This window comes from Calypte anna, chromosome 4A (assembly GCF_003957555.1).
Source record: "Calypte anna isolate BGI_N300 chromosome 4A, bCalAnn1_v1.p, whole genome shotgun sequence".
In the NCBI taxonomy this organism is placed as follows: domain Eukaryota; kingdom Metazoa; phylum Chordata; class Aves; order Apodiformes; family Trochilidae; genus Calypte; species Calypte anna.
The window spans coordinates 17,900,871-18,045,049 of NC_044248.1; the positions used below are offsets into that span (position 1 = coordinate 17,900,871).

The 144,179-nt window shown below is 41.6% G+C and overlaps 1 protein-coding gene across 1 annotated transcript; it reads left to right on the plus strand.

The window, feature by feature from the left end:
- The first annotated feature begins 65,031 nt into the window (after nt 1-65,031).
- On the plus strand, nt 65,032-120,879 carry KIT (KIT proto-oncogene, receptor tyrosine kinase). Its single transcript, XM_030449692.1, has 21 exons — nt 65,032-65,110; nt 84,102-84,341; nt 88,494-88,772; nt 92,471-92,607; nt 95,224-95,383; nt 98,278-98,467; nt 99,217-99,332; nt 104,718-104,832; nt 106,101-106,294; nt 107,375-107,481; nt 107,573-107,699; nt 107,940-108,044; nt 108,128-108,238; nt 109,948-110,098; nt 111,885-111,973; nt 112,286-112,413; nt 115,559-115,681; nt 118,362-118,473; nt 118,572-118,671; nt 119,325-119,430; nt 120,566-120,879. Exons 1-21 carry the CDS (start codon nt 65,044-65,046, stop codon nt 120,689-120,691), a joined length of 2,883 nt encoding a protein of 960 aa, XP_030305552.1. The 5' UTR covers nt 65,032-65,043; the 3' UTR covers nt 120,692-120,879.
- Nucleotides 120,880-144,179: the final 23,300 nt, after the last annotated feature.

Genomic DNA, 144,179 nt, shown 5'->3' on the forward strand with positions numbered 1-144,179 from the left:
GTGAAACATTTAGAGCTCTGTACAAGGAAAAGCATCAGGTAGTTATTTTCTTTGACAGCGTGTCTTGAAATGAGTAGGTCAGCGTGTTCCTAGGATATTTGTTCCCAAGAGAAGTCTTCAAAAGTCTTCAGTCTTTTGTAAAGGGATTGTAATTATCTGTCTCTGTAAAAGACTCATCCTATTGTCCTTTTATCAGTAGTGTTCCTCATGCTGAACAGAGCAAAGATCCCAAATCACCTCACAGATTGTCACAGGGCTGAAAACAGCTGGGCAATGGGGATGGCAGAGCATTGTCACCACCCAAACAAAAACCAGCTTGGGCTTGTGAGGTTATCTGAAGTGCCCAGAAGTTCCAGAATCAGTATGAATCTAGCACCTCAGGGCTTCCTGCAGTGCCCATTGGTCCCTCAGGCAGCAGCAGTGCTGGGGCCATGGGTGCAGGGGCTGATGCAGGGGGAGGAGGAGGCAGACAGGGGCCAAGCAGAGCTTCAGAAATATTCCTGTCATTTCTAAAGCGTCACCAAAGTTTGAAGCCCTTGTGCAGGCATACCAGGAATAAATACATTGCTCGTAGTGAGCATAGGTAAAGAAACCTGTGAGGGGTGTCTTGCCAGTGTTTGCAGGTATTTTTCCTAAAGTTGCTTTTGAGGTGGGAACAACCATGAATATTTCTTTGCTTTGGATTACACAGAGATATGCTTAACACACTATTTTGAAAGGTTTATTATATGTCTAAAAGATGCAATGTCAGGGTTTTTATTAATGGAGCTGTAGCAAGGTTGGCTGAAGAGCAAGAAGGAGGAGCCAAGAAACATGAACCCCACATTGGGACAGGTAGAGGAGCATGTGTGGATGTGGTGTGGATGTGGTGGCCAGGAGGGAGAGCAGCACCTCACATTGTTTGGGAAGTGGAGAAAGCTTGCTCAAGGAATGCACTGGCAAAGAGAGAGATGAGACAGCACCCAGATATCTGGCCTGTTCTCCTGACAAGATGAAGCTCATTGGTAAAAGCAGTTACACACTGTAGCTACTTGCTGTATATTGTCCTTCAAAAATTAAGCATGCCTTAACAGTATCTATTACTAAGTACTACCCTTTATGTAAAACACTGAAAATTTCTGTTCTTTCTCTGGGTCTACATTTTGCATCCACTGAAAAATGCAGGCAGGGATCTACTTATTTTCTTATCTGAATTGCTTTTGCTGTTTTTGCTACAACTGCTATAAATTTCCTAGGAAACCATCCTGCAAAGCTTCAGTAGGAATTCAAGTCTTTTTGGCTGATGGCATCATAAATAAAAAAAATCTTCAAGGTCAGACACATCAGAGGTGTTGTTCAAAGCTTTTAAAATAGATAACCTAGTGCTGACTCAATTGTGGATTTCTTGACTTGGTTTGTATTAAAGGATTGAACTACAAACCTTACTCAGGCAAAATTCCGATTTAGTTTAGCCAGGGACTCAGCTCCTGTTGTGTCCTCGGTTTGTTTGCCTTAGTGGAAGTCAGCCTGCATAATACCCTGACCAGCAAAGACAGTGTGACACTAACCTTACCCAAGTTACCCTTCCTCACCCAGCTCAGACAGAGCTATCACAGCAGGGAGGGAAACTGCCTGGCCACAGACAGCTTCTGAACCTTGGGCACAACTGGGCAAGGTAATTTTTGGGACCTGCCCATCCTCTTAGGTGGCTTTCAAAGGTGTAGAAGTGGCTTTAGTTTCATGCAGAGGTACACCTTTCTTTGGGAATATTTAGGATTATTCCAGTTGAAAACACCACTTCGCCAGTTCCTTATTATCATGGTGTTTGGTACCGTGGGGTTTCAGGACATAATTACTGCCATATGGTACCAGTGGGTTTCCACAGGTAATTGGCTTCATGACTTCTGCCTGGTTAAGCTCCTCTGCTTGCCAAGAACAGTCAGACCCTTGCAAAAAATAGACCCCTAAACCAGAGTTTGCAACTCTAGCCCCATCACCAGTTACCTCATCTGTGGCTAATGCATCTTCCAAGACCCTGAAGTTTTCTCACTGGACCAGAAGTAGACTTATTATCTTGAAATGTCACTTCAGAGAGCAGAAAAGTGAGGGGAGGCAGCAGCAAGTGAGGTAGAAAATTCAGGTGGCCCATTCAGGCAGCACAGATGCTCCCAGAAAGTCCTGAATTTCCTGGAGCTGCTCTGGGCATTGGGCTGGACTCTGCAGCCACATGAAAAGAGCAGAGGGTCTGGCTTGACTCTCAGATTGCTGTTTACATGCTAGGTAGGGGAAAAATGGACGTTTAACTTGAAATGTTATGAAAAATGCTGAGAAATAATGCCTACAGAGGACAGTATATTTCTACTCACAAAAGACATGCAACAGAACCAAAAATTATGCAAATCCATTTCCTTTCATTTTATCACTGCAAGGTTCATGAACTGAAAGAAGAGTTTGAGAAATGGGACTCAGTTGCCAAGTGGAATTATTAGGTTTAACTTTTTTTTACTCAAGCCTCTTGTTTTTATAAGATAAGCAGATTTTTTTCCTCTATACAACAATAGTTAAACCTGATACTCAGTTGCTTAGCTAAGATACTGATAGGATTAAAATCTAAAAATAAAAAGATAGAAACCAGATTGTGTTATCTAAAATATACATCCTCTCCTGCCGGGCTGGTAACTTAAGTTCACAGTGTAAACAGAGAACTAACAGGCTCTAGTGCTGTCACTGGGGCTAGGGCTTTGGGGTTTTTTGGTGTGGTTTTGTTTTTCAACATAAACTAGCTCTGAGCAGCTCACAGAGCTCTCTGAGAGATCAGGTACACAGATTTCAGTGCAACATCAGTCCACGAGTGTTTGATTGATATAGTACAGTACTCCTGTCCGTATAAATATTTGAAGTTGGAAAAACCTTCTGGTTTTAATTTTGTTTAAAAAAGCCAGTTTATGCTAACTTCCCGTAGCAGAACACTTCTGTCACACACATATCTGTGTGCAGCTCTGCTGCTCATATACAGACCCCTGCTATGAATGATGGCTTTTGGGTAGCCACTTGGCTCTTCTTGCTTCCTACAAGCCAGCAGGAAAGGTAGCAGGGACCTGATCCAAAGCCAGCTGGTTCTGCAGAGCCCCCATTGACTTTGGAGGACACTGGATTCCTACAGAGTTGTAGGACTACTCACTTTCTAGGTTTTGTGTGTTTCATGGGGGTTCAGTCATTCTCCTCACCCCTCCTGCAACCTGCAGTCCCAGCACAGCAGTTACAGAGGCGAAGCCATCACACCAGAGGGCTTGGAGACCTCCCAGGGCCTACCAGCCTGTGTGTTCAGCTCATAGGGAAGCTTTTTTATTGCATTCACTGCTTCCTGAAAATGTAATACTACACGTTTATCTTGTGATGAGGAAAAAAAAAGCTATTTCCAACTGAGACCCCTCATAAATGGGTATCTGACAGAAGAGTAATGGAGACACTGTAGATTCTTGTCAGCCTGGAGCATCCCTCTTGCCATCAGTGAACGAAAGCAGTGAGTAAGGAAACCCAGAAGAGGATTGCCAATGAAGTAGTAGATGCAACTGACATTGAGAGATTTCTGAAATGCTTGGACTGACAAATTCAGAGCCATGAAAGAAACCATGTGCTAGAAGCCACAAACGAAGAAAACAACATCTAAATGTCAGAAAAATCAAGAGGCTGATTCTTTAATCAGCAGTGGCAGAAGATGCAGCAAAGTCAATAGCTCGAAACAAAAACAGAATTTCATGCACTGGAGTATGCCTGTTCTCAGCTTTTTTTTTTTTTTTCCTTCTAGTATCTCAGGTTCTCTGATATGACTTTTCCTTGCTTATACTCCAGCACTGAAAATATCACCCCTCTGGTTACTACTGACACCCTCGACAGCACCAGCGAGCTCAATGATCACAGGCAGGGAGGAGATGTCTGAGGTACTCCAGTCCAGGCCCTTTAAGGCCCTTCAGTTCAAGACTAATAAACCTGAGCACCTGCAGAAGTCAGAAGTCATTTTTCAGAGGCAGCTCATGTGCCAGCAGGGTCTGTCTGTCTGAGGGAGTGGGTGACAAGCCTGACAGCCCACTGACTGCAGGTCCCAGTGAGCTGGGGGAAAGGCTCAGAGATGCCACCGCCACCACCTGATGGCTGTCCTCCAATTTCTGCTGAGTGTGTTGGGAATCATGGCCTGGCTCCCAGCAAGAGGTGAGCACCAAGGGCTTTGTGACTTTGCCATTTTACCAGCCTAGCTCCTTCATGGGCAGATGTTAGATATAAGGTAACAGAAGAGGTGCAAAGATGCTTCTTCTGTGTCATAGTGAGCAGTGCTCACCACTGCTCCCCAGGCTCCCAGGCTCCACAGGACAGGACAGGACAGGACAGGACATTATGGCCCAGAGGAGTTTAGTCACTTTTTCCTCTTTCTGCCAGCAATGATTTCTCTCTCAGTCCCCACCCAACTACACATTAACATAATATTTATGTGTTTTCATGCACAAAGAACTCTTGGCAAAATCCTAACTAGTTTTTCCAGGGAATTGTAAGTTGTTTTGCAGTTACAATATTTTCTTTGATTTTAGGTAGAATGTTATACATGTTTATTTTGCAGTATCTGTCCTGCCAGAAGTCTTTCAGCACAGTCAGTATGCTAAGAGCTTCACCATCTTCACCATGAAGTGGCCTTCATCCTTCATTCTACATAGAATCATAGAATGTTTCGGGTTGGAGGGGACCGTCAGAGATCACACAGTTCCAACCCATCTGACATGGGCAGGGACACCTTCCACTAGACAAGGTTGCTTTAAAGACCCATCCAGCCCCATCTCACCAGGGCTTGTAGTGACAGGAAAAGGAGTAAGAGTTTTAGAATGAAGAGGCAAAGTCACCTCACCATGAAAGCCGAGCCAAAGCAAGGGCATTTGTGGGGTTAATTCAAAGCTGGCCAGACCAAGTCCATCCCATATCCCTGTGCATTGCTGCCTTCTGGTACTCTGAGATTTGCAACTCTCATCAGCCCTGCATCCTTGTGCCACACACCACTTTTCCAGGAGAAATGATATCAGACTCAGAAAGCCTGTGGAAGGAACAAAGACTACCCGTAGCAAAGGGTGAGCTCAAAAGCCTACATAGAGTAGGCTTGTGCTTCCTGACACTTGAAGTGGAAATAATTTCAAAGATTAAGAAGGGAGGCTGCTTGCTTTAATTGTTGTGAACTTTTGTTTGTTTGCTGTTGTTTTGTTTAAATTCTGGCTCATACAGGTGGAGCCAGTCAATGCATTAGCTTGCGCCTCTCTGCCTGTGGCTTAGCTATGTATTTTAAAATCATTTTCCTTTACAGGAAACGGGAAGCTGTGGAATGCAAAATATCATTTTAGTAAAAATAATACTGCCTAATAAACCCCAAATGATTTACAGTGTATGTAAAAAAGCAGAAACACCAGAGATACTTGCTTGGAAACCCTACCAGGTGAATAACTTTTTTTTCCACGCTGCATTATTTAAAGCTAGGTGGATACATCCAGAGAGGCTGACTTGAGTAGGCAGTTTGTTACTCATCACTTATTCCTCAGCCACTGCTCCAAGCATACCCCAAATACAAACAAATCCATCATGCACCACTGCCCCCAGATATCCTCCTGCCTGCAAGAGAGTCTTTTTGATCCTATATAGTACAGGGTTATCACAGACAGCATGAAGTCCAAGGAAATTTGGCCTCTACTTACCCTTTGGAACAGGTTACAGGTGGTCAGAGAGCAAATCTGAGTATGTCAGACATTGTTATTGACTGCTGATAAACTTTTCTTCTCAAAGTGGTAGGAAACTACTTCTTTTAGTATTATACTGAGGACTGAGATCTTGACAGAAAAGGTCAATTAAAGATGAGTCCATTTGCAACTATTTTCTCTGGGAACTATTTTCAACTATTCTATGGGCCACTATAAGGTGTCCCTAAAACCTTCTCTTCTCCAGGATGAACGAGCCCAAATTTCTTGGCTTTTCTTCATAGGAGAGATGCTCTGATCATCTTCATGGCCCTCCTCATGTAAGGTGAAATTAGTCATTCATGGCAAATTTATTCACACTGAGTAATTCCACCCTCACCAGCGAATGGTTAGTTTTGTTTGCATATGGATTGTAAAAACAAATGAAGTCTTTTCAGCGTCTGTAACTGAGTTTTGACCATGCAGAGTAATTAGAGAAAGTTTATTAAATAAACTCCCCCTAATTTTTATGTTGCAGATACTTCTTTTGGCAGATACAATTACTTTCAAATGCAGTGACAGGGTGTCATTGCTCCGGCAGAAAGTCCCCACAGTAATGCAGAGTGACTTTGAGCCAGCACACAAGGACAAGAAAGTCAGCCCAGGTTCCATCGGACTGGGACCATCCCTAAGAGCCCTAAGGCCCTGCTTTGCTTGCCAGGAAAATAAGAGTGGATGTGTGGAGTGCCACATCAGACAAGGAATTAAAAAGAAGCTGTGAATCCTCTGACAAGCAAGGTAACAACACTGAGCATATCTCTGTGATGCAGCTGTGTCAATTTGGGGAAAATATTTGCATTCAATCCACATAAAAAATCTAAAGCTTGCTACTGTGTCATTAGTAGAAACAGAATAATTTTAACAGTGTAGGTAAGAAAGAAAACCCTTTATTTTATTAACACTTTCTCTAGAGGTGTTCTTCTTTTATATGATTGCTTGTAATAAAATGTCAGTGGGAAAAACACAGACCATTACTTTAGCAGTTCTTCCTCTATACTTACTGTAACATCACACAAGCACAGCTTCCACAGAGAACATTTGGCATCATGATTTTGTTTCTCCTGGACATCATCCTCATGTTTTGAAAGAGGAATAAAAAAAATACAAAAATTGCCTGCTGTTGTCTTATGGAGGCCTCATGCCTATTCATTTCATTTTGTTGCTTTTCATATTCCCAAGTAAACACATTCTTTGTGGCAATGTTAGGTTCTTGTAACGTGCTGGGAAAAGATTACTGCTGGCTGGTATTTCTGCTGAAGAGGAGCCCACCCCAGCAAAGCTTTCCACTTGCAGGTAATACTTACACAAATAAATGGGACATTGCACAGAAATGACATGTTTGGGTAAAGACTGCAAAGGTGGCTTGCACTTATAAAAGCACTCCTGAGCCTGAGCAGGAAAAGGCAAAATTGCAAGTTGAGAACAGAAAAACCTAGGAAGAGAAAAGCTGAATGAAAGACATTCAAGGCCCAAAATCTGCCTCCTGTACAGAGTTTGCCAGTAAATGGCTTGCAGGCAGAAATATCATGTTCACAACGAAGCACTGAAGAGTTAATTCCACTCAGCTACTTCAGTGTTTGATACGTGAGTATCACCAGATGACTGATGGTTACCTTCTGCCACTTCCACCTGGTCACAGGCCCTGGCTGTGAAAATTACACTTCAGCATTTAAAATGCCAAAAGCAAAAGCAATGCTAACATCAGGGTGGTACAGTAGCATGCTACAATCACTTCAAAGAGTTAAAAGTGAAAAAAATCCCATCAGTACCAGTTGTGCCTGTTTCTTGCTTGAAGTGGACTTTGGTCAAATCATCACCAAAAGGACACTGTAAATGGAAGCACCCAAGTGTTAGATGGAGTTTCAGAGTGATATCTGCTGCTAGAAGTAGCATCTAAATCTGCTGCTCCCACTGAAGGATAGTGAGAACCCACACCAAGAACACTGAGAGAAAGATGGAATCCAAAATTCATGGCCACAGGTAATGATAACAATTTGAATGTTGGGGTGAGCTCTTACAACTAGGGACGCTTTCCAGACTCCCCAAGTGCTCATGATTCCCAGTCAGGAGGCAGTGAAGTGTCCCTTGTTCAGACAGAGCTGGTTCTGCTCTTGCTCCTGCTCATGTACTGGACAAGCTACATTTTCATATGATTGCCCATGGGATACCAGTTTGAATACCTGCAAGCAAAGTGAGGCTTTTTTTAAGATCAAAACCACAAGGGTAGATCTAAGCTTTCCAGTAGCCTCTATTTAGCACTACCAAAAGGTTCAGATTTGCATTCCATCCATTTGCAATGTCCTTCTAGTTACTAAATACAGAACCTTTGTTTAAGGCCAAAAGAGAAAACAAAAATTTGGTTTTGCCCTCCATAACCTTTTTGAATGGAAACGAGAGTAGATTGCACAGCTGTTTTTTTCCTTATTATTTCATTTTATTTCCTTTAAAAAATATTAATACAGAAATGTACCACTTCAGAGGTCCAGCACAGTGGAAATAAATGGAAATGAGGCCACTTCCAGAATAAGTTTTAGTTGTCTTCCCCCTCTGCCCTGCTACCACAGTGAGAGATTCATAAAAAGCTTTTTGCTAGGTTGCCTTGGGTTCAGCAGCTGAAACTGTGCCTTAAGATCTATTTCTGAGCTGTGCTGTTTGGTCCAGCTGTCTCCAGGACACAGAGATCTGTGAATGTTGGGGTTTTTTAGCTAGAAAAATACTTTAATTTAAATTTTATTCAGTGTAAATCAATCTTGCAGAAAAGACATATTAACTTTCATTGACTGTTTTCATCACAAAATATATTTATTTCATAAATATTTCATGGTTGGAATTTGTATTTCTTATTCTTACTCATAAACGGATATGTTTGTTGCTTTTTTTGGGCAATTCAACGGCAACAGTGTAATACGAAGATTATAGTGGAAGGGTATAGGATTTTTCCTTGTCTGTTTTCAGTTTTGCTTCTTGATACTGGAGTCTCTGCACCTAATATGTATGTATGAAAAGTGCTGCCATGAAAGATTCAATTTGTTGAAAAGCATAGCCATTGATTTGTGACTCTTTTCTTCTGCCATAGTCTCATCCATTGTATTAATGCAAATCAAATCACTTTCTTTGTGAAACAATAGCTTTTATACACGTGTGTGGCATTTTTATTACAGCTCCATTTTATAAAAGGTATAGATTTACTTTAGAAATTCAACTTCCTTTTTTTTTTTTTTTTTTTTTTTTTTAATATAATGAAGAGTTTAACCCCAAACAAAGATATTACAGACTAACTTTGGTTAACCCTGAATAGTCCTGGCTGCTTAATGTTACACAGTACAAAACTTCAGCTCATAGGAGCACATTTGCCAGCACTGGTGGCATTCAGTCTGGATCACCATAATTTTAAAACTCTGAGGGAAGATGTCAGTGTATGAACATGCATATTTATTGGGTATAGCTTAAAAGAGACTTGTTTCTATATCTTCATGTAAGTCCTAAATTTCAAAACTCTTATTTCAGAAAATACCTTTCTCATTACTTAATGACTGCCAGCCTCTGAATCGCTTTCCTTTTGGCTAACACCAAAGTTTCCATGACACCGGATTATGGTACTTTGCCTTGAAGATTCAATTACAGCCAGAGAGAAGAAAGGTGAATAAGACGGAAACTTCAGCTGTGGACAGAAAAGCTTCTCTGTTTAAAGAGAATCCAGAATAATATACTTAGGAAAGAAGAGATTTTACCCTAAATACTGTGAAAAAATGGAACAGCAACCAAATAAAATAGGGCCACTGTGTATTCTCTTGCATGTGTAATTTTTATGGAGTGTATCTTTTTCAGAAGGTAGTTAGAGCTGAGGTGTTAATTTGCATGTCAAGGAAACTGTCTCAATTTCCTTGTTCTTGCTTCCCTCTGAGGATGTCTCTGCCTGATACGTGTTCTAACAAACGTGTTTGTCAACAAAGAAATCACAGCAAATGCTCAAGTTAATGACAGTGTTAGCTCCTAGTTTGGCAACCTGCTCTGACTTTGTTGGCAGATCTGCCTGTAATGATAGCCAGCAACACACGTACTAAGAACACACAGACAGGCTCAGGGAATCCGTGCAATTGGTTCTAGTCTGAAATGCCTCCTCACAGTCAAATGAATTTGAATTTAAAGTGTTTTAATATGAGCAGTTCTAATGGAGACTTTATACCTGCGTGCACTCTGGTGTGAAGTGAGTACGAAAACCAGTCACACAGCTCTAATTTAAATCAGCTTTGTCCTTTGTAGCATTAGGCATAACTCTGAAATCTTAAATGTGCTGTAATTGTAAGAAGGCCATTGGGTTTTCTAGTCCATTAAAAATACAAATGAGAAGAAAAGAAGTTCCTCTCTCCTCGTTACCCAGAGGGAGAAGAGTTTTTGAACTGGGAGACAAATGGATATTTTAGGAACTCCAGGTGATAATGTTAATGACTTTATCACTTCTACTAGAAAGCATCCTGTCATAGCAAGTATAAAATATTAATGCAGACTGTTTTACAATCAATAATACCACACTGATAAGGAATTACCTTTGTCAAGAACTCTTAATTACCAGTACAATGGATTTGCTTAAATGAGAAAAACCTGAAAGAGTAAAAAAGGAAATTCAAAAATAGAGGGAGAGAGTTATAAGGGAAAGCCATGCTACCATTTCAGAAAGAGATTGCAGACTAGGTAATATCTTCTCATTTCAGGGTTCACTGGAGTTAATAATCTTGAATGTTCTGCTCATTCCTGGATCTTCATGGTCAAGTAACAAATATCTAACTGAGACCCTTTGATGAGAAGCAACATTAAAATGCACTCTGTGCACCACTATTAACACCACTTCTCACTTACAGCTCTAAAATCTGTCATGTTTTCATGCTGGACACTGTGTAAAAGCTTTTATCAAACAAGGGACCAGAAGATCCTGGCTGACCTGCCAAATGCTTTTGGTACAAAGCTTCTAGCTGTATCAGAAGATGCCCCTTACAGATGGGCTTTTGGTTTAATTAAAACAGATGAAACGTATTCCTTGTGAATGTTGAGTGTTTGTCCCGACAATGTCAGTCTTTTGGTGTGCCTCTGCATCATCAGTACTCAGATTTGAAAAGTAGTAAGGGTGAGAGTACCCCCTTGGGTCCACCTCTGCCTCCAGTTGTTTCTGGCCTTAAAATTTTCTGGGCTCTGAGAACTTGAATTTTATAGAACATGATCCTTGTATCAACAAGGGCAGGCTTTTTGAGATTATATATATGAGTTGTACAGCTAAACCCTATTTCCAGTGAGATGCTTCACTGAATTGCACTAAAAAAAAACCAAAACAAGGTCCATCTTGGCCACTTGCAGCTCAAATAAGAATCTGTCTCTCTGTCTACAAAATAGGCTTCCCTGGGCTTGTGGGGTTATGAATGTCTTGAAAAGCCTATTCAGAAATCTGCTTCATGTACATAACTGTATTTTTTGCACAAAATTCAGACACTTCTTGAATCCTATGTGGAAGTACACCTGGGTCACCTCAGACACTATCCTGATTTTGAGTGTGAGGCAGTATCTGCACTCTACTGGGGAGAGGTGCATTGCATTCACTTCGACTCGGCTCACAAACTAAAGTTGCATTGCAACAAGTTTATTTTAGCCAAAAAAAAAAAGGTCAGGGTTGGGTTTGTTTCTTTTGTTTGTTTTTTTTGGGGGGTTTTGGGGTTTTTTTTGGGTTTGTTTGTTTGTTTTGTTTTGTTTTTACAGTTCCAGAAAGCAACAACACGATTTATGTCAAATGCTTCTGCTTTGGGGTCATTTGGGCTGCTTCTCATTGACTCCTTCAGCTGTGTGAATTCTTTCTGATGCAGGTAGCAGTGAGGAGCCCAGGAGGGCTGGCGGTGCCTGGAGCTCTACAGAAAGTTGTCCCTTTGCTCAGTCACAAAACTCCCTCCCGTGTCCCTGGGCAGGGAAAAACCAAAAGGTCCCTGCAGAGCCCTGAGGGCAGGAAGGGTAAGAAGGACAGGTCTTCTGCTTTGCTCTGCTTAGCAGGGCTGGGAGAGCACCACCCAAAACAACTGAGTAGTTTTGTATCATCTTCTTTCTGAGCTGCACCAGAAGAAAAGCTCTTTGCAGGGTCAGATCTACCACAAAGCTGTTTACAGTAATATCCCTGGTGATTCATGCAGCAATTCTCCTCCCAGAGAAGTTTTCTCATCAGGAGCAGAGGCCAATGGATTTCAGATGGAGTCTTCTTGCACATGGCAAAAAGTTTCAAAGTAACCACGGTAGCATCAGTAGGCATCTACTGAATACACCAAATGCTCAATGAATAGTCAATACCATTGATAAGTGTATCTTGAGTGACTTTTGAGACTGAAAAAACAGAAAAAAGCAAAAGGCTGGCCTCCAAGAATAGATTATGCATGTAGTCTCAAATCATTCTTGTACTGCTTAAACTAATCCCTGCTTCCATGAGAATCCCCCAGCTGAACTAAATATCCAGTTCTTCTGCAGATGATGCTTCTCAAAACTGAAAGGCACTGAAGAAATTAATTATGGATGAAAAGGATATATCTCATCTATAAAAGTAAGTACTGGGTGCTAAGCAAACAGGCTGCATTTTTTATCCATTTAAAATAGCAAGATTCTCTGTCCCTGAGGGGGATAATAAATATTTGATCACACAGATTTTAGGTAAAATTGAAATGCTCTAATTGAAAGTCATTGAGGACATATATTGAAAATTCATCTTCCAAGAGAGGAGCTGTAGCTTTTTAGAGTGTCAAAACACACTTTTGTAATTTCCTAATCCCAACTGATACCTATAAACAAAAACTTCTCCAGCAGTCAGCCACCATTTTTTCACCAACCTTTCTCTCAGAACCTTAATTTTCTGCACGCCTCTCTTGGTGCACGGGCACATTAGCAGTTATAGTCACTTGCAGATGTGTGGTTTATAGTGTGCTGTAAAGATTTTTTTTCCCTAAACATCGTTTTGCTCTGCAGCATGTGTCAACCAAACTGATTGCATCTCTCAGTATCTTACTGGGCTCAGCCATTGAGAGTAAAGGATCTTCCTGTGTCTGTGCCGATGCCTGTGCATTGAGCATTGTTGCTGCATTTCTGCCTTTCACAGATGGATTGCTAGGAAATGTGTGAAACTGCCTTGGGCACTAAGAAAACAGGGGCATGGAGCCAGGACCATAAAAGACTATTTCCAACAACTGCAGCTGCAAGGTGCCTTGCTCCACTCTGAGCTCCACTCTCCTACCCCTGCTGGCTGGCTTCTTCTTTATCTGAGAAAGAGAGCACATTTCAAGTACAACCATGTTGGGGAATTTTTACAGTAAAAATGCAAAATGCAATCTCCTTTAAAGCATATGTAGATTCTTTTCTCAAGGCTGAAAAATCTGTGTATTCCCACATGTGAGATGAGCCATGAAAATGCTTAAATCCGAGCATCTTTCATCAGCCCCCTCCCTGCTCGTGCAGAAGTACAGAGAAGGCAAAGAGCAGTACATAAGTACTGAAATTAAGCAGTGGCTGGATTTCAAAATGTTTTTAAACCTTATTTTTCACTTTTTACTTCTCACTGTTTGACTCGAGTGATGGTCCTTAAACTGATTTGAGAATAGAAATTGGGAAGAGGAGAGCAGATGAGCTAGCTCAGCATCGAGCTGTAAGGAAAAAAGAGGAATTATGGTGCTGTCTCAATGCCCAGCAGACCCGAGGCACCTCACAAGAGGAAGCAAGCAATCCAAATTTGGCTGTAAATTAGAAGCGTGGAAGGCTGTGAAACCAGCTAATAACAGGCTCTAAGAGGTATACCTGTCCCTGGAGAAAAACAGAACTGGGGATAAGGAAAAGAAACCTTGCTGAATGGTAGCTAAATGACAAAATTACAAACACTTCTCGAGCTTTTAAGGAATTCTTAAGAAAACAAAAAAGGATATGTCTGATTCCAATAGAAAAGGCATAAATGCAATCTATATCAGTGTAAATTATGCTTTAGCAGCTCCAGGGCATGATTTGTCTGTCTTACAATGTCATCATCATTGTATTTATGTACATTGCAATTCATGCCATCATTCTGCATCTGGAATGCAAAAAAGCCAAGGATACCAAAATGGAAACAGATGGTATTCTCCACCTAGATTAATATTTACATTTTCTGGCTACTTAATTTCAAAGAAACAATGCAGAAATGGAAGGGGAATAGAGAAGTGACAAAAATGAGAGGAGTACAGGGAAAAGTGCCCTAGTAAGAAAGCTGGATTGTAGAGGACAGAAAAAATATGGAAAATAAATGGGTAAATCCTGTTTCATATTACAAGGACAAGAGAGGGAGCCAATGGAACTGAAAATCAGTAATCAGAAAACTAATTAAATCACCATGCTTTGTCTTTACACAATGCATAATTAATCTATGTCACAGATGTTCTAGAGTCAAGAGAGATTAGATGATTGTATACATAATATGAGCATCTGCAGCCATGTGATATAGGATGGAAGCCCTCATGTTGTGTGATATCACCCAGGTACTCACTACTGGAGTTCTGGATCAAACTTGTATCATTAACAGGTTATTTTCTAACTCCTCTGCACTGGGGTAATGCTGTCTTTAAGGCAAGCTGGTAGGAAGGTGTCACACCAAGCTCCTGATGTGCTAACCTATTTGGCCTTTTCTGACCTGTATAATTTATGATTTAACAACATATAAGTGTACATATCAGCTTCACATAATTAAACATAATTAAAAATCTGGTCTGAAAGAAAAATAAATATGACCAATTTTTTTTTCTGTGGCTTAAAGCAAAGATTACATTTTAAAGACTTTGAACTAATATATATATATATATTTATTCTGCATATATTATACAGAATTAATCACACAGATGCAGATCTCTTCCCTCAGAAGGCTTGGCTGCCTTTAAGCGGCTTTTGCCTTTGAAAGCCCTGAACTCTGGATGTGACAAAATCATTAGTTTGTATTTTAGAAGAATTACAATGAACGCTAAAGAAAGACCCCCACTTCCCACATACAAACTTTCTAGTGATAAAGAGCCTTTTCAGACTGCATAATCCTATTTACTGTTCTTAATTGGAGAACTGTGTTTGTCAAGAAGTACAGAAGTCTTCACTTGTTTGGAAGTGAGTCTGGCTCATCAGCTCCCAAGGGAAGAAAAGGACTATTTATTTTAACCGTTAAGCCTAAATGCAAACTGCACAATAAATCTGTCTATCCAAATACTGACCCATTTCATGTAATGTCAGGATGAGGCAAGCCTTGCTGTATAAGGCTATTGTTGCTAATTAAAAAAGCAAATCCTGTTAGTGAGCCCTGGGACCAGCTTCCAGGAGGTGGCAGGGTGAACCATTGCCAACCCCACCGCCCTCCTCAGCTCCCCCCAAAACCCTCAGCCTGCAGGGAAGCTGGAAATGAACCTCAATTACCCAGCTCCATCTAGTGTTTGGGAAACAAAGTACTCCTCAATCCCACACCACCCTTTTATTTTAAATGCCGGCGGTGTTCTTTTTTCCTAAGGAGAAACAGTTCTGCAGAGCAGGGAGCAAAAGATGCTGCAGGAATGGGCATGGGTGCCCACGCATGGATGTACACGGCCAAAATCACAGCTTCTTCTGTCTGGCAAGCCCTAACTGACTGTGTTTCCTGTCAAGGAGCTTACTGTCTAGTAGTGGGTTATGCTCTGGTCTGTGAACCTGTGGGTAATGGCAAATATTCCCAAAGTCAGCAGGCAAAGAGAGCTCATATGGGCAACTTATAATTCTGGGCATATTTAGCCTGCTAAAGGATCTACATTTCCACTGGAGAGTCTACCAGGATCAGAAGCAGAAAATACTTCCAATGAGAAGGGGTGACTGAGAAGCTCCTCAGCAGTGAAACAGGGTGTGGTCTCCAAGAGGAAAATATCTCTGGATTTCTAAACAAAAGACAAAGATGTCCAACCCAGTGTCACCTCCCTTTAATTTCCCACATCACGGCCAGCCTGTAGAAAGCAGAACCCAAAGAAACCAGAAGAGAAAATGTTGTCTTCAGGCCCTCCTAAGCCCAAAGATCTCCCCTCTGAAACTGCTGGTAGTTCCCTTCTGCTCACTTTCACTGGCTCACAGGTGATTTCACTTTGACAGTCACTAGCAGAGCTCACAGAAAATGTGCAACAGCCCAGCTGCCTGTCACATTTCTCTCATTTGACATATTTCAGCTGTATGTCTTTAAGAAGAGACAACTTAGGAAAAAGAAAACCATGTCACATCCCTGTCAGCTTTCCAGTGGAAGCATTTTCAATAGTGCTGATAGAACAGTTTTAATAAACAAGACACCATTTTCAAGAATAAACAAACCACAAAGAGTTTCCAGCAAATACCTGTGAAGATTCATTTAAAAACTCCATTTAAAGCCAGCTAGTTTTTTTCTGATCATCTCAGAACTAATGTTTCTTGCTTTTTTTCTCTCCTTAATACTTTTCTATGGCTTGGTTGGCAATACACTCCTACCAAACTTCCTAGGACTTTTGCAGTTCAGTTCAGCAGAAGTGGGACTATTGCTGCTCTGGCTCTGCAGACCTGCTGGGCTTCAAGCTGACCTGAATCAGCCAGGGATGCTTCAATCACACCTTGCCTTCAGCCTGCAATGGGGTTCCTCCATCAGATGCAGCCAGCTCTTTTCCTGAGCCATAACAATAGTTGTAACTCCACAACAGTAGTTGTGTACTAATTGCTTCGGGGTAGCTGATTTGCATAATAACTAGAGAGAGGGTTACTGGGGGGGAAAAAGGGCTGTATACAAACCAGCATACTGCAGGAAGCTGGCAGCCTTGAGAACCGGTTAGAGAGGAGGAATGTGAGTAACTGCTGCACTTGTATGTTTTTAGGGATACATCACCTGTAAGATATTTTAAGGCAACACAGCTACAGGCCACCAACTCTCCAACTTACTTCTGTCTTCCCAGGCTCTCTCTCTGGCCCCAGCCCTAATGTTTAAGGAAGCCCAAGGAAGCCAAGATTGTTCCCCAAAGTACAGCTGGCCCATGTGCTAAGTGACCCCAGGTGCCTTCTTGCCTCATGAAGAAGCCTTTTAGCTCCAATTCCTAAAGGCCTAAAGATGTGCCAAGTGCCCCAACCCCACCTCCAGGCACACTATTGCAGGACTATTTATGTACAAACTTTTTGCCACTGCAGCATTTTCCTCAAAACTCCTACAGCATAGCTGGTTCTGCAGCACCTCCTCCTTTATCCCACACAATTTCCCATTGCCTTCTTCTCTGTAGTCTGCTTTATTTAGCCTCCAGCCAATCCTATCCATGCCTAAATAAATGCAAAGTAGCATAAGCTACTTACTAAGGCCCATGCCTCCTCCTCCCAGCTTCCTTCAAGCTCTCTAAGCTAAAAGAGAATTCTCCTCACTGTGATCCATAAAACAAAGCACAAATTGTAGTTCTTTAGTAGGCAAATTTTGCAGATTTCCAGAGTTAGCATTTTGCCTCTTAAAAGAGAAAATCAAAAGGGAATGTCCCTTAAAAGCATAATTTTGAACTCCTTTTCTGCTTCTCTCTAGGATTAAACCAGCAGACAATATTTAGTCTGGTGAGACAGCAGCACGGGATATTTCAAGAAGGGTTTTTTTGGCAGAGAATATGGAACAAATTGCAGATATTGGCAGCTGGGCTTGCATTCAGATTTCAACTGACCTGCCACAAGCTTAAGCAATGCACAGCTGAGGGACAGTCAGCATTACTAAGCTTTTCTGACTATTACATCTTTCTGCAGAGATAAGCATCAGTATATTCCTTTATCTAGTAAACTACTGTGTGCATCATGAGACCTATTGACTCATGATCATTAGTAAAGTCACAAACCCACAGTTACATTTATCTACAGCAAAACATTTTGCCATCTGTGCTATCAAAATATAGCAGAAGTCAAAAGAAAATATGTAAATCATTATCACAATCTAAAATGTTTTTTAGTAATTACAGTTCAGTGAAAAACAGATTGGAAAAAGGGTCACACATCCGTAGTTGTTGGAAGTTTACTTGCTTACACAGAAGATGTTAGAGCATCATTTAAGCTTGGAATATAATAATTATTGATTGCAAGTTTTCTTGAGGACAGATTTCTGCAAATTTTTAAATGATAGAAAAGATGAAATGAAGGAATAAATCTGAACCTTTGACCAGAACACACCCAGAAGAATTTCACCTTTCACTGTGCCCACACTGCTATTTTCTCATTTTACATTTCCCAGTTTTTACTAGTGATGGAAAAAGCGTACTGAGAGGGAAGAGAAGTGGGTTTGCTCAGAATAGGTCATGAAGTATCAGAAATCCAGTTAAAAAATAAAGTCTGAATGTAAGAGATTTCCAGACAGATTTCTCAAGCTTGAAGATTCAGATCAGTGTGTCTAACCTTAAGGGTTTCAGCTTGTCTTAAAAGATAAGGTCTCTAACCCTTACCCATTAAACTGAATGGAGTGTTTTGTGTTTTGGATTGGGCTCTAGACTGGAGAATAACCACTGGAAAAGACTCTTCATTGTTTTTATCAGTATGAAGGGTACTTTTGTTTCTAGTTTAACAACGTTAAATCCTAAGATCCTTGCTTTTGCAAAGCAGAGTGTCGAGATAATGCATCAACAGAAATCCTTAAATAGAACATAAATGAGGGAAAAGAGGCAGCCACTCCACCTGAGGGCTGCTGGCTCTCCTTTCTGTCCCCGTCAGTCCCTGAGCTGCAGGCACAGCATCGCTGCTGGGAGCTGGGGCAGCAGCCCAACCTCAGACTACCTTCACACCCAGAGCACAGATCTCTGAGTACAGGAGCTTTTGCAACATCTAAAAGAAAACCGAGGTGTTTCTAGACACCCTGAGGGGCTTAGTCACACTCCCAGCATTCTCCAGGCAAATCATTCAAATCCTGGCATATGGCACCATTTCTCAGGATGTTTCTCTAAGCAGAAAGGAGGGGAGTGCTCATCTCCACATCTCTCCTTGGCAAGGCTTATAGCTGGAGAGGAGGAGAAGCACCTTCAAGGCATGGGTAGTAACATTCCAGCAACATCTGGAGGACTGCTCATCCTCCATAAAGGACGAGCTGTTGAATTCATGCAAGAAGCATGGGCAACCCATGGATGGTATTTTACCTCTGATAACCTAAAACTCTGGCTGTAGATCTGACAATCTGACTTCCCCTGGGTGGGTACCAGAGCCATCTGATGGGGTGAAGTTTTCTGCTGTGCCAGTGAGGAAGGTTCAGCAGCTCATGCCAGGAGATAGGAATATACTTTACAAGATTTCCAGAGCATGACGCCCTTGATTTTGTGGCTTTGTACCCTCCTTCCTTCAGCCTGCTCTTCTCCTGGCTACTCTAGGAAATCACTGAAGCAGTATGTTTTTTGGGCAGTCACCAGAGAGTGTTGTGCTGGCATCATGCAGTAGCAAAAGCAATGGAGCTTCAGCAGCCACCACTCCTAAACTCTGTCAGAAGGAAACCCTTCAGTGAAAACTGTGGGTAGACTGAGTTTTGACATTGCCAGCAAGTCTAGGAGTATATGGGGAAAAAATACTATTCAAGGCAGCCCAAATTTTTAACACAAGATTGAATTTCATTAGAAAGGCTGAATTGCACCAGCCACGAGAAGATGCTTGTCTATTAGCAATCCTTTCAATATTTGCAGAGCTCCTGCAATTTCCCCTCTGATGCAGATGGTAAAGGGTCAAAATAAACAACCATGGACATAAGGACCATGCAGAAGTTGTCCCCTGTGGTATCACAGCAAATTATTTTTGCCCTGGTTCATTGTACCCACACTGAGATGCCAACTGCACAAAGGTTCCTAAGGGCAGCAGAATGTGACTTTGGGAGGCTACAAGGAAACTGGAGGTGTTTGCTCAGTAACTAATGTGCTGATTATAAAATCTGCATGCTGAAGTTTGCATAATACATGGGAGAGAACTACAGAAAAGGAAGTCGATAGACTTAGATCAATTTGTATGCAAACAGCTAGGTGAGCTGTTGCTGCTGAACTTACACACTGCTGAACAAGGGCAGCATGGTGCTAAATGGAGATTGTTCCCTATGTGTATTTTCAGAGCAGCACTGGGCAACTGGAGATACATGAGTAAAATTAATGTTATATTTGGTTTGGATGTGGAAAAAAAAAAAAAAAGAAAAAGAAAAAGAAAAAAAGAGTAGAATTAATTATACTTTTCTGGCTTGATCTGTGCTTTACAAATTTGCGTTTATGATTTTTTTTCTCACAATTAGCAATTTCTATTTGAAAGGGTGAGGAAGTGCTTGGAAGAGTGAATTGCTGCTCACTCCTGCTGCCAAGTCTCTAGTTTTAAAGTTTCATGATTTTTGAGGCATTTCTTAAAACTTACATTTTTGGAATAAAGAATCTATAACACTTCCAGCTTTTGTAAAATGTAAAACATGAAGCGGTTACATCTAGAAGATCAGATATAACAGGCAAATAAAAATAATGGATTATGTTAAGAATATTTCATGATTTTAGGACAGTTTGGTGGTATCTGAGAGGCCGGACACCTGAAGGTTTAAGGAAATTCTATGCTTTATTCATATGAAAAATAATACATCAGTTATACAGGTACAAAAGTACCTGTTGCAATAGTCAAATGAAGGTAAATGTTTGTACTGACAATATAATAGAGATGATGTTTGTTTTACATTTTCATATAGTCCATTTCATTCAGCTCTCAATTTTCTTCCTCTTTAATATGGGCAGCTTTCTCAAGGAAAGGGTCTGAGGTAGTTTAGAGACCAGCTGTTTGCGAAGTATGCTTCTCTACCTGTTCTGGACCCAGGTAGGTGACATTGGACTAGTTGGGCAGAAAAGTTTTATTTATCATCTGAGAAATTTTTTGAATTCTAAATCTTTTCTTTCTGGAAGCTTTTATCATCTGGTTCCCTCTGTTCTGCTGCAAGCTTTGTGTTCCCACAAAAGTAGTTCATTTGGAGAGATGTCCATCCTGTCAATACATATTCAGGAACTAGGCCTCTATTTTCCTTGGATTTGAGATTTCTTTTCTCCTTCTGCTACAGATCAGATTTTCCCATGCCAACTGAATCTATTTGTCAGGATTTACTACAATACATCAGCCATTATAGTGTGCGTGAAGAAATTAATGCAGATTAAATACATTGCAATTGGAATATTCCATTCAGTCTTAGAAAGACTACATGAATGTAACAGAATCAGCATCTTCAGGCCAGTCTCAGTTTCTTGATGTTCCTTTTCCCATTTTGTTAAAAGTAGAAGCATATTTAGCATAGAATATGCAAGAATGCTAGAGAGGTTTACAAAAAATAAGATTAAAGGAATGAAATAGAAAGAAGAAACAACACTGGGGAGACTTTCCTCTTATCTGAGCTGATTGTGTGAGCACAGCATGTTGTGTTATATGAGTCAAATGACTGTTAGTATTGCAAATTTCTCCACTGTGTGTCAGACTGAGGTCAAATCCTCAGTTTCTCTCAGGCGCTTTGCTCTCGATCAGCGTTGAGTTTTCATGCAAGCAAACATATTTTTTTTCCTTCCTTTTATTTTTAAAGGTCAAATACAGATACTGTAAGCTTCACTCCCCTATGTCCTTAGTGTAAAAAGAGGCTCTTCTGTGAGCTTTTCTTCTAGCTTCCAAACACTTTTTTTTTCATAGCAATACTGTGTTAGCCCTCAAGCTGGATGCAGTGTGAGCATATGATATAACGTGATCCTTGTTCCCAGGAGCCTAGGGTGGAGGTGAAGCAGAATTATGATAGAAGAAATGAAGTTGGAGTGCAGTTACAAAAAAAAAAAAAAACAAATTTCAAGTTCTTCTTCAGTGATGGATGACCAAAGTAAAAGGAACTGCATAGGGGCAGGCATGGCCCTTGAAATATGTCTACCATTTTTTGCTGATTCTTTTCTGAAGGCTCTGAAGGGAGGTCACAAGGCTGTCTTTTACCCTGTGGTCAGGCATGTCCAAGAGGCTACAGGTTTCAAATTTTTCTTATGAAAACATACCAGTGATCTTTGAAATTTGGGACCTAAAAGGAAAGAGTTATAGGTGCATTAAGAAATTATATGGTGATGTAATGTAAATATTTGGGCAAGCACACCTAAGATTCATGATCACATGAACAGTGAGATGGTTCTGCTCAAGTGAGGCACAATGGTTTCTCCTGTTTACTGGGTTTCACCAAATCTGGTGAAACAAAGATTGGAACAAAGAAGTTGCCAAGCCTACAGTTATTTTATGATCTGCATCATGAAAGCAGTAGGGATATTAAACAAAAAGATTTTAAGTTTGCTGGCTCCTCACCTCCTTTTGAACACCTCTGCTAGAGTATGAGGCTCCATATTTTCCTTTCTTTAAGGCCTCTTTTCATCTCTCTTTTTTGTTGTGTGAAAGACCTGCACTGAGCAACAGGGGGAAAAATGAGATAACGGGTATACAAATAACACTATCTGATGCAGATGGAAGAAACTTATCTTTTTATATAATTTCTCAGAATAACCTGAGCTTCATGCATCAGGGCAAGATTTCTTAGAAGTCACAGGATGTCCTGTGAGGGCATCCAGCTATTTCTCCGTCCATCCTTTTGCCACCTGAAGTGGGAACAAAGCCAGTGGGACTCCCAAGCCCCTCTCCTAATTTCTAAGCTCCTGCAGCAACCTGGCAATGACAGGCAAAGGACAAAAAGCTGACAGGGTTTGATATTCTTAATGGAGAGCTTACAAAGCTAGTGTAAAAACATGTGACAGAACAAAGGAATAAAAAGGAATTAAATCTTTGCACCTATCTCTTTGGGCACCATATTCTTTGACTTTGAGAAGCTGCCTTTTTCATCTGCAGCACAACTTTCTGGACTATAACTCACCTTGTTAAGTGTATAATTACCATGGCAACCACAAATAAAAAATTTTAAAGGAACTAGTTTGGAACTGAGCATTTTTTCTTTTGCAGCCGTGGTACCTACAGGGAAGGGGAGATCCTACACAGAAGGATTGTCTGTTGTGTTTACACTGATATTCTTGTCTGCAGTTTGGTTTACTCTGAGGTGTAACCACAACAGCTAAACTTAAAAGGTCACAAAAAATGTAACACAAGGTTGTCCCTACTAGGCATATCCAATGGCTTAAACACACAAGAGAGCAAGGATCTGGGAGGAAGAAAACCTGATTGTTACTTGCAGCATGTAAGCTCATTTATAGACAACACACTTCTTAAACAGTGAAGTGTCAGAACCCATTTCTTCTTGCTCTGAGATGTATTTGACCCATATTTCACAAAGCTTTATTAGAAATGTGAGGTGTCTCTCCATTGGAGTGTCCACACTGAGAGACCTTTAGTAAAACCGATTTTCAGAAGGTAGGGATGGGTCAGAGCAGCTTGAACATATTTTCAGGTAAGCATCTGTAGTAACTCAGCCTGTCTTACCAAGTTTCTGGTGTCTAACAGTGGTGAATACACTTCTCATGTCTGTTACTACTGATGCTATAAACACTTCACTGAGCTGAGCAAAGTTCATCTTGGTTGCTGTAAGCTGCAATTACAAGCTGTTGCCTGCATGAATCTTGCATAGTAATGTGAAAAAAAATCCTATCCTAACTTGGGATTAGTGGTGAAAACTCTGCTGCAGATATGAAGAGACACTAAAGCAGTCCTTTTGCTGGTACGATTAAACTGACTGGCAAAACAATACAACCTGCATGAACAAAACCTCTTTTCTGAATATAAGCTGAGCCACAGAAAGAAAGATGTATTGCACTTATGAAACCATGTGAAACATTTTCTAATATAGACAGGGTTTGGAGAGCAAATACAAAAATATATCTAGGCATTTAATTCCATTGAAATTAGGAGGGAAAATTGTTTAGCAAACTATCTGCAAAAAAAAGCTAAAGAAGGCACATAGAGGTTATTTTTGCAATCAGAAAATATTATTAAAATAGATTGGGGAATGCATACAAGCTTAAGAAAATTCATCAGGAGACCTTAATTTTTCTGAGAATATGTATTATTTTAGGCTTGCAGCATTCTTGCAGTATCCATGTATGCTTTTTTACACTCTGTTAATGACAGTATCACAGACTGGATTTACCTGTTGGGAATAATACCTCAGGTACCTGTATAACCTCAGCACAGTCCTGCCATCTCCTTTGCCTCTCCACATTCTGCCCTAAGACTGCCAGAAGTATTTTCCCTTCTCTGTCATTGCAGGTCATGCCTAGTTGAGGGGAGAATTTTTGGCAAAAACCCAATTCCCAAACCAGCATAAACAGGGTGAAAAGAGGTACTACTTGCACATTTACAACTTCAAACTTCTGCTGCATGAGGATTATTGGGCTGAGGGGAAAGGCTCTGTTGGCTGGTTTCTGAATGCAGACCATGCTCCTGCAGGCACTTCTCTTTTGTCAGCCTTCTCACCAAAATTTCCTGGGGTCCCTGAGAGGCAAGAAAGTTAAAACTAAGGAGGAATGATTGAAATAGAGAAATGAGAGTAATTGTGCACAGTGGCTAGGAAATCCTGGCTGGGGAGTTTATCTGATGACTCTATGTTTTCAGTGTTCAGACAAAATTTAAATGGGAAATTCAGGTACCTAAACATAACGCCTTTGGAGATGACGGCAGTTGCTGGAGTCATCTAAATGTGTTGGCAGCTTTGACACAGGATTTATGGCAGGATTTTTGCCCTGCTGGAGAAGCAGCTGCAAGCCAGACAGGCTTCTCAGAGCATCTAAAATGACATTAGACAGCTCCTCTTATATTTAGGCACCTGAATCTCTTTAAATGTTCCTTTCTTGGAAATAAGTGGTTCGGAATCCATTCAATGCTACTTCTAAGTTACAGGAATGGTACAGTTGTGTAATCAAATAGGGGACAGAAAATGACTGAAAGAAGGTGCCTCAGGCAGTGTTAACATGTGTTCTTGGAAGTGTGCACCTCAACACAATCCTTTTTTTATTTTTCCTACAAAACCCATGTTGCATTCAGTCTTTGAAAGGTAGAGATTTATGCAAACCTTTCCATCTTTTAATTACTATGTACTTTTCAGACTCTGCAGTGAATATGAAATTATTAATTTCCTCATGGAAAATTACTAATGAGTGCTAATGAATACAACTTCACAGTCCCTCTCCCTAAAATAATTACCTCAGTCCCCAGTTTACTGTGGCAGCTGTGATTTAAATATCCTTTAAATGAAAACAGGGGCAAGTAGTGTGGACAAAACAGAGGGAAGTTTCACCTGTGTAGTGTCCACATGAGTCTCACAGACAATAATACATTGGCTTTCACAAGCTAACAGAAGGCTTGTCAGATTAATATGTTTCACAGTTGTTTGCTGTTGCTATTGCAACTTTAAAAAGGCTTCAAAAGGTGTGTTACATCTCCTTATCCCAAAGCAAGGTGCTAATAAAAGGGGAAGATAAAAGTTCAAGTGATTAGGTTTACATTTGTAGCATAAGCAAATTAGGAGTTGGAAGACAAAATATTGCAATGAAAGAGCTAGCATGGCAAGTAATTGATTCAGCAAGAGGAGCTGGACAGGGTGAGGGGAGGACAGGAGATGGATGGCTGTGGGAATGCTCATTTCCCCTCTCTGCAGCCTGGACACCAGAGGACTTTGTGGTGACACACACTGAAATGAAACAGAGAGAGTGTTTTTAAGTGCAGAACAGTACTGATTACCTCTGATTTGATCCTGGAACCTCTGTTTCTAATATTAAAATGATTAGGCCTAAAAGCCTAGCCTTAGGTCCAAGATGCTTTGTACACTTAAAAGGCTGTGTGAGGCTCAGGGAAACTGGAGATGGTTGGGGTGCAGTGTCTCAGCAGCAGCAATGAATCAGCAGAGAGGAGGGAGCCAAGGTGCCTGCTCCTGCTGAAAGAGAAGATCCTGCCTGGACAGATGCTCTTGTGCTGTCCCTGCTGCTGCCAGCACAGGGCACTGAGATGTCCTGAAAGGCTCTGGGTAAACCCTGAGATACCCTGAGGTGTCCAGGGGAGACAGGCAAAGTCACTGTGCACAAGGCTTAACTCCTTTGTGGAGTCCATCCCCAGTCCTCTGGGACAACTTTCAACTGCCTCAACTATAAGTCTGTCCTTTTTGTCTGTAAACCCCTGTCTTCTTCATGATATGTCTTTTCAGTATTTTTAATTATTTAAGTGGGTCCCATGGGGTGAAAAGAAAGTGTTGCAGGGGTCAGGCTATAAAGTATGTGAATAAAGGGGATCAAACGAAGGCTGCACAGGAACTCTTAATTTTCCCATTTCCTAATTTCTTCACTTAACTTTTTTGTAATGTGGTATTTGAAAGAAAAAGAGCAATTTCCTATTTTCATTTTTAAAATTCCAGACAAACCACAAAAAAGAATTAATTCCATTATGTGAGTCAGTCTTGACTCTTGCTAGTAGTGTTGAGGCCTTTTTAGATCCACAAATAATCCTCTCTCTTCTTTCTGTTTTTACATTAAGGTGAAGGATTTTGTTTGCCATTTGCACACCTCTAAGGAGGAAAAAAATTCAATTCCATGTCCAGGAGGACAATATGGTCTAGTGACCAGGGGATCCCTGTATCTCTCTTTCTCCCCAGCCCTCTGTGATTTCTGCACGTCCTGCACATGTCTGTCCTCTTCCTTGGTGTTCCTGGTTAAATTGCTCTAATAATTTTTGTTACATGTGTGAAGAAAGATTTTATTCCTCATGTAGAGAAAAGAATAAGTGGTAGATTTCTGTTTCCTGTTCAATGTTACATTGCTGGCTTGACAAAAGTCAACACACTTTGCTCCAGAAGCACATTTTCTATGGCAATTTTAACATTGAATTAACAGGGGCCTAAATCCGTATCGGCACTGGAGCTTCCCAATGCTCAGTGTTGTAATGACTGACCAAGTCCCAGGCTTTTTTGCAAGGCACAGGACAGGGGTCTGAACAGTTTCCACAGCCCGTTGTGGTCTCAGACTGTGATGGCAATCCTGGAGTGGTCCTCCAGACCCTTGCAAGGAAGGACCATCTCTTCTGCTTGACATTGGGACATAGGAGGGCCAAAGACTTCACAGGGTGTCAGGGCCATTTACACCACCTGTAAGTGCGCATTAGTGAGAGGCAGACAGACACACCACAGATTAATCCTGGGAAAGTTCATGCTGCTTCTTGCTTTTAAAGAATGATGGTGCTGGAGATAGATTTCCTTGTAGTTCCTATCGGACTCTCCTTTTAGGAGCTTAAAGAGGAACTGAGTCCTTTAAAGCTACAATATTTTGTGTTTGGTACCTTCCTTTGCTCTCCAGCCCTAGTGATTTCTGTGATTGCTGGGGCCCTCCAGGGCTACTTACCACCAAGAGGACCTCAGACTAAACCACCTCCCAGTGCTCTCCTCAGTGCTATAGCATACGTAAAATGATAGTTGCAGCTGCAAGGTTTGGCATGCACATCCCTGAGTCTTTGCTTATTGCACCCTTGAGGTTAGGACCTGTGCCAGCTTCCTGGCCAGGGGTTCCACCCTCTCCACAGGGCTGCAGACCCCTTGGTGTCTGACAGCAATCCTCTCCATGGAAGAGGCTGAGCAGAGCTTGGTCCAAACATCCTTTGCTTGTGATTGGTGTGGGAGAAGTGGTCACACATCTCTCATCCAAACCAGGCTGGGGATCTGAAGCTCCTGCCTCACTGCCCCAGTGGTACAGGTAAAGTTACATTCCTTGCTGTCATTTATGGGTCACTGAAACCTACCAAGACAAAGTAGGAGAGGTTCTGCAGAGGCTTTGCTGTTAACTTGGCTTCTGATTCTGGGCAACTTGGTAATTTGTTCATGGTCAATGGGAAATGTGGCACTGGCAAAAGCTGAATGTACCTTTTGACATTCGACATAGGCTTCAAACTAGTAGATAAATACATATTAAGATCCAGTGGCATTAACTCTTGGTAAGTCTTGAAATGTACAGTTCTTCAAAACTGAAAGGGATTAAACACTAGAAAATATTTTCAGATCACCCGGTGAAACAAATCATACAATTTTTGTTTTATTTTTGATCAAGAGTAACTGCATTCTGAAAAGGATTGGTCTAGTTCAAACTAGAAATGCCTTAAAATGTCTGGTAGCTTGATTTGATAAGTCCCACAAGACATCAGGCCAGATGATGACAGCTGATCCTTGCTACCCTGTGTTTATTTGAGAAAGAGGCACTGGGTACTTAGATACGTTTGGTGGGTTAAACCAGTCTTTCTGTGCAGCTTAAACGCTGTTGTGTGAACTCAAGAGAGTGATTTAAATATAAATGTGTAGTGCTGTGCTTGTATCTTCCTAGAAATGCTTCAGTACTTCCTTCTGAGTGTCCTTCCCTTAAGGTAGATGGCTATCAGCTACCACCAAGTACATGTAAATTTCATTTAGTTCTTGCTAGTTAAGTCCATTTCAATTAATGACTATGGAAGAGATTTCTCCTCTTGCCCCAGTTCAAGCCCATTTGTTGTCTGGTGATGGGGCTGGCTGAAGAGGTAACCTGCTGTGCACAGGGAGATGTTTGTGTGTGAAGATTCCCAGCCCTCAGATGAGATGGCCCAGAAACACTGTGGGTGAGATGTACAGCAAACACTAGTGGGATGCCCCTGCTGTGCTCAGAGGCTCCATCCACTGCCTTCCAGCACTAGGAGCAACAGGAGTCTCTTTACCTCTTCATCAGTGCAGACTCCTAAAAAAGGGATCAATATTGCCATAGAAGCATCTCCTTATGTAGACTCAAATGTCCACTTCCCCTCCTTCTCTGTAAATTTCTTCCCTTTACATCCCACCCTGACTTCCCTGACATGCAGAAGAAGTTGCAGAAAACAGTTTTTAAACTGTTTTTAAAATGTGGCATAGAAGGAACACGTCAGTCCCTGAAGCACTGCCCTCTTCAGAGTTGGGCTTTCCCTCACTCCTTCCAAGAAATGGGATTATCAAAGTAATCAAGGAGAAAACTCCTTGACCCCCAGGGGCTGCATTGTCGGTAGCTGCTGGCAAAGGCACTGTGCCAAATATCCTTGCAAGACAGTTGGGTTTTTGTCCCTCTCCTCTGATGAAGAGGAGGCTGCAATAATACTTCTCATATCCCTATGTTCCCCTTCCCCATACTGGAGTGGGCATGAATCAGGTACACCTGGGAGTCCATCCTGGAGGGAGCATTGCTGGAGCAGGTGCTCCAAAAGAGGATCCAGGGAGCAGAGAGGCCAGGGAGACAGGGGTAGACAAAGAGCCTGTTCCTGAGGGCTGACAAGAGCTCCTGCAGGCTTGATAACAGACCAGCAAATGCCTAGAGAGGAGATGGAAGGAGCTGCTCTTCCCCTGATTCCCAGTTTATAGCCCACATTGTCCTCCAAACCTTCCTCCCCAACCTTAGGAGCTATGGACTACAGTGGCACCCAGGAAATCAGCTTTCCCTGATTTGGCACTTACATTTGACTGCAGGAGTTCCCTCTTTCTGATTTTCAGCCATTGCTTAAGGCTTTGTGCCCTCCTTGCTTGCTTGTCTTGTCCTGGGGAGTGGTCAGGGAGCCAGGGCAAGTCTGTGGCCCATGGGCTGGGTCTGCACTGAGATGGGAAAGGCCAGACATGTGCCCCAAATGTACTCAGTTTTTGCATGTAGGATGAGTATGCAAGCATGGTCCAGGCAATTTTGGGAAGCTGGTTCTTGATCTTTGCTTTAATGTTCACATTAATGTTGTCTTTAATGTGCTTTAATGTTCTCTTTCCTACCTGTTCCTCTGTCTTTCATGCAGCTGGAGAACCTTCTGCTCTGTCAGTTCTAATACGCTTTGCAGGTCTGACTCAGCTTGACTTTTGGCAATGTTCCTTTTATTGAACACAGATTTCTTTGCTGATCAAATAGTTTTGCAATACTTCTGAGCTCTCTACTACTCTTAATATGAATTCTGAGATGCTGACTCAGGTTGCTTAGTCTGAAGTCGTTCCTGAAAGGTTTTCTTTTGCTTGGGATAAAAGTTTAAGATACTATGGCACCTTTGGCTTAAATTAACTTCTTTCCATTCATGCCTTCTCTTTCTTCAGCTGTTGGAATTCATTTTATCACACAAAAGTGCCCTTTATAAATTCAGAAACTTTTAAGTCTTCTACTGGATTTAAGCTGAATCAGATTGTAATCACATACCATTTTACAACAAGAGAATATAGAGAATACTTTACATTTTTTCACATCTCTATTATCCTAGCACCTTCCTAAGCAAAACATGAGAATGTCCATGTAGCCTCTTCCCTCCCTTCCTTTGGACCACTGGACAAGCTCAGCTCATGGCCCAAGTAGTCTAGGCTGTCCCCTGCTTCCCCAGGGCTGTCCTCTTCGCTTTCCCCAGAAAATCCTGCCCACAAAGCCTGATGAAAAGCCTGTTGTCCTTCCCTCTTGCTGTAAGCTGGGAGCTTTTTTTCTCTCATCTGCACATACGAAATTGGGCCTCTGCCTCATAGAAAATTGGGCCTCTACCTCACGTTTCCCAGTAGCATGGCTCAGCTGCAGTCTGTGCTTGCCTCCTGACCTGAGCCCACTGGTCTTTGAGCAATGAACTACAGGAACTATCTTTCTCCTTCCCACAAGTCTCGGATCCAAACATAACCTTATCAGTCTTTTCCTGCTTATTTCCTATGGTTCAATACAACGAGGCATGACCCTTCCCACACAAGGTAGGACTGGACCCCAGGGCAGGGGAGGAGTACTCCAGATGTAAGACAATGTTGGGGAGGGGCACGACATTTTTATCTTATTACTTGTGGTCCCTACTAAGTCCCGATGGAAGACTGTGATTTTGAAGATGATGTCTCATCATTAGCAAATTAGTTGCTGTAATCTGCTTCTAAATGAATCTTCTTAGAGGGTATTACTCAGGGTCAGATTTAAACTAAGTGAGAGAAAGACTGATTAAAATGTAAGGTGAGCTTCCGTTTCCTGCTTCTGGTAGGTATGATACAAACCTCTTGAAAGGGCAGAGGTATTTTTAAATCTCTTTTTTGTGGCCAGCCCCAGGACTGTCTCTAAATTACGATGCCTCCCAGCTCCCATGGTGATGTGCATCTTCTCTGAGTGCCAGTCCTCAGGCCAGATCTGCCCAAGACCATGCCTAAAGAGGAAAATACCTTCACCATTTAAGGGGTACTCTGATAGCTGCTGCAAACACTTGTCCTGGAGCTGCAGTGAACAGCAATTCCTTCCTCTACTTTTCTATCCACCTGAGCATTACTGTGCAGGGCTGTGGGAACTTGGGCTAGCCAAGGATTTTGGCTACACTACTGGTGTTTCCTTCAAAGGACAGGATCCCAAGTTAGATGATGCAATGCTGAGAGAGAAAAAAAAAACTAATTCCATGTCTTCTTGGTTTAGTTTTTAATTTGTTCAGTCTTGTTCTGATTTCTGAGCAGAAAATAACCCAAACCTGCAAACAAAGGCTGTGAGAGTTGCACTTTACCAGGGACCCATCTTATCTGGGTCAATAAAAAAATATTTGCTTTTAATTTTGAAATAACTTGAAACGAATGACTTAGCAAGCCACTGCATTTCAAAGCTTTGCTATGGCAGATCAAAACTGTCCTGTTAATTAACTGCCATGTTAATTAATTAGACGTATGCGAGCTGAAATTTAGCTGCAGTCAAATAGCAGCACATTTATTTTTCTCATGCTTTACAAATAGCATTAGCATTTCTAGTTTCTTATCTCATAGCTACTGCCTCATATCATGACCATACGTGAAGGGTGTTTATGACAAATATAGTTTCAAACTATTCTGATGTGCTCTCCTTTCTTCTCCTTCCCCATCCAGAGGCACCAAACTTGTGGGCTACTTCTGCTCCATGCCCACCATCAGTCCCACATGGCTCCAGTGCCACCAGCATGGCCCCACTGAGTGTGCTGCAGGAGAGCTCCTCCAGATGCCTGCACATCCCTCATTACTCCAAGGCACCAAACCCCTCCTTGGTACTTTTATTTTCACTTCTTCTGTTCCAGACACTAAATTTCCTTGTAGCCTTAATATTTGACAACTGATTATAGACTTTTCTCTAGAATCTCTCAAAAAATCTGAATAATTTTCTTCAGATCAATATTGCATTAGTGCTTTTTTCCAGGATAATGTTGTTGCTTGTAAGAAAGGACAAATACTTGAAAAATATGCTTGTTGTCACTTGGTCTGAAGTGAGATGTTAGGAAGAAAAAGCAAGATCTTACCAAGAAACTGTGGTAGTTATTCAAGATGCAACATTTTCTTGCTGGAGTCTGCTGGAAGTATTTATCTCCATTGGGAAGTGCCCAACAGATTCTGAAATTTCTGTTCTTTTAATTTTTTTTTTAGTGTGAATTTGTATTCTATTGAAAGTTTGCTGTACCATAATCATGCACATATGTACATAAATTACATATAAGATAGAATCAAGTAGATCGCTAGTAGATGTCAGTGGATGTGTTCATCATAAGCCTTTTGATAGCTCAATTTAAGTGTGAAAAAAGCCCAGGAGGGATATCAGCTATCAGGGTAGGATCAGGACAGGCCTGGTGAGGCTTTGCTCAGGAAAGTGGGAAATAAATGGAGACAAAACAGGCTGAACTCAAAGAACATAAAGGTAGTTCTTCTTAATTTTTAAACACACTAAGACCACTAAATGCCTATCCACCAAACAAGGGGTGACATTATAAGAGTCCCAGATATTGTTAAAGGATACATAAAGAGAAAAGAGAAAAACTTCCATATACACAGGCACATTCCAAACCTTAAGACAGTAGAAAATACAGAGTTTGAAGGACACACTTCAGAATGGGTGTGAACCAGTCCAGGATGGGCAACTATGTCCTGCCAGCTCTATGCAAAATGGCTATGGCTTTGGAAAAAGCCCATTTTGCATACTTTAAATGGTACGGTTTTGTGAGTATATGGAGGAAGGCAGCTGGAGAAAACGTGCATGAAGCTTTCATGATCGGGTAATAAATGGTCCAGGATAAATCAATTAACTGGCAAGGGATTGTTTCATCTCTGATTTCCATAGGTACAAAGTGGGAGCAACTGCATGAATTTGAGTGGGCTAAATTAGTGAGAATGGGAGAAGAATTAACACCTCAAGATTGTTTCTTATTTTCAACTTCCTACTACATTTTGGCAGTGCTTTGGGATCCAGCAAGATAAAATGTGCAGTACAAATGTAAATGTGTCTTATTATTAAGTGTCTGCTAATTTTATTCAGGGAAATAACCTTTGCTGCACTGAGTTCAGCAGCAATTTGCATAATCTCAGGTAAGTGAATCAGAAATGTCTTTTCAGAAGGAAGCTAAACCCTAAAGAATTTAAAATGAGAAAGGGCATTAAACTACTCAAACTCATCTGAATTTCCAGGTGCTTTTCTTTATGTTTTGTCTTTCCACGGGCATCCTACCCCAGCTGGGTGAAAGGAATGGAGGAAAGGATAGATAAAAAACATACACAAAACACAAGCAGAACATTTGAAGGACAAGTGGCATGAATGAAGATTGAAGAACTACAAAGTAAAGTACCTCTGAGAACAAGCATTACTTACTGAGCATTTCAATATGTCACAAGGAAATTACATTCACAGTGTCTTGGATAGATGGAGAATTTTTATTGAGGAAAAAAAATTAAAAAGACTTGAATTCTATTCTAATGCCATCATTTTTGTTTTGGTATATTTTGTTTTGTAGGGAATAAATACCTCTCCATCCTCCTACCTAATTCAGTATCTTTCTCTGAGATGTGGTGACTAAGAGCAAGTAGGAATGCCTGAGTGTCAGAACACTGAAACAAAAGCTTGGAGTCCAGGACAGTAATCACCTTGACTTCACTGAAGGAAGAATTTCATCCAGAGAGTAACATTACTGAACACACAACAACCCTTCATATACTCTGGGTATTCCTGCCATCAGCTGATGGCCTTAGGTTGGTTTCTCCAAATTTTACAGACGTCAAAGAGTATCTCTGAGAAGTCAGAAAGGAAATGTCTGACTTCAGTGTATTCTTGGATGGTCTTTGAACTGAAAAATAGTCTGGGTTCTAGGTGAAGAAGGGAGTCTCTTTCTGGGGTCTCCAAATATGCATGGCTGTGTTAGTTTTTCTGTCATTTTTGTGTTAGTTTTTCTGTCATTGGCAAATATCTTCTTGTCAACAAAATGTTGTGCTTTTCTTTTTGCCCATATTCCTTAAAAGTCAGGATACACTAGGATGCTGTCTGCTGTCACTTAGTCACACCAAGCACATCTGAAAAACCTCAGAGATCTTGTTTCCTTACTGCAGCTGGAAATATGTTCTAGGACAACTGAGGATGACAACTTGCTTTTTAATTTGCACTCCAAATTATTCTTTGTCACTTTCCTCTCATTTGTACTTGTGCCAATGTTGCTATCTTACTTATACAATTCTCAGCTCCATAATAACTGCTTGGTGATTAGCCATTTAGCAGATGTATATAGAGCAATTTTAATTTCTTATTCTAGTCTAAGCCACCCACACTCTTATTCTGTTCTTGTGGAATGAGTGCTCCACCTCTCACTTCTTTAATGATCCTTCTTTGCCCTCATCCCACCAAGACTTCACATTTTTGAGTTTGGGCTTGTACAGAGTAGTGTAGATTGGTACCTTTATGAAGTGACCTTGAACAGTCACTTCTACAACAGCATGAGCTGCAACATCTCCAGCTGCAAGAAATCTGTATTTTTCTGGCTGCATCACACCAGCTGATGACCTGTGATTGCCTAAATACTCAGAACTTCATTTTCTTCAGTCTCTTTATCGAGAAAGTTTTGAGTTTGTGTGCCCAGCCACTTCATCAAGGATGCTATGAGGTGTAACTGTACAGCATGGAATCACTGAGTTAGGTCCTTTCATCCATGCCACCTGACAGGAATCTGAGTCTTGAGAATTGAATCCAGCCTAAGGAAAAGCTCATCATGGACTATGGCATTTCCTTTGCTTTACCTGCTATGAACATGTACCTACCTTCTGTAGTGGGAGGAGCCATTCTTGCTCCTGAAGCTCGACGAGCTGCTGGTCTCTTCCAGGACTCCAGCCACCACACAGCACTTCCAGGGTAGAAGTGTAGAGGGAAGAGCCTTTCTTGCTCCAGAGGCTCGACAAGCTGCTGGCCTCTCCATGCCTCGCACCAGAGTAAGCTGAGGTTTTTCTCTGTGGGTGTGTGTCCCACCTTTATTGGCCCCCTGGTCTTGCTCATGCCCAATAGGGGCCTGTCCTAATCAGGCACAGGTGGACTCACACCCACTCACTGGCAATTCGAGGCACCTGGTTGACAATGTCTCTCTACACCTTCTGTGGCTGGACCTCTCATGATGATCAAACATGATCCCTGGAGTGGTATGTGGAGGGATCACACAACTCTGTGCTGGCTGCTCTTGTCCTCTTACTACCAATTCAGGGGTCTCTTCCAATGCTTTCTTGCTATGTTCCAGCAGAATAATATCCACCTCCTGCACTTTCATGCATCTTCCTCCTGTGAAAACCTCCTGTCCATCTAGTTAGGAGAAGTCTTGCCCCTGGTTTGTGTTTGTGGCTTTGAGTCTTAATGTAATTGTTATAATGACTGAAAAAAGTCTCTTATAGGGAAACCATAGAGCTCTGACAAAATTCATTTAACTTTCACAGGGGCAAAATTGCAAACTTGGGGTAAGAACCACAAGCCCTTTACTCAAAATGCTACCACCAAGCCACAAGTACTTAGGCAGAAACCAATATAAGACCATGAAGAAATCAATACATTGTAGTGTCAGGCTCTACCAGTTGTTTTAGCAGTTGTGGTGGCACTCAGTTTGCCACTGTGGAGGTGTTGGACTTCAGGGATTCAAGCTGTCACTTGGCTGTAAGACACTAGCAACAAGGAAGCTGCTTGTACAGCTATCTCCAAATCTTCTTGCCTGGTATTATGTTCACAAAGACTGGCCAAGTACCTTATTTACTTTGGCAGTGTTAAAAATCCCAAGCATGATATCCCTGTTAAATTCCCAAGGCAGTGCCCCTGGGACTGCAAATGTTAGATACTTGGTAGTTCAAATATGTTTGAGAAGATTTGCTGTTATCATCCTTCCTTGCTCCTGCTATTCTGCCACCATGTTCTTAAAACACAAGAGGTTTTGGTTCTTAAAAAATAAGGAAACCGTTATTTAAATTTGGAAAATGTCCAGCATTGCTTCTAGGAATGTTTTTAGGGTGAGCCTTGGGAGTCTGGTTCAATCCTAGAGTCAGTCAAGGGAAGCCAAACCTTGCTCATATACCAATGCAAAACCAAATTGGTAACTTGTAGTTAACAGCACACACAGTAAAAGTTGCAAAATGATAAAGAAGAAGATAAGCTAATTTTTTTTTCAGCATAAATCACGGTAAATGATAACCTAGCCACAGTCTAAAGTGCAAATCTCAAAGGAAGAACTGCTATCTGTTTTCTAGAATCTTATTTACCCAGTCGTTATAAAGACAGTAATAATAAAATGGAAATTATAATGCTTTCCCCCTGCAGTGCCATGCATGAGTTTTAGGTAATATAATAAGCTTGATGGAAAGGCCATTCTGAGAGGAGGTTATGGATGGAAAAGCCCATCTGTGGGGTCTAAAGTACCTCCCAGAGCAGAAATAAGTCCACTGGTGCAGACTTTCTGTGATCAGCTGTAGATGGCTGCAATGAAAACATCTCTATCTGAGGTGGTTGTTAAGCATATTTGCTGAAAGAAAAGAAGTACTTCTGTTATACAATTAATTTACTCTTCAAACAGATGTGTACAATACTTCTGAGTAATCACTCCCTAAAAACACCTGGTTTTCCCTATCATCTCTTAGGCCTTCCTGAATGCCATGAGTGCCTGTGTTGTAGAACTAAAGACACATGAGATGAGATCATCCTGGTACCAGCAGCTCATCTGAAGTTTAGGAAAATGAGAATACTTTTTGCTGTTCAACAGATAATCTCCTGTACTACCTACACAGTGAACAATTAGAAATAAAGACTTGTGCAGGATCTTTCTACTGTTTCTTCTTCTCCTGCTAAGGGTTATAAGGTGTCATGACCTAGTTTATTAGTGTGTTTTAATCAACATCTTCCTATCCTTCATCCAGATAGCAATGTACATTTTACACTGGAGCAAAGAAACAGGCAATATGGGAAGTGTATAAAGGATTTTTATACTGCTTAAAAATCATAACAGATCAACAGTATATTGCTTTTAAGACATTATATGCATTCTTTTAGAGAATGCTACTTTAAAACAGAAAATTAAATGTCATTTCAGATGGGAAAACAGATTGAAGATGTAATTTTGATAATATGTTAGATGAAGAAGTACTGTCCTGGAGTCACAGGAGAATATTCCTTAGGTGTGGTGTCAGTGGGAATCTACCATAAAACTTGAAGAAAAGATCCAGTAACTTTTCTGCCAGCAGAAATCACAGAAATAGTCATGCTCTTCAGCCACTGTTACACTGCAGTCCAAAACCTCAGGTATTGCAGGTACCACAGCCACCCTGTACAGAAAGAAGGAAAAGTGGAAAAAAAATTACATATCTCCTGCCAAAACCAAGGTCATGGAGGCAAAATGTGAAAGGTAACTCACCACGAGAGAAATCCATTCTGAAAAATGTCCACTATCGCTGAACAAGTGTCCAAACAGTACATACACATAGATGCTTTTGTCACAGGGAAAAGCAAGCTGCTACTGTAAGTAAAGCCAAGCATAAAACAAAGTGGTATTTTCTCCTCTCATTTTTTACAGATGCAACAGGTACTAAAAGATGTTTGACATATTTTTTTTACTAACAGTGTGCTAGGCTACACAGGGCAAATGTTGCCTTTTCCCAATCCCTGTGGAGACCCGAGGAGCCAAACTGACTCCAACAACCTTCCGCTCAGGAGCAGAGATACAGACTTGCATGTCTGAAGTCAGGGCTGAGGTCCAAAGGCAGGGCTCAGGTCCCACCATGGGGATTTGCCTCTTGCTCCATCAGTCCATCAGTGAGGTGAGAAGGACCTTGTTTTCTGTGCTGTACATACAGAGGAAGCAAGCCAAGACTGAGGGTTCACAAATAATCAACTTAAAAATTATGAACAAACACCGATCTATCAGTAGCTATAGAAAGATAGGGTTATTTGTTATCCTCTTGGTTTTTTTCCTGCTCTTTGAGGCTTAAGGTATATGCCTGGCCCATATTTAGGCTTTTATCTACAACCATTAGGACTGGAACTTTTCCTTTTTAAATGAATGCTGAGATTTTCACATAATGACAAGAGCTGGGGAAAACATCAAATATCATGAGACATGTGAAAAACATCTTAAGTTGGCAGTACTTAAAAAGAGACAGCTCTTGCCTTGAAGAGCTACAGTCCAAACACGAGACACAGAGGGGTAGAAAGTAGCATTACCACAGTTTTACAGATACAGCAAGATTAAGGAAAAACTTGTCAAAGGTGAAACTGAGAACAAATCTACCATGGCTGCTTGGAGCCCAAGTTATAGGGATATATTTCTTCTTCATTACACAGCCTTAATTCTCATAGGGAATATAAAATAATTTGCATCTTGTCAGAGGATTATGTTTTGTTTCCTAAAACAGGCAAATGAGGCTACTGTTGTGACAACCCATACTAATATTTTGCTTCAGCAAACCTTAAGTTTCACAGATAGAATTTGTTGTGTTACATGACAGTGGTATCTTCCAGTGAAACACATGAAGACTATGCTATAGCACTCAGAAAAAGTATTTTTTAAAATAGATGCAGTGAGTATTTCTCTGACTATTTGTATGAGTGTGAGTGTACATGTGTGTGCAAAAGCAAAACCATGTGCCCTTCAATTCCTCAAAACATCAGGAAGCCAACAGACTGGGACCCTTCTCCTTGCACTGCTCTGCAGAATGTCATCCAAGCACTGACCAGAGCATTGCTCATAATAAGCTGCTTTCACTCATAAAACTGATTGCAGTATTTTCACTGTGGGGTTAATTTGCTCCAGTTTGCCAAATTTTTTTAATCAGAAACCTAGCCAGTTCTCAGCTGTAGCTTATTTTGACAGTCAATGGCAACAGAGTGTTCCTTCAAGTTGTGGGAACATCGATTATGGTGGTTATAGAGATGAGATAAAGCTATATGTACTTGTTCTCTATTATTTAATGAGTCATTGAAATTAATAACTGTCGTGTTCTTATCTTGCAGTACAGTTGAGAAACACACTGGTTGTAGCCAACAGTAAGTTGAAGAGCTGGTTGTTTTGTTAATGGATCTGTTGTGCTTGTGAGCTGTGCAGTCAGTGCTCAGTCCCCTGAATTTTGCTGTCTCTGTGTTCTTTAAAAATCTCCCAATATTGAGAGGCTATTTTTAAATTACTTGATTATACCCTGTTTCAAGTTAAAGGAAGTGCATGCATCTGTGTTAGTATTAACATAACTCAATTAATCATATTTAAATTTATTTACTGGTATTTGCATGAAATAATGAATTGATTAGCATGGCAGCATATGCCATCTTCATCAATGACTGACTTAAAAAATAAAACCAATACTGAAGAGAGACTGAAGATTTAATTTGTATAAAACCTCTGAACATTTTATTGATCAATGATCTTATAATAAAACTATTCAACCAAAAAACCCAGTAATTATACTATAGCCCTTCATAGCACTTTTCACTGGTTTTGGTGGTAGTCTGACCCTATTCATTTTAGGCTTTTATTTTATGCATCAAAAGATGTGTATGTACCACAACATAATAATTACTTTGTGCTGCTTTTTCTTTGTTCATGTTGAAAAATTGCTTCTGAGAGTTTGGATGGACTGTGTCAGAGCCTGTGCTGGCAGGATGTGGTGAATGAAAAGCAAAGGAGCTCCACTCCATCAGGTGCTTGGCCCTGGTGACCTGAGTCTGCTTTGCTGGCTTCGTTCAGGGGAATTTGATCTTCCAGAACAGGCCATTGCCATATCTTTCCTTCATGAACCATCCTGCATGAGCAGGACTCATGGCTCCACACTAGACTCCCTGACAAAAGAATTCAAGGAAAGACTTCTGAAAGTGATGGGGCACTTTTAAGTCTTTTGTGAGGTTGTGTTTGTCTTTCTTTGTAGACTTAACGGCTAATTACCTCTGAAAATTTTAATTCAGTTGCCATGGAAAAGTACCATGAAAAATTCCCCCCAGGTAAATAAGTATTTTCACACCAGTGCTCGTTTCCACTTCCATTTTGGGCATCCCAGAGCCATTTCTGCCTCCCTAGGCTCCCCACACAGAGCAATGCTCTGGCCAGTCAGGACTTCTCATTGCTACAAAGTAGGCCAAAGAATTTGTTTCCCTCAAGAAGTCAATCTGATTGATTTTTCTTTCCCAGTGTATTGATTACAAACGTTAAAGAACATTGCTATTGTCATGGTTGCCTCAGTAAGGGAAGATGGAAGAGAGACATAACAGTCTTCAGATACATAAGAAGTAGATGGAAGGAGAACAGAGAAAACTATTCCTCTCCTCCTGGGTGGACAGAAATGTGGGAAGGCAAGGGATCCCTTAAAATGTGTCTGGACAAATTTCTCTGACAAATTGTTTAGGGAAAGCTAAAAGTCTCTTAGGGCTCTTAGCGAGGTGGTGTAAATAACCTTTCAGGCTTTTTTCCAAGCCCTGGTGTCCAGTGGGACAGAGGGCTCTGTCCTTGGAGTCTCCTGAGGTTCCTCTGTAAGCAAATGTCAGAATGGACATGGCTTTCAACACCTACAGCCAGAGTTATTTTGCTGAAGTGTCATCTGCAAGTGGCTGCAGAGCACTGCAGTGCTGGTGGCAGTCAGGCAGCATGGCATGCAGGCAAGGAGGTGGCTGCAGGAATTTTTACCCTCTGTTTTTTCCTTCCTGGGACAATGCACTCCTTCTACAGCACCCATCCATAACACTGAGTTCCATCTCCCACACACCCAAACCCAGGTTCATGCCCCCTGCAGCCTCTCTAGAGCTGCAGCTCCACTGCCCCACTCCCTGTTGTGGTGGGCACCTTGGAATCTTGCCATCTACTCGAATGGGCACAGGACAAGGAATCTGGTGAAGTCATTACCTTTGTGGTCTGAAAGCTAAGACAAATCTTGCTTTCTGCACCCAGCCATCACAGCCCTCTGGGGTGGTACATGTGGCACCAGAACCCCCTCTGAACTTTTCAGTCCACGTTACATCCAGGGGCACCTCAGCACCTACGTGCTTGGTGGCATCAGGGCAGCTTTGTGGACAACATCAACTGGCAGTCAGGTGCCTTTCCCAGCAGAGTGTGGAGCTTCCCCACACCTGCAGCATCTGTGCTAATATTTTTCCGTGTTAGCCCACGGATTGGATGTTTTTATATTCAAGGTGTCCCAGTTCTGGCAGTGAAAGTGGCTCAGACTGGGATGGTGTCGTGGCTGTTGTCAGACGTCTCCACGCTGTGTGTTAAAATGACATCTCGTCAGCACACCCAGACAGGAAGCAGCCACCAGGCGAGAGAGAAAATATAACAAAAAGGATTTCTCCTTCTGCCAAGGGAATGGTCCATGCACAAAATCCGGGCTGCTAAACAGGTAGAGAGCGGTGTCAAAAATGACAGCTTTGGATTTTTAGTGCCATCTGAATTTTCATTACATGCCTATTAACTAATAACGTGTGTGCGAATGCAAACATCACTTGAATGTGTTCACAGGTTTCAAACAATTAGCTTCTTCTAAGTAGTGTAGTATTTCTACATCTGCTTCTGCTTTTATGCACCTAGCTTTTAGGTCTCATCACACTGGAAATATATAATTTCTTCTTTTCACTGGATATGTTTTTTTGAAAACAAGATAAGTTAAGATGTGAATTACAAATCTCTCCTTTTTTACTGTATGAAGTGGAATAAAAATTGCCAACAACCACTTCCCTTTCTGTTTTACCTCTGGATCTAAATTCACACATTCCTTTTTGCTCTTAAAAAATTTCCATAAATTTACTTTGTGGCAGTTGTAGTAAACTTTAGCACTTCAGAGAAGACCTTCTGTGTTTTCTTCTAACATGAATTCTGTTCCCAGTAAGATTTATGCAGAAGCAAAAATAAAATCATGCTAAGTTTTTGGTTGAAAATTTCCCCAGATTATAGCCACTGAACAGATCATAGCCTGAATATTTTTGAAAAAAAAAAAAAAAAAAAAAAGATTTTGTGAGTTTTATCCAGTTTACGGGTGTAAAAAAATTCTGGCATTTTTGAAAGCAGGTAATTTTGCTAAATTAAAAAGACCTATGCAAAACTCGATTTCCCTGATGAAAAAGATTTGGATGCAATGCTTGTCACCTGCATGTGAGAAAATACTCCCTTTAGTCAGAGATACTGAGGGTTTTGGAGAGGAATAAGCAAGCCCACTGCAGAAAATGTTCCATGGGCTGAGACTGAAGACTTCTCTGAGGAATGCTTTGTGGTTACCTGTTGCTCTCTTCTGTATCTCTCCTCTCTATCTCCCCATTTTATTTCAAGATTTGCTTGAAGAGGGGTTTTTTGGTCCCAAATAGCTTGGTGTTGTTTTTTTGGCTGGTAGGTTGTTTTTTTTACAGACTATTTTGTGTGGGTATGTAGCTCTTTCAGTTACAGCTGGAAGAAAGAAAATGCCATTTTGTTTTACAGAGACATTTAGACATGATGAATACACCAAGCTGGTGTGGGGCCATGGGCAGGATCTGCAGCACACTAATGGTGAGATGCAAAGCAAGCAAACTCTGTTGCAGAGGATCTGATGGTTCATGGAGGTTTTACTTCACACTGTAGCAAGACAAACCTCTTTTAGGGCACGGCACTTCAAGGTCCAACCAGGTGTTCCAGCAGAGACTCACAAATAGTGATCTGAGCCTATAGCCCTCAGGGTTGACTAGTCTGGATCAGTGCTGTTGCTCTGAAAACAACTGACCTCTCTGCTGGCTTGCTCAGGACTGAGCTGAGCCTGTGCTTCAAGCCTCACCTTTTATTGGCCCCCTAATCCTGCTCATGCGCAGTTGGGGCCCGCCCTGATCAGGCACAGGTGGGCTTAACACAAGCTCATGCCCACTGCCTGGTAATTAGTGGCACCTGGTTGCCTCATTTCACTACATCACACCTTTAGTCTAGTCCAGTCCTCCTTTTGTGGGTGAACCTCCACAGGCATGGTTCCTGATCCCAGAAGAATGCAGCTTGTGTTTCCCAGTACTGTTTCACACAGCATGCTGAGCTGGGACATGAATTCCCACAGCACCCTCCTTACCTGAGTGGAAACATCACTGCAGCTGCACCCTCAGATGCCTTGGGGTACACTTCAGTGCAGGAGTAATGGTACCACCAGTAGAGTCTGGTGCCAACTATAGGGTATTATATGCATTTACACTATCCTGGCAAAAAATTCCCTTTCTTCCAAAATAAGTTGTTACTCTCTTACAAGTGTTCACTAACACACCTCTCTCTTCTGTACAGCTGTGTTAGTGACCCCTCTCAGACAGGTAAGGAGTGATCCTCAGTGAAAAGTGGTTTGGCTCCATCTCCAGTCCCCAGAGACAACCATGGAAAGCTCACCTGAGATAGATGCCCAATCACCTTTTTAGGTCTCAGGCATGCAACTTTTGCCTGGCATTAGGTGGTGGCAAGAAGTGGTTAGAGAATTAGAGATGTGACCACACTAAACCTGGGCTTTCTAAACCAGTGAAAAGTGAAATAAACTCCACATCTCCCACCTTCATGGTGGTTACTCTCATCCAAGGAGCAGCAACTTCTTACATTGTGATTACTTGGTCCTTTGTGTTCATGGAACTGTGGGTGCATTTCATGGGGTCATCCACATTGGGAAACAGAGGTGTCAGCTAGTGAGAACTCTCATCTGAGGCTGAGGAGTTGTTGCTATACCCACCAGTGAATTAAATCATTCCACATGGGAATGTCTACACAGGATTTTAACATGGAAAAACTTTTCTCAATTTACAGGTCTTATGAGTTTGGACCAAGGTAAACCTAACATCTCTGAATGCATGCACACAGGCTTGCTCCCATCATCTGCAATAAGAGTGTGACCATACTAATTTCTTCCACTTTCTCTGGCATCAGGGAAATGCATCCATTCTGCCACAGATTAAATGAATCCTTCATAGAGAAGACTGTCACTGCATCTTCCTGTATGGAGTCCAAAATTTTCAGACTATTTAATAAACAGACACTGTAAAATGGCACTTTAAATGTATTCACAGCTTTCAAACATCTGGTGCATATGGCTGATGTGCAGCAGATGACTAACTTGTATTTATTTTGGAGCATAATACGACAGCCTGACTATTTAATAGAGAATATATGAGAAAGAATATCCCAGGCAAAGGCTTACTGGTGAACTTACCTGCCACTGCCCTTTACTCATTTGTTGAAACAGTATTTGTATATTTGTATAACTTGAGCTGCACTGCAACAATCAAAGCCATCACTATCCTGATATCATTAGGTTTTCGCATGGATTTATGCAAAAATCCATTTACATGGATGAGTAATATGGATCTTACTTTATTCTGTGTCTCAGAACTGGAGAGCAACAGAGAAAAGGTTTTGCCACAAGTGTTTGGTAATTCTGGAACTCAAAACCTATTTCTGTAAGTTTGGCTGAGCAATTTAAATATTGCTATATATTTTTCAGTCTTAATCTAAACATGAATTTTCTGATGCTTCAGAGCTTCTGCAAAAATAGTAGTGCTGTGCCTTCTTTTTTTACTTTAATAACTTGTCTTCAGCAGCTGAGCAAATCTCATTACAAAAATATATTATTTTTGACAAGATTTGTTTTCCATAAAACAATTTTGATTTGTAACAGTTTTATTTCTATCCTTAAAATCATGTCCTATGTTCACAATTCAACATTTTGTTTTGCTTCCAAATAGTTCTGATATGCTTGTAATAACCAAGCTTCCTGCTACAGGATTTTAAAATATAGACTTTCTTCCACTCTGCTGGGAACTGGTGGAAGATTTCCAGGATGCTGAAAATCATCACCTCTGCTCCTCAGTTCTCTTCAGTTAGCTACCTTAAAAATCACAGGTGCAGGCTATCCAGACCTGCTGATATTAAATGTTTAATCGTTGTAGCTGCTGTTTAACATCTTCTAGCTCCATGCTTGGAATGACAACCCACAGAGAGAGCTGTGGTATCACCGGATTTAAAGTAGCACAAATTTGCACACACACTGGACCAAAAGACTTTATCAGAGGTAGCCCATTTTTGAGATAAAAGGCTTAGCACTGTTTCTGAAATCTTACACCAGGCTGGTATGTGACCTACAGCACATACATAAATCTCAAAATATAGCTTGCCTTTTGGTTTTGTAAATAAATAAGATTTTTTTGCTGTGAGTACTGAAAGAAAATCCTGTGAACATGAAATGGATGAGATCCTGAAGCTGAAAGGAGCCTTGGACAACTGCTCAGAGAAGTCAGAGATAATGTGGTTCATCTCAGAACTGATACAGATTGTGATGGGGAGGGACCCGAATCCTAATGTCAACACTGCTAATGAACTTGCTCTGGAAGAGAAGACCTGACTTGACTTTTTTCAGAGTTGTAATATAACTGTCCTGCTAGCACTTACTTTGCAGATAAACCATGTAAGAGTTGTGTCCCCAATGTATCCAACACAAAGGTCTGTCTCTCCTGGCGCAGTCTCGTGCCACCTGCCAGCAAATCTGTGACTTGGAGCAGGCAGAGCTGAACAGTTTCAAAAGTCTTGATATGGGGAGGGTACTTCACTGTCATAAGCACTTTTTGATGGTGGTGTGCTTCCACCTTCTCTTCCCATCTGCCTTGGCAAGTCTATTATCCTCCAAGACACAGTGAAAACATGGGTAACCTTGCATGTGACTGTCTTTGCCTCTCCAGTCAGTGTCCAGATCCCTACTTGCAACACAACGTGGGAGTCAGTGCATGTCCAGAAGAAGAAGCACATGCAGGTTTCTAGAACAGACATCTTCTGTACTGCCCCTGCTCAGACAAATACACTAACATTCAGCATGACTAAGCACCCCCACCCCCTCCAACACACACACTCTTTATTAGCAGAAAAATAAGGAGAGTTTAGTAATTATATGGGTTTAAGCACTATTCTAGGCTGGCAACACTTTGGTAACACCCATTTATGATGAGAAAAAATAATGGCTCCAGGTCACGGTTCAGGCTGTGCTAAATGTTCCATACTGTTGATGCTATGCTTGTTTAATGTGGTTTACCTCAAATACTTAACGATGTTAAGGGCATTATGTGTTGTGTACAAAACCCCCAAAATGGCTCCTTTTAACATTCAAGGCAAGGCATCTGACTTAAAAATTTCCCAGCATGCAGGTCTTGCCATAGCATTCATCTTTGAAGTGAAACAAAACTGCAGCTGATAGGGAATGTTTTGATGAAGCAGTTTCTCATGAGAAAATCCAAATTCATAAACATGGAAAAATTTCATGGAAACACGTGGGGCAAGAAGACAGTTTAGGGGCAGGATAGAAATACTGGGTCACAAGAAGACTCTAACCATGGCTGAAGTGCTGGCTGGGGTGGAAGGGATGAGTGTTTTTCAGCTAGCATCCTGAAGTGTATCTCCAGTAATGAAATACACCCAGGCAAAGCCAGCACAGACAAGTGCTCAGTCAGTGCTTGAAAATGGCATTTAGAGTATTAAACAGAAAGCTTTTCAGCACAGAGCTGGCTACAGGTGTTGTGGAGCAGCTGTGGGTAAATTTGTGGATCTCACAACTGAGTTCTGGTGAGAGTGAGTATTAGTGAGTATTTACCATCAGTCAGTGGTTGGCCCTGCCCTAGCAAGGGAAACTTACCACAGCAAGTGACACTTGCCCCCTGCAACAAAGCAGTAACACAATCCTTGTCCTTGTTTGCAAGTCATTCAACCACACATCATATCAAAAAGGCTGAATATTATGGAGCTGAAAACTCTCAAGTGGAATCAATGGAGTGTGACTAAAGGTGTTTACAGAGAGGCCTGAAAATTAACATCATCACCAAAGATGCTGTGAAAAGAGGGCTGGAAAGCAGGGTCTTATAATTTTGCCTTGCCCTGTCTCGCGGAAGCAAGCTTCTCCTCCATTCAGTCACACGTCCTGGTTCAGCCCATGAGCTGCTCACTTGTAGCCATGGAGCTCTCTTGTAGCCACAGAGGTAGCTGAGGCCCAGGGGCATAGCCAGGATGGCACCAGAGCAAATTAGTGCATTTGAAAGTTTAACAGATGGCTGAATGACCTCTGTAGTTGAGCTGCTGTCCTGCCAGCACTGGGTGCAGACACAGCTACTGCGTGACTGCCCTCACCAAGCTGGCAAACCCACAGATTTTCATCAAAAGGCATCTGTGTAGTGAGTCCCTTTGGATAAACACTAGAGCCATGGAGAAATCTTCAAAGCTTTCCTCCTCAAAGACAGCTAGAATAGGAAGCACCCAAGGCTGCATATTAGTAGGATCTTGGCTCAGAAGTGTCTCTCAGGCAAACAGGCACAAAGCTTATTGATAACTTTTCTCACAGCTGCCTCTCACCCACATGGAATCTCATTGTTGAACAAACTTCAAACAGGGGTACCAGTAAGTGTCCATCCATATTCAAAAATCCACCAGTCACAGAAAACCTCATTTCCTGAGACACCTCTAATCCTGGAGACATTCTTGAGCATCATCCACAATCTGAGCAGCCTGAGCTGGCTCACAGGTGGGCAGAGGGGTAGAGGCAGATCCAAACTTGTCTTGTAACTGAGTAAGCTTAAGACACTGAACTGCTTCTGGAGGTCAAAAAGTCAGTCCAAAGTTTCAGGAACAGTTGGTCCTTTGGTCTCTGGGCCTTAAAGTGCAAGGGCAAAAGTATTGTTCACTTGACAGCTTCCCTTCCTCTCTTTTTTTCTGGGAGGATACTTGTTTAGGAACTCAGTGTTTGTTTTCTCACCTACCCAGACAAAGAAGCCAACCTTTTTCTCTAGGTAAAGCCTCTTTTATTGCAAGCAGTTAACACAGAATCATAGAATGGCTTGGTTCAGAAGGGACCTTTAAAGGTCATCTAGAACACCATCAATCATTGCAACTCTGTTAGAAGTATCCTGACCTTTATCTGTCCCGTTGTACTCTGTACCAGGTTGGAGTGTTGACTATCCATATAACCTCTTGCCTTGTTTATTTACATTACAGAAGGGAGGAATTCTGCAAACATTTAAGAAGTGGAGAATACCTCTTTTATTTGCTTAAGGCATAATTACAGCACTGTCCAAAACACCTACATCGAAAATACATGATTTGATGTATGTTCCTAATAAAGTGCATGTAACTACAAAGATGTTTGTGTCTGAAGATATAATTGCTACTGGAAGAACATCTGAGCCTTTTGCCACAGGTCTGAGAGATGGAGAAAATGCTCAGCAGTCCTGTAACATAATAGTGATTAATGGTATCTTCATTTCTAAAGTATCTTTAACATACTTCAAAGGAGATTCCTGACAAGGCTCTTCCTTTGAAAATTAAGGCTCCTCTTCAGGCAGATGGAAACAGAGAACATGTCTAAAAAATTGTCATCCTGTGTATAAAATGTATTTTTTTATTTATAGTAATAATTATATCAATAACAATTCTATGCAGTTCATAGAGGATAAAGTAGAGGCATCTGATTTAGGGGATTTTGAAGCAGCAAGAAATATGAATGAGAAGAAGCTATGTGTCTGTCAGAGACCTGAAGCTGTTCCACAGAACAGAATCCTGGCAAATCTGTAACTCTCAAGGGGTCAGGCAATATTGATTTGGTTGAACTCATCAGTATAGGAAACCATACAGTGATTGCATGTCTCAAACAGTTACATAGTCTGTAAACTTTTCTAAAAAGTCTTCAGTTCTCGTGTCTGGACCACATCTCTGCAAAGAATTATTGTGCTTTGGAAAGTTTTTCCCATGGAGGAGGAATGGCTTTTTGGCTGTGAAAATATTATAGATGTCCAGTTTGGTTATGCTGAAGGCTTGCAGTTTTCAATTTGCATTGCAATTTTTATGCCCTAGCTATTTTGAATTAATTTTGAGAATAAGACTTTGTAGGGTGCTGTATCAAACGTTGTTGCTGGTTTTAATTCAAATTACCACTACCATATTTTCTTCAATTGCTAATTTATCAAAAGAATTAAGAGCCAGCAAAAAAACAGCTACCACGTTTCCCAAGCGAGATTTGATCTTTATGAGAAAATGCATGCATAAGTTTCATTCTTATTAAACACTGCTGAGCACCCAAAGATAATGAAAATTAGGCTGTCTTTCTGATTTCAAATGTGTAACTCAGAGGCGAAGGGCGCTTTGAGGACGCATCACACAGACACTGGATCTGTGAGTTTGACATTAATCATATTTTTTATGTCATGCTTCACGCTTGCTGTACTGTTACATTATTTGCATTATGCAGTAAGCCTCAGTCATAAACAAATATATCTGAAAATCTGTATTGTGAAGGCTCAAGAACTGCTTGAAGATGTAATTCCTACTGCAACACTTAGATGAGCTGGAAAACTGCTAGTAATTGCTGGAAACATTTTGAACTTTTCAGCCATTTCACTTTTCTTCCAACTTTCCCTTCTCAATCATGTCTCTTTGAAACTCTTATTACTTTAGAAATGTCTGCAAAACAGTTATATATATAAAGTTTTCTCCAAAACCAGGTCTGCTGGAGGCACACAACATTTGCAGAGGGAAAGTTAATAAATTACAGCATATCTGAATCCAAACACTACAAACAGTGCCTGAAGAATCTGTGAACGCCTGGAGGATCTTCTCCAGCATCTTATGATGCTGGACATGTTTGAATCAGAAGTTCAGTGCCTTTTCCAGATGAGTGGAGGAGAAAGGTAACTTCAGGTTTCTTTCCAAAAATGTCTGTGCGAAATATATGCTGAGCATCAAGCTGTTCTGGACGTATGACAGCTTCATGGGTAAGAAAATGTAGGAATGCGGAAGCTGCTTAAGCTTTTCTCAGGTCCTGTATTGGAACAAATGCTGAATTCAGGACTTCCTGCCTTACTGTCAAGGCTCAGAAGGCCAGAGCTCAGACTTGTGCAATATCACAGATCTACCTGTGCTGAAGCTGCAAGAAGGGCTTTTGGAAAGAATCTCTCCTCACTAGTTTCTGACTAGGAATTATGAAAAGTCTTTCAAATCATGGCCTTTCTGGTGCAGAAGTTAAGAGAAAAATGAGGAAAGACCTTGCATGGTTGACACATACAAAGTAATTACTGCCCCCTTTTCATGTGTGTATCCATGTTCCGGGCAGCAGGCACTGGTCCATAAAATTCAAATCAGTTTGAGCAAATGAGATTCAAGTAATACACCTACCCACAGGCTCCACCATCACATCTGGAGGAATAGATGTAAGCATTGGCTTCCTTTATTCCAACCTTGCACCAAGGGTATGAAAGGCCAGGACAAATGATCAGCAGGTCACTGACTGAACAGTGCTGCATTCCAAGCTTGAGTGAGCTTGCAGCAGTTCTTCACAGGGTCACCAAACCTGGCAGAAACTCAGCTGTTTATGCTAATATTTGAGGTTGCAGTGGGATTCCCATGGGGAAGCTCCTGAAACTCTGTCCCATGGTATTAACAATGAAACAATGCTGCCAAAGTGCATCAGCGAGCAGAGTAGCTGCTACAAGCCTTATTTCTATAATCTGACATCAGTTTTAGTGAACTTTGCCTGTCTAATGTGTCCAGGGGGATTTTGCAGAGGTTAAAGCCTTCTTGCACACAACTGCAGCCTTGGGTTTTGCTTATAATTTAGAAAAATGGGACTTAGTCATAGTTTCTTAGCTTCCTGAAAATCTGAGCAGGAATTGCACTACCTACAGATCTACATGAGTCTGATTATACTTTATATTATATCATTAAATTGTTTTTTGTTTTTTTAATCCTATTTCTGTGTTACCACTTTAAAATGTGTGCTCTGTGTTACTAGAATGCAACTTAATCTTTAGCATGTTTTCCATACGATTTAAACACAATGCATGCTCTCCTAATTTTAGTTGTAGTTTCTGTGACATTTATACTGATTTTCCCTTTCTCCTATGCTGCTAAGTTAAAAATGCCCCCAGGCATTTCACAGTTTACATCTGTGTGTTTGCTTCCATGGCATTACACATCTTATGTTGCAAGGAAATATATTTATCTGGAGATTAAATAGCTGTTTTGTTTTTTGGTTTTTTTTATCTGGTAGATATCAATAAAACCAAATCTCTCTCTTCCCCTTTTATGTTAAAAAAAAAAGACAAAAATTCTCTTTCTGTTAATGAACATTGTTAGAGGTGTTTTCAGCCCCTCAATTTAATAGTCACCTCCTGTGTTCACAACTCTTCACAGAAAAAGGGCACAAAGCATCTCACAAAAGGGAGAGCCTATGACAAATTGCCCCTTTGCTAATGGGGGCTCCAGTTATTTGACTGGAACATTTACCTCAGAAATAGATTGCCTAGACCTATTTTTTTCCCACTTCAAAGCCTGAGGGTGACCAGATTATTTCACAAATACATCTTTCTTCTTTCACTTCCATACTGTGTCATCATGTGAAACTTTTAAATCATTAGATCTGAAACTCTTAATTATAATAGAATATAGAAAAAAAACCCAAACAAACAACAAAAGAATGAAGGACGGAAGGAAGGAAGGAAGGAAGGACGGAAGGAAGGAAGGAAGGAAGGAAGGAAGGAAGGAAGGAAGGAAGGAAGGAAGGAAGGAAGGAAGGAAGGAAGGAAGAAAGGAAGAGGAAGAGAGAGAGAAAGAAAAGATGAAAATGATCAAAAACTGGGGGAAATCCCCTCTGCTTAATAGATAGGAAACAGGTCAAATAAAGAAGGCAATTCATGTATGTCTAGGGGAGAGTTCCTAGGTTTAGCAGAGATTTGCTAGGAATACTGGGAACACAGTGATTTACTTTCTCATACTTGGATGTACACTGCAGGTTAGGATGGGGAGCAGTCTCTCACATTCAGCTCACAGCAGCATCCCACCCTGAATGCCTGCAGAGATCTTCCTATTTGTCAGGAGCTGAAATAACCTGAGAAAAGTCTTCACCACCCTTGGCTTTGAAAAGCTATTACTGTCAGTGAGGCTGTGGGACAGGAGAAGGGGCCAGAGAGGCAGCTGAGAGGCTGGGAAAGAGAAGGGAGAAGCTGGAAACAAGAAAAATCATAATAAAGTGAGATCATTTATCATAATAAATGAGTGAGTGGTGGAGGAAAGGGAAATAGAGGAATGGGAAGGTCCTAGCTATCAGTAAAGTGAAAGACTGAGCTCAGGTCTTGCCCCACTCCAAACACAACTCTCTGAGAGAGACCTGGGAAGAGAAATCTTCCTGCAGCAGGAGCTGCAGAGACCCAGAGTAAAGCAAGAGAGAGCTGAATGTCCCAATGAGCCTGCCTGTGAGTTGTGGGGTTCTACTACAGGTAGAGATCTAAGACTATTTTTAGACTTTGAACATTTGACTCCTGCAGTTAACCAAGAACAGTCGTGTGCCTCTCACTTAGCTCATATCCAGTCTTTAATCAGCACTGAGTAGTGCCAGAGACATCAAAGTCCCAGATACTACATCCTTGCCCTGGGTCACAGGTAATGCTCCAGTTCTTTACTACTGTCTGGGAGGGGGGTGGTGGTGGAGATCAACACTTAGCATTTTCGGGGGGCCCTGAGGTCTAAGCATCATGCCAAAAACAGTACTTCCACAGGGGCTGAATTTTAGACCTGGGTCATCAATGGCTGAGAGATGCACAGTTTTTGGAAGACTTCAGCTAAGTGCAGTTTGACCTTTCTGTGCTGGCTGAGTGTGAAAACTGAAGTGCCAGTTACAGAAAAGGCAATGCTCATACACTGTTCCTTTGTCTTGCAAACCTCAAGCAAACTGCTCTTCAATAATTCATATTTTGCCATGGACTTTATTCTCAAGGAATAATGATATGTTTGAAGAAACAGCAAAGTTACATATAACATATATATATGAAAGGTGTCGCCCTTTAAAGGCATAATATAAAGGAATTCAGTTTCAATATGTAGTTTTGTAAAAATAACTGCAGCTATGGTGTATTTACAAACTTAATATTACAGAAGAAAAAAATTCTTGTTGAAAATTTTCTGCATACATTCTCCACGTGTTAAAACAAAAATCACTTCTATGCTAATTCTGGTGGTTTAAGCTCCTAATTGCAGCATTAGCTGGGTCCAAAATTTTGGCTGGAATAACGATGTCAAGGAGGAGCCAATAATACACAGCTCTCAGCAACACAGTCAGGCTTGCAATTGCTTCAGGGCTGGCAAAATTGTTCTGGGTATTGATGCTTTTTTCAGAAAACTGGACCAAGCTCTAGTGGGAAATCACTGTATTTCATTGCGAGCAGTGGTTCTTCATAAGTGTTTGCTGGTATTTCTCTACCAAAAAACACCCCCACTTCTAGTGTAGACAAAGACTTTGCAGTTAGTTCATTTTTTTTGCAGACATGCCTTACAATTCTGCATTGTACTTGCATGTCTTGTGTCTAATGACATTCTAGTTAAAATTAAAAACATTCCCCGCTGCCTGGTTTGATTCAGCACAGAAATTAGATACAGTTTGTTTAAAAAAGAACTTTTAATTGTAGCTCAAAATAGAGTGAAATGGCATAAAAACTGATGTCATGGTCCAAAAATACAACTCTATTTTGAACTTCTAAACGATATCTTGTCTTATAAATGTTCAGATTATCATGAAAGTAAAAGAGAATCAGAAGAACCATGAAACTGCTCTTTTATAGATTGGGCAAGATCTATAATAATTTGCTTAACAAAAAGATGCCCTCTGAAGATACGCTTGCTGTTAAAATTAAGATAATGTTGTATACTTGGCTCAGACAGAGTTAGAAAACATTTTCCTTTTTATGCAACTTCAGTCAAATAGTGGAAGAAGGCTATGAATGAATATGAATTAAAATTTTCTGCAAACCCCAAAACTTATAGGTTGTGTCTTTGCAAAATCATCATACCTGAGAATGTACTAAAGTCTACCAGCAATCTGTTCATATTTCCGAGGTCTTTCCAAGAAGATGTTTACTTACAATGGACATCGTTTAATGCAATAACATCAGGTGACACAGCTCAGGGTAATAGCTTGCTGGAAATATCCCCTGCCAAGGGGATGAAGTCAACAAGGCACAAGCAGCAGCTCTAAGGTTCTGCTCCCAGCTCCCCAGTGAACTGATATAGATGTGAGAGCTTTAGGCTTATGCTGGGGTGCACTCCTGAGCTGGTGCCAGGAGGAAATGCCTTTTAAAAACATGTAACACTGCCTGCCTGGTTTGCAGAGCTTCCTGAGGCCAGTGAGACCTGTGCTGCAGTGGGAGGAAAGGTAACCTCCCATACCTTTTCTGACTGCTCAGGGAGACATCTCCAACCCTTTCCTTTCTCATGCCCAAACTGGGCATCCTCTGGACCTGCTGGGATCAGGAGATTCAGTGCAGATGAGCTGAGAAGGGCATTCCCTGTGCTTTCATTAGGATGTGTGTGAGAAAGGAGCTGCAATTTATCTCAAACATCTTTGGTAGAAGGAAATTTAAAAATCTATGTAGAACCACAGCTTGGCTGAAGGAACCAAAAACTTCACCAGAGGCAGCAGACAGATGTTCTTAGCTTTGGAAAACAAGACCTAGGAAACAACTGCATGGGCTGCAGTGCATGATGTGCCCCATTGACAGTGGGCTTAATTTAAGCAACTCTGTTCTCCTCCTCTCTTTTTTGTATTACAGCAATAGCTCAGTTAGGCTGGCTCCTGGTGGCCACACACACCTTTGCCTAGATCGATGAAGGAAAGAGAGCCCAGCACAAGTCATAGCTGCACAAACAGTTTGACAGCACTGGTATTGGGGCATCATGGTACTGCAGGCATGCAGAGAGCTCTGGTACCTAATACTGCTTCTGGTCCAGCTTACAACAACCCAACTACACCCTGTTTTACTGGACTACAAGTACTACCAAAGGATTTAGCATCACAGTGTGCACCAGCAGAAGATTTCACCTACAAGTCCCATTACAGGGCCAATGCTCTTTGCTCCTCTTATTCCCTTCAAACCATAACAGGTCCACATTACTGCTAATGGAAGAATGACTGTTCATGCAAGGTATTGGTTGGAAATGGAGTGAGAAGGCTTCTGCAACCCTCAGCCTCTGTGCTCTGTTGGTTTTGGTGCGAAGAAAGGAGAGGAGCTTCAGGGAGGAATACTTCCCAGAAAACTGACGAAGCTCCGAGGCAAAATGGAAATGAATGTTGTGTGCACTGGAGATGATGAGCAACTGCTTTGGGAGGCCAATACCTCCAACACCTCTTATGGTGCCCTCATTAGGCACAGAGCACAAAGCATTTTGCAGAGGAGGTCAGTGCACTTTATAGCTGGAGACACCGTGGCACAGAAAAGCTTCTCTGAAGTTCTCCAGTGGGGCAGATCAAGAGAGGCCCCAAACCTCAGAGCTATACATCAGCTGCAGGGTCCTTTTTATCCCAGTGTGCAAGGAGACTTGCAGACCTGCTTAAGGCAGTGCCATTCACAGCTGCAAACAGCAAAGTGACACGAAATGCAGCTGGTAGTGAGGCAAGATCTAGATAGATCTGTGTTTGTGACTGAGTCTCCATGTCTAAATATTTTTTTAGTTCAGTTTTGGATTTATTTACAGAGGAAACTCAGTGATTGCATTATTCCCCCTTATTGTTTTTCAGACATCTAAATGAGATGCTTGTTAACCTTTGTAACTGAACAGCATACACAATTTTCACATAATTTCAGCCACCCAAATGGGAAGTAGCTGTCTAAACCAGTTGCCTAGATTCCTTCTGAAGAGGGGAAAGACATCTCCAGAGGATGGTTCATCCCACCTGCATCAGGTTAGGTGACTATCACTCCAGAGGTGCCTGCACTTCTGCACTATGTACAGACAGCACCTCATGATCTAGCTTAGACCCAGGTGAATCTCAGCCTCAGCTGGCTCATTTCAATAGGAAACCTGTCTTCACTAAAGAACTAAGAAAACCAAACTCAGTGAGCTCTCAGTCAATAACATTTTGTCCAATATAGCCAACCCCACAGCAATATGGTAGGAATACAAATGAATGGGTATTTGACATCATGATCCAGGACCCTGCTATCACTTTGAACACACACTGCAGTTTTCTATTTTATTGATGGTTGATAGTATCAGCCAAACATTAATTCAAGGGCTGTGGTGTGCTGCTAGTTCTGTATATCTCCAGTGCTTGTTTGCACAAGGATTTCTAAAGTGTTTGGAATGGAACTTGAGAAGTTTTTCCAGGCTTTTAAGGGTCAAAATGACACATGCTTCATCATATGATCATGTTAAAGAAACTGAAATTATCTGTGAAAGAAGATGAGAGAGGAGTTCCAGATATTATTTAAAACATTTTCTGCATATTTTTGTTTATCAGCTGTACAGTGGTTGTGCAGTGACAATTATTTGCATTATTATGGCGTTGAGGTTCTACAAATAATAATGTCCCAAAGTGTAACCCCAGGGTGAGACTCTGACTCAGATTCAGCAAACAGCACCTGTTAAATTTGCCTTTGAAAGGAGCTACTCCACCATGTTATTTTGACTTCTTGTCACTGCCATAAATCCAGTGCACCTTGTCATAGACTAATGAGTGGACATTTGCCACAAATGCATCCTAATTGCTATCCTAATTTCATCCCCAAAGCCCCAAATAAATGAATGGCTTGTGACACATGAACTGGAGCAAATGCTAGGAGGGAAGAGCTGCCTGCTCTCTGAGGTGCAGGGAGATAAGCAAGCTGTTCCTGGGCTGACATCTGTGTTAACAATGGGCCATATGTGGGGTGTGCAGGGAGCGCTGGTAACACATCAGAGATCATGCATTTAACAGATTGTACCTATAACCAACATCTTGTATCACATTTAATATAAGGATAAATAAAGGCAGTGGCAGCAGCCTGGATTGGGCACAGAACAATTGGCCAGATGACATGAGGCAGGGAAAGAGCTCTGAGATAACCAAGATACCCACTCCTAGGAGGAGCTTGCTGCTATCTTGCATAGCTTAAACTGCCCTGGTTATTTAGGTGTCCATCTACAATGGGGAAATCATCTGTAAGTACCTTCACACCTGGCTTCAGATAGAGGCATTGTGGCATTTACTTTGGTATTTAAAGACTGGCTCCTGTAGAATAAAAGGGTTTGCTTCTGCAAGGTGCTGGCCTTGGCTGCAGGCCAGTGTAAGTTCCTTCTCAGTGCTTGTTCTCATCACTTTTTCTCCCCCAGTTTGGCAGTAACCTGTTTGCAAAGTCATATAGTAAACCAGATGATGGACTAGATTATTGGTGAAAGAAAAAAAAACCTTTTCTGTGGTTCCTCAAAACATCTACGGCAGCAAAACAAAGAACTGTAAGTGAAATTGCCCCCACAGGGAAAAGAATCAGGGACAGAAAGGTCAGGACCCTCCTAAGCCTATTTCACATCCCCATGTCTTTCAAACACAGGCCTGAATAACACAGGGGTAGCTCAGGATGGAGGCAAACACAGAAACCATTCTATCAGCTGCAAAAGCTGAGTCCCAGTGGATGCACATCCCCTCAGCAAGAAAGGCTGTATGCCTAGAGGGGTAATGGGCTTCTAAGCTGTAAAACTGACATTTACATTTGCATTACTTCCAACAAGGAGCAGATGGCAAAGGGATGCTCTGTAATTTCTATGTGAACCCCCAAAGAATCCCAAATCTCATCGTTAGTTGGACACTCTCCTGCCCCAAACTGGTCCTGCTTGCTGGCAGGTGACAACAGCTCCCTCCACAAAGGCCGCTGCTCATCAGTGGGTGATGGCTCTACAGGCAGCTCATTAAAAGATCCTAGGGGAGGGAAAGGAGGCTTTAAGACATAAATGTCTGTAAGACTTAAGACAGGCAGAGGTGGAGGCAGAGCTTTCCCCCTGCAGGAACAAAATGTTGGTGAGCTCTGAAAACATCCCTTGGTCCAGCTGCCCCCTAATAACTGAGTCCTATCAATATGGGAAGATGTACACAAGCCAGAGCCTGGCTTTCTGCAGGAGTGTCAGCTAGGATCAGGGGTTTGCCAGCAGTGCTCTTGAATTCTGAAGCAAAAACAAGATACAAGAGACAACCAGATGAACATACTAATACAAAACCAGATACAATCTTTAGAATATATTTTTACACTCATGTGGTTGTTTCCATTGAATATTACAGAAGTATGTACCAAAAAATGTGCATAAACATCTAGATAAACATTACACAGCTGAGAAATGCATCACTGAACTAATAATTTCCTAAAAAAAAAAAATAATTTAGGGAACATAAGGTAGGAGATAAAATAAGATAGGGATCCCAGAAAGCATATCCTAAAACCCATTTGACTTAATTCAAGTCCCCTAAACTGATATGGCTCCATTAAATCTGTTTAAACTCAGAATAGGAAGAGAAAAAAGAAGTAGCCACCTCATTTAATAGAATATTGCTTCTTAAGGTTGAAATTCTCAAGCCTTCTAAATCTAGATGATTTCATTAGTATCAGCAGGCTGAACAACACCTGTCTCACATGGACAAATTCTATTTTGTGTATTCCTGGGCATTTTCATGAACTAATTTCTTCTTTCTGGCTATCCAGCTTGGACAAACTAAGTCATCAAAATGCAAACTCATCAAGGTGTAACCACAGCCTTCCCAGGATGCCAGGCAGCCAGCATCCATCATGGAGATGTTGAAAGTGTCTGCAAAAGTTCACTTACACTATATCAGAGAATCATTGAATCTGGCAAGTTGGAAGGGATCCATCAGGATCATCAAGTCCAACTCCTGTCCCTGTGTAGGGCACCCCCAGAATCACACCATGTGCTTGAGAGTGTCATCCAAATGCTTCTTCACCTCAGACAGGCTTGGTGCCATAACTACTTCCCTGGGAAGCCTGTTCCACTGCTAAACCATATATATATGTGTGTGTGTGTGTGTGTGTGTGTGTATATACATAAAACATATACATATATACATAAATACATATATACATATACACACACATATATACATATATATAACAGGCTACCTATGGAAATATCCATGACTACACCATCTCAGTTTGAAAACTGAGTTCAGAAGGACTGAAAAACACTCCTACAGGTGAAAAAATAGAGGACTGGATGATAAATGTGATGGGCATGACCTTGTTAATAAGAGGCATCCTTGAGTGCCCTTTACTCTTCCAGTGTTGTGCATATTTTTCCTCCAGTCTATCAGCATGATGGAGAGCATGAAGGGGGGGCTTGGAGATTATAGCATACACTGCATTAGCAAATATACATAGTTGAAAAAAAAAAAAGCCCCCAAGGCCTCTGGAAATACAAGATAGCTGTATGAAAATGGAATACAACTGATAGGAAAATAATCTCTTAGTGACTTTTGGTTACCAAGAACTGTGAATATAGATTGTAATGAAAGGGTAAATATGTACATACCTTCTCTGAGGTCCTCTAAGACATTGCAGCATTGCCTTGGTAAGGGTTACCAAACACACACAGAAGGGCAAAAACATCTCCAGCATTTTAATTTAGTACGGGTTACTCAAAAAGTTGCAGGGGCAGATGTGCAAGGCAATGGAGAAGCTGTCAGCTCTGGGGATGCTTCATCCATCTGCAGAAAACTGAAAGTCTGGCTTTACCAAAGCTGGGAGTTACATGCTCAAAGACTGAGATGCTAACAAAGACTGAGAAGCTAACAAAGTGCTTTGGTGTCTACGAAGTTGGGTTACCCATGGCCATCCTGGCTATTATACAAAACTGAGGAGAAACTGAGACAAGGTTTGTGGAGCAGGAGACAGGGAGCCCTTGCTTCTTGGTTTTTCTATGAAAAATAGCAAATGGGTCACATGGGCAGCCTGTTCACTATTTTAAGAACTATCTTCCCTGAAATGCTTTGATTCTAATAAATAACAGTTGGTTTTAAGACCAGACACTGATATCCTTGTTCCAGATGAGGTGGCAGGGTTGTGACAAATCCATCTTGCTCTCTATACAGGGAGATGGGCAGAGAGGGCATTGCGGATGGGACCGGGAGAGAGAAGGAGGCTCATATGATGCTCCCCTGACACAGGCTGAGTGCTTCAGGCCAGACATGTGAGAGAAGCACTGGCAAAAGGATTCAAGAGAGGCCACTCACCCATGAAATACAAATTAGGTTAGTAATGTGTTTTAGAGCTGAGTAAAGAGGAAGTGACACATTTTTTGCAGGCTACATAAAGATGTAAACAAAACCGGACCTGAAGAACTTTGGAGGTATCTTGCATGGCTAAAAAGGATCCAAGCAATTTCTGACACACCTAATAATGATAAATTAAAATAGTTTACAGAGAGATACTGAGGCAATGCAACAAACAAGATGTGATTAAAAAAAAATCTTTTCAGTTTATCTACCAAGGGAACACAGACAAGACAAGCATCCTGTTCTCCACATCACACTTTTGACATGCATAATCTCGATCAAGAGGGTTTCTTTTGCTTTAGTTTTCTTTTTCATCTTATTTGATCCCCAAATTCATTCATAAAATTTAACAAGAATTCCAAGGAGCATCGAGTCAACTGGATTTCACGGGGCTTTAATCAATTTAGAACACAAAAGTTGGACAAAACCCCTCTCCTAGACATTTATTTAGATTCAAACATGGCAAAGCACTGTGAGTGAACACAGAAGGACTCTTTGTGAATGGCAAACCAAAGTTAGTTCTTGTCACAAGATGCAGAGCCTGGATATGTTTTCAGCAACCAAGGCATTAATATCCTGTGGGAACAGACAGAGAGGCTGAGGACAAGGCTCTCCAGGTCTGCAGCCCAAAGCTGTCATGTATGGGAAGGCCACGGAAGAATGGGAAGAGCAGCAAGCTGGGAAAGGAGAATATTTTAGAGGAAGCCACATCAGCTGTTTCTCCATGATTAGTTTGATGTGTTAAGCTCATTTAAAAAAAAACCCAGCAACAAAATTAAAGAAGACAAAGCAACACTTTAAAAGACCTAAATTGCTGCATGGAGCTGCTCTCAAGAGTAGCCTGTGCAAATAAAGCAGCAAGTGATAAAGGCAAGAATCGTTCTTGGCAGTTCATAAAGACAAATCTCTTTTCTTAGTAAGATTGCATGCTATAAACTAACAAAAATGCTATCAAGAAGATTAGAGTCTTTTATTTTCCACTTAAGCTTATACTGATAAGACAGTTTTTACAATAGTGTGCTATGCATGTGATAATATGAGATGTCTTTAAAACCAGCATATATTTCAAGCTTCAATGACGATTATATCTCAGCTCTTGACATTCGATGATGGAAAACTCTTTAATTAAGTAGGATAGCAATGCTTATTTAAGATCATGGGCACAATGGGATTTAGTGAGTATTTCACAAAATTGGATTAAAAGGGAATGAGAGATACCTCCCACTTTAGTAAGACTGAATGGATTCAATTTGAAGGCTCATATTGCAGTGGGGAATGAGATAAAGGTGTCCATTTGATCTGCATTAATTTTAGTGTCATCCCTGCTAAAAATAGTGGAAGTTTCTTCAGTTAAACTGCATGGAAGACATTAAAATCCTACCAATAACAGATGAAGTCTTAAGATATACACCTAGCACATACTACCAGTTTTCCACACTCACCTACCTTTTTATGGTAGTGTGAGTATGTAGAATACTGAAAATTAATAAAACCAAAGCCAATTGGACATCCTGAAATCTCAAGACTTCTAGAAAACACATTCAGATGGATTATACCTTGCTGCAAATTCAGGTGGTTTTGTTTGTTTGTTTGGTTGGTTGGTTTTTTTTCCTTTTTTTTTTTTTTTTTATATCATTAAAAGAGAGGCTCAGAAAATTAACAGCTATGGTTTTGTTGATTAAAGTTAAGATATAGCAGAGTGCTGAGTATATTTTTTTTTGCACTGTGGTCATATGATGTTCCTGACAGCCATGCTTCAGAAATGTTGTTTTAAATGAATGCACAAGGCAGAAATTTATCCACTTTCCACTTTTAAAAAGCTTAACAAACTTTTACGCCAATGATTAGATAGCTTTTACAACATTTGTCAATCAATAGATGTTTCAAACTCTCATAATTTCTCAAAGCCTTCAGGAATCACAGAGGAGTTAATTCTGGAGCTGGCTGTCTGGCTGGGGCTGCCAGTTTATATGGAACAGTGATGTTCCAGACTAAGATCTATTAATTTGCAATTTAGAGAAAGGAACATATAACTTTATAGAAGAGAAGTCCTTATCACAAGGTTTATCAGGAGGGATTCTAACTAGCATTGATTGGCTGTATCAGAAGGGTATTTTCCTCTTCTCATTAGATATGCTGTGCTGTAGATAAAATAGATCCCACGGATTATTTATGCTGCAAAGATTTAGAGTAAAAAGGTTTTCACAGCCCTGACAAATAAACTGTTTGAATCATCAAGCTAGCTCATTTCCAAACTATCCAAATTTCATTCAAATAGAGAAATAACATAAGACCTTAATTAGGGCACCAGTTGTTCAATGACATTAGCTTAATCTCACCAATATTATCGATCTATTCAGTGTTTATTTCAGTAAGCAGTTCCATGGATGAGTAAAAGCAATATTTTGAATTGACTATTCAAAGGAGCTGGTCCATAAATGTTAAATGACTTCAAGAATTTCAAACTGAAGTGATATTTCCAAACACAGGTTTTTATACATTTCTCAAGGCTTATATTCTGCATCAATTCTCTCCAAAGTCCGTGGATCTTTCTCTTTCCCTGCTCCACCCTCAAATGTCAGTCTGCTGCAAGTTGGTTCCAGCAGATGATGAGGAGAGCTGGCATTACCTGTCCTGACATTCCTCCACAGTACCAAAAAGGATGAAAGAGAATCATCCACTGCTTGGGAATCTCTTTTTGTTCCATAATACAAACTGAATATGGATGAGAGAACTTACAGCATACGATGCAATACACTGGACAGAGGTGGAAGGGGCAACTGCATTTATTATTATGATTATTAAAAATAAATGAAGAGACGAGGTTAAAACCAATTCACCTTTGTTTCCTACTTGCTGTAGCTATTTATAGCCAGGAGAATACACGGAGAATACTGTTGCCACTCTTATTTTGAGATGTCTAACATTCAACTAATGCTGCGAAAATGAGGCACATGATGCAGGGCCATGCGGAGTTTGGCTTCATGTGATCAGGGATGTGCAGGACATAAGGGCAGGCTACTAACTGAAAGAGCACTAATCAAGAAGAACAGGGAGAAACCTGTCACAACAACAACATCACATGTTCCTTGATAATGTTGCAGTGGAAACCTCTTGTAGAATATTGTGTGCTGCCTTTGCATCTTTGAGAAATTAAACGATAAATGCTCCCAGCATTTATGTATAAAAAAAACCCAATTCTCTTTTCTTCTGCAAAAAAGTCACCTAGAAAATTTGGAGTACACAAAAAATTTAAGTATTTAAACTATCTTTTTCCTCTCTTTAGAATTAATTTGATGAGGCTAGCACCTGAGAAATATTATTTTAAAATTATGTTTGATTTTGAAATTGTTGGTGTGCTAACAAAAATGTATTCCACTTTGCAGCAGAGGAAGGATTCACCCATCAAAAGAAACTGGCTGTCAGAGATGAAAGAGAGTAAAGAAATGGAGAGAGCCATTTTAAACATATAAGACAAGACTTTCATCTCACGCTGGACCATATGGGACACTGCTATTAACCTTGGAAAAAATCTGACAGGAGTGAAAAAGAAAAGAAGATGAAGGTGAAAAAAAAGGCATAATTTACCTTCAATAACATTTCTGATCTGTACAGACACGTTTCAAGAAGTCTACATTTATGCTTTTCCATGGGAGAAGGTTTAGCCACATGTCCCCTACGTCTCCCTGTATATCCAGAATGCTGCCAGGGGTTTTTTGACAGTCTGTGTGTCCTTCCCTCACCTGCCTGCTACGTGGGAACCTGGGCAGAGCACAGCTGGTGAATGCACTGGTAACTCCTCTGCCTGAGTCACCTACATACCTTTCTGTCATCTCACAGTGTGTAACACTGCCTGACAAAGCAGTGCTAATGACAGACATTTCAGTAGTCTGTGTTAGATTTTCCTGAAGAGCAGCTCCACGGTTCTGTAGCTGCAGAAGCAAGTGCTCCCAGACCCTCCTTGACAATTGTCTCATCAATGCTTAAAAACTCCCTCTGTGGGATTCCACAACATCTTCTCCACAAAGTATTTGTCGACAAAATTCTCCTTACTCCTTCCAAAATGCTTTCCTAATATCTAAGCTATTTCTTCTTTTTGCGGAGAACTAAATGGATGACTTTTTATCTTGCCCTTGAGGGACATTGAAAACAACTGCTCACAATCCCCTTTGTAAGAACCTTCTCTATGTTTAAGCTCCCTGTCAGCTTTCTCTTTTCCATACCAAACCAGATTTTTTTGTTTTGTTTTGTTTTTTGTTTTTTTTTTGTTTGTTTTTTTGTTTTTGTTTTTTTGTCACAGAGCATACTTTTAAGTCTCACTTCTGTTTCTCTTACCGACCCTTAGGAGGTGACAGCCCAGGCACAGTTTGAGATCTCAGTGTTGCGGGACAGGGCACAAGCGTTTCCTTCGGCGCACAGACAATCTGCTGTGCTACCTCCAGGAGTTACAAGCGACGATTTTAGAGGGAGACAAATGGCTTTGTACCTGCCTTTTGAGGGATGCTCCCTCTGCTTCCAGGCCCAGGGCCCAGCCCGGCCGCCCCGCCCCCAGACCCCAGCCCCAGACCACGCTGCCTCCTGGGCTTACCCAGCCCCACAGCCCTGACCCCTCTTCGCATCACTGCTGATGCCCCTCACGGCTGCCCCCTGAGGAGGGCCATCTCTCCCCCGCATCAGCACTGTGCGCACGTTTAGCCACCGGGCTTTTCCTTTTTATAATTACTTCATTTGGGAGGATACGTGAAGTCTTCATGGCAAGCCACACCGATGCAAAGCTAGCCACCCAGTGCGGCGAGGGATGGGAGGGAGGGGGTGGAGGGAGCTTCTCACCTGCGCCCATCGCCGCCGCGGCGGGGCGGGGCGGGGGCTCGGAGGGTGCCGCGGGGGGCCGCGCAGCGCAGCGCGGCGCGGCGCGGGGCGGGGGGGCGGGGGGCGGAGCCGGCGGCGGCGCGGCGGGGCCGGCTGTACTCCGCATCCCTCCCGCGGGGGCTCGGGCATCTCTGCGCGCCGGGCGGTGGGAGCGGCAGCCGCGCCGCGCCGGGCTCAGGGGGTGGCGGCGGCATGGAGGGCGCGTACCTCGCCTGGGAGTTGGCGCACGCCGTGCTGCTGCTGAGCCTCTTCCCCGCAGGTGGGAGCCGCGGGCGCGGGTGGGCGCGGAGCCCGGCGGGGCGGCGGGGATGGGGCAGGCGCGGGCGGCAGCGGGGGAAAAAACTTCGGCGGGGGCAGCGCCGTGCCGGGGGTCGCGGCAGAAGCCCCGGCATCGCCTTTGCGGGACGCCCCGCCGGGAAAAAAAAAAAAAATAGAAGAAAGAAAAAAGTCCTTTGTTTGCAGTGCACGGTTATCAGGGGTTGCGAGGGAGACCGGCGCAGAGTCCCCCCCCGCCCCATCTTCCCGGGCCGGGCTGTTTTGACAATAAACTATCCGGTAATCGGTACAAAATGTCCCCGCGGTTAAGTGCTCGTGGAACAATAGGCAGAGAACGAGCCGCCGCCGTCAGGTGTCCGGCGCTTCCCAGAAGAGGTGAAGCTTCCCCGGGCGCGGGGATATGGGGGGTCGGCTCAGTGCCCCGGTGCACCCCGGCGGGTCGGTGTCCCGTCGGCCGGAGGGGCCGGGCAGGCGGCTTGCGCCGGGACCGGCGTTCGGAACCGGTCTGCTCTGGCGCTGCCCAGCGTCCGCGTTGTAGAAGAGGGAAGGCAAGCGGTGCCGTTCGGGCCTTCGGGAGGTCCGTCAGTGCTAAAACTTTGGTGTGTCGAGTATAAATGGAAAGGTTTCCTTCCACTTTCTTGATAGAAGGGGGTTTCCTTGCCTAACCTCATAGCCCTAGCGCAGAGGGCTAGTGATTTTATATGCAGCATCTGGATGCAGTGCTAGGCAACTTTGCACATGGCTTTCGGAGTTGCCGTGCTTTTTTATTTATTTATTTATTTATTTATTTATTTACTTATTTATTGGCTTGCTTGTAGGCTTAAGAGGCACATTTGGAGGGTACAGGGGAAGGTGCCGCAAGGAGGTCGCTGCTCGTGTGTGTGGAGTTGCACTCGGGGGAATTTGGCCCCGTGCTCTGAAGTCTGAAAGCAGATAATGTGAGAGGTTGTTTTGCTGCTTTATCTACGAGCAAGCTGAGGATCAGGGCAAGCGATGCGCAGTGCTAGGTGTGTAACATCTGCTGCCACCAGCAGAGAGGAGCCTTGCAGAGCACCGTGCCAGCGCAGCCCGGGAGGGCTCCGCAAATCCCTGCCCATGCTGCTAGGAGCAAATAAAACTAAAATACCAGGAGCTATCCTGGTAAAGTGTGTAAAGTGGCACTTCTCCATCGCAAGCATTTTATTTTGGGATGTGAGAGGGGGACAGTTGCTGATTTATGGGCGTTTTTGTTAGGGTAACATTTTGGGTTTGCTCTCTTTTTTTATTGGTAATCTGAACTAAAGTGTGGTAGCTGATGATTTGGACTTCTCAGTTTAGAAATACTCGCATACATCTGCAAAATGCTAATGTTGTGGTCAGAGGGATGGGAAACGCTCCTACCAATGGGTTATTCCTTCAAATAAAAGAATTTAAAAACCACTTGAAATTAGTAATATCCACCGACTTTCTTTACTTCATGTATTTCTTGCCTGCACTTGAGGATAATCCTTTGTCATGTGGTTATTTTGTCCTTGAGGAAAGCTTGAGAAACAGGTCAGACTGGCAGCATCTTCTGAAAGTCATGAGATGCAGGCTCCACAGTACTGGAGAGGCAAGGAGAGAACCTTTCTCATGATTCTTCCTCAAGTTCTGGATTCAGACACATACGTGTGGGAGACAGTTCACCTCGGGGCACATCAGACTTACTTGTGCAGACAAAAATGCACTGTGTGGTAGGTATAAATGTTTTGCTGTTGAAAAAGACAACTGTCTTTGGGTACATATCACAGCATCTGTGTACTACACAGTTGTAGGAATAGTCCGGGCTAGTTTTATGATGGAGGAGGTATCGGAGTGGTGGCTTTGTGTCCTAGCAGGGGACATTAGAAATGACAGGCAGGAAGAGCTGATCTGCTGTGCTGGAGCTAGCATGACCCTGGGTTACTTGTGGGTTTGCCCCAGTGCAGATGCTGGGACTGGATGATCTCCCACAGTCCCTATTCAGACCTATCCTGTTGTTTATCTGTATACAGAATTATATTCAGTATCCTTCTTTGGCTTTTAGTCAAGAGCTTTTTCCCTTTGTTGCAAATCATGAAAGAGGATGTAGAAAACAGCTTCATGTAGCTTCTTGGAGGGTAAACCATTCATATCCTTTGTCCACAGCCCTTTGCTACTTCTTGTTTTTCTTGCATCCTAACATGTGCTTCCACTTTTCCTTCCATTTGAAGACTGACTGGTCCTCATTTAATGCAACATTCTGGAATGATCTTTCCTCTGCACCTCGCCTTTCCACCCCTGAGACTCTCCTTGTCCCCCACACCAGTACTCAGTCAGAGTCTCTGTGGCATCTTCATCCCATGATCATGGAAGACTGGACATGGTTCTTTTCAGCATCCATCAATATAGCCTTTTTTTTTCAATCAGCTGCAGAGTAATAGGAGGCTCTTCCCATGCCCAGGGGGAAGAATGTCTGTTTTCATAATGCTTCCTTCTACCTGTCAGCCAGTAGGGAGGAGACTTGAAGGAAGACGATTGAATTTGAGAGGATTCTGATTGCTGGTCACTCAGTTGCTGCCTTGACCCCAGCAAACAGACTGTATCCTGCCCTCCCTACACCCCTCTTTTCATCTCTGCCCTCTCCTTCTCGTTTTCCCCCCTCCCCTGCAGCAGTGCAGATTCTGCTGCACAGAAGCGTGGCCCAAGGCCACTGCCAGGAGCTGAATGGAAATGTCAAAGATTGCTCAATACTCAACTCTTTTTCCTTCCGTTACAACTGGGAACCCTCTGCCAGCAAGTGCGTAAGTGATTTTTCTTCAGGCTGTATAATAAAGAATGTGATAAATTTGGCAAGAAGTGAGACTCCCATTTGCATCCCATTTAAGCACCATTCATAGAGACTGGAGGCATTTCCATGTGCTCATTTTGCAAGGGAGTGCCTCTCATCATCAGATGAGTGCAGCTGTAGTACCATTGGGTTACACTGGCTCTCCATGGGCCTTCCACCTCACTTCAGACCCCTTAGGAATCTGTCATTGATTGTGTGAACAGTCACACTGCTTTGCAGGTGCCTGGATTGATCAAAAGATCCTGAGTCACCTCCAGAAGGGACATATTGCACCAAGACACAGGTGGAATTGGGAAGGATATGTCTTTAGCACATGTAAACACAAGCTAGTGCAGGTTTTAGGAAGAACATCTGAGTCATGTTCCAGTTGGTAAGAGTTTCTTGTAGTGAAATGTATTTTTTTTTTCTCTCTGGTCTGTTGTGATAGACTCTAACGATACATTTATATTCTTTGGATTTCTGTCTGAACTCTAATTTGTTGTTAGTTCGAACTATTTGAAAGATTTTTAAGGCATATCTGGAGCTGTCAAACTAAATACCAAGTATTACGTGTTTGCAGTTTGAAGGAAAGCTTCTTTCTAGCCTGAACTTTCTGTAAACTGATGTCATCTGAAGGTGAGGAATAACAAATTCTGGACAAAACAGGAATCACACAGCATTGAAGTATTTCAACAACATGTATGTTTATATACAGTACATGACAACTGTTCTAACCTCATATCTATTTTGTAGAAGAGAGGCAGTAGTTGCTCAAGGTTAAGCCACTTCTCAGCTCTCTCTCTGTCCATGAAGATGAATGCCATTGCAGAGATGAAGCAGTGCACATTGTCTTGCTCTATGTGTGACACATGATTTTACAGATGTTGTTTTCTTTTTCATCTAGTACAAACATCTTCCAGGATTTTGACTCATTTCCTTAAGTCTCCTTCAGCTGTTCAAAGAATAGCTAGAGGAAATGAGGTCTAATATCCTAATGCATTGCATTTACTGTAAGTATCATCTCACTTTAAGTATAAAACTTTGCCTTTTTGTAATTTCTAAATGTCCTTCTGAATGTTCCCCTGCAAAAGAAGCAACTTGGAGCTGTTTCTGTCCCTTAGAAACTCAGCTCCCCTGTTTGAGTCGATGCAGCCTTCATAGTGCTTGAGGTGTTCACTGTAACCTTAGGTGAGAGGGAGGAGTTGATGCTAACAGCATCTAGTAAAAGGGGTGATACAGATGCCAATGTGTTAAATTTTTTTAACATTTATTATAAAGAATCTGAAGAGAATGCATGTGCAAGTTGCTAGAACTTGACAGAAAAGAGAGCTTTGTTATTCTTCTCTGTTGTTGTACTGTGGAAGTATTGTGCTTGGCTTTTTCAGTGACTTTTACGAAACTAGAAGGACTTTTTCAGAAATGAACATCTTTAACAATTAATCCTGCAAACAGTTGTAGTGAACGTAATTTTACGCGTGTGAGTAGGCTCCCTGGCTGGTTGCCAAACCTAATGGCAACCGAAGGGTATGGTTTGTCCAGCAGCCAAGATTGCTGCTGTTAGTGATAAAAGCATAAGGGGAGTGTAAACATCTGTGTTTGATGGGAGAAGGAGACTCCTGTTTTCTAGGGTATACCAATTAGAAAGCACAGTAAATGTTAATCTCTCAGAGGATTTACTGTTGGGGATTATATTAATTTATTCTAAAAACATAGGTTTTCAAATATACCCTTAAATGGATTTTCTAATGATCTCTTTCATGTTGCAACAATTTTTTCTGTGTGTCACATAAGGCTCTTCATTATATTATCTTTATATTATCTCTTACAGGCTTGTAAAAGTTTATGATGTTGCTACCATGCTGTGCAACTCCTTGCTGCTCTATATGCATCATTCCTTGAAATTGTAACTAAAAAGAGGCATCACTATAGTAAAATTAGCAGCTACAGGGAGGTTTGCTGTTGTGGGGGTTGGCAGCATTAAATGTCTATGATTTTAAATGTCATCTGACAGCCGAGTCCGTAATCATATAACATAATCATTAAATGTCTGATATAGACAGGAATTTACTGATCAAGTAGGCACTGACGGTTGTAAATCTAAGTGATGAAGAGGATGCATGGGCTGATTTAAGTTAAGAAGAGATGAAAATCATGGCAGGGAAATTTGAAAGTCAGACAGATGAATCTTTCACAAGCTTTTTTTTTAAGTCTGGCAAATGCCAGGGTAGTCCTTCATCTCCTTTTTTTTCCCCTTAGTATTTGTCTTAAGCTAAGTAGTGCTCCTCCACTGGGTGAACATGCTCCTGATGACATGGAGTGGATGCTTTTAAAAGATCTGTACAAAAGCCACACTGGAAAAATGAAATCAAAGTTGTTGGTTATAATCTGTCATTCAGAGCCTTCATGTTTCAGAGGAGGAGAGTGAGCTGCGTAATACAAGTGTTTGGGGTATTCACATTACCCAGGCCATGCAGAACTAACTAGGTTCCTGCTGAAGGGTATAATGAGATTAAAAACTTGCATTTGGCTCTCTTAATCTGTTTTTTTGTTCAGGAGTTAATGCCTGTGCTGAAGTCACGTGTTGAAGGTTTTGTCTGTAGCCCTCAGGACTGGAAACTTCATTCTTGGCTGAATCAAATCTGACTTTCTCACGCATTCACCTGGCTCCCGCAGCTGGATTCTTTAGAGACACTGCAATTCTTGGGAAGTTCCTACAGAATTGTAAGAGGAAGGCTGGAGGAGACCTGCAGAGGTCATCTGGTCTGTGTCCTGCTCCCCCTTGGGTCAGATGGAGCAGATGTTCCCAGGTAGACTTTTGCCTATCCTGCTGTAAGGAAGACTTGTGCAGAGTCTACCATCCATTTTTCCTAGTACACAGCTAGTTGTTAAAGGTCAAAAGGTTATCCTAATACCTAACCTTATATTCCTTGCTGGTTCCTTAATTCTATCCTTTTCTTTTTACCTGCTCTGGTGGATGTAATGAACTGCTGATTGCCATCCTCATTATAACATTTTAAACATCAACAAATGATATCACATCTTTTACTTCTCTTCTCTATGATAAGCCTTTTGCAGCATTTTCATTTGGTGCATTTTTCATAACTCCACCTCCTCTTTTTCTTCTTGGCCTTCTCCAGCTTGTTCACATTTCCTCCAGATATGATGTGTAAAATTGATGTCTGACTCCAGATAAGAAATGCAGTGCTCCCAGGTTTAACAAAATAGTTGCCTCCCTGTGTACTGTGTGCCTCAATTTGATTCAAAGCATTGTAAATCCGATTTTAATCATGGTTTAATTCAGCCAACAGTAAGCCTCATTTTAACTGTTTTGCATTTGTACTTAATCATTTTGTAAAGAAAGGTTTAACCTCCTTTATTACAATTGAGATAGTTTTAATTAAATATACCCTTTGCACTTAATGTTATACTTACTTTAATTAATCACTGTGTCTGTATTTAAGCAATTATGTAGCTTGTTTTATATATATATATACTTATTCTGATTTTTCATGTGTATGTTTTAGAATGAAAACACAAAGTGTTGACATTTCTTGGTAATTGATTTTTTTACTGATGATTTGCATCAATTACAATGAAGGAAATGAGAATTCTGAAGTGTTCTTCCATTAGATAAATAGCACCATACAGAAGTCAGCCAATTCAGAAGAAATAACTCATTGAGAATTGTTTTGAAATAATTAATGTCTGAAAGGTCCATGTGCAGTCAAAACTGGTGGTTCCTAATCACTGCTGTAAAAAATTTAGAACTAGTCTGTCTCATCCTCTTTTTTTATTAGAATGGAAATGGAGAGAAATATTTATATTTGTTTTTCTTTTCAATTCCCAATCAGTAGCTCCTCTTTGAATGGACTACTTGCTTAATTGAGTTGTACTGAATGAACTGAAAGAAAGAAAATATTTTCTTTGCAGCTGCTAATCAACTCCAGATGCCAGAGGCTGTTATATGGCTGCAGCACAACCTGCCTAGAGGTCTCAGCTACTGACTTCCATGAATTCAGTTGTGTGATTATCTTTAAAAAGTTGGCAGCAAATGTATGGCTTGAATCAGGTTTTTTTGTATTTAATTTTTTAGTAATGATTTGAGTAGGTGTAAATTTTAGATTATGTGGTTATATTTTCAGAATCAGTTAACTATTGTTACATTTTGAAAGGAAAACAGGCATTATTAAAATACTGGCTTTTCACTGTTAATGTTATATCAAATTAAATCTTCAATTTAATACAGTATTTTTACCTGAAGTAGTTCTGTTCATGTGCCCTAGATATTCTTCGGCACTAGGACCTGGTACTGAGGCATTCAGCTTGTGCTGCTCAGTGACTCTTTTCTTTACTTTGGCTGCCTAACTCTTTGTTTGCTATTTTATATGGCATGGAAGTGCTTTCTATGCCTGGATGAGCTTAACTTTTTAACTTTGAAAAGAAATTATGTGATCTTCGACAAAATAAAAGCTTCCTCCCAGTAGTGTTCATTGTAACAGAAGCTGTTGAAGTTTCCTATTCCATAGCACGTCTGACTTCCAGGTATTATACATAAAATTGCTGACTTTGCAGTAATGCTAATATCATCATACCTAGGATTTGAGGTATGTGGCATAATAAAAGAGGTCAAATGGAAGGAGCAGAAGTAAACCCTGCATTTCTGGTCTCCTCCCATAAACCAGACACCATCAGAAGCCATGCTTAGGTAGGTGGTGCTCAGACATTGCTCGCAGAACTGTGCCCTCATGTGTATGTCTCCTGGGGCAAGAAGGAGGACAACATTTCAATAAGAAGCTAGCTATAGATATGCCATGAATTTATGATGTGCTTTACTAGTAAACTAGTAAATACAGTACAGTTTGCAAGCAAAATGTTTTAGTCGGACTTCTGCTGATATAAGAAGTTAGGTTCACTGCTGAGTTCTGTATCTTCTTGTCAGAAGGCTGGGGAAATGAAACTGGATTGTCAGAAAAATGGCTACGTGTGTATGTTTTCAAGATACTTTTAAGACAGCATCAGTGAGTATCTTGCTGGGTGTTAGCGTGATTACTTGAGGTGGGATCTGTTCACCCTGGGAGGTTCTGAGGAACCTGCTGATGGATCCTCTGGAAGTTGTACGTAGCCATGTGTTTAGAAAGCATGTGCACAGGTATTTCTCTAACACTAGCACATTAAAAATGTGTTTATTAGATTTGATGCTGTCTATAAAACAGTGCTTTTACAAGAATTTTTTTAACATCTCAATTAGCAGCACAGTTTGTACACTAGTTAGACAAAGGAAATCTTACACCGAATAGGTAACATTAATGTATATGCAGAAATAGGGAAATGCTCCCAAACCTGCTTTTCAAATGAATCTGTGTACCATGTGGATGCATAGCATGTGATGCAAAGACTTGTATCTCAGTAATAGAGCTATATAAATACTTCAGTTATCTTATTACAAAAAAAAAAAAAAAAGTATTTTCCTCATGAATCTGTCAGTTCCTTCAGTGAAGGAAAAGAGAATACAAAGTAATATGGATGCAAATCTGTGCCTTTTCTGTGAAGCTTGGTGACCGTGTTTATTAATCTGAAAGTCTTGTTTATTGCTGTAATCTTCTAGGAAAAAGTACTGAACTAAATATCTAGAGAAAGTAAAAAGCCATGCTCCTCTTTGTGGTATTTAATGTGGTCCATCATAAGAGCAATGATAACATAATTATGCAATTATTGGTATATTTTCCCCTCAGAAGGCCCTATGTAGATGATTACCAGTGCACCTTTTAATGAAATTGCTACTATTTGATAAAACTGATGCCAAGACTTGAAATAATTAGAATGCACATTGCCAAAAGTCTTACATCTCCTTCCTCAGTTGAGCCTCTTCCAAATAGGCGTTAATTCAGATTGCTAAACGATTCACTGTTCTCTAGTTCTCTTCATTAAAACTACCTTTTCACTGCATTTTAGAACACTCTTTCAAGCCTATGTTGCTCTTTACAAGAAACATTCATTCAAAATGGAAGTTGAAAGATTCTGCACCTTTTAATGTAAATGTCAGCAAAAAGAAAGGGAAATGAAAAAGGCATTAAAAGAACAGACTGGATGAATGACAGCTGAATTTGAATATACTATGCATTAGTGCCATTTTTCATGCCTCCTAATCGTTCTCCATACTTACTTTATAATTTGTTTATTTATGTTTCTAACGGCTGATAAAACTAACTGTGGGAACAGCTGGTTAATAAGTAATTTTGGAAATTAGAGGGAAGAAGGCAGTAATTCAGTAGGAGTAAGGATCAGTCTAAATGTATAAATATCAACACTTTGCCAAGTTTTGTGGCAAACAGTTGCTCTTTGTTTGCAAATCCAACTTAATGCGTGTTTTATATGCATAAATAGTTATCTCTCCCCTGTATTTTTCTTTGAATAAGAATTAGCATGTAGTTGTTTTAAGCTCAGCCCATTCTAGTTTTAAAAAACCTGATCACTCAGTCATGCTTTCTGTTTGGTTTTCTTCATTAGCACATTGCCTGCAGAATCCTTCTGTGGTGGGAAGTTTAGGTATAGGAGACCATAGTGCATCAATATCCTGTGATAAAATAAATGAATTAACCTAGAATAGGTTGTTGCTAATAGAGCTTTAGGATGAGTGACTGAATTTAAGGTGTTCCTTCAAAAAACAATTCCCAAGACAACAAAAAGCTCCAAAGTAATGACTTCCCAGAAAGAGAGGATTCAGAAAGGTACCATACCTAACTGTGGAAAGAAACCACTGTGTTTGGTAAACTAGAATTATACTCAGCTCCGTATCTGCCTATAACAAGAGAGAGGCATGCCAAGACCAAACTGCTTGGTAGGCAGGAAAAGTGGCCTGATGGCATGGCTGGAGTTTCCTCACCCCAGCAAGGTGAAAACAAAGCAGCTGGGTGACAAGAAAGGTCTCTGTGTCACGGAGGTGCAGTTGCTTCCCCCACTCCCTGCCTTGAGGGAGTGCTGGTTGCACTGGCATGTGTAGGGTGGTTCTCACATGTTTTGTTTGCAGGTCATGTGCAGCATCTGCTATGCTAAGCCTGCTTCTGAAATAGGGAAGCCAAGTATGATTAGCTACGTTGCTAATTGCTGTGACAAGACCTGCTACAGGGGGATCTGCTGGCTTCCACCCACAAGCAGAGGATCAGCCCAGATGCTCATGCTTGTTCTGCCTCAAGATCCTGTGAATGTCTCTCTTGGAGAGTGGGGTGTGTGGGGAGCTAGAGAGCTGGCTGGATTTGCCACCTATCTCTGATGCTGGCTGTTTCTGATTAACCACACCTCATTCAGAGGGGTGCATAAACTCTCTTCAGGTGTAGATGGGTCTGAGCTATCTTCTCTGCAAGGGGTAACCACCAAGTGACTTTTGCTTGTCCTGTGGAGTGCCCTCCCAGGATGTGAGGTGTTTGGTGAGGCAGATCTATGTAGGAGCAATCCCAAAAGCCTCCCCTGGGGTGTCAGTGCAAAGGTGAGGTGTCTCACCGCCACAGCCAAGGTTCAGCTGCCTCTGTGGTGCCCTACACTGATGATGATGATAAAGACAGCCTTTGTTTCAGCCTCTTTCCACTTCCTCTCTTGGGTTTTGCCATGGGTGGGAGTTGGCTGGCTGGCTCCACACTTGCTCTTTGTGTTGAGAGATCTCCATTTCTCCTTTAAGCTGCCTGCAGATGGAGTGGGTTCATCTGTGCCTTTGAGTGCTGGGCTGGCAAGCTCCTGCCTTCTGCCCTCCCCAGCACCCTTCCCCCTGCCCTCTGTCCCCAGCCCTCAGGGTGAAGGGTCTATGGGGAGAGGGAGGTCTGGGTGGGAAGACAGTGGTTGCCCTCATGCAGCTGGGTAAATGTCAAAGACCTGGCTAATCCTCTCCCCTGGTTTTCTGCTTAACAACTTACAGCCTCTGAGGATCCAAAACTTCAGAGCAAGCCCAGCCATAGGAGTTCTGGATTTCTGCTTGGGAAACACATGGTGATGTAGAGTCTGTTGGTCAGCAGATATCACTGACTCTGGTAGATGGGTTAGGAGCAAACCACTTAGTTCTGCAGGGAAGTCTAATCAGTCTCGTGCCTGCAATACATTCCTGGTGACAGTTATTTTTCAGTCTCCAAGATGCAGTTGGGGCAGAGGAGCCAGTCAGCATCTCTGTCAGTAAGGATCTGTGACATTCATATGTACCAAGTCTGTGATGCTTGCAGGGATCACTCATGTCTTTGGTCTTTTTTGGTCTATGTCTTTGAGGAAGATGCTAGCACAGGTGTTGGTGTTGGAGGGTTTCTTTTTACAAAGAAGCTATACTGCAAGCCTTCTTTTCCCCCACAGCCTAGCTGAAATGGGATCTGATGTAGCTTTCAGATCAGATCATTTAAAATTGACATTTGCCATTGCTAAACTTTTCATCTAGCATAAGGGAGAGTGTCTGTTTAGTGAAGTGGAACACAACAAGTAAGCATATGATAGCATCTCTCCTTTGAAAAATCTGTGAAATTTTATAAATCAGAGTAAATTAAAGCTGTTTCAGTATGATTAATGTGTGAGTTTGACACTGTTTACTTGGGGCATGAAGCAGCAGGACAAAGAAAATATAATTGAAAAAGGTCTTAAATGAATCTCCATCATAGTATATGTCAAGTATTATAGTCACTTTAAAAAATAAAAATCAGAGTTGGGAAGGCAGTGCTCTTCAACTAGACCAGCTAATATTGTAAAGCAAACTGGGCAGGCTTCGGGCTAGGACTTCTGAACTTTTGTAAAAGAGACATTTTTGCTTCTGCTTTTCTTTCAGACCTGCAGGAAACATGTATCTGAAAACATGTTCATTTTTCCAGCAGTGCTGGGTATGCTGAAAGAGGATATTACTTCCCTACAAGCCACGTCTTGCTGATATCCCCAGACCATTGCATCTACAGCAGTGCCACTACTTTTAACTGATAAAGCATATCTCTTGTTTCTGCTCTCTTATGTTGCTGTAGATGAGAAACTGAAAATTGCGGTGAGTGAGGTCTGTGTGATAGCCCTTGGAATCAACCCATGCCCAGAATGAACAGGCACTGAGAAGAAAGTCTCTGTAATTGTATCCAGTCACCACAATCTTACACAAAAGTTGCGGACATTTTGTCCCTTGAAGTTTAGCTGCTCAGTGCATTTGAACATTAACCAGTTTAGAAATCGTGGTCCTGATCAGGTCATGGTCAGGTCATTGTTTTCGTTATGCAGTATTTGTAGAGTTTGCAGGGGCGAGGAGGAGGAGGGGAAGAGGCAGATGCTCAGAAGGGCCTGCCGTGCCCTTACAATGCATCCCAGCCCTGGGACAGTCTGGGAGAGGGATTTGCTCTTGCTGGATAACAATGGACCTTGAGCTTCACTGAGAGGCTGGTACTGGATGTGAGCAGGTTGTGACTGTACTGTGCAGATGCATTGTGCCCTTCTTCTGGGACATGTTAGGCAAGTTTGACATGGAAGGAGATGGGATAAGGCTCAGGGATGTTTTGCTTTGTTTTGCTTTGTTTTGTTTTGTTCTGTTTTGTTTTCTCTTAAAGCAATCTGCTTCATTATAGAGCAGCCACAAACATCTTCCTTTTAATGTTTAGATAAGAGTTGAGAGAGGAAACAGGCACAGAGGGACTAACCTGGTGGATTTAAGGTTATGCAGGAAATCTGTGGCAGAGCTGAGAATAAAATCCACAGCACTTGACTCATCTTATTCCATGGCAGTGCCAAATCTTTTGTTTGCTTGGCAGCTGGAGATGGTCTCCAGTTGCTTGTGAGTGTGATGTGGACTTGTACCTGATGTGTTTTTCCGTGCTTCAGCAGTGTTGTGACTGAGGCTGAAAATCTCCAGCATAAAACATTATTTTCCCCAGGATGGTGCACTCCTTAGCCAAAGCTTTTTTTTTGTTTGCACATCCCTTAATTGTTACAAGAACATTCTGCTGTCCTTAATCATATCCCTGCAATTTGACCTGCATTTCCTATCAGTATTATCTAGAGCTGTTTTGTTTTCTAATTCCACCATCCTGGTTTTCCAGATGTTCCTTCTGTATGCAGAAGTCACAACTGCTGCACTCCCCCTCTTTCCTCCCTCTCCCTTCATTTCTAGGTCTTAGGGAGTTGCTTGTCATATATTAATACATTCTGCTTCTTTTTTCGGATACAGTGTTGTTCACAAGTGATCCCAGCATTGTAGTTCTTAACTCAAATTTGTCATAAGGAATCAGGGTAGTGGAAGTGACTGCTTTCAGCTGTGGGACACATAGTTAGAACATCCAAAAATGGACTATCAAACTCCAAGCTTTGCAATTCATTTAATGTCACTTCTTTGAATTATTAAATATTTGCCATTATTTTGTTAACATATAATAATTACCTCTTAGTTGCCCTTGAGGACAACTCTGGAAGGTCATCTAGAACCCTAGTGTGGTAGTTTGCTATGCAGTGTATGGAGAGTGTTGGATGTTTCGCAGTGGGATCCACGGTCTGTGACCAACAGTGGAATAATCTGACCCCGCTAGTCTTCAGGAGGCAGAGGGGAGAGTGTTGGTCTCCATTCTTTCTCTTGCCCTGTGGGGTACTTGTGGTCAGGTGGGCTTCACTCAGGTGGGAACACTCAGCTAAATACTGAAGTACTGGCCCACCTCCTTTTCCAATGTGCAGAAAGGTAGGAGAGACAGTAGGGGAATGCCAGGTGTGGGTCAGATAACAGAATAAAGATGCACACCTACACCTGTAAATCCTCAGTAAAGACGTAAAATTGGGTCCTTCCATCCTGCAGCTCAGAGGGTTTATAATCCTGCTGGTGACTGGTCCTGCCTGAACATGGAATCCTGGGAGAGAACAGCAGATACTGTATCCCATGGGTTTTGGTGGTGGTCTCATACCATCCCTGCCCTATATCTTGCCTGAACACAACCGATTCCCAAATTATTGGTATATTATTGGTATGTTATTGGTATGGTTATTGGTATGGTTAGGGTTACATGCTTATGACTGATGTTACTGGATGCACAAGAGCAACAGTGGGCCTGGAAGAGCCCCATCATGCTTGTGGTGTGGTACAAATGGAGCAGTCTCGGATATGAGGCATTAGCAGTCTGAGGACAGATCAGGAAATACCAGATGGACGCGTGCTATAGGGATTAGCACACCCGATTACAAGTTTTTGGTTAAACTCTCAGATTTCTGTTACTTAATTATTCCTCAAAAGAGAAGACACAAAGTCATGCTCATCTTTGTAAGCACTGTTTTAATTATTCTTTAAAGACAGGAGATATTTAGATGCATAATATCAAGTGCATTTGATAGTCCTGGCATTTTCTCCAAGCTGTTACCCATGCATTGCTGTGCTTTTCTTAAAGATAGATTATTTTCAGAAGGCAACAAAAAGCCCTTTACATTGTAGGGATCCTTTGTGTGAGGCATAAATTTAATTTGAAAATTATTTTCCTGAGAATCTGTAGCCTGCGAAAAAGGAACCACAGAAAGATTGTCTTGAAATATAAGTGATGGTTTCAATTGGAATATCGTGGCTTTTGTTATGGAGTGCCACAATGTGCTTGTTCCCTCTTTGCCTTTCTTTCCCCAGCTCCAGTACATAACATATTCCATGTGCCTCTGGATGGACTCATGGTCTGCTATGTGGTTTACCACCTTTAAAAACTTTTCAGCAGCTTGCTAGACAGTCCTGAGAGTAAGTGTTGCAAAATTTTGAACTCCTGACTTGAATGGGACTAAAGAGTAGGTAAAAGTAACAAATGTTGCATGAAAACAGAAAATTATATATTTTTTAATATTTATGGCAATTATAATTTCTAAAATGCTTGTTTGTATGTTCAGTCATGCGAGTTTATGTGAGGATTACTGGACCTTCTGTGGAAAATTTCTGGTAGTGCTGGAAAAACAGGCTCTGTTGGACTGCCTCTTGGGTTTAGCACTGATAAATAAATTTTAATCTGAGTGAGATGGGGAGAGAGAGCAAGAGCATTCTCCAAAACCCAGACTGCAAACCAAGTAATTAGACCCTGCAGGTGGTCTGGCTGTCCTTTGCTTCCTACTTTGTAGTGGATTTGTCAGGAAGAGGAGCAGTTACCTGAGATGGGCTTAATCCACTAAATATCTTAAGAGCAACTAAATCTGTGAGATGAGTGAATTAAGTCTGGAGTATATAACCTCATCCCAACTAATTATCCAAGTGTTTTGCTTGAACGTCTGTTGTTATCTGCGTGGGCAGAGAGATTCAGCCTTTGGAAAGAGATGCAGAGTATGTTTTCTGTTTTTTGAGAAATGTTCCCCCCTGCTCAGGCATGGCTATCATACAATCATAGACTCGTTCACATTGGAAAAGACCCTGAAGATCCTTATTAACCTAGTATTGCCAAGCACACCACTACACGATGTACCTAAACACCACATCTACGGGTTTTTTAAATACCTCCAGGGGCAGTGACTTGACCACTTCTGTAAGCAGCCTGTTCCAGTGCCTGACATCCCTTCCAGTAAAGAATTTTTTCCTAATATCCAAACTAGACCTCCCCTGGCAAAACTTGATGCCTTTCCTCTTGTCCCATTGCTTGTTACATGGGAGAAGAGACTGACATCATCTCACTGCAACTTCCTTTCAGGTAATTGTAGAGTGAGTTCTCCCCTTTAGCCTCATTTTTCCAGGCTGAACAATCCCAGTTCCCTCAGCTGTTTGTCGTAAGACTTGTGTTCCAGATGCTTCACTAGCTTTGTTGTCCTTCTTGTAGTGAGGGGCCCAAAACTCAACAGTATACATCAGTCCAACTGCGCAGTACTGTGCATCAGAGGGGTATGTGGCAATGGTTATTTGCAGGACTACAGGGACAGCCTTTGGGAAAAGTTGGGTTTGTTGCTGCAGCACCCCTCAGAATTTGTACACATCACAGTGTGTGGTTTAAGAGATCCACATGCATTTAGTGGGTCAGTTATGACATTAAATCTATGCACTGCTGCCTCCAGTGTGTTCCTTTCCTCCACAAACCTGTTGATGATGCCCTACATTTGTTGTTCACATGCCCCTGTGCCCTAGGGTTGGCTGGTTAAGAGGGTTTGGGAAGGAGGAGAAGCCTGATGTCTGTCTGTGCAGTACAGTACAGGCTGGTTTTGTCTGGGCATTTTGGAGCCTACGGTCCCCCTGTGTGTGGTTAATCCACTGTAGAAATACCCCAGAGAGAGGTGGAGGGAGCAGCTCCACAAGGTGGGCTGGCTTGGTGTTTCCTCAAGGGCAGGGAAATGAGTTTGTTCTGCAGGTGTCTCTGGGGCTGCAGGGAGAGCACATCAGAGCTTTGGTCTGTGAGGAGTGCGGAGGCTGCAGTAAGGTCTGTGGGGAGCATCCCCCTGAGTCCTGTGTGTTAGGAGCCTCTGCTGGCCACAGACTCATTTCTGTTCACACAAGCGAGGTGTGCCCATAGGGTTTTCATTCTTGAGAGTGTCAGGTAGGCATTGGCAGGCTTTGTGCCCCCGCATCAGGAGTGCTGTGCTGGCCTTGGGGCTGGGGCTGCAGCAGGAGGAGGGGGAGGCCAGATGTGCCCCCAGGCTGCCTGCTTCCCCCCCGCCTTGCTAGGTATTGGGAGCTGAGAGCAGACTGCCACCAGCATCACCCCTGGTGTTGGTGAAGGAGGGCTGCCCCATAGTGTGATGAGGGGACATGTTGGTGTTTGCTCCATGACACAGGCTGTATGACATGCCCAATGCCAGGCTCCTCGGTGGTGGGGCAGGAGCTGGGCACTGGGAGCCGACCCAGCCTGGCCACAATGTGCACCTTCCCTGCCACGGCCCAGTCTGAGAACTTGGCAGTGAAGAATGTCCTGCTCTTCTCCTTTCCTATCCTCCTCTGGCTCATCTGAAGATCTAGTGATAGTGAGCACTTATATTTTATGTACTTATGTATTTGCCACTTGGAGCACACTGTGTGAAGTAGCAGAGGAGTCTTACAAAGACATTCCCATGAAAGACCATTCCGGTCTTTCATGAGACCTTCTCAGAGGCCTTTGCCCTTTGCCTTCTCAGATGTCAAAAGTTGCTGGCTGTTATCTGAGGGTTTGCAAATCAGAGATCTTTTTGCCTCTATCCTGCTGTCTGGCAAAGCATGTCCAGGGCAAAGTGTTTTTCCTTTTCTCCTGCCTGCCAAGCCACTGCTGGATGCGACCTGTGCTCCTGAAACCTTGGACTTTCACTCTCCTTGTTTGAACTGCTGTATTGCACCTGCACACTGAGATAGTGGACTTGAAATGGTTTGAAACTTGAAGAAGGGAGATTTAGGTTAGACATTAGGAAAAAATTCTCTCCTATGAGGGTTGAGAGACACCAGCACAGGTTGCCCGAGGAAGTTGTGGCTCCCCCCTGCCTGGAAGTGTTCAAGGCCAGGTTGGATGGGGCCTGGAGCAACATGGTCTAGTGGGATGTGTCCCTGCCTGTGGCAGAGGTGTTGGAACTAGATGATCTTTAAGGTCCCTTCCATCCCTGAAAATTCTATGATTCTATGAAATTAAAAGCAGACTTTTTTCTTTCTTTTCCTGGCTATTATTATTTCTAGGATGTTTGTTTATGCATTCGGTCATGGAAGCGTATGTGCAGACTTAGTGGACTTTACGTGGAAAATTTCTGGTGGCACCGGAAAGATCACTGCCTCTCGGGTTTAGCTCTGATAAATAAATTTTAATCTGAGTGAGATGGGGAGAGAGCAGGAGCATTCTCTAAAACCCAGACTGCAAACCAAGTAATTAGACCCTGCAGGTCGTCTGGCTGCCCTTTGCTTCCTACTCTGTAGTGGATTTGTCAGAATGAGGAGCAGTTACCTGACCTGGTGTTAATCCACTAAACACCTTAAGAGCAACTAAATCTGTGAGATGAGTGAATTAAGTCTGGAGTATATAACCTCATCCCAACTAATTATCCAATTGTTTTGCTTGAACGTCTGTTGTTATCTGTGTGGGCAGAGAGATTCAGCCTCTGAAGAGAGATGCAGAGTGTATTTTTGCATGCAAGTAGTATTTTCAGTGGCACGACTCTTCTACTACATATGGATGTTGTACAATCTTGTGCAACTATGCTTCACATGAGAGGGTCATTAGGTAACAGCACAGTTACTGTGCTAAGGATTGCTTGCAGGACTAAAGAGCTACTTTGTAAGGAGAAGGGCTTGTTCCTGCAAGATCACTGCAATATTGTGTATGTTCTTCTGATGTTCATTAAATCTATAGTAGTAAGAATCAAGCTGCATTTGCAGCTATGAACTCCATTTTGTAGGTTCACTAAGGCTTTCACGTATGGTAAATCAGCAACCCCTAGCTTGATTTACCTTAGTAGTAAAGCCAGAGAAGCCTGAATGTGCTTTTTTCTGCAAGTATGCAGTGTAAGTTGGGAAGTGGTTGGGAATTGTGAATTGAAGCTTCTGATTTTACACAGCTTTATTTTCTGAGATCTTTTTAAAAGTAGTGTTACAGCATGTTCATAACTAGGCTAAGAGATCCTTTAGAGCAACTGTGGTGACTGGGAGATCGGTGCTTCAGTGAAACTAATCTGGTAGCATTGGGATGGAAGCTTGAAGAATATTTTTCATTAAACTATTTGGAGGGAAGAAATGATAAATTTAGCACTTCAGTGAAAGAAATAAGCAACATGGAAAGCATGCCTTCATTGAACTGGACTGGATGGAGAGTGTGATTGTAGCTTCTGAATACATGAGAGAGCAGTTTAAAAAGATAACTGTTGAGCAAGTAAACTTCAGTTCTTGGCAACATACTGAGTAAATGACAAAGAGTGATTAAAAGTGCTGCCATGTAGAGTCAAGCTCATATGTTCTTGAATTTAATTTTTAAATAGCTTGGGTCTGTTCCCATTCAAAATCCAAACCATTGCAGAAACTGGTTCATCTGAAACTAATTTCAAATGTTTTTTTTTTACAGGCAAGTTTCCGTCTTGGTTATACTGAAGGTTTAACAAACTCTGTACTGAAGGTTTTACAAACCAAAAACATGGCTGTAGAATTGCAGAATGGCTGTATGTTTTTTGCACAGATCAATATTTTTAATAAATAACTTTTAAAATACTAAGTGCACATAAACAACTATAAATAACAACTTTGCTGCAGGAAAAGTTATGTGTTGACAGGCATTGTTGACAGGCACTTTTTTTTTTCTTTCAGGTGGTTCACTGCCCCATGAAGAATCCTCACTGGTTGTGAATAAAGGGGAGGAACTAAGGCTGAGATGCAACAAGGATGGACCTGTGACTTGGAATTTCCAGAACTCAGACCCATTAGCAAAAGCAAAGAGTTCCAATGAGAAAGAGTGGTACACCAAAAATGCAACAGTCAGAGACATAGGCAGATACATATGCAAAAGTAAAGGGAATATTGTCAACTCTTTTTATGTTTTTGTTAAAGGTAAATATCAATGAAGGTATTATTTGTGCTTCCCTCCTCCTTTTCACATTCCCAAAATAGTAGGACAGTAAATGCTGGAGAAGGGAATGAATCTGAGTTATAGAGAGAGAACACAGTCTGATAGAAAAAATCTTCCCTGTCCAGTAGAAAGAAAATTCACTTCCAGTTTTTCTTGTGATGGCCTCTCTTACTAGACCAAAGTTCTGGATGAGTTTCTCTTTACATCCCTGTTGTTTTCTGGTGCAGTGTACCTGAACTTTCTTTCTAGAAGCTAGCCAAGTGACCTGAATCAGTTGTGTGAGTCAGTTGTACTCTGAGGAAGCAAGCAGTATGTAGAAATGTCTTTAATTCCATGCCATCCATCAGTACAGTCATGTAAGAGTTGGCCCCAAGCTCTTGATTTACTGAGGCAGCTAGCTAAAGGATTTGGCTTTTTGAGGCTGCTCTCTCAGGCTTAAGCCAGCAGGCAGCAACGATTCCTCTGCCTGTAGCTCCTGATCTACCTTGTGACTGCTCAGAAATGTCTCAGATGGGGACAAAAAGTGTCTCTTCTCTGACACACTGTCATTCCTTTATCACCCTTCTTTTTTGTGCAGTGTTTTCTTGAGATTTCTTCCCTTCTTTTGTTGGCTTCTGATCTGTGGCTTCATCAGCTGCCCTCAGGTTGACAGGTTACCATGCCTGGCATTCCCTTTTCCTTTCCAAGGAAGACAGCTATTTTGCTTCTCCTACACAGTTCTGTTGGTCTTCCTTTCCTGTTTATGGAAAAAAAGTCCCACAGCATCCACTTTCCTGGAGGCAGTATTCCTTTTCCCAGCAGGCCTTGTCTCAAAGTCTTCTCTGAACCCTGCCAATCCTTTGAGAATTACTGCAAAGTTGTTTTCCAAGAGGAGATACCAGCACAGCACAGTGAAGAGTATTTTCCCAAAGGAAAATGTCTGACATAGTGACCACACAGTTAAAGAGTGCTCCTTTTACTGCTCCTGAGTTGTCCAAATAGCCATACGGCTACATGGATGAGTTTTTTTTGCATTCGGTGTTTCTCTGAGACTAAAGGAAATCCGGCATGTATTTTAGCTATATCTCACATACAATGTTGACTTTTTCTACCATGACTGTTCTCCTGAAGGTCATAGTAATTATCTCAGGCAGCTGTGTTCATTGAAATATTTGTGCCTCCCATTTAATGAGAGACTCCTTCACCTCAGGATAGCAGGCAATGCTCCCACTGAGCATGATTACAAAGCATCAGAGAAGTTGTGTGGCCCTCATGCAACATGTTGTTAATGTCTTCATCTTAATGGTGTGAAAAAGGTGCAGGCTTTACTTTGACAAGTTCCTGGCAATAAAATAAGTACATTTGTGAGGCTGGCTATCATTTTGCAATAGGCTTTGGCTTAATGTACTTTGCCCCTGTACTCAGCGCTGGTGAGGCCACACCTCGAGTACTGTGTCCAGTTCTGGGCCCCTCAGTTCAGGAAGGATATCGAGGTCCTGGAGCAGGTCCAAAGGAGGGCAACCAGGCTGGTGAAGGGACTCGAGCACAGACCCTATGAGGAGAGGCTGAGGGAGCTGGGGGTGTTCAGCCTGGAGAAGAGGAGGCTCAGGGGAGACCTCATCACTCTCTACAACTCCCTGAAAGGAGTTTGGAGCCGGGTGGGGGTTGGGCTCTTTTCCCAGGCAACTCTCAGCAAGACAAGAGGGCATGGTCTCAAGTTGTGCCAGGGGAGGTTTAGGTTGGATATTAGAAATAATTTCTTTACCGAGAGGGTGATCAGACATTGGAATGGGCTGCCCAGGGAAGTAGTGGATTCTCCATCCCTGGAGATATTTAAAAAGAGACTGGATGTGGCACTCAGTGCCATGGTCTGGTAACTGCAGTGGTAGTGGATCAAGGGTTGGACTTGATGATCTCTGAGGTCCCTTCCACCCCGCCAATTCTATGATTCTATGATTCTGTGATTCTATGAATGATATCTTGTATCACCTTGAAGGTGCTACCATGAGCCACAAGCACCCAAAATGGTTTCTGCTTTGAAGGAGGGAATGAAAAGAGAACAGGAGCAAGAACCTCAATCCTGTGCAACCCGAAGTGTTACATAAAATGGTGGCAGCTGTTATCTCTTATGTTCATTTACTAAAACCAAATTTTCTGTGCTTCTGTGACCAGGGGGTGACACCATGCTGACAGACTGTAGGCACTTAGTGCTTTCACCTTTCTGCTTTGGCAGAAAGTTTCTGTGTTGTGTCTATAGAAGGAATTTGTGTCCATATCAGTGCAAGTATTGAGCATCAAGAAATTCCAGTCACCTACATAAGAGAGAAAAATCTCTTGACTTTGATTTCAGGTCTTTTCAGATGCAATCAATGATAAGCACCACCACATCTTGTGTTGAAAAACTCAGTTATGCCCAGAAAGCAAGTGCTACTCAAGGTGTACCTGGGTTGAAAAGCTGTGAAGGGAAGAACATGACCATAAACAGCCTTGTTCATGTCTGGATTTCCTAGATCAAATCCTTTTCTGTCTTCTCACTATGATATCTCTCTTCCAATGAGGGGTAGAAGATGGGAGGAGGGCACATCAATAATTCTCTTTATCCTAGTGAAGGCCTTCCCTGGAATTTCAGATTTTAGTGAAAAAACATCTTTGTTCCTTTCTTGTATTTTCAAAAACATCTTTCTGGGTTTTTTTCTTGGGTAGTTATACTCTCTGCATGGTGAAGGAAGGTATCTTGGCTTTGTGCATATTGGAGAAAAAGTGAATTGAGAGGAAACCCATCAGATAGGTCTCTGTCAGCAGTGACATTTAGATGAGCTCCTTTAGTCCATGCTTTTCCAGCTCAGGAAGCTATTCATAGCATTTCTCTAAGTGTCCCCTTGTGCAAAACATCACAGGTTGGTTCAGTTCAAACATGCTTTACTTTTTCATTTGTTAGTAGTCTCCAACCTCTAGTACTAAGCTTAGTCTTCAAAGCCTTTGCTTGAGGAGGGCTTCTTGAGTGTCAGTATCAGAGGTTAAATCTGCACCCTCACCCTAAGCTAGAAACCAGTCAGTAACTTCTCTGTTCAGTGATAAGCACCCTTTGACTTTGTATTTCCTAATTGCTTCCATAAGTGTGCCATGCATTATTCTCCCCCTTTGACTTAAACCACATGTACATTGTCATCTTACCTTGTTTAAGTTATAGTTTGTTGGTCTCTACTCATTCAAGTATGAAGACAGTTTGCAAAAAAGAAAGAAAAATTTTCCCACTGTTTCTGCATTTCTGATTCATGATACTTTGCAGAGAGGGCATATGGGAGTGGAAATAAACTTTTACAGAGTGTCCTTCACCATACCATTCTTCATTTTTTGTTTGCTAATAATGGCCAGGTTCTTGGCATTTCAGGGTCATCACTTGTCATGGGCTTCAACTTTGGTTGTAAAAGTGTTTAAAGTATTGTACATTTGTGTACTGTGGTTGGCTGAGATTAAATGCTTTAGAAAAGTTACCTTGTGAAAGAAGCATTGCATGACAATTTTTCAGTCAGATATGCTGTTTGTATGCCCATTTTTAATTTTTTTAAAGGAGGCTAAAAATAACCCCTGCTTTCAGGACTGGGAGAGAGAGAGAGAGAGAGAAGTTTTTTGGTGCTTCCTCTGGTAGCAATGTGTGCTCATTTAGATTGCATATTTTACAGAAGTGAAAACCATAATTTAGGTGCTTTTCAACTTCCATTTGCTCATAAATTTCTTCAAAATCCTCCTGTGGGCACGAAACCTTACAGCCCTGCCACTGGCTAAAAGCAAATTACTTTTAATGCTCTGTGAAAATCTGTTTACTGTTGTTGGGGGTGGAGGGTGGAAGTTTCAAAGCTAAACAAAGCAAAAAAAATTTTTCTCCCTCTCCAAATAAAAAAGCAGTCAGTATTTTTAGTGCACATGATTCTTTAGTGTGTCTGCTTTCAAATGCTGCTGCACATCTCCTGTTGTGCTGCTCTTTTATGACAAAATTTAATGTCTCTTGGTAAACACAGATTGGGTCATACACAGTTTTACTGGCTAAATGTAAAACTTTTTTTGATGTTAAGTGGCCAATTGTAGAGTTAAGGTCATCAGAAGTTCCTTGTGCAATGTCAGCTTCCCTGACAGGTCTCTGCATTTCTTCACAGATCCAGACGTGCTCTTCCTTGTTGATTCTCTGATCTATGGAAAAGAAGACAGTGACATCCTGCTGGTGTGCCCGCTAACAGATCCAGATGTTTCGAATTTCACTCTGAGAAAATGTGATGGCAAACCTCTTCCCAAAAATATGACTTTCATTCCCAATCCCCAGAAAGGCATCACTATAAAGAATGTACAGAGGTCGTTTAAGGGCTGCTACCAGTGCTTGGCCAAGCACAATGGAGTTGAGAAAATATCAGAGCGCATTTTCCTGAATGTGAGGCCAGGTAACAGGATTTTTGCCTTTTTGTAAAGCAGCTGATTTTATCCTTCACCTCCCAGGGTCTGATGGGAAGTTCTTTGAAGCTTCACCTTGTTTTCTGGCCTTGTCCTGGAGAAGCTGGAGATGGTGATCTCCTCTGTAGGCTTCTGCCCAAAGTCAGAGGTGCTTGCTCACCAGGGAATTATTCTGTGGTGCCTGTGGCCACTGCAGGTTATCCAGAGGAAGGCAGTGGGCTTAGAAAACTGGTTCCTGGGTAAGATGTTTGGGGGCACAGCTTTACTATGTGACACTTGGCTTGTGGCTGTGCTGAGTAGGTTTAGCCTTGATCATTTTTATTTTCTGTTCCTGGTGATTTCCAGGTGCTTTTCTTTATCAATTCTAAGAAACGTGGGTTGTGCTGTTAAACTTGGAGGAGAAGCCAGCACCCTGATGTTTGGACAGGTTTGTGCAAGCAAGGTGGAGGTGTGGATGCCTGACTCACCTGTCATACACAATTGACAGCAGGAGGAACTGATTCATGGCATTGAAGAAGGGAGATTCAGTGGAGAGGCAGAGCTTGAGGGAACAAAGGGACATTGTTGGCCCCTTCTTGGGGAAGAGTCATTAGAAAGCTGTAAGTTGGAGGGGAACCTGGTTGACAGTCGACTAAATGTGGGTCAGCAGTGTGTGCAGGTGGCCAGGAGGGGCAATGGCATCCTGGCTTGTATTAGGAACTCGGTGGCCAGTAGGAATAGGGAGGTGATCATCCCTCTGTACTCAGCTCTGGTGAGGCTGTGTCTTGGGTACTGTGTTCAGTTCTGGGCCCCTCACTATAGGAGGGACAGAGAAGTGCTGGAGCATGCCCAGAGAAGGGCAACAAAGCTCCTGAAGGGCCTGGAGCACAAGTCCTGCGAGGAGTGGCTGAGGGAGCTGGGGGTGTTTGGTCTGGAGAAGAGGAGGCTGAGAGGAGACCTTATTACTTGCTTATTGCAACCTCCAAGGGAGGTTGGAGCGAGGAGGGAAACAGCCTCTTCTCCTTAGTAAACTGTGATAGGACCAGAGGAAATTGATGGAAGCTGCACCAGGGGAAGTTTTAGGCTGGATGGTAGGAAACGCTTCTTCACCGAGAGGGTTGTCATTGGAATGGCCTTCCCAGGACGATGGTGGAGTCACCATCCCTGGAGGCATTTAAAAGACATTTGGACCTGGTCCTAAAGGACATGGTTTAGTACTTAGATTATGGTGTCGGTCAAAGGTTGTACTGGATGATCTTGGAGGTGTCTTCCAACCTAAATATTCTGTGATTTTTTTGTCTTCATGAGTGAGGATGGTCACAAGAGCAACCATGTGCCCAGATCACGATGAAGTCTGTTGTGGCTGAGCTGCCAGATGTACCACTGAGCTCTGCAAATGTGTTGATGATGCCCTACATTTTTTCTTCACGTGCCCCTGTGCCCTAGGGTTGGGTGGTTAAGAGGGTTTGGGAAGGAGGAGAAGCCCGATGTCTGTCTGTGCAGTACAGTACAGGCTGGTTTTGTCTGGGCATTTTGGAGCCTACGGTCCCCCTGTGTGTGGTTAATCCACTGTAAAAATACCCCAGAGAGAGGTGGAGGGAGCAGCTCCACAAGGTGGGCTGGCTTGGTGTTTCTTCAAGGGCAAGGAAATGAGTTTGTTCTGCAGGTGTCTCTGGGTCTATGGGGCTGCAGGTAGAGCTTTGGTCTGTGAGGGGTACAGAGGCTGCAGTAAGGTCTGGGGGGAGCAGAGGGCATCTCAAGTGTACAGCATGCTTGACAAATGGAAAAGGCCTTTTTCCTAGTGATTTGGAAACTCCCAATATAGTGTATTTTAATGAATACTAAATTTTAATTAGTGGGATGAGAACAAAAGTTTAATCAGCATAAGCATCTCTGGTATTCTTTGATGATAAAAATCAAATCTGGTTGTGCTATCTGTTGTTTATTCTGTAATAATTTTTTTAAAACTGTTTTTTAAGCTATGTCCAAAGAAAAAAAACAGGAGATTGACATAACTGACATTTCATTGACATAGAAGAGTGTGAGTTATAGTATTGGACAATTATTTTTTTATGGGATAAGAGTCTGCACTTGCTCCGTACAGCGGTGACTGCAGATGGGAGGGTGCATGGGATCCATCACCAGCGTCCCAGGGATGGTGGGCTGCTCTAGGTGACTGGTGGGACCTGGGTACCCTGTCTGCATTCCCTTCCTATGGGAAGCATCTGCTGGAGGCCATGAGCAGCAAAGCAGTGTTGTCATCATTAGTAATTACTGCCCTGTTCAGTTCAGTCCTTATTAAGCTCTCCTGATAAAAGTTCTCACAGTTTCTCCTTGGCTCAAGATTTAAGTGTGTTGAAGACACTGTGTTAGGCAATGTTTCTGTAACCATTACTGTGACACTCAGACCCCCAGGCCTGAAGTTCTGTTAGAAAGATAGAAAAGGCATTAATTAAACAAGGATCTTTGCAGGCATACTCGGGCATAGACCATCCCTGCTGTGATAGCACAGGAAATGCTTATGTCCAGTCCTTCTCAAAACGATGAGGGGTGTTATGGCCTTACAGCTTTTTTTTTAGTAGTCCATCATTCTGGTAGTTGAGAACTTTCTGTGTAGTTGAGAACAGCACACCTTCTGTACCATCTTCCTCTTGTCTCTTGGGTGCTGTTGAATGCCAGAGGGGAATTTTTATGTGAGCTTTTATATCTGAAGTGAACAAACATGTTTCTTTGTTCTCTTCCTTAGCCACTTACGTAGGAACATGAGGAAAATGTTATTGTTAAAGTATGAATGGCTGAAAAGAGTTGCATTTGCCTAAGCTTTGTACAGTTTACTTATGGCAACTACAAAGCCTATGTCAGATGCAGGAAGTGAGTCTGGAAGGCCTTATCTGATATATTTTGCATTCATGGTTTGAAAGTGAATCTTCCTGCTTAAAAGGCAGAATGGGCAGTTCACTGGAGTCTTGTAAATGAGGAAAAATTGACAAAAAGGCTAAAGAAGACAGAAACACTGTGGAGGGAACAGAGGAAGTATCTGAAGAGCTGAAGAGCTTTGCTAAGATAAGAGACACATAGTCCTCTTTTTTTTTATTTACTTGAGTGTTGACAAGACACCCTGAAGCAGAACAGGGCCACAGCTAACCCATGGCTGCTTATAATCACTTAGCTCTTTGGTGATGAAGTTGTCCATGGCCTCTGTGAGCCACCACCATGAGCAGAGGTTGTGGTGCTTCCTGAGGAAGGTGTGCTGAAGTCCTTGGGCTGTAGCTGTCCTTCCTACATTGTCCATCAGGGGCTTTTCAGGGATCTGTTGGATAATATTTCATGTTAGCTTTTGTAATAGGTAATTAAAAATTGCAGTTATCTAGAGGCTCTGTTTTTTTGGTGTCTGATCCTCACAGTGTTTTTGGTTCCAGAATGCAACTTCTTGATACCTGTCATGGAATGAATTGTCTCAGTGATGGTTCAGCATCATTCAAGTTGCTATGCTCTAACAATTATTATCTAACTTTAAGTGTAATTTGAAGGGAGATTGAAGCAGAAATGTGCTTTATATAAAGGAAATACTGTGTAATATGTTAAAGAAATTTTAATACCTCTCAGAGACCTGAAATTTTATTGGAAAATTTAGTGACTGTTGATTTTTATTTCCCTTTGGAAGCTCTGAAGCTAATGAAAAATAATGCACTTCTTAATTTTTTTCCAGTTCACAAAACTCTTCCTGTCATCACCTTATCCAAAAGCTACGAGCTTCTCAAAGAAGGGGAGGAATTTGAAGTTACATGTGTAATCACGGACGTGGATAGCAGCGTGCAGGCCAGCTGGGTTTCTCGCAGAAGTGGGGTGAGTTCTCTCTGAACTGTATCACGTGTGCCTCACACAGTACACAGACTCCCCACAGACATTCACGTGCTTGTCTTGGATACTTGAGGCTATGTCTGTCTGAATTTCCTGCATTTCCAAAGGTCCCGCAGACTGGTGAGGCCATGGCAACAGCTGGGCCATGCTCATGTGGATGGTTTGGAAGAAGAGCATCTGCACGGGCTTCTCCTCCCAAACAGAAATTAAAGTTGGGCTCTTCAATGTGAAGTTTAGGTGACCTCTGTTGCACTGCCTAAATACAGAAGCACGGAGTGCCTACACATCACATTGTAATCAATAAGAGCTGCAAATATCAACACATGGACTGCAGATTACATATTCTAGTTGTTATCATTAACAGTAAAATACCTGCTAATTAGCATGGGCTTGTATGTGACAGGAATAGTAGTAAGCATTCGCAGGAATGATTAATTCATTTAAATTACATGATGTGCCTCACTAACTGGGAAAGTTCTGAAAAATGAAACAGTGAACTGGCTTCTGTCTTCATTGATAGATGAAGTTACTGCCTGGCATCACCATATTAAATTACTGTCAGGCTAAGTACTGAAGAAGAGTTTTTTACTGGCAATTCAGTTATTATGCAGACATGGGGCAGGGAGACCCCCTCCCTTGGTCAGCCAGCTCCAGCTTTGAAATTGGCAGCAGGCATTTGGTTGTTTTTAAGGACACTTCTTGGTCTTCTGGGTATACCCTGAAATTTAAATGAATTAAAAGCCCTTGCGGGGATCTGTTAGTAACTCCTGCCAGATAGGCTCCCATGCTAACTGGTCTTTCTCTGATAACGATAGTGACCAGAATATGTAATTTTCAGTCCATGTGTGTATGGAAAAAAAAAGGCTTCTCTGATGCTGTGATGCTTGGGTAAATCACATCTCCTCAGGCAGATAAGAGAACAGGAGGCCCATTCCCTGGGGCTGGGCATGCTATGCTTAGCTAATCCACTGGCTCTGGCAGGGCTGCTCCCACTAAGTGCTCCCTGCTCCAGAATTTCCACCTTGTATCTCCAAAGGCTGAGGAGCTCTAAGTGACATGAAGGCAGCATGGGACATGCAGATGGGGCTTTTGGTCCTGTGCCAAGGTCAACTGCCTATCCTTTATCTGAGAACTTAATTTCATCTCTGATTCCCCTTCCTTTTCTTTGTTAGTATGTGATGAAATCAGGGCCTTCCCTTAATTTTTTTTTTTTTGCTTTATCACTTTTAGTTGTATGAGTAAGAGCAACAATGAAAATATTTTTGGCCAAATTATTTTGACCTTTTTGTCCTTTCAGGTAAATGACAGGAGGTGCTATATTTTAAATATTGATGATTAAATTTTGTACTGAAACAGAATTTTCAAAATTCATGTTTAAATAGATGTAGAATTACATTTTTTCCTGAATAGGTAAGAGGACAAAACTCCACAATATGACTGATATTATCTCCAGTTTGGGAAATTATGAGACTTGTTATGAGCAAGCACATCCATATAAAACCAACTTCTATTTGTGATTATTGTAGCTGAAGAGGAACTAAAATTGCGTTGAGGTGAAATTTGTTTAGCAGCTCTTGAAACCTCCAAGAACTGAAATCATCCAGCTAGAAAATCACAATAATTCCATGTCTGCATTTGGATTAATTGATGTAAATTTATCAGTCTTTCCAGTTGCATGTGAGCATTCTCATAGAAACTAAAATCAACACCTCATAGCTTTTTTTTCTCCTGTGCATACGTAGGCATAGGGCTTTGAAAAGAGAATGAAGTTTCCAGTTATCTTTAAGAGTAATCTGGTTTGCCATGGATCAAGAATCAAGAGTGGGTACCAGAGGAAGGACACCATGTAAAACCTGTTACCCGCAGGTCTCTCTGCCATATATCTGCAAGGAAATGCCTTGGACTGGAAGCCCAATTTAAAATGAAGCTCCAGCACCTTAATTTCTCTCTTGTCATTCACTGGGAAGAATTTGTAACCAGTAGAGAGCTGAGAGATCTTTAGGCATCACTTGAGTGGTGAGCTACGCTTGAGAACTGCAACGATTTTTTCTGAAAGCTGCAGCTACTGAGCATTGGGAAGTCAAGACCCAATGATGATTTTGTATCAATCCCTATACCTAGAAGCACTGTTCATGCAAATAAAACCTTCTGTTGCTTCTTAACTTCCTCAGTGTTAGCAATTAGCCAGAGTTAGGTGGGTCTGACCTTAGGCACAACACCCATTTCTCCATATGGCTGAAATATTTAAACAAATTAGAATTTCAGCTTTGTGGGCTTGGACTGATCTCTTCTGTTTGGCTCTCTTGGAGCAATGAACACACGTGTATTTGTGCCTGACAGTGGAGCTTGAGGAGGGAAAAAAGAAAGAATAAGGGGAGGGGATAGAACTTTGGAGAGGACATTTATCTCCCAGAGACAGCTGATCACACATTTGTTTTGCATGGAGGGAATCTAGTGACAGGTTTGAGATGCTGGCTTATTATTCCGGCTTAAAGTTATGAATATTAATATGGTAAAGTTATAATTACTTCTATTTTTAATTTATCTAGCAAAGATGCTGCATACACAGTGTTTTAGATGTTAATTGTTTTTTACCGACAGATTGTTACAAGCAATAGCAGAAATTTGGGTGATTATGGATACGAGAGGAAATTAACATTGAACATCCGTTCAGTGGGAGTTAATGATTCTGGAGAATTCACATGCCAAGCAGGAAACCCTTTTGGAAAAACCAACGCCACAGTAACCTTGAAAGCACTAGGTAAATAGTTCTTGTAGATATCTTAACATTTCTAGGAGCAGGAGGTGGAAAGCAAGAATGCTGGGGAACCTTCCTTTCCTTCTCTCTCCTTCTCCCCCAAGCTTAATGAGTAAAGTTGCTTTATCAAAAGCTTATTTCTGACTAGTACCACGTGGGGTGGCTCAGGAGGTGTGCAGTGCATACAGCTAGTTGAATTTCTATAACCCTTTGCATGATACTGGAATGTGATACTGCAACAACCACCCAATGGTCTTCCATCTCTCTGTTTTTTCTCATCCTTCCTGGTTTAATTTTAAATTTAGCCCAGTCTTAATGAAGCAAGTAATTTACCTTTGCCTGGTACTGTCCCTACGCTTAAGTAATTTGTCAGCAAAAGGTCAAAGAGTATCTTTAATACCTGCCTTCCAAGCACAGGGGATTTTGTTGACATTGGCAGGTCAGTGTTTTTTTATGTAGAAGCTATATTTAAAATAATGCCATGAGGAATGTTTCAGGGTGCATAGGCAGCATGAAGTAGTTCCAGAGTTCACCCTCATAGCAAACCCACTGTCCATCTCTTAGCACAAGTTTTGGATTATGTCCCTTAACAATGAGCAAACTTCCTCCCTCCTCTTGTTTAGTAACAGACTTGTTTAGAATCTATGATGTATTAACTTGGGTGGCATGCAGTGCCTTTTGCATTTTAAAGCTGCTGAAAGCTGCTAATTTGATAAAATGAGGCCAATTAAGGACACGTTGGTGTAGTTAGTAAGAGCATGCTGAAGAAGTCTGTGTAGTTGGCTACAAGTGTTTCAGTTCCTCACCACTTAAGGGTATAGTAACTGGGGGAAGTGTAGCCTTGGATCCTTTTTCCTTTTCAAATCTGTTTTTCTGTGGTAGATACTACTGCAACATAGCTTGTTTTGCTTTCCCTGGTAACTTAAAGAAAATAGAAGTGTTTGACCTATTCAGGTCAGAGCAGCAGAGGCTTGAGAGCCCTTTAAGGTGCTCTCCCCATTTGATGGTTCTTATCAATGGGAATGTTTCTCTCTCTCTCTCTCGTGTTTTTTTTTTTTTTTTTTTTTTTTTTTTTTTTTTTTTTTTTTACAGGAGATACTAAATTCATACGTAAAAGAGCAAAACAGTGCTTCATACTTCAGTATGAAAGAGAATCTTTTTGCCCAGAGGAATAATATGAAAGCTTTTATTATAAGAGGAGGGAAGTTCTTAACTACAGAAATTTTTAGGACTACTGTGTATGCAAATGTGGCTTTAAGATACATTGATTTTGGAAGGCATGGGGACTAAAATAAAGTGCAGCATTATAAAAAGGTGAAAATAGAGTAACAAAATTGTCTTTAGTAAAATTCAGAGTGTGTATTTAGTAAGAAATGCCAGAGAAAAGCTGGAATCTTTCCTCTTTGGGATACTTTTCTTTCCTCATCGTCTCAAATTTGACTTTAAATAAAATAAACTTGTTTCCTGGATTCCTTTCACCGTTCATTGTCAAACTGTATGTATTTACCTAAACTGTGCCAGATCCCAGGGTCCTTGGATGTAGTGTAGTAGAGAGATCCTGGGGTTGTCCTAAATCCCTGTGGCTTTAACATTAGTCAAAAAATTTGCAACAAATAATGGGTAAATTTGGTAAAATTCCTAATTACTTTTTTTAACAGTTGATTCATCTAACTGTAAACAGCTTCTAGAATTGTGTTTCAGGGACCAATAGCACAATCATAACATTTTATCTGCAGGCTCTTGGGTCCAATTTTGAATCTGGGTCGCACGGGGGATCCTGTGTTTATAGAGAAAATAGAAAAAAGCTCTGTGAAGTAGCTAAAAATCTTCTGTTTCCAGATTTAAAAACTTAGTCTCTGTTGTAATGATGGAGAGAGTTTTAGAGCATACCTGCCTGTTGTGAGTTTACTTCAGTCTTTCTTCTCCAAAGCAGTTGTCAAGTACTCTGGCAGCTCCATATGCTTTCACCAGGGTCCACTGGCTCTGGTTTTACCCAGCTCAGGTACCTAGCTGGTCAGAGCAGCTTGATTACTAGAAAGTAATCTAAAAAAAAAAAAGCAGAGAAAAGAAACAGAGATCTCAGATTGACTCTTGTTATAAATACAAGCTTTCTCAGTAAATGTGTTTCCTTGTAATTGCAACCTGACTGTCAGACTGATAATTCCCATATGAATTTGTGTAATAGGACTGAAAAATTTGTCTTTTCAAAGTGAATAATCCTAATGCTGATGAGTTTATTAATGAAATTAAAGCCACTGCAGTGAGGATGCTGCTCCACATGATATTATGGAATGGAACTGCACAATGATAAATGGTATCTGCCAGATAAAAGATTAAGACCCAGCAGTAGATGAACAAAAATGCCTTAGCTTAAGACAATTGGTATCCAGGCCTGTGAACTTAGCACATTTTTCTCTAATTACAGTTTTTAATAGCTTCATTTGTAATGTTGTTCTTAATTACACTTGACAAAGAAACCTTAAATACTCTAGTCTACTGTAATAAATTATCAATTAGTCTTTCTTTTTTCTTAGTATTTCTTTTGTACCATGCATATAGTGACTCTGGTTTTTGGAAAAATGTAAAAACTTGAGTAGAGGCAAGCACATGCTTGTATTTTTCCAAAAGCAAATAGAAGCTATTTTTCACCAGGGGATGGAATTATTTCTGTTAGGGAACTAAAGGCTGCTTGAAGTCCTGTGCCTCATTGCTATACATAGCTACTAGCCTTGGTTTTGGCAGGTGAGGGTTCAAGTTCTGCTTTGAAGATAAGGTTTCCTCTTTCATATCTGAATTTTTGATACCTTGATCCTGAAGTAGTCTTAAGTGTGGTTAGACAACTGTCAGTCTTCTAAATGGCCCTGAAATTTTTTCTGTTCTGTTGTTCTGACCATCAGCTAAAGGATTTGTCCGTTTGTTTGCAACAATGAATACCACAATAGATATAAATGCAGGGCAAAATGGAAACCTAACAGTTGAATACGAGGCATATCCAAAACCAAAGGAAGAAGTCTGGATGTACATGAACGAAACATTACAGAATTCATCTGATCATTATGTCAAGTTCAAGACTGTGAGCAATAACAGGTAATATGAAGGACTGTAAGTGCTATTCATTTCACTCTGGTACAGTAAACTAGAGTCTGCTCTGGAAAGACAAAAGTGTAAATGGTGAGAAAATTGTGCTTATAAAAGATCTCCTAGTCCATGTTGCTTACCAAAATAATTAGTGCAAAGTCTGCTACCCTACGTTTGGAATAGCATTGAGCTAACCACACCATAGAATCATAGAATCATAGAATTGGCTGGGTTGGAAGAGGACTGGTGGGCCACAAACTTATGACTCCACTACAGGATGCCATTCCTGCACAATGAGCAAAAATAACAATATAAAGCTGTTTATGTGCACAGCCTTCCTTCACTACCACAGCAGAACCCAGTTTTCTGGACAAAAGCTCGTGCTTTTATTTCTGCTGTGCACTGTTCTCTCCTGAGCCCTGGTCCTCCAAAACTCCAGTGTAGCACCCAGCACATGCAGCCTGGGGTCTGTGCTTGGGTTCCCTCCTCAGTGAGAAAAGGAGCAGGTAGGGGTGCATGCATGGGAGCTGAGCCTGGTGCTCAGCTGTGGTGTGGGCATGTGTCTGGGTGTTAGAAGGGGCAAAACTTTTGCATGCTGCAGTGCAAAGGCATATGTAATGCCAAGATCAAATGCTGGCATGGACAGGTTCTATCAAAGAAAGCAGCGCTCTAATAATTCATGCTTGAGATTCCATACAGCAATCCCCTTTTCACTGCAAGTTATGAGTATTGGTAATGCTTAATTTTTTTCTTTACAGTTATACAAGTGAACTTCACCTTACCCGATTAAAAGGAACAGAAGGAGGCATTTACACATTTTTTGTGTCCAATTCTGATGCCAGTTCCTCTGTAACATTTAATGTCTATGTGAAAAGTAAGTAAAGTGAACAGTCTGAAATATTTCATTATCACAGTTATTGTATTTTGTACAACATAATGTATGCACAAGATGTCACAGTGTGGTTCAGCATATGAGAAGCTTTCTGCAGTGAAGCATATTCTGGAAAACTATTTAAATGTCAGGCTATAAAAGTGCAGAGTACTTACACATATTCACCTACTATCCAGTATGACCTTCCATTCTAGCAAATGTATTCCAGAGGCTACTGGAGAGCAGATAGGTTTATACAGTAAAAAAACCTGTTACACCTGGAAAGATGATCTCAAAAATGAGTGTGTACCTCAAACCTTTTATAATTTAAGGTGGAACAGGATATATGGGGATTATAATTTGCATTTTTAGCAGGCAAGTTAAACTATTAATTGTCTTTAATTTTTTTTATTTAGATGCAGAGTTTGAAAGCTTGTCAGGAGAATTATCTGCTTCTGCCTTTTGGCATCTAAATACTTCTGAATAATAATATATAGATCTCCATTGTTTTACAGAAATCTGCATAGCTTTACAAACATGTGCGCTGTCATCTTTGGGACATGCTTGTTAAAAAAGAGTGTCAGTCCCAGTTCCAAACAGTATTCTTCAGACAAAAGCTAAACTTCAAAATTAATCCAATGAAACCTTCAGAGGGCCCTGTCCTTCTTATCAGAGCCATCCTGGTAGAGAATTTCATGCTTTTAGCAGACAAATATTGGCAGCTGCTAAAGGCCAAGCTTAAGGAAAATTAAGCCAGGAGGGGTTGCAGGCTGACTGGAGAAACTAAGGCAAGGTAGACAGTGATGCCTTCAAGCCCCAGCACGATGTCTTTCTGTATAGAAAGTGAGTGAATGTACTGCAAGTGTATTTCTGTGTGGATGATGTACTTCAGCAGCAATGCATCCTTCCCTGGGCATAGGCCAGTGGAACTGTTGAGACTTCCACAAATGCACAAAATCATAGGCAGTAATTTCTGAGTTCTTTTCATTTATCACTGAAGGTCAACATTTGTAGTATCACTGTTAGCAATGCTGCAGTTTGGGACTAGAAATGTCACTTGGACTCCTTTCAAAACATGGCATTTCTTCCTTCATCTGTGAACACTGTCATTTTTAGTCTTGTGTCTTTTCCATTTCCTGACTCTGATTTCTTAGATGAGGGCACTGATCCTTTGCCACCATGGATGAGTGTGGGTTACAGTCATGAGGGATAACTGTACTATTTTACAGATTAGCAGATCAAATCGTTCAGCCAAAAGTTCAATTTCTGGGAAGGAATGAGAGAAATTGCAGGTTCCCCATGCAGCTGTCAGTTCAGATGAGGCGGTGGTGGTGTTTTCTGGGTGGTGTTTTCTGACTTGCAGCATTATACATGTGCTTGGAGCAATAGGCTGCTCATGGGGCTCACAACTCTCCCAGGCTCTGCAGGCTGACTGGGAGCAGTCTGAGCACAATAACTTTAAGAAGTTTTGTCATCACAAAGTGTCAATTCTCAGTATTGAGCTCTGTGTTGCCACTTTTGAGGAACCTGTTACTTGGCAAAAGCTGAAAGAAAACCCCTAGGGTCATGGCTAAGAAACCAAACTAGGAACAGCCCAATGAAGCAGCATGGCCAAGGCAGAAGGAGCATGGATGGTTTAGTTCTTTTGAATGGCTTGTCTGTGCAACAAGTAGCCTTCAAGTCTTCTGTCTCGATTCAGCTGTTGATCTTGTAAGCAGTAAGATCAGCCTTGGAATGCAATCAAGACAGTTCAGCCATCTCAATATAGCCTAGGTTACCATGCACTATGGACTGGATGGACTTCAGGCATTCCAGAAGCAGATGGATTTGACTCACTTAACTCAAGAGTTTCTTATGTCATTTTGACTAAGCTTCTGCAAATACTTTTTCACTTTGAAGAGATTAAGTGAATTGATTTTTCTAGGGAGTTGTTTTTAAGAAAAATAATCTCGTGTTTTCAGTGGCTTGTAAGATACTCATCATTTAGGTGTGAAACACAAACTGCATGACAGTGTACCCTATTATTTGACATTGTGAGTTGTGTGAGTGGGTCAGATTCTGATCTAACAGTGTGCTCTGACCTGGCATTGTTGTCAGAGGAGAATTCGCATAAATTGTTGGGATGCAGCTCATGATGTTTACATGTATAGCTTGGGCAAGTAATCAGCAGAAAGTAATCAAACAGGTAAAACAGGATTCATAATCAAGAGAATTACTTCACATAAACAAAAATCAGTGCTGAAGCGTTTGCTGAAAGACGGGGCAAAGCCTGTGCAAGAAGCTTGGCATTGGATTTAAACACATTTAGCAATTGGTTATGCTAACCTGAAACAATACTGATTTGATTATAATGTAGTCAGTCAGAGTGTGACATGAAGTAAGTTAGGAAGTTACGAAAGTAACTTGTAAGTGTAAGTAGCCAAAAAAATAACATTAAAAAAAAAAGTAGCCACAAAGAACATTACAACATGACAAGCAGCATGCCCAACAGTTACAATTAAGAAATTGTAGAAATCTCTAGAGTAGCAAGGTACAGTGTGTCTAGCAATTGGAAGAGGAATCTTCTCATTAGTACCTGAATTCAGTGCAAAAAAATATCTGGGCTTAATTAAAATCAATAAAATGTTACCTTGCATGTGTTTGGGTACATGCTGCAAAGAGAAAACTGGTCACAGTTTTATAGATCATGTGAAGCCAAGCTCAGTGAATTTTCTGTCATTGGAATATGCAGTGAACAAATGAGGAAGAAGATTTGTTCCAATCAGAAAATGTGGCTACAAGAGGAAAGTTCTCTCTGACTGCAATGACAGACAATACCTATTAAATATTATTTTTAGGCATTTACTTTGTTAATGGTGAAGAAGAGCGAATTGTCAGTAGAAAGCAAATAAATGCACAAGAGCACTGAGTTAAATAGGAAATTGTTTTTGCTATGTTCATAATCAACATAAATAAAATCTGAAAATTAGTAAATAAACATAATGAAATTAGAAGTTTAAGATATCTAACGAATAATTACTGAAGGTGATAGGTATATATGCCAAATAATGTGATGAAACATTAAATATTTAAGGGGTTAAAGCTGGGACAGTAAGCAAAGTCTAGTCATTAGGAGCCTATCTGATACCAGGGGTAATTAGGCAGTGAAAGTAATAAAATCTAGCACCATAAAATCTCTTTTAAAAAGAAGATTCTGGGTGACAGCTTGGCATCTGTTTGCCAAAGCCAATCTATCTTTGCTCCAGCACCCCCCGGAGCACTTGTGCTGGTGGGTGAGGAGGAGGCTCTGGCTCCAGACCGGGGTGCAGGTGCTGAGACATTGAGACACGTGTGGCTTCATCCAGCAAACAGCTCAGCAGATGCCTCTGTCCCCTTGGGTACTGGCTATGTGGTCTCTTTGCTGCTGCCAGTGACATGCATCCCTTAATTTCTCTGATCTGAGGAGGTTTGGGAGCCCTCCATGCTAGTGGGGAGAGGTGGCTCAGAGTAATCACCACATCAGACTAATCACCACATCAGTGTTTCACCAGGAATATCAGGCATAGAGGTGCTCTCAGATCAACTGTTCCCAGGATGCTTCTGCAGTTCAGCATCCCAGACACCAGGACTGGACCCCTCACTGCCTGGCTCCTGGCATCCACAGTCTCGTCTCCCTCTGCTGCCGTGGGATATGTCCTCATGGACCCGTGGCTGGATACACAGGCTTTTATTGCACTATTTTTTTTACCACAGAAAAAAGCTTGACTAATATGGGCATTGTCTTTTCCTTCACTCAGAGTGTTAGATGCAGCCCAAATCTGGCACAATATTTATTCTGGGGCTTGATGTTAATTTTCCTTTTATGCTTGGCTTTTCATTGCTCTCATTTCTTGAGTTATGTTGTGTTGTAACGTTGTTTAAAACATAAGATAGACCTAAACAAATAGCTTGCACATGGTTAGTAGATTATCTAATTATAATTTCACAACCATTTTCATACGAGTTTCAGTAATGTGAGTTATGTGTATTTGTGAGCACTAAGGCTGGGTGAGATGCTGTGTGCTCTCAAAAGGTTCCTCACCAAGTGAGTAATGCTGAAAATCCATCTCAACATTTTGCAACAATGTTTGGTTCTTTGTGGTTTGCATAAAACACAACATGCGGATTTAGAAATGAAAGAACATTCGGTTCCTGTAACATGAGTCATGAGGAGATGCTATGTGATTGAGAATATATGTGTGCTTTATTGCCTCCAATTTAATCAGCAAGCAGAATATTCATTAAAAGCTATCCCTGTGCAGTAAAATCCAGTACATGGATTCTATCTGGACTAAATCTGTGTTTTCCCACAGTAGTCTGTGTACCTTCACAATTTTCTAGAATATTAGCAGTTCATCTTTCATTTCTGTAAAATTACATTAACTGATAATGGACTCTTGTACCTGTCAGGTACATTGCAGCATCATTGGAATATAGTCTGGTTTTCTCATTAATGTTTTTGGGGGTATTTGCAAGGAAACTAAGACAGTTATGGGAAACAAAGCTTCTCATAAAATTTTCTCAAAAAAATAGAACTTGCTATGTTGGTGGTGCCCTCAGCTGAAGGCCTATGTCATTGGACTAATGAGTGTAAAGGCCATTTGATCTCTCTGGTTTCCTGCCATAGTCAAAACAGCAGCTCCTGAATCAAGTGCAGGACCAGCTCTGGTGTAAGATGCAGCAGGAGGCATCAGCTGGCCAGATTGCTTTCTAAAATACCAAAGTAATCATGAATTATCCTTTGGAAAGCTAATATATTCAGCCAAATATTAGCTTCCTCTACGGGCAATGTTTCAGGGCAACAGGCAGTCTAGTATTTGAGTAGTGGTGTTGTACAGGGATGTGTCTCTTCTGTGGTGACGGGGATGTCTGCACTGGTTGCCTCACGTTGTAGTTCCTTTTCTGGCTGTGGTGGTATTTAAAACACAGGGCAGATGTAAGAGAGTTGTGGTTTGACAGATTTAATATTCTTGTAACTGTGAAGGAACTGTCCTTTTTACCAGCAGGTAAAGTCATGCTGTGCAGGAATGGGAACTGCACTGTTGTTCCAAACCCTCACTTCTCTAGGTTGTTTAAGCTCTGGGCTTTGCTAGTTTAAGATCTTTTCATCAAACTCAATAGTCAGTGAAAGCAATGTACTTTTCTTAAATCCAGCCCAAGCATTCATTCAATGTAAGGACTGGTATTTTCACAGTTGGTCAATGCTGGCAGGACACCAGTTCAGACCAAGACACCCTTGAACATGCGAGTCTCAGTTTACCTGGGTAATTCCATGGGGGATGAGGCACACAAGTTGCTGGGGTGAAGAGCAAGGGGCAGTGCAAATGCTGGATTCTCCTAATATGTGACTCTTCTTTGTGTTTATTGCAGCAAAACCCGAGATTCTCACTTTAGATATACTTAGCAATGGCATTCTCCAGTGTGTAGCAGCTGGATTCCCAGCCCCCACCATATACTGGTATTTTTGCCCAGGAACAGAGCAGAGGTAAGTAACAAGAGTCTCCAAAGGTCATTCTATATGCAATGCACCCAATTTATAATAAAAAAACCCAAGAACATAAAATGACTTGATAAGTTATATACAAACACTACATTACTGTTTTCATAATTTTCAGCATTTGATTATTTGCAGTGGTTTGCTACAAAGGTAGGGACAAGTTTCATTATTTCTCTTTGCATTTCACCTTGAAAAGGGAATAAACAACATTTTCTGCTACAGAGAAGAAAAAGCCAAACTTTCACCCTTCTTCTAACTAGCTAAGGTTTGTGTTGGTTTGGCCCCAAGTGCCATACATTCTGTATGCAATTTCACAGAATGACAATTGCAGAATCCCTTGTAAATATGGTTATCTTTTGTCTTACTGTGTAATGATCCAATTTTTCAAGACATAAAGTAATTAGACTTCTATTCACATGAAGCATACGACAACTAAATGAGGGTGGACTGGTTATGAAAAAAACCTGATGTCTAGTTATGACATTTCTAAAAAGATTGTAGAGTGTCACTGTGAAGTGAGCATTTGTGGAGCACATTTTGAGTTGTTCGTTGACTTCCACTATGATTGTGGATCTCATGCTAGCAAGTCATGGGTGTCATACCTGTGTAGTTTGTTTTATGATGAAATAGACGTTACTGTTAACTTTTTGAAGCAGTACATATTATCTTAGCTCTATGCTCATGTGGTAAATACATGACATTTTTATAGATGCAGTTAATTTTTAAAAAGAAATGCAGACTTTTAAGTAGTTTGTGGATGGTTTCTTAGGAAAGAAAAGGAGATAGAATCTTGAGAGAACAGATCTGGCTGTTTTTCGGCACTGTGTAAGCTTGATGGTAGTGTATGCAAATCATGGATTTTTTTGTGCTGTATGCTTGGGGAAAGTTTTCAAGAGTGGGTAATAGAGCACAACTGCTCAAAGCTGAAGCTGGAGATGCAGGTTGAACAGTACAAAAGCCATAGTTCACTTACAGACTTGTATGTATTTCTAGTCAAAAGCAAACGCAAAGGCCTCATAGTGTTCACTTGGGTCAGGATTGGTGTGTGTATCCATTCCACTGACTATGCAGAAGACAGTGAGGTACTGAGAACAGGCTGACTTTTGAGAGTAAGATCTTGAGCTGAATCCCTTTGTAGTGCAGTGTTATTTAGTTATCTGATGGTCTGGCAGTGACTGTCTTCCTCAATTGCAGGACTTGTCATCCATGCCAGGTAGCAGTGCATGGCAGGTAACTGTCAGTATTGTTTCTCCCAGGTGTTTTGATTCTCCAACAATATCCCCCATGGATGTCAAAATCAGTTACACAAATTCATCAGTGCCATCATTTGAACGAATCCTGGTTGAAAGCACCATTAATGCCAGCATGTTCAGGAGCACAGGCACTGTGTGCTGCGAGGCCTACAGCAATGGGGACAGGAGCTCTGCTTTCTTCAACTTTGCTATTAAAGGTAACAGCTGAAGTGAATGAGACCATAAAACATGGGTGCCATTCAGCTCTTCCTGTAGAAGGATTTTAAGTGCTTCACCTCTGCCATAAGAAAGTTTATGGTACCGTGGCTGAGTCTCTAATAGAGTATTTTGCTGTGTGTTTTGCCTGTCAAAAGAATTGCTTTGATTTTTCTGTGAACATTGTGGTATTGTCCTTGTATGGCTTCAGATCTGCAGTGCAGCAGGTAACTGGTTTCTTTGGTCTGTTCAGCACAGGGGCAAACCACCTACAGCATTACACTGGCATTCCTTCTCTCTCTTCCTTTTCCTCTCATTGTCTGTTTTGACTATTTAAGCCACCACTTTTTTTCCAAAGGAAGAGTGCTTTTTTTTTAATGCTTTTACAGTATCTCATGAAAAATGTGGTTCTGAACTTGCCTAGAGCCTAGGGGCCTGACTGTTGTAAAAGAAGTAACAACAGACTGCAAAAGAACTTAGGAGTTTTGTAGTTGTATTTGTGGGTTTGTGAGGGAGAAAAAAAGCACTAGAACATAGATGACTCAAAATGTGTTTGTAAATCTGTGCTCTTTGTAAAATCAAATGTTCTCTTGCTTCTTTTTTCTTTGCTACACCCAGATATAACATACAAACAAATAAGGCAGTTTTGGGGCAGATGGGTTTTACTGGAATGGTATTCCATTGCTACTAGGCACAACCTCTACTTGTAAAGACTGTGCTGTAGAGATCATATCTGGGGTAGGGGAAAATATAAGAAAGTAGGACTTGAGAAGAAGTCTTGTTTCTTTAACCTAACTTAATTGAGATCATGCCAACCCTGTCCATTAATTGATGTTGATGTCACTCCTCCTGAACTGATGAATCTGAGAGTCCCAAGGCAAAACACTGGGTTGTTTCTGTGCCAGCTCTACCCCCCACAGCTCCTTCACAGAAGCCATTTTGATGTACACGGAGTACATCTGTCAAAGTCAAAACCCCAAACTGTGTTTTACAAGGAAGAACCAAGGAAAGGTTTTCACCTGCATCTTTTTAATACAGTTTTTCTTGTGCAGTATTTAAGCAGAATTTTTTTTTCTTTCCAGAACAAATCCGCACCCATACCTTATTCACACCTTTGCTAATTGCGTTTGGAGTCGCTGCAGGACTCATGTGCATCATAGTCATGATCCTGGTATATGTATATTTGCAGGTAAAATCAGAAGCCCCTCTCCCTGAGTTAGAAAAATGTTTGAGTGCCTGTAGAGGTTTTGGTATTGACAACTCTTCTCTTTCTTTTCCAGAAACCTAAATATGAAGTTCAGTGGAAAGTTGTTGAAGAAATAAATGGAAACAACTATGTTTACATAGACCCAACGCAGCTTCCTTATGATCACAAATGGGAATTTCCTAGAAACCGGTTAAGTTTTGGTTAGTTTAGATTTGTTCATCTACAAGGTGAAACCATCAGGGGTCAAATGAGACTCCAGTCAGACACAGCAGGGTTTTGTCAAAAAGATGTTACGCAGTAATGCAAATAATTGCTCTTATGCTGGGACAAAAAGCAGGAAGGCCTATCTATAATAGCTTCCTTGATATTATAAAATAAAATGTTGAGCCTTTCAGGAAGAAGTACTTCAAGTCACTACAGAGTTTATTTTGCTTTTTTAGGTAAAACGCTTGGTGCTGGAGCTTTTGGAAAAGTTGTTGAAGCAACAGCTTATGGTCTATTTAAATCTGATGCTGCTATGACAGTAGCAGTAAAGATGTTGAAACGTAAGTTGCTGTAATATGCTATGCAATTTTTTCTCCCTTCTGGCTGGTGTGTTACGTACTGAACATTGTGCTTTGCCTTGCAGCAAGTGCCCATTTAACAGAAAGAGAAGCCTTGATGTCAGAGCTTAAAGTGCTGAGTTACCTTGGAAACCACATTAATATTGTGAATCTGCTTGGAGCTTGCACTATTGGAGGTGGGGTTATCAACAGATTATTGATTATTTCTGTTCTTTTTTTATTGCCAGAGGGAGGAACCATGTGAAGAAGAATCCAGTACCACTAAGTGTAGGAATCTTAAAAACACTTCTTATTTAGGCAGGTTGCAGATCATTGTGACTTACCAGCTGTTAATTCCTGAATCTAGATTTTTAGCAGTAATGAGACTGCTGTAGCTGCAGCTAAAAAGGAAGGTTGCTGTTATTCTCCTCTATGTGAGCCACTGTGCGCTTTATTCTAGAGACATGCTAAAATGTATGCTGCAAGTTTTTTACTCTACCATACTGTTTCTCACAAATGAGAAAAGAAATGTGAACTGGTTCCTTGTTGCTATACAAAGTGAAGTCAACAGGGTTGTCTTGTATAGTCTCCCAGACTTCTGTTTAAACTGTAAATATATCTGTTAAGGCACCACTGAAGTTTCAAATTCTAAGCAGCAAAAGTTGAGAAGAATTTTCCAAATAAACTATTGCACAACCGAATGTTTTGTATTTAGTATTAACTTATTAAGTTTGTTTTCATGCATAGTAAAAGTTCCAAAACAGCTGCAGTGTCAACACAGAGTGATAAAGCTCTGTATTTTTGATGTATGTGCATTTAATATGAAAGATGGTGTTTCTTCTTACACAAATGTTTGCTCTTTAAGTTTTTGCTTCACTTTTCCAAGAAAAGGAGCTTGTAAAAATTAATAGATTTAGAGGCAAAATACTTCTCACTTTCACATTTAATCATTTAAAAATTGGATGAAAGAATTTTGTTTCAGCAGTCAACGAAGTAGACTCACTGGCCTGAGTGCCTCAGCTGAAAAAATGTGGCATATGGAAGAATCCCCCCCAAAAAAACACTGCTTTTCCTATTGTGAAAGCTGTAATTTTTAACTGCAGAAAAATGGAGACAAACTAGTGAGGTTAGGAAACAGTGGCATGGAATAACTTTACAGATAAAATTAGAATCCTAGAATTATTTAGGTTGGAAAAAACCTTTAAGATCATTGTGTCCAAGCACAGATGAAGCAGCACACAGCATAATTACATATTCAAGGGCTAGAGCTGGAGTCATTCACTCAGAAAACATATATTTGATCTACAAACATCCGTGCTGGAGGTGACTCGACTCTCCTTTCCGATTTCATTTTAATATTCTAAGACCTTGTGCAATGTAGTTTTCTGTCGTGGCAGGCTGTTCTGATTGAATGATTTTTCCTATTATACTGCAGAATATAACACTCTACATCATTTCCAAAACATTACTGAAAGAGTGTGAAGCTCTTCTGTAAACAGAAGTGAATCAAAAGGATTTATGTTTGAAGCTTGAATTACTCTAACGTTCGGAACAAATAACTTCCTTCAGGAAGTGAGCAAAATCAAACAGATGTGTCTGGCCAGAAACATTATCACATGAAGAAAGAAAAAGACTTATTTGTTTAATTTTTGTTAAATGCAATGCTTTTGAGGTGGGTGGGGGAAATTAATTGGGAGCAGCACAGCTTCAGCTGGACAGTAGTTGGTTATCTATGAAAAGGAAAATGCTGGGTTACTTGTCTATAACTTTTCAAGTCTAGACAGTGCTAGGCAGTGTGATTTTTCATAGCCCATCCTGTGTGCTTGGCTGAATGCTATCTTTATGTAAGTTTTTCTGCTTTAAAAACAATGCTCACCTACTTTCTAAACCTCGTGTACATCTACAGGTCCCACTCTGGTCATTACAGAATATTGCTGCTATGGTGATCTCTTAAATTTTCTGAGGCGGAAACGAGATTCATTTATTTGTCCAAAACATGAAGAACATACAGAAACAGCAGTTTATGAGAACCTTTTGCATCAGGCAGAGCCTGCAGCGTAAGTGTGACCTGCTGAATTTTTTTATTTTTTTTTTAAGATTGGGAAGATTTCAAAGTTTATTAGGGGCAAGATATATGGAGAAAGCTTTCATGCAGCAGGCTTTGAAGATTCTTTGCTGTTCAAGGAAACAAATAAAGAGACAAGTAGTACAGTGAGTGGCTTATTCTAACAGAGCACGATTGATTGTATACAATCTCTGTTTTACTTCTTTACCAAATTTCCTTTAGTTATTTCGTGCTACTCCTTGGCTCCAATCTTCATATGTATTTGTGTTTATCATTCCTGTTAAACATTGGCGGTGCTCATTTAGCACACTGAATTACAATTACCTCAGTGTTGGGGTGTTAATACTTGGAGCTCTCTTAAGTTCTTGCTTTCAGAAATTACTTCTTACAAAATCAAAACAGTGCCTTACAGTATCAGAGGCAAGCTGCCATGGAGAGATCACTAGATTTTGTGATGGCACAACCCATGTCACAGTTCTGACATTGCTCTTGTACTTTGATTTTTTCCAGTTACTTCACCTGTATATTTTTAACTTCTGTTTTAAATACAATCCCAGAGCTCTTTCCAAGTATGTTTCCAAGCAAATTTCTTCCTTAATCCTTCCCTTTGCAAAGTGGGGGAGACATAACTTAACAAAACTTTCGTGTTGTTTCAATACCTGTCCATTGTTCCTTTTATTCCATTTATTGCCCCAGGGGCCCATTGCTTTGTGTTGGCAAAACAGGCAGATCCTTAGGAGGTGGTAAAGTCCTTTGTCCCAGCAAGACATGGTGCTGGTGAAGCTGTTTGTGCTGTGGGAACATATGGGTAGCTGGTGATGCTTCAGAGTGGTTTGAGCCACAGAGGTGATGAACACCTACCTGTGATTTGCCATTAGAAGTGTGCCCTCTTTTCAGTACAGCAATCTCACTGCTCAGCTCATTTTGTAAACTGAGCTATTAGTGGCAGAGTATTTACCAAATTCTTGTGTTAGTATTTACTGTAAAGTTGCAGCTGCTAAATGCACCAGATATGTTTGTGGTGGTGACTCGAGCTATTGGTGATCTCATTACTCCTTTCCATGTTAGCTCTGTGGCTGCATTTGTTGTTCATAAACTCAACAGATATTTCAGGCTAAGGAAGAGCTATGTACATGAGTTCCAATGGCAATGAAGTGAGAAATGCCAAAGTACATCCATCATTTCTAAAGGTGCATGACTGTATATTTATAAACCATATAGTATGAAAAGCTGTACATTCGAATTATATATATAGCAATAAGAATACTTGAACTTAGAAAATGTAGCAGATGGCTGTCCTAAATCTGGGCTGATTCTTCAAAATACGTATGAGGCCCCTTTGGAACTTGGGAATCTCTGAATTTAACATTTTTCATACCATTTGTCTTCTGCATTTCAATTACCACTTGAGCTGCTGAAATATTCTGGTAGAAGTTGGCCTAAGCAGAAGGAAGCACTAGCACTAGCAGGTGTTGGGAAACATCTGGATGTTAACTTACAGGGAATGAAGTCTGTAATAAACAGTATATGTATGAAAGGTTTTGTTTGCTTACCTGAGCCAAACTCAGAATCTGAGATCTTTTGTTAGCTGTACTGACAAACCTATCTTGCTGTACAGCCTTTTTCTCATCCTTGTTACAGACTCATGAGTTTCCAATCTACTGATAGCTTGTAAAGCATTATATTCGGAAGGTTGCTGTGGCCTTGGCTTTTTGTCTGAGTGGTTTCTGAGGCCTTTTTCACTAAATGATGTTTCATTTCATCTGCTTCCTCTACAGTGATGTTGCCAATGAGTACATGGACATGAAACCAGGAGTGTCATATGCAGTCCCACCAAAAGCTGATAAAAAAAGACCAGTGAAGTCTGGTGAGTACAGTAACAGGGAGTTCTGTTTCCTGGTAGGAGTGAAGAGGGGTGGGTTCCATGGATTGTTTTGTTGTACTTTTCTCTCATGGATGGGAACATTTAAAACATTTTAATTGATATGAGACGTTTTAGGAAAGACTGATTTGCTAAATTACAGTGTCTTGTTTTTTTCCCCACCTGTAAATGCTGTATCAGGATTATTCTTTTCTTTGGCAGTGAGGTACTTATGGCTCTAGTGGCTCTAGTCTGATACTTATTAAAATCGATACTTTGGGTCCACTCAAAAGCTGCTATTTTTTTTTTATTGCACAGGATCCTACACAGATCAGGATGTTACCCTTTCTATGGTGGAAGATGATGAACTTGCTCTAGATGTTGAAGATCTGCTAAGCTTTTCCTACCAGGTGGCAAAGGGCATGAGCTTCCTTGCCTCCAAAAATGTAAGTGAAGAATTTGTCAGAGCTGAACAGAACCAGTATATTTCTGATTTCCTTTGACATAACCACTTTCAGTGTTTTAATGTGATCAGTGTGGTGAAATGCAGAAATATTTCCATTTCCATATTTCTTTTCAATAAGCAGTACCAACTGATTTGCTCCTTCACATACCTGAAGATTTGGTTAATGTTGGCATTCTACACTGTGCTCATTAACTAAAAGCTGTGGTTTATATCCCATAAAACAAAATATAGGGTACACAGCAGCCGACATGAAGCAATGCTACTGTGTGTCCACAGTTCAGGCTACTAGAATCTGAGGCCTTTTTCATGAAGATAAACTAGCCATAAAAATATCAAGACAGGAGAGAGAGGAGAGGAACTGCAATGAAGTTTGATGCACCATAGACTCCACAGACTGATAATGTCTTGTGCTGGGAGACAGCAGGTGCAGCCTAACCCTGTGTGGCTTGGGTGGTGCCTCTTATTGGTTTGATTTTTAGCCCTTCATTTCCTGGGGTGTCCAGATAGTTTCATGAGAACTGATGGCTCTGGAGAGACTGAAACCCATAGGAACCCTGAGGAGTTAATTCTTGAAAGTTTTGTAGTCTATGAGGGTTAAATAGAGTTAATGAAAGAACTGGAAAACTAACATGGATTTCTTCAAAAATAATTAAATCTTGAGAATTTAGGATTTAGTGGCACTGCTGGAGAGTTTACAAACTGAAGAACAGTATGAAGGCAGGTTCAAAACTATTTATTTGCATGAGTTCTAAACAGTGATCCACTTGCTATCTCTCTTATGAAGAGCACACCCTTATACAGGGGAGTTATCACATCATCCTCTTCTTGTTTTAGCAGGTTGGCTTCATGCACAGGGTATGCCTTGGTTTTTAATCCTCTGGTACGATAAAATCAGCCTAAAGACCCACAGATGGTCTTTGTTGGCTACTCTGAGCATAATAGACATTTCTTCAGGTTTCATAAGAGGGGTATTGCATAGCAGAAAGGGATTCATAGTGAACAAAAGTATTAAGCTCAGCATAATTATGATCTTCCTATTTTTTTTTCCCTCACATTTTATTGGAAAAATGCCATTTAACATGTAAACTAATACAGAGACAGGGATGTACAGGTGCACCTTGACTAAAGCACAAAATTAAACATGCAATTTAAGGTACAGCAATTTAAGGAAAATAAGGTAGTGCTGAGATCCTGTGTTAATAGTGGGAAATGTAGCTATAATTCTGCTCCAAAGGAAATCCGTGTTAATGCATTCTCTTGCACTTGTCTTTTCCCCCACTGCCCCTCCTTCCAAACCTTTTAGTTTATTTTTGTCTGTCAACAGCTTCAGAACAGGCCTGACAGGCAAACACAGTGTATTACAGATTTTAATGGTTTTCACCAGGCTTCTGCATTTTTCACTATGCAGGACATGCAATGCTCAGCACAAATGTTCTGTATTTCTTATTTTGTTACAGAATAGCCCCACATTCCTATGTATCATTCCTGGTGACTGTTTTCTTTATAGTCTTTCCACTATACAAACAGGCACCATGGTGATGAGCAGCAAAGGCAGCAGCAAGGAATTTGACACCGCCTCACCATGAGGTTGGGAAGGAATGTGCACTATTGCTTTGGCAGTGCAGAATTAATGGCTTGATCACAGAATGAATTTGCACTGTGCCATCACATTCCTGTGCTTTGTCCTCTTTGGATGTTGTGTACCTACAGGATCTTAGCTCCGGCTAGTAAAGACGGAGTAGTGTGAGCTGATGGATAAGGTGTTTCAGGCTGCCTGGTGCTCCTGGGGAGGGATGGCCTGTGCAGACCAGCAGTGCAAAGTTCCAGCTGCTCTGCTGCAAGTTGTTTGTGTATCAAGGCTCAGAGGCATAAAAGTGCCTCTGTGTGGGAGTTGGGAGAGGAGCCGGTCCTGAGGGAATAATTCCCTTATTTATCACATGGTGCCTTAATCACAAGACAGGGCTTCCTCCAATGAACAAAGTTTTTATTCAATGCACACTTCCCTGTTGCTGGAGTAATGATGCAGAGACATAGTGGATGCTTGCTGCTCATTCACTTTACAGCTTCACTGCATTAAGTGCAGAGTGAGGACTATGTCGGACTGGGAGGTGAGGGACAGTCCCCTGACACCCTAATCATCATTAAAAATAGTTCCTTGTGTTAGCATGCAAAATAGACAGGGATTGTATTGCCTATGCAACCTCCAGTTATTTTCTGAGTTTGATCTGCATAATTCTTAATATTTTAAGTCATCTATTGTGTTGAATTCCTGAACTTGTGTATTTCAAGGAAAAAAGAAAAATTAGACAAGTATTTTTTTGACAGCTTTGTCCTGCATACTATATACCATCAGTAAAGCAAGAGCCTAATGCTGTCCTTTCTAGACAGAAAAATAGATCATTTTGTTAGAGAACTGTCTCCATTCTGTAACAAACACTCCACAGTTGCATACAAAGAAAACACGACTGCTGGGAAACTCAGGCACCCTTCTGGAGCTGCACTTACAAACACATGCATAGTTCTCAAGTGATAAGTGGAATATAAGCTAGTTACATCTCTGGAAGTGTGACTATTCATTGAAAGTTACTGGCATGAGAGAATTTCCTGAGTATTTCTGAAATAGTGTTCAGTTTCCAGACTTCTGTGCTTTAAAGTTATTACCATATTTTTCCATTTTCAGCTTTTCAGCACTTTCCCCTCAAGCACAATAGTTACTTAATAAAAGGTTGGAATTATTTTAGAAACAAACCACGTATTCCCTTATTTGTCCTGCATTAGGAAACAGGCCATTGATTTTTTTTTATATATATACAAAATCAGGGGAAAAAGACATTAAACTTTGAACTCCAGACACTAGAAAATTCAAAGTGACTGCAAGTGGTCTTTTCTAAATAAATGCATAGACAACTTCAACCATATGGATCAGAGTCATGGTAGTAAAGAAACTACACCAGAATGTTTAATCATCTGAGTAAGCTTATTAACACAGAGCTTCATTATGACTTTCAGCTTGCCATAAAATGCATAATGCAATAAGTTATATAGCTAAGTAAACGTGTAACCAAGCAACGGCCTATTAAGAATATTATAAAGTAGCTTTGTTTGTTTGTCTGTTTGTTATTTAGTGCATTCACAGGGATCTGGCTGCAAGAAATATTCTTCTTACTCATGGTCGAATAACAAAAATCTGTGACTTTGGCCTGGCAAGAGATATAAGGAATGACTCAAATTATGTGGTAAAAGGAAATGTAAGTATATATGTTGCTTTATCCACCTGTTTTAAGTTAGGGGAATTCCTGTTGTCTTGACTTGCAGAGAAAATTCTTTCTTAGGTAGACAAAAAACCTAGATTTGCCAATTTTTGGTATATTTCTGCATGTCAGGAACACTGAGAGTAACAATTCCTGGCAAAACCCTTGGTATATACATGCTATACTGAAAAGAAACATGCTCATATATGAATGTATGTTGTAGTGGAGCAGATGTTTTTGGTACACCAATACAATTCCCAGTCTTTCTGTCATATTTGAATTCACTAGAAGTTACAGCTCTGGAAGTCATTGCAAGTTTTGCCATCAAAATACTTGGGTAGCCAATCTTAAAGAGAATTATTCTGAAACTTTTTCTCAGGCATTGCTATATTTGTCCATTACTGAAATAGTTTCTTTTTAAAAATCTTTGGGAGAGTTGAATACTGTTCTTCTCTGTGAAGCATCACTCAAACAATGGAAGCTGCATTCTGAAGTATGAATTTACTGGTGAGGGCATAATGGGAGGCAAAAAAGCTTTGGTTTTCTCTGCTTCCGTATACAGAATTTGACCTTGTATGTGTATACATACATACATACATACATATGTGTATAAATACAGCTTTAACTTGCAGCTGTTGTTCAATCTCTGTAGCAAGGTTAGAACAAGACACTATTTTGATGAGAAAACTTCAAATCCTCCAATGTAGCAGAGGTACCTACTAGTACCTCCTAGACCTCTGGAGGCATACAAAGACACTTTGAAGTGATGCAGATTACCTTGGCAGCACTTGAAGTCCCCTTTAAAGTGCTAGTGCAGTAAAAGGAGTCCTACTACAAAAGAAAATTGAGCTTTTCTGGTGCCGAGTTGCAGAAAAAGTGTGCTAAAGTATGCTAAAAATTGCAGGTATTTTACACCTTAAACTGGTTTGCACTGCCTGGATTAGTGTTTTAAATCTGTGTCAGATATGTACATCAGAGTACATATGCTTTCACTTGCACTGTTTTTCAAATGAGAGAAGATCCATGTTCAACAAGGCATCCCTCCTCCCCAGTCCCACTGAGTGCTCCACTGTCAGCTGCTCAGCATTAGTTATGTACTTGATAACACACAAACTGAAGCTTGCCCCTCCTGTCTTGAGGCAAGTTGATGAGCAGAGAAAATCCCACACCTGAGCATTTCTCACCAAGTTAATTGCCATGCTCAGTTAACCTCAGTCAGTCCATGGCACCCGAGGTATCTGAGGTGTCTCTGCTGCTCTGCTGTCACTCAGCATTCCCTAGTGTCCCAGCTACCTACAGCATCCCTATTTTAGGCTACAGGACAGACAGGTTTATTGGTTGTCCCCAAAACAAAAGTTGGTACCAGCCATGGGGGGCCTAAAAGTTGAGGTTAGGAAACAGCAGGAGCAGAAATAATTCAGAAATGGCTGTCCTGGCAAAATACTCTGTGGCAATCAGTGTAAAGAAGAAAGATGCTTTTAGGCTCAGGGTCAGGTCAGGAGCTGTTTGGCTCCTGGGACTGGGAAGTGCAGACCAGCAGCTTAGGAGGGGAAGCAGGCACTAAGTAGTGAAGTTTTACATGTCTAGGCTGTCCTTTAAGTTTCCTGACTTGCCTGACAATAGGATGTAGGGTCTGAAAGGGTCAGAGGAGGATAGGCTGCAGCTGCTGGGGGAGAGAGGAAGCTGTGGCTGCAGGAGGCATCTGGTTGCATCTGACTTGATCTTATAGCAGATCAGTAGCTCTGGGGCATCTCTCCCTGTGGAGACACTGCTGGGAGGCAGCGTGGCAAACAGCAGCTGGGGGCTTCACCCTAAACAGCTCTGGTTGCCTCTCTGGTGAGCCAGCCTGTAGCAAATGCTGCCTTTCTTCCACCTCATTGCTTTTCATTTCTATTTACCTCCTTTTCTGTCGGGTGTCCTTTCCTTACAAGACATCAGGGATCTTCTCTATACTATGGTTGAAATATATCTTTGTATGCATTGTTGCAAGACCACTTAGAAGGAAGAAATCTGTTTTTTTTCACAGCAGGACAAATGCTTAGGACAGAAGCCTGGCTGGCTCCTTCAGTCAGGCAAGGAAAAGGCAAAGCAGGGAAAAGAAGGGGGAAGCAAATCCAAAGGCTTTCTATGCCTTTCCCTCTGCTTCTTAGCATTTCCAAGGGGTGTCTGTCCTTACCCAAACTTATGAAAAATGTCAATATGTATTTCTTTTATGTGAATTTTCATTTTTCTGATACACTGAGAAGCTAAAGCAGGTTTTTTAACTGTTGATCAAAGCCCTGAAGCATCTTGACAATGTGAATCTCATCTCATTGTGGCCAGTCCACAGAAGGAGACTTGCATGGTTGCATAAGGCACCGTGCCATAGTCATAGGTACGATTTTTCTCTGAATTCCTGCCATCCCTTATAAACAAACCAGAAGTAACCACACCATATACAGAATATCAGAGTGCAAGGAAATCCGTGAGTTGGGTAGACCTACAGAAAGATGAATCAATAGCTGTGCAGCACTTGGAGACACTAAAATGCTGAGATTTCCATTTCTTGTTGAATACTTCTATATCTTGATTTAACAAGTGCCTAATGCATGTAAGAAGTAGAAAAAATATTTTTATCTGGTAAATTTTGTATTGTCTTATGTCCATTTTCTGAGTTTCTTTCCTTTTGTCTGGAAAGGCTCGTCTTCCCGTGAAGTGGATGGCACCTGAAAGTATTTTCAATTGTGTCTACACCTTTGAAAGTGATGTCTGGTCCTATGGGATATTGCTTTGGGAGCTCTTTTCTTTAGGTGAGCTCCTTTAAAATTTGTACTTTAGGGGATTTCTGTTTCATCTTTGGGTTTACTGCAGATGCAGAAATCATGTTGCTCATGTGTGCTCTCAACAGGAAGCAGCCCGTATCCAGGGATGCCTGTGGACTCCAAGTTCTATAAAATGATTAAGGAGGGATACAGGATGTTCAGCCCTGAGTGTGCACCACCTGAAATGTAAGTGAGCAACCAGCACCTCCCATCTTCAAACATCAGCAATGATGCAAAGGAAAGGAAACTTCCACTCTTGCATTCTCCTTGCGCTGCTCCATCATCTTTTTTTAAGTTCTTTCCACATTTTTAAGTAATTCCTGTATTCTTAACCAGCAGGATACATGCCTGTGTTGTTACAAGCAATGATATACAATAATACACACTCACGTCTTGTACCATCTGATCACTTTGTCATGACATCTACTCCATGTCAATAAATTATTGACAGATCACAAAACATAATTAAAACACTTTTAATTACAATAAAGCAGTTAGTGGGATGTATCACCTGACTGTACAGTACTGGCATTTGTGCTGTACTTGCTGACAGCAAGAGGACTGCCTACTGATCTTCTTTATGAGCCTTCCCTAATTCAACGTTTGGTAAATGGATTGGCACTTAGTAAGCTGTCAGAGAAAACTGTGTCCAGAGACTCCCACTAGTATGGAGTCCTTTGTTGTCACAGGTGTTAGCAGTATTATTTCTGATCTTAAAAGTCATTTAAAGAACGTAAATTGTGGAACTGGGTCACACTTTTCCTTCAAATAATAATGGAGGTGAGATAAGACCTCTAAGGATTTCCTTGTGTCCTCTAAGGATTTCAGTGTCTTTGCAGGTATGACATAATGAAGAGTTGCTGGGATGCTGACCCTTTACAGAGACCCACATTTAAACAAATTGTTCAGCTGATAGAGCAGCAGCTTTCAGATAATGCCCCCCGGGTAAGTTATGGATCATCAGTTATTTGGAATCAGCTGTTTCAAGCCAGACATTAGACTAGAGCTGTGAGGAGCAAAGGGCCTGGGTGCTTCATTAATTTTCCATTATTATTTATGTAGCTTTGCACTGTCAGTTTGGGTTGTAGGAATGATGTATGGATGACTCAGTTCTGCTTAGTGCAGGGAAATTAAACGTAAGCTGTCTAAGTCCATACCCAAAACATGCCAGCTGTACAAGACTTTGCATGGTTGTTGTTTCTCAATTCAAACAGACCTGGCACAACAATTTTGACCTCACAAAATGCAGTGGTACTGCATAAGTTAAACAACTGAAACTATGAAAAAAATTATTAATCTAGGAAACATCTCAGAAGTGAAGTATATTTAACATTTATTAGAAAAGCTTTCTGGATGAAGTGGTTGAGCTTTCAAGTGCTCTTCTGCCATGCTTCTGCTAGCCCCCTTTATATAACCTTGAAGGTAAGTTATGACAAACTCTATTCACTGCTCTTTTGACCAGTCCCAAGTAAAAATTTTTTCTGAGAGCCTAACTGGACAGAACAGTCCAAAGAAAAATTGTAGGCACATTATAAACTGAATTTTTTCTCACAATAACATTGTGTGTTTGAAAAAAGTATGTTTAAAATCTGGTTTTAAAATAAAGCTTCCTTTTACTTTCTGGATGCCTTGTTTGGGCACCGAGTACGTGGCTTCCTGACAATTTGAGAAAAGAGGAAACTGAAAACTGCTGGTGTTCGATTGCATCCTGTAGCATATTTTTGGCAGGTGCAGACATTAGTAAAACAAAAGCAAGAATGCAAAGGAAATATGAGTGAGGTTTCTAGGGGATTGCAGTAATAACCTGGGCTGTGTTTTTCAAGCTCAGTTGAAATTTGGCCTGCATTTGGAAGCTGTGGTGTTGTTAATAACTGAGGCTGAGGTTCTTAACTCTTTAAAAGAGCAAATAAGCCCAAGACCTTTTGAAACTCTCTTTAGATTTGCAAAGAAACACCTGAGCTGGAGCCCTTCCATGGCAGTGTGTAGTACAGTGTGAGAAACCGCTAGGAAAGGAGAGCTCTCTAAGTATGCATGAAGGGATTGGTCTGCAGAGTTTGACACCTATCTTTGGCCTCTGCAGGTTTATGCAAACTTCTCAACTCCACCTTCCAGTCAGGGAAATGCTCCTGATCACTCAGTGAGGATCAACTCGGTGGGTAGCAGTGCTTCATCTACTCAGCCTCTCCTGGTACGCGAAGATGTTTGAGTGGCATCTGGAAGAAGAGGAGCCCAGATGTAGTAGCTGTTGGTATTGTGCAGGGGGTGAGAGAGGGATGACTTCAATAATTTCTCTTACTTTTACTCACTACTACCACTGTGTAGATGAAATGTTGTTGTAATGCTGTCCTTTACCACACATTGTTACACATAAACTTAATCTGCTGAGCACGGTTACATGCATCATTGCAATGTTAACTGAAGCTGTACATATTTTGCTATATTGTGTGTATTTGCAGTAGAGAGCCAGATCTGAAGGAAAAAAAAACACAAAAAAAACAAAACAAAAAAAAGAACAAAATAAATTCTGAGCCAGAGTGTCGAAAAAGATGACTGCAGATCAAGCCAAATCTGCAGTGATCTTACTCTGGAAGATCTGCCTTTCTTACTCTGAAAGGCATACAGTAATTTTCTAGTTAATCCTGTTTTGCTGAATTTAAGAAATAAACGAATATGAAGCTAATGGCTTGGCAAACCCCTTTCAATTTCCAGCTTCCTGAGAAGCTTTCTCAGGCAGGTATTGTAGGTTAGCAAGGGTACTGGATGTACCTGGGCAAGGGAGGTGAAGGGACTGAAACCCTTCGAAAGTTGGTCTGCACAGCGGCAAACCCTTCTGGTTTTGTCTGAAATACGTGTTCTTCACCCAGTGTGCAGTAAGCCAGTTGATACACTGAGCTGTGATATTTGTGTTTATTTCTAGTCTGCAGAGTGGGGTGCCAGGTATTTAATATTAGCCAGTACAACTTTTGGGAGACAGGTAAGGTCTTATGTAGAAAATAGTTACAAAGGAAAATCACAACAAAATACATTAAGGATTTCCAGTGATTCATCTACAGCTCCTAACTCCTACTTACACATCTAAAGTCATGTTTAAAACATTTAGGAAGGTTACAAGATTAGCGTGCTCATCATTCACAAAGGGGTGTGATTTTTAGTATTAAAATCAGCTAAGCTAACTAGAGGTTATATTTTCATCCTTTGAGCTACCACTGAGTTCTTATTCATTCTTCGTCAAATTTCCATCCTGTTACAGAGCCTGCTTCTAAACAAGTTACCCACAAAATATGGTCCTGGGCATCTAACCATGGGGACCCTTGTTTCTCGTTGCTATGGTTTCAAAATAGAGACCATCATAGCTACTCATTTTGTGAATCTTTAACCTACCAGTATCTAATCTACCTACCAGTATCACCAAGAGCTCTGGGGTTTGAACCAGAGGAGGTGAGAAGGCTGTGGATCTTCATCTTTATTTTCCACCTGTTCTGTCAGCCTTGCAGACCCATCCTGAGGTTTAGATTAGTGTATCCACTACTTCCCACTGGTCTGCTCCCCAACAGGGACAGAGCTGCCCATCACTGGGTCTCACCCCACCACAGAGCCTGAACCACTCCCCCTGCCTTGGGAGCCTGAGGGCTTCGATGCTTGTTTTGCTAATAGTTATGTCCAAAAGTGTTCACCAAAGATAGTTGGGCCCTGCCAAGTTGGTCAGTATAGAGGAGGAGGGCTCCTTCCAGTAAACTGTGTGCCTGGAAGAGAGGCTGTTTAACGAGTCATCTTATCTGAGTGAAAACAGAGGCAAAAAATTCTCTCCTGGGGGCCCTTTCTTTATCTTGTCCAGCCCAGGTGAATCTTTCCCACAGGCAGGCTTGGATAGTGCTAACTGGAAAGGACTATATTCCCCTGCCCCATGTCATTTCATCTTTCTGTAGCAGTCCAGAGGTCACAACAAAGAAGAACTTAATTGGGAAGTGCTAAATTTATAAATGGGATAAAGGAAAGAGAATCCTTTCAGTCTTGTTTGACAGATATGAGACTTTGGGGTCAGTATCTGCTGAGCTCAAGGTTGTTCTCAGTATCTTTCAACTCCTTCCTGTTGGAAGCACTGCTAGTTCTTTTCTTCTTTGTTTCTGGCCCCAAGAAATTAGTAAAGGCATTGGGAGAAGCATTTTTCAGAGGCAGAGTACTAGTTAAGTACCTATTTATTTACAATGCACTTAAGCACTCTGTAACTTACACTTTACCAGGATTTTGGTTGAGTTTACATGCAATTTAAATGTATAACTAACTGCCCAAATGCAAGGTAATTGTAAATACACACATGGGTAGTTTATTTTGGGTTATGTTGAAAACCATGCTCCTTCTATGACTGTGCATTTGGTTTATTGTTACAGAAATCTGTCTTTCAGAGTTAAGTCAAAAGTTATCCATTTGCACTGAACTTACTTAGGCTTTTGCACCTTTCCAAAGTTATCCAGTTGTTTGGAGGCACTCTTATGCATACTTGTTGAGCGTTTTCAGTTTAATGCTATAAAAGCTCTTTTGTAATGTGTTGGCTTTCAGAGCAACTGTAGACAAACTAGTTGTTATAATTATAGATGTCTCGGTACTTTACGGACACTTAGCTGAAAGTTTGGGGTTTTTTGTTTTTGAAATTTATATTTTTATAATTTGGGGATTTTTGAAACTTATTTTGCGATGGCTTGGTGTTTTGAATGGGTTTATGCATTGTTTTTGTAAATATGGAAATGTAGCAATAATGTCCTTTTGACTATTCTCAGTCCTTGAGTCTCAAAAATATTTTTATATATATATATGCAAAAACTATATGTATAAATATGTAAGTGTTTGAAGTTTATGAAACACTTATGGGTATGTTGCTCGGTTGTAGAATTGAAGTTCAGAAAAGTTCAAATAAATCTGTAAATATGTATTCAAATGCTACTGATGTGTACTATGTTAAGATGGAATATTTTCATGTAAGTCTTAATAAATTCTTGGGTTGAAGCAAGATCTTAGTGTCTGGCCACACAGAGGTCAGGTTTGGCATTCTGAAGCATTTTTACAAGCGTGTGCCAGAAAATCAAAATGTTTATGTGTTCTGCATGTTCTTTGCCTTTGAATCTATGGAACAGATACTTGGAAACTTGGATGAAACTTTATTCTGGAAAAAACTGCAACCAGAAGATTCATCGTTTAGACTGGTGCTGCAGTCTGTATGTCACGAGTGGTATTTGGAACTGTACAAAAGCATCTCAGTGCTATGAAGGGTCTGGTTGCAGTTGGAGCCACACAAAGGCTGCAGCCACGCTGAATCTCCCCCCTTTGCTCAAAAACATGCATGCACACTCATGCTCTTGTCCTCTTCTGCAAGGGGATTAAAAGCTCTGCATTAGTGCACGTGGTGAGCTGGCCAGTGCAGCAGTGCAGAGGAGGCAGCATGGGGAGATGCCTTGGGCTGGAGGGATCATCAGGAGAAAATGCAATGCCCCCCTTGCTGAACAGGTACCCCTGCATCTTTGTGAGAGATCCTCTAAGTTACTCCACGTTTGAATGAAAAGACTCATCTGTTCATGCTTGTTCCTTCTGCTGCAAAAAAGCTTTGCATTGGCAGTTTTTACTCAAATAGTAGGTACAGAGCATGCACAATGATTTTCAGAACTATCCTAGCAAAACCCCTCAAACTTTAAGAGACAGACCTTGACTGTTTTGGTCTTTAAACATTTCTGTTCTGTTTGGTCCTTCTGACATTTCTGTCAGCAGGCTGCTTGAAGAGCTTCTCTCCTTCAGCGTTTCCTTCTTAAAACAGATTCCTTTCCCCCCCCCCTTTTTTATTCCACCTAGGTCTTGATCTCTGTTTGTTAAAACTAATTAATGAAATTAAAAACTGATTCTGTGAGGAGGCCAGAGTACAAGCTTTGCCACAGTTAGTATTGCCATAGTTTTCTAATAGTGCTTCAGAAAATACATTGTGACTGAATTTGAATAATTTTTTTCTCCTGTCTTCCTGCCATGCCCCATTCCAGCAAAGCAGACTTCATACCGAGGCCTCCCAGTAGCTGAATTGGTACAAATAATTCATGAATTCTCATTTAGCTGAGCCAAAGGAGCTATTTTATGTATTTATTCAGTTAGCACATCATTAATTTTATTTTCCTGAAATGTTTCCATTCTGAAACAACCTAGGATACGGCATCTCTGCTTTCTGAAAAAAGCTTTCTCCTATTTTCTTATTACAAAGCTCACAATGATTACTGCCTCCATTCTGTTCATGGTCACACGGACCATTTCTCCCTGAATTATTTTCTTGTGCCAGTTCCAAGCAAGAGCGTATATGGGAATGCACGTCAGGAAGGCATTTACTGTGTATTTTATCTCTCTTTTGAAGTGGTGTTGTACTCAAATATAAAGAGAAACCAGCTCCATGTTACTAGCATGGGCCATGGAACAATCGTGAACCAAATACCAGAGGGAAAGGGTGCAAAGAAGATTGATCCAGGCTATTTCCAGTGCTGCCTGGTGACAGGACTAGAGACAGTGGGCACAAACACAGAAGGTTCCCTCTAAGCATCAGGAAGCACTCATTTTTTTACTGGGTGACAAAGGAGTGGCATAAGTTGCCCAGTGAGGTTATGGATTCTCCATCCTTGGAGTTTCTCAAAAACCATCAGGACGTGATCCTAGGTAATCAGATCCAGGTGGTCCATCTTGAGCAGAGGGGTTAGGACAGATGACCTCCAGAGGTGCCTTCCAACTTCAACCCTTCTGTGATTCTGCAGTCAGTAAGAGTGCTTTGGAGAATCTCATCTGTAATGTTCACTTGGCCAGAAGTAGAAAAGAAAATCCCAGTAGAGAGTGACTCTTTCTTGGTTCTCTTGACTATCTAGAGAAGAAAATACTTGTGGGAGAGAAGAAGAAAGATTGTGGAAACACTACAGTATAAACAAAGTTAGCAACCAGTATCATGCATCGCCACCACCAGAGGTTTTGTTTCTTGTTCTTCACATCTGTATGCCATAGTGTCTTTGGGGAACTTGTCTGTAAATGGAGACAAGATGCTCCCGGCCAAGTCACCAAGGCATGACCAGTCATACACTGGTCAGAAATGTTCACAGCCATCACTGGAGAAGCTGGACAGGAGCATCCTTAATTCTGCTGCATTATAGGCTGAAACTGAGGGAGTGAGAAGTTCCCTGTTCCTGAATGTGGATTAGGAAACTTCCAACTTGTCCTGCGGGGAGGTCTGAGCATCAACAGAAGGCAAGGAACAGTTGCACAGACTTCTTAGCCACTGGTTAAAACTGAAGTTTTAACAAAAATATGAAAAGCTACTCTGCAGTTCTCTTGTGGATTCCAGAAACTTCTGTAACTATGACTAATGGTTACAGATGACCTTCAATTGCCGTGTTTCCTGTGCACTAATTTCTTAAAAGATTATACTGTAACTTGTAAGTTTATGTCAAAAAATTGCTCTGAGGCTATGTTTCCTGAAAAATTGTCCATATTTCATAAACTGATCATCAGTCACTCTTTTTGGTGAGAACCTGTCAGCAGCCAGCCAGGCAGCAGAGATGATTTACTAGCAGTGATAGCTCCAGTAACTTGATTTTTCTATCCATGCCCTAGAAATCATTATAGGTAGGTTGTGGCAGGCAGTAGACACCAGCTATTCCCAAAGGGCCAGCTGGGTTTTGAGCCAGTGCTCCTCCTGAGCAGTGTCAGCAGCATCAGAGACAGGGTTTCCATGGCAGGTTTAACACAATCAAACATCAGGTCACCATGTGGGGAAGCACAGCGTGTGGCTTCCCCTGCAGATCAGCACACATCAGTGGGTATAGTGTAAGTTACCCTTGAGCTTTGTCTAGCTGCAGAAGGTGCAAAATAATCTTTGGTCTCACCCAGATGCATGTGTTTTGTGAAGGACCAGCACCAGTGGCTGGCTACACTTCTGTAAATATTACTGCACGTATTTTTGGCTGGCTGAGGTACTATTACCAGGCAGGAGGTGTTGCTCTTAATATGTGGCTAACTGTGTGTGTGGGGTTGATGTGGTCATCAAAAAAAGAAGTTGGTTTAGTGGCACAGCTTAGCAGTCATTTTTGGTGACTGAAGTACCTTTGACATTTTACATCCCTGCTCAGGGTGGGAGGAGTTTCTGGCATTTCTTTGTTTGAGTTAAAATAGCAAACCAATTCAAACTTGTTTATGAGATGAAAACGTTTTTGTATTTCCCCCTTCAGTCATTTTTCATTCAAAATCTAGTTGCGTTTTTCTTGATTTTGTGGGGAAAAAAAATCATTAGCTAGTCATGTTGTTCCAGAAATTAGTGTTATTTGGAAAACTCCGGAGTTCTTGTGCAACAGGTTTTAGGTTTTAACTCCCCCTGGTAGACAGAGTATCTCTGAACCAAAGGACCAAAAGAAACTTCTTGTACTAGCAACAGCAGATCAAAACTGGAAGATGGGCCACCAAGGCCAGGAAGTGCCTGCACAGCCCCTTGCCTTGACCTGCTGCCTTGCTAAGGAGAGCAGAGGTGTGATGAAGAGGTGTGCTCAGGCTGGGTACCAGCACATAGTGAAGTAGCAGAGGAAGAAAAGTTGGGTTTATCTCTCTGTAACTCAGGCCTCCAAAAGTGCCCTCACTCATGCTGCTGTTTGTGAGTGGCTTTGTTTTGAGAGAAGGGAGGAAGATTACCAGTGTCACTCATTTTAGCTATTCAGTCCGAGAGAACTAAGACACTGAAAGGGGTTCGGGACTTAGTATGTTTTAGAGTAACTTCTCTTTTAATAGTAGAAATAAATGTTTTCAGAGGATGTTTATCAGCATCCTTTAAACTATCTTGAGGAAACCAGTTTAGTAGGATACAATCAAATTGCTTCACTACAATTAGTTATAAACCTAATTTTGGAAGTATTATTAATTTTAGAGCTTCTGACATTTTGAAGCATGGAGAAAGTACACAAATATGAGCAGTACCAATAAACCACCCTCAGTGTAAATTAATAGAATCCCATCTTTATAATTACTTTTCCAAAAGCTCATGTTTAAGCCACTGGAGATTTCAGAGGCCTGGGGCATTACCAGGGAGCACCTGAGCCTTGCAATGGGGACTCACTATTCAGAAGGAGAGCTGTGGGTTACAGGGTGATAGGTCCAGCAGTAGCTCGGAGTACACAGCTGCCTGGTGCTTTTCTGCACCTCCTCCAGCCACTGACTGTCACCTCGTTAGAGACTTCTTAGGGTTTCTCCTTTGAATGGCAGCAGTTCCTCGGGTTTCATTTGTAAAGTTGCAGCCAAGCTGATTTTGGCCACTTAAGTGGGAAAACAAAACAAAACAAAATGGCTATTTTTTGCCATAAAAATATCGCAAGTTCCCTCCAGTGACCGCATCTTGTGCTGCATTGCCTGCACCCTGTTGCACCACCCCTGTTGGGGGGCATCAGCAGGACCCAAGGCAGCAGGAGCACGGGGACCCCAGCTTAAGGTCCCCAGCACTTAAAGGGTTCAAAAGGACATCTCTACTATATCTCACCAGGCCCTGGCAGAGGAGCCACCAGCACTTGACAGGAATTTCACTAGGAGGGATAGCAGTTAATCCAGAGGATTTGCCTCCTGGGTGGCCCCTGTTACTCTGCCAATTAATCCCAGCCTGAAGCATATTATCTGCTTCCTTACAGTCTCTGTTCCAAAGAGCTAGGGAGAAAAAAATATATACATTTTCTGATCTTTAATGCTTATGTCCTTTTTAAATATATATATTTCAGTAATTTTAAATTATTGTTTAATAAAGTTGTCTTACCAGTCCTGAGGCTGTGTTTAATATTTTTTTTTCTTTTCTAAGACGGCCTTGTACACCATTGGGGAAGAATCTGTTTTCAGTGAAAGTGCTCAAGGCTTCTCTCTAGCAGTGGGGATGCTCTGGCTCCCTCCTCTGTGTGTGTTTGTTAAGGTAGGGTGGCTGCAGAAGACTGGGTCCTGCAGGCACACACTCTGCAGAGGAAGGCAGCATGGTTTGACACAAGCCCCTCAGGCCTCCTCTTAGATGGATTTAGGAACAAACCTTCCTTTAACCATTTTGGTGAGCTCCTGGTGCAATTACGTAGGCACCCCTGGCCATGTGATAGTCATGAGTGGCCATCACCACCCCAGCACTTTTCTAATCACAAGTAATAGATGGATCCACCTCCTCCAGATCAGACTCTGCTGTCAGCTCTGCCCCAAGCAACGCCTGTGTGAAGGACCATGTGATGGTGTTTTGGACCTGTTCTAGTCATCTGTTCAAAGCAGAGAGTTTAACACATCGGCTCCTGAAGGGGAGAGGAATAAGGGAGAAAACTGAAGAGGAGCAATGCTTTGTCGTATTTTCAGAGTGGGAAATTATTTAGGAGTAAACACACCACACCAGCTTTCTCTTATTCCAGCCTTAGTTCAGAGCTTGGGAGAGAAAAATGTAGTTCCTGGTTGAAGGTCAAAGTATTTTGCATTGTAGAGTGCAGGGCCATTAGTAAAGTAAATACAAATGATGAAGGAAAATATCTGTCAACCAGTTAGAAAATATAGATTTCAACCTCTTCATTTGCCATCTGGTATCTGGACAGTCCAAGGAGCTACTTACATTACATGAGAAGTATCTTAAGCCACTTATATTGCAAGAGAAATATCTTCAGAAATAACATCACAGTATCTCCAAGGATATATTCTGGTCTGATTCCTGGAAGTCTTGTCGGGCGACACGCAGCCACTATCACCAGCCCAGAGAGCACGTGCAGATTCATTGTCTTTTCAAGATTTCTTCTTCTGATACCAAAAGCCTCTCTGGAGGAGAGCCTAATTTTCACCCAAGCCCACAGATAATGCAGATATTAGGACTGTGGATGAGTATCAGCACACTTCTCTTGCCCAGCTAGGCATTCTCCTTCCCGGGGAAGAACAGATATGAAGAACTTGCAGGTTTATATTTCTGTGTGGCCAGGGTGAGAGCAAAGAAGATGGCACAGAAAACTGTGGACCCCTCTTGTGGTGTGAGATCGTTACAGTCATATGACAGGCTATCTAGATTGTTTGGCATCCAAATTGTAATCTGTGGTTACGTACAACCCAACCGCAGCGATACCTGCAAATATGGTTAATGCTGATCTACAGCATATCAGCTGGAGAAGGAAACGTCTCTGCTCCTTTGCACAAGGAACTTGAACAAAAACTGTTTTGTTTCTCCTCTGTGACAAAAAAAAACAGCCTCTGGGACTCAGTGAATGTTTTAGAAAACAAGCTAAAACCAGCTTTCCTACACTGAAGATTATTTTTTTCTGGGATGGTTCTTTCCCCAGTTATAACTAGTAAAGAACTCGATCATGGCTATTTTAAATTAAAAGTACTCATTTTTATGGTGGCAGATTAAACTTGAATTACACACTTGCACATGCCAGCCTAAGCTCAGATTTGAATCAAAACATGAAATCATGCAATGCATCAAGAAGTGGGAAGAAGAGGAGGGAGGAAACCTGACTTTGAGACATGGGAGCTGACTGGCTGGGCTGAGCTGGGCTGAACCCCCCAAGAGGGCAGTGGGGACCCTGTGTGAGGGGCAGGCAGCTGGCCAGCCAGACACACAGACAGAACTGGGGCTAGTGTGTCTCCCATCAAATCCAGAGTAGCTGAGGGTCACTCCCACACCAGTGGGGAGGTGGAGGCAGAATTTTTGTAAACTGCGTGGAAGGGGAAGCCCACGCAGCAGCGATCTGCAGGAGTGATGGAGCCCTGCAATGAGGCTGAGTCATAAGAGTGTTGCTGAGAACAGGGTCTGTGGTATCAAATACTCAACAAAGACCCACACCATGGGGAGATCCAGCCTCAAAGCTTGTCATCTATATAGACAGGTTACACCAATCACAGGAGGGGAGTGAACTCAGGGGGAAGGGAAAAGCCTTTTCCAGCATCTGGGAGAAAGTGAGGACTCCCACACCCTGGGCACTGCTGACTCAGTCCATGCCAAGAGCAGCTGCCATCCTTCAAGGTACTCAGTGTGAAGGGTCAACCAGCAAGAGCAATTGAAGCCAAATCAGGCAAGGCTGTGTTCAACATTTATATGAACAAATGCAGCTGCAGATGGTCACTAGGATATTCAGATTCAAGAGCTGCTGCAGGAGCTCAGGGTCCTTCCCTGCCTGCATCCTATTGCACTGGGTTGGCACCACAACAGTCCTGCTGCTTCATGCTCCTCCTTGTCCTCTGTAACTCACGACAGTGACAGAAGCTAATGGAAACGGGAAGCGGGTGCTAACTCCAGAAGGCTACAGCACATAATCCCCCAAATAGGGAAGTGTTAGAGGTGGGCACCTTCTTGAGTGCCAGAATTTTGTATAATTACTCTTATCTGCATGCCTTGGAGCCCTCAGGGCTCAGAAGGAGGAATGGTCACATCATAGGACACCAGGACACTTACCTAACAACAACTGAGATTCCAGCCATCTCCCTGGAAAATGAACAGTGGCATTTACAGTCTTGGGCAATAGCCCCATCAGCTGCTTCAGGAGGATGGGCTAAAATCAAATTGCCCATCACATGCACTTTGGGAATAGCTGTCTCATGGTGGGGATATGTCTTCTTAACTGAAGGCAGTGACTGACAAGTGGTACCCTGCAGCATGATGCCAGATATTTCTTCTAACCTTCCATCCTGCCCAGTGTCATAGTGGATACTTGTGATTAATATCTTCCAGGAATTGTCCTTCCTAAGAGCAAGAAAATAAGCAAAGCCTTCTACAAAAGAAGACAATTCAAATATTCCCTGAGCAGTTTTGTGCAGACTTGATGCAGTTGGTAATGAGGTTCCAGGTCATTTCTTATTTTGAGTACCATCTGCTACAGTGGGAAATAGCAACCAAATGTATTTTATAAACACCATATGAAGACGGTTCATTTTGTCTAATACTGTCCAAATCCTCTCTTCCTGCTAAGTATATGCTGAACTTGAAAAGACCATTCCTGAACATCAGTGCAGCTTCAGAAAGTCTATCACTTCCAAGCAGACACACTCAATATAACTCTTTTGCAATAAATTTTAGCATTTTACCCCAAGTGTGGGCTGTACAGAGCTGCTATGACAGCCAGCTATAAGTCTAGACATTATGACTTATGCATATTATTCATATTATGACATGACTATGCATAAAAAACTTACCATGAAGACTTTACAAGAAGATATACTTCAGAATTCACATTTTTCTTCCACCTGGCCTTTGTGCAGCATTTTTCATCTTGCTATTTAGAGGCCTTTTGTCATGAAAAAAAAAATGGTTATTTTTGAGATGTCCACCAAGAGAACTGTTTTACCAACTGCCCACAGATGCAACTCGCTTAACTAACTGGTTGCCTCTGAGGGTGCTTGCTGTTACTAGGATGACTCCTGCCAAAACATCTTCTTCATTACATCCCCACCAGTGTTCCCAAGAACACATCTGTGGCCCTTGCTCATCTGTTTCCCTTTTCCTCCGTGCCTGATTCAGAAGTTTTGGGGGAGAAGTTTATAGAAAGGATAAAAGTAGATGGGCCAGACGTGCTGAGGACTCAGCAAGCAGGGATTCTGTACTGTTTTTCCTGCAGTCTCAATGCTCAAGATGGAAGCAGTCACAGAGCTCCTGAGAGCCTGGCACAGGTGTTGGATACAGCCCCCTGGGGAGGCACCCCCAAGGGTTGATGGCACCCAGTTCCACCATGGGAATGAGCTGCTCAGGGGACAAGGAGGATGAGCAACAGGGGTAATTGCACTGCTAATTTTGGCTGGAAGGAAAAAAAAAAATCTACCTGGCAAAAAAGTAATTGACTGTAACTACTGGCAGCATCATAGTAATGTACCTTCCAGTTTTATTTTTTCTGCTACTGTAATTAATTGACTCCTTTGTAAAATTCCAGATCATGAATAATGAAATATATTTTGAAACACTAGGCCTACTACCAATGCCTGCACCACTCCATTAAGGGTCTTATTGAAACAGAGGTAGTTCCCATTACATATTGTTTAAAGAAGTTTCTGTTTCATGCTTAGATACAACAGAAACTGGCATCTGGTACTTTAGCAGGTAGGATTTTGTTCCGTGTGGTATGTAGAGCCAGCTGAAGTCAAGAAGTGCCAAACAAACCAAGCGTCCCACTTTGTTTCTTAACCCAGATTTGCCTGTTTTCAGGGAAGAGCAATTTTTGGCTGTGACTGGAGTCAGATCTGCAAAGAATTTTTCTAAGTGTATTTGTTATCTTCTAAGATTTGCAATCAGGCAGATAATGACTAAAAAATCCAGTGTTTAAGAACTGTGTGGATTCCCTCTAGTATATCTTAATTTTTTATATCTTAATTTTTTAATTTTTTTAATTTTTAATTTTAATTTTTTTTTTAGTATATCTCCCAGGAGTTAGCATTTTTATTGAAATCTTTCCCATGATCTCTGGGGACCAGTCAGAGGCAGGAGAAGGTAGAGGTACTGCAGTGCATCCAGGCTGGGAGAGGTGCCTGCAGGGCCAGGGCTGAGAGCTGCTCCTCCTCACCTCCCATTCCAATTGGGGCATATCTAAGCACTGACCTCTCCCACCTGCCATGCCCAGATTCTCTTTTTGATGCTCTCATCTTTAGTCTCCATGCTGTGACCAGCCATACTCTTTGGGGTGTTTCCTTCTCCTTTTCCACCTCAAGTTCCCATTTAGAAACAGATTTCTCGGTAGGGCCAATCTTGATAACCAGATTGGCCACTTCTTTCTTCCATTTTTGTCTCCAGCACAACATTGCCTTGTTTTGATTTCAAAATTTTACTCAAAAAAACCCCAACCTAGAACAAGGGCATTCCCCCTCTTTTAATCTCAGACATTACATAATCTAAACAAAACAGCCTAAATGAGGATCTAGTCGTTGGGGTTGGGTAGAAGGGAGCCCATTTACCCTGCCAGCTACCTCTGGTCACGACTGTATTTCCAAGCCCAAAATTGCCTCTTATCTCAGGTCTGGCCATGGTGAAATAGACTTGAGTAAGGGGGAATTCAACTAGAAAATAACTTATCTATGGCTGTGCAAAAGATAAAGAACTTTTTCTGTTTGTTTAAAAAGGCAGCTGGCAGACCCAAGTGGGAGCTGCCAGAATTCACTAAAAATCAACAATCTATGGTGCAATCTGATTTCTAGATGAGCTCCTCCTTGGTGCTGCAATACCTGTCGTGGGAGGCTCAGCTGATGATGTGCTGGCTGTGTTGGTCCTTGGTATGATGGTGGCTGTCCTCTCCAGGTAGCTTTTGCTGATCAGCAGCATGGCCTTGGTGATGCTCCTGTTGCACTGCATTAGACCATGAACAGGAAACCCTCTTCTGCAGAGAACTTCAGCCTGGAATTTAGTCAGTAAAATCACACCTAAGTCCTTAAAAAGAAAGAAGGGAAGCTGGTCTGGACAAGCTGGTTGGTTTACACCAACCTCATGGGGTATTCACCATGCCTTGGTCATATCAGTATTGAAGCAGGTACAGACAGTCAGTTCAAAGGTGATGGGACATGGTTTAATGGTGGGCTTGGCAGTGCTATGTTAACAGCTGGATTTGATGATCTTAAAGGGCTTTTCCAACCAGAATGAGTCTGTGACTTCTGCAAAAAACTCAGGCACCGTATCTGTAACTCCACAGTAAGGGACGCAGGTCAGTTAACCCACTGTAGCTTTGCCCTGCATTGTACTGATGGGTTTTTCCATTTTCTTTTGGAGAAAAATTGCAGAAGATAAATTTTTATCTTTGTTTGTTTGTTTAATACTTGCTTAGCCCTAGGCACATGTTTATCCATGCTGGAGGTTACCATTTTGGAGGTTAGGTTTTGTATTTTCCATAACTTTCCAAATCATGACCCAAACAGATGTTGAAATACAGCCTTGTCAAAATTACAACTTATATTCAATTACATTTATTTTTTTACTTACTCATAATTTTAACTTATTGGTTTAGTTTTATTTGTTTGTTTACTTTTATTTCTTTACTTCAAATTATTTATTGAAATAGGCACCTACTTGAAAAACGTAAAATACCATCATGAGGGGCAAAGAAGCAGCATCAACATTTAAAAAACAGATTTGGAAGGCAGCACATGGTTTTTCTCTTTCATATGTGTGTGTGGGAATGCATATTCTCTGGATGCATAATTTGTCTGTTTTGGCAGGGAATGATGTTAATTGCAATGTTTTGAACATGGACTTTGTGTGTGGATTTTCCCCTCCTGAGTATAAGATCATTTAGGCTGCATGTATTTTTAAAGTAAAATTAGATGCCTGCAAAAGGTTTACAGTAATTCACTTTCAATTTAGAGCTGTTTTTTGAACCAGAACAAACAGATGAGCATCTGTTGCCCTGAAAATGATACAAAATGTAGTCACCAGGCAAAAATTAAACATCTCTGAAAAGGATTATTTTGGCTACATGATCAAGCAAGCAATTAATGCATTATCTACAAACTATGATCATACATTATTAATACATTTTCAGGGAAAAAGGTTTTAGTAAATGCAGCTTTTTCTGGCTTTTATGATACTTGAGACACAAATGTAATTCTAACTGATGGAAAATACTTCACGGCTTGTCATTTCCCCATTCAAGATGCAGTTTGGTTGGGCATGAGAGACCGTAAGGAAGGAGGAGGAGGAACAGAAGGGTATGGACATTTGTGCAAGTGCTTACAGATACCCTTACTATGTGTCATGCATATCCCAAGCCGTAGAGCCAATTTTCCAGTGGAAAAGGATTTAAAAAAAGAGTATAGTACACTGTGCTATATACAGGACATTGTATTATTCACAAGTTCAGATGTAGAACCAGGCAGGCATTTTTCACCAGACACCATGGTTTCATGCAGAACAGGGAGAACAGTTTCAGAACTGGGAAAAGCACCTAAGTGAGGTGCCCACTGATCTTTGGTGTTCTGGGCTGCAGTGACTTTACAAACTAATTCCCATTTTCAAAAACCTCTTAAAGTGGGATTAATTTCAGTTAATTTTAGCTACATCAAAGGTAAGCAACCTGGCCAAGCCTTCCCCACCCCCCCTGCCTGTTTATTTCTGGATCTGACAGAGAGACTGTTTCACCTGCCTTGGATGAGGGGATGAATCACTCAAGCCTACAAAGCTGGCATTTATTCTGCTGAAGCTATGGGATGTGAATCCTTTAATCATTAACAGTTTCAGTCAGTTTGTAAATGACTTCTGGAAATGGAAACTAGGTTTCCAATTAATTTTGGGAAGTGAGTGTTACATCAACCCTGATGTGACTCCGTTGTACAGTCTTGATGAGCTACAGGCCACAATCTAATGCCACCAGTTGGAAGAGATATTCACAGCCTTATTTTAGGGCAGAATTTCTCTGCACCCTATTCCCTTTTCTAAAAGATGTTTAAAAGACTGTCCTAAAATGTAAGCAAGAAATATTTGTGCTTTATGGACAAATAGCCCAGACTGCTTGGGGACTCATGAGTCAGAATTCCTTAAAAGATAAAGAAAACATGATCAAGACCAAGCTGAGAGACTTCTGCTGGTGCCAGAATCTCTATTAGAAAAAAGTTTATGTGGAATATGTGCATGCATATGTGTGAAAACATTGGTAGGCAGGCCTCATAATAATTAGTTATACAAATTACCACTAATGGGTGGCAGTACCAAATGCCATGGGATAAATTCATACTTGGCATGAGGAGAGGTAATTAATCCTAAATGCACCCTTGTGGTATAGGTAAGTATTATTATTACCTCAGTTTGACAGACACAGAGAGAGGTGGTGTTTTGCCCTTGGCAATTCAGCTTTCCAGAAGACTGACATACTTTATGATGGAGGATTACGTTATGCTCTTCAGATGAGATTTCTTGTAACATCAACATGCCATCCTGTAAAGAGAAGCACAGGGTGTTAAGAGATTTTTGAGAGTTAATGACCAGCTAGAAAATTCAGCAAGCAGATTTATGTTGAGGTGACCCGGAAAACCTCTAAATACACACCACCCAGTGTATGTGCTGCCACAAATGCCTCGATGAGGAAAACTTGTTCCTCATCAATGCAAACCTTCTATGTGCCTTTTTTCCTTTAAAAGTCACACTACATAAACATTAGCTCTGCTCAGTGTTTGGGCTTTTCTATAGAATGATCCCAGCTGTGCCTAAATGGCTTTTCCTGCAGGATGTAAATCATACTCAGGCAGGGCTTGAGGCTTTCCCACAGCCCAACTCATTTGCTTGTCAAGGTGGAGACTCAGTGACCATCATATCAATGTGCCTTACAAAAGTGCTGTTGTGCGCTGGTAGGTCTCCAAAGCCAGGTTTTCAAGTCACGCCTTCAAAGATGTGCTGTCTATAGGATGAGGAGATTTAAACCATATAACACATGATTAGCATGCAATAGTTTCAACACATAATATATTACAGATGCACAGAAAGGCTTTATGTTGAAGGAATTGCCTCCATAGAAATCTGTGAAGCCCACAAACTATCTGCATTTCCTATATGGTTTGAGTCAGTGAAAATAATTTTAGATTATAATAATAATCTGCTAGGATACAGAAATGTAACTTTCTTGGCTGAGTATAAAGGTTGGGAACAAACAAGATCAAAGAATCTAAATTGGCTGGAATTTAAGCAATGCTTTTGGTATATGTTTCTAATGCTAAGATGCTGTGGAAAAAATAGTATCTTGTTACAAGGCAAAAATACAAACAGTCTGAATTAAGGCTGCACACTCTTTATTTAATTACACAGGGAAAAAAATGTATAAAAAATATATTTTCTACTCATGTTTCACCTTTTAACCATCTGAGTCACCTAGTTTATAACCAAACTTAAAATTTCTGAAATTTTACATTTTAATCTTCCTTTTTATGGTTTAGAATTGCTTAAAATGTCAAAAATATACACCACTGGTATATTCTCTCTGAAAACTGTTGATGGGACCATTTTAAAACCAAGTCCTTGCCCACTGGGCTCTCTTCTATCTCCAGAGGGATGGGGCTGAGAGCCATAGATCCAGGCTGGGACAGATCAGAGCACAGAGCAGGTGCCCAGGACTCGTGGAGCTGCCAGCACCTCCCTGTGAAGCACATGGCTTCCAGCTGGAGTGCCTGGGATGGCTGCTGTGTCCTACCAGGAGCAAGGCAGGTGCTGGTGACCAGGGACTGGATCGTTTGAGGTCTCGTGGACAAAAGTTGTGCCCTGAATTTTTCCTTAAATAAACTGGAGGCCAGCACACACCGGGCTCTATATGTCACAGGAGAGCACCTGATGGCAAGCAGTGAGGCTTTCCTGGTCTCCACCTCCACTGCAAGATGCTGCCCAGAGCAAGGTGAAAGAGCCTGAAGCTGAGAGCATGAGCAGCAAAAGGCACCTGAGGTCCAGCCCCTGTCATCCCCTCTCTGATTGCTCTCAATCCACAGAGAACAGAGACACTTGAGTGACATTTTTGTTCCTTTCTGAGCTCCCATTGTTACTCGGGTGACACTTTGCAGCCTGCAACACCAAAGTCTCCAAAATCTGTGGCTTTTGATCCAGAAAAAGATGGGATGCAAACCATTTTAATGTCTTCAGGAACCACTGGGAGGAAAACAATTGAGAGTGATCGCTTCCCTCATGGAGGCAGCGATTGCTTCTCCAACTAAAGCCTGAGCTTTCTTGTGCACCAAGGAAAGAATAAATGTCTTAAAAGTCTGGTAAAGAGAATTACAAAAGCTTTTAAACTAATAAGGCTGTGAAAAATACAGTAAGAACTGGACTGTCTTTTCCCAAAATTATATCCTGCCACTGGGAAAAACACCGCTATGCTGCACTCTTTAGGGTGTATTCATATGCATGCATGTGGGTGTACACGAGGAGAGGGGAGAAGAGAAACCCCCCAGCCCAGGCAGTTTCAGTTTATCCCTGTTGCAAAACATAGGTGTTTTATTATATTTTCATCTCAACAGAAAGGAAGCAAAAGGCCTTTAGAGGGAGAGCTGGGAGGCCTTCCCGTCCCGCCAGCCGCAGATGCTCAGGAAGCCAAGGCCCTGGTGCGGCTGCTGCATCGGAAGTGCTGCCCAAGCTGGCCCCCGGCACCCCCACTCTCAGCCCCCAGCCCCGGGACCCTGCCGCCATACCCACCCTCAGCCCCCAGCCCCGGGACCCCGCTGCCATCCCCACCCTCAGCCCCCAGCCCCGGGACCCCGCCGCCATCCCCACCCTCAGTCCCCAACCCCGCGACCCCACTGCCTCCTCCAGCCCCAGTGCTTATCTGAGTCAGGGCCGACTTCCGCGGGCCCCGCCGGGCCTGAGGCTGCTCCATTGCACAACCGAGCGGTTGCGTAAGAGGATCTTAGGAAAGGGTCAAATAATGAACAGGGAGCAACCGCCACTCTGTGTTTTGATGATCGGAACCTGGACAATAGTTGGGGGGGGGGAGGGCAGAAGGGAGGAAACCAAGCAGGAGAGAATCTGCTTCCTAGAATGGAGCAGGGCTCATTTAAATCCCTTGTCACTTTTCCCTGCCTAAGACTCGGCCTTAATAATCCAGATCAAACCATCTGGGGCTTAATCATTTGCACATTTTAGGAGTTATTCTCTAGTCTTCAGGGACAGACGTTTATCTAATGAGGGGTTATCTTTCCAAAGACCAAGGAAAACCCAGCTCCTTGCTGCTGCAATCCCTTGCACATCTTCTGGTCCTGTCCCAGCACAGCCTGAGATGGCCCCATGCCATCCCTCACCACAGAAGCAATGTGATGCTCAGATGGTCCATAGGGAATATATTGCACCAAGGTAACCCAAGCATTCCGTGGTCAAGGACATCTCTGTACAAAGTAAGAGATACAGAAACTTGCCCAAAGATGGGATAAATGACAGAAGATATCAGGAGGGTGTTCTACGTTTGACATAGCTACAGATGTGAGATGCCCCTGCACCTGCTGAGAGCGTATGAGCACAGGGGATATTTTGCAGGAAATCTTGTTTTGCATTTAAAGTGCTATCGTGGGGTCAGCAAGCAGGGACAGAACGGAGGGCAGTTAGTCATGGGGCAGTTAGAAGCCCTGGGATGGGATCTATGTTAGAAATAGCAAAGATATCTCATGTATGGGCATTCATAAAGGTTTGTCCCCTGCCCTGTTATACAAACCTCCCTTTGCAAAGCAAAAAAATATTTCTCCTTCCAGAAAACAGTCTAGCTCCTTGAACAAGGAGTTTTAGCTCACAGAGTTATTGATGATCACTGCCAGCTTGCAGCAGAATGCTCTTTTCTGCTGATGAAGTCCAAGTCTTTGCATGAGGTGATCAATGGGATCCATCGGTAGCAACCCAAAAAGGCTCTGCCTGGGAACCCAGAAGTACATATCAGTCAATAGCCTCCTGACACAGTAATCACATCTCCCATAGCATTTGTCACCTGATGCTCTGGCAGAGGTCCCATGGACATTTGGGACCTTTCCTCAGTCTTTTGGGGAGGGGAGGGAGAACACTGATGCAGGTCACTGCCCTTCCCTCAGTGAGAGGGAGGAGCTGAGTGCCAAGGACTGGGCAGTGGTCCTGGGCAGGATGAGTACTCCTACCTCAGGTAGAGCTCAGGCATATAAAGAAAATGTTCTGCTATTATTCATCATCCACAATAAAATGGCATTAAGTCAGAACCTGCTATTAACTCTTTAGTGGCTATACTCAGATTCTTCCAGAATGAGTTACACGCTAATGTGAAATGCATTATGCTTTTATGGTAAAATTCCAATGACTGCACCAAGAGGTTAATTAAACTGGAGAGAAGAAAATAAAGAGGCTTTTAGAATGAATTATTCAGGAGATCATTAAAATCAGGCACACATGAGAAGCATGATACTTAGAAATCCTAAACGTAAACACACATTCCTGGCTTAATGTAAGATCAGGAAAATAAATAGAAGTTATCTATGCATTCATACTATGTATTGTTAAACAGCAGAGTTAGCCTGCATGCCTTCAAGAACTGCTTTTAATTGTGAACAACATCTTTGCTGCAGAGGACTAAGGAGGGTGAGATGGATACTCTAAGGGGAGCAGTATTGAAACTGAGAAATCTCCCTCAATCTGTGCTATGGGTCTCCCTTCCTTACAGACCTCTTCCTCCCCTCTTCAAGTAATGCAGAGTAGGGTACAGAGCAACAATCTAGATATTAGCTCTGATGACACCCAGTCACCAAGTTCCATGATTCTTAGGGTACAGACTGGCAGAGAGGTCATGGGGTATAAACCATCACTGCCAGGCTTTGCCCAACACTGATCTCTTGCTTGTGTGGACTCATATGTTTGTGCAGTCCTATGCCACTGGCTGCTCCATGATAAAAAAACCCAAGCAGGTCTGGAAGCCCAGATTCCTAGGGAGAGGCAAATCAAGCAGTGGCATCCTCCCCACTGCCTTGGCCCCAGCTGGGGCTCAGGGACACAAGGCATGTCTGTAAAACAAACATATTTCTCTCTTTTCCTGCTCATCCCTCTGCTCCCAGACCTGTATTTGACCAAAGCTGGCCAGCTTGACACTACACTAAGCCCCCAGTGTGTGAGTAACCTCCTGAGCTGTTGGATGCATAAGTCTCAGATGCTTTTTCTCTGAGACTGTGCTTGATGGATGCTGGGGAGATCAGCAGATTCACCAGGACTGGCTCTTGCGGTATTTTCTGAACACTGAATGCTTTATTTGTCTCCCCTTGTAAAGCTCCAGTGCTGCCACTGGGATTTTCAGCTGTACAATTGCCATTTTACACTTTGAAGAAACAACAAATTCCTGAATTCATGTGAACTTTCTGGGCCTGAGTCTCATTGTTAGCAAGTCTCCAGCGGGGCATGAAAAGTGAGGTTGTAGAATGTATAAATTACACTTATGCCTCGTTTGAAGTCCCTTTACAGTCAGAAAGATCTCAAAAGGTACATGAACATTAGGCCTTCTGTCTAGATCACATCTATTTGAGTCAGGCAGAGGATGGAAGAACTTTGAAGTGATAAAACATGGTGCTTATCTCTGGCTCCATGAGACCCTTTGTCTTGAGCTGTCTTGAGGTGCAGCTTGCAGATTATTTAGAAGCTGTAACAGAGGGGGAAGGGGAATAATGCTACATCACTGTCCCAGCCTGGAGCCATGCTCTGCAACCATTCTCTCTCTACATTTAACAGCAGGATTTGACATTACAAACTCTCACATGCAATTTTTTTTCATTATTACTTAGCTGAAAACAATCATTTCTTTACCTTAAAAACAATTCTCTTCTCTTTCTATTGAGAAACGGCTATTTAGGAGATGGAAAGATCCTGCTTTCTCCACATTAGTTCAGATATTTGAAGATAAATAGTGCAAAACAGTCACTTGAATTCTTTTGAACACACCGGATTTCAGATTGAAGAGCAATCAGAAAACAAGGCTTGGGACCCCCAAGGCTGTTATGAACTCTTGTCCCAGTGTGACAGTTCAAAATGACAAATGCTTTGGGAGTTCAGACATCTATGTCAAGTCTTTGCCATCGTGAGGGAGCCATTCTTGTAAGGTCAGATGTTGTCATGAGATGTTTGTGGTGATCCTCCCCCGTAAATGGATTAATACTGGCATTTCCTCAGCTTGGATTTGGCCTAAATAAAGAGCCAGAGGGATATATTTCTAGGGCAAGCCTGAATCCACTATCTCCAATGTGAGGTTTCAGGGTTTAGCCTTTTCTGATTTATGACAGCTTCGTGATGTTTCACAAATTCTGTGCTCTACAGAAGAATAATTGCCTACTACTACAGAAAAATATGCTCCTCCATCAAGTCAGAAACATAACCTTTGGGTTTTGAAGAGTCTTTCTGAACACCTTTTCTGGTGTCATCTGTAATTTGCAAGATGAACCCTGTGCTTGACACCAGCTAACGCACAGTCCCTGCTGCCATGACTGTCACTGTCATATGGGATACAAACCATTAAATGCCAAATAATCTCCTTGGATTATTACACGTTCTTTGCTCCAGAGTTCAGGCTTCTTTGCCAACAGTGGCCTCACTGGCTCAGCAGCTGCTGCCGTGGAGCTGGCAGACTTCAGTCACTGTTCCATGGCCAACCACCCCACCAAGGGTCCAGGCACCACACAAGAACCCCCAAGCAGCCTGAGAAGTGCCAAGGGATGTTCATTAGCATGAAGGGAATCAGGGAGAATTCATGGGAGGTTTTTTGGTGGCCACCACCTGGGCATCTCCCAGGTGAGCCAGACAAGGGGCAACACAGAGCTGCTAAGAACTTTCCAGGTCTGCAAACAACAGTGGTGGAAAGGGGGACAAAAGGGACTCAGCTCTGGGTGAGCTTCCCTAAAACTTCTGCCCTCCTCTCAGCCATCACTTTGCATTAACAAAGTGTTTGTTTTGCCCCACCAAGACCAACACCTCTGAGTTATTTCCCAAAAAAGGACCCTGTTTGCTCTGCCAACCTCCCTGTGTCCTGCACATCCTGGCTCAGACCACTCCTCCATTCACTCTTTCTTCACTCACCCTGCCTGCCACCTCATCCCACAGCTTACCAAACACATCCCACTTCTACATAGCTCCCCCTCTCTGGTAGGTGTGAGTTGCTGATTCTCATGCACCACCCTGGTCCTAGAAAGAATTTCTTCAAGGCCATGAACAGCCAGGAAACTTGCTCAGGCAATTTTAAGAACACTATTAAATCTCTGCCACCTCAGTTACCATTGGCTTTTACACATTTTAGTCCTGAAATCTTTTCCTAGTGTTGCAAGGCTTCTGCTTTAACTGTGGTCTTCAGACTCCCTACTCTATCAAGGGAAGGGCAGTACAGAATGTACTCTGTAAAAATACGCCCTGGAATTTAATTTTTTGAAGGTCACAGTCATCTGCATTCTCTGCTATTGTGGCTTTAAATGCAGATGTCTCACAAATGTGCAGAATTTTTTTACTCTTCCTCTGAAAAAAAAAAAAAAGGCAAGTGACATGACATGTGCTGTGTGCCAGGTTTGTTTTACAGGAGAGGATAGGGATGTGTGCCAGGACAAGGTGTCACCGTTTAACTAACTTTCCTGAATATTCAGTTGAAGCTGGTGGCACATCAGCTCCCTGCTCACTCTTGGCATCGAATTGTCCTGTTCTGTAGCTTCCCATCTTCTGCTTGTTGGCTGCTGAGTTCTCCAAGCTCATTTGTCCCCTCCAAGACAGTGTGAAACACACTCACACCAGGTTTCTTTTCCCTCTTTGGACTTAAATTCTTAAAATGAGATCTTAAAAAAGCTAAAAACCTTCTAGCTACTCTTTTCCACTAGTGTCTACTGTTAGCACAGTGCAGTAGTTAAGCTAAGGTTTTTCCACCTCCTTGCACCATCAGTGGCCATGGGGATGATGGAGTGTGATGGAGGAAGGGTTCAGATTTAGTGCCTGAAAGAGTTTTGTTTGTCCTTTCTCTGGGAAGACAACCAGTCCAGTTTGCAGGCAAAGGGAGACGGGATTCTCACCTCTTCCAAAGGGTGAGTTTGCAGTAGTGGCAGCTCAGTCAGGTCAGTGCAGAGCAGTGGGTGCTGGGTGCATTTGTAGATATGTTGGAGCACAGGCAGCTGGATCTGGTCTGGTTCTGTGTTCTGCAAGGCAGCCACAGTTGCACAAGCAATGAAGCAGAAAGCTAATGTGGTCCCACCAGGGAGAGGTGCCTGCACTCACTGAGGATACATCTTCCTTTGAAACAGCTCTGCCAGAGTGA

Coding starts and splice junctions, on each gene's coding strand:
- KIT (XM_030449692.1), top strand. CDS start 65,044: ATGGAGGGCGCGTACCTCGCCTGGGAGTTGGCGCACGCCGTGCTGCTG. Junction 92,608..95,223: donor GGGTTTCTCGCAGAAGTGGG/GTGAGTTCTCTC, acceptor TTTTACCGACAG/ATTGTTACAAGCAATAGCAG. Junction 107,482..107,572: donor TGGTATATGTATATTTGCAG/GTAAAATCAGAA, acceptor TTTCTTTTCCAG/AAACCTAAATATGAAGTTCA.